Source organism: Saccopteryx leptura, chromosome 2 (genome assembly GCF_036850995.1).
Source record: "Saccopteryx leptura isolate mSacLep1 chromosome 2, mSacLep1_pri_phased_curated, whole genome shotgun sequence".
Lineage (NCBI taxonomy): Eukaryota > Metazoa > Chordata > Mammalia > Chiroptera > Emballonuridae > Saccopteryx > Saccopteryx leptura.
Genome location: NC_089504.1, coordinates 346785200 through 346908851, shown reverse-complemented (window position 1 = coordinate 346908851; position 123652 = coordinate 346785200). Strand labels below are relative to the sequence as shown.

At 41.9% G+C, this 123652-nt stretch overlaps 2 protein-coding genes across 4 annotated transcripts; one reads left to right on the top strand and one right to left on the bottom strand.

Annotated features, from left to right (window-relative positions):
* Positions 1 to 9148: 9148 nt before the first annotated feature.
* IKZF3 (IKAROS family zinc finger 3) lies at positions 9149 to 103614 on the bottom strand. Of its 3 annotated transcripts, XM_066364278.1 has the most exons (8): positions 103412 to 103614; positions 78494 to 78547; positions 75974 to 76075; positions 43162 to 43422; positions 41668 to 41835; positions 38394 to 38510; positions 29183 to 29299; positions 9149 to 16311 (listed from the first exon to the last, which is right to left on the bottom strand). In XM_066364278.1, the coding sequence occupies exons 1-8, from the start codon at positions 103416 to 103418 to the stop codon at positions 15608 to 15610; spliced, it is 1530 nt and encodes a 509-aa protein (XP_066220375.1). In that variant the 5' UTR covers positions 103419 to 103614; the 3' UTR covers positions 9149 to 15607. The 3 variants fall into 3 exon arrangements, with proteins under 3 accessions (XP_066220375.1, XP_066220377.1, XP_066220376.1); XM_066364280.1 differs by lacking the exons at positions 38394 to 38510; positions 41668 to 41835; positions 43162 to 43422; ... (1 more) ...; positions 78494 to 78547; positions 103412 to 103614 and adding an exon at positions 29540 to 29654; XM_066364279.1 differs by lacking the exons at positions 38394 to 38510; positions 41668 to 41835; positions 43162 to 43422; ... (1 more) ...; positions 78494 to 78547; positions 103412 to 103614 and adding an exon at positions 29414 to 29547.
* Positions 103615 to 107978: 4364 nt separating this feature from the next.
* Positions 107979 to 117052, top strand: ZPBP2 (zona pellucida binding protein 2). The gene is made up of 8 exons (XM_066366379.1): positions 107979 to 108086; positions 108228 to 108293; positions 109764 to 109889; positions 111507 to 111668; positions 113348 to 113566; positions 114487 to 114569; positions 115693 to 115873; positions 116931 to 117052. The coding sequence occupies exons 1-8, from the start codon at positions 108038 to 108040 to the stop codon at positions 117023 to 117025; spliced, it is 981 nt and encodes a 326-aa protein (XP_066222476.1). The 5' UTR covers positions 107979 to 108037; the 3' UTR covers positions 117026 to 117052.
* The last annotated feature ends 6600 nt before the right edge of the window (positions 117053 to 123652 follow it).

The following is a 123652-nucleotide window of genomic DNA, read 5'->3' as shown; positions in this document are numbered from 1 at the left end:
ATGTGTGCCATGAGATGAGAAAGGTTGGAAATCACTGAACTAGTTTATCAGAAATACAGTGAACAGAAAAATACGAAATGACACATGGGGATACAATTACCAAGGTCCAGACTGGGAAACCACAGAACACATCACCCAGTTTCTTTAACAACAAAAAATATTACAGGAAAAGAAAAGATGGGGAATCTCTAGATTTCAAGACATTTAGACATACATCAACCAAATACAATGTGTTGAATTTACTTGATTCAAATCCAAACTAGCTAACTGTAAAAACCTTCATGAGAAATTGGGAGAAATTTGAACTCTGATGAGATAGATGGTGATACTAAGGAATTACGGTTAGCTTTTTAAGGTGTGATAATAGTATTGTGGTTATTTATTTATTTATTTATTTTTTTTCATTTTTCCGAAGCTGGAAACGGGGAGGCAGTCAGACAGACTCCCGCATGCGCCCGACCGGGATCCACCCGGCATGCCTACCAGGGGGCGATGTTCTGCCCCTCTGGGGCGTTGCTCTGTTGCATCCAGAGCCATTCTAGCGCCTGAGGCAGAGGCCACAGAGCCATCCCCAGCACCCGGGCCATCTTTGCTCCAATGGAGCCTTGGCTGCGGGAGGGGAAGAGAGAGACAGAGAGGAAGGAGAGGGGGAGGGGTGGAGAAGCAGATGGGCGCTTCTCCTGTGTGCCCTGGCCGGAAATCGAACCTGGGACTCCTGCACACCAGGCTGACGCTCTACCACTGAGCCAACCGGCCAGGGCTGGTTATTTTTTTTTAAGTCCTTAAGAGATTCATTCTGAAGTATTGGAGAAATGATGTCTCAAGCGCTGTGTTTGAAATAACCTAGATGTTAGAGGAGAGGGTGTGGGGATAGTTACGGGGTGGTCATGAGCTGATATTGGGTTGAAGCTGGGTGATGGGTAGGTACATGGACATTCATTAAGTTATTCTCTAAGCTTGAAAGTTCATACATTTATATGTATAGAAAATTCATATATAGGAGATATAAATATATATCAGAATTCACCCCAGATATTTGAGGTTGGTTGGGCACAAGGTAGTGGGGAGATCCTCTTTTGTAGGTGAGGAAACCGGTGGCTCAGTGAGTGGGAGAGGGGATTTCAACCAGGTCTGAGTGCTGTTGGAGCTGTTCTGCTGTTCTGCCCCTGCCCGGCTGACTTCCGAGTGGCATTTCCAGGTGGCCATAGGTGGGTCCCTCCCTGGAGCCTCTCCCTTCTCTGCAGCCTTGGTCTCTGGCTGGGCAGTTGTCCTAAAGTGACCTTGAGAAGGATCAACCACCACAACCAGCCCTGGGGCCAGGCTTGGCAGCCCCGGCAGCCACTTGTGATGAAGCCTTGGTTAGTTCCAAGTTGGGGAGCCAGGCCTGGCAGACGGAAGCATGTCATGCACCCTGTCTTCTGGAACCTGTGAGAGACTCACCCTGCAGAACTTACTCCAGCCCAGATGTGAGAGGGGTGCGGATTTTGTTCCTGTTTAGTAGGGTTTGAGGAGGCAGGGACCAATGCAATCTGCTGTCTGCCACCTGCCACCTACACCTGCTATGCTCCTCAGAACTGTCCCCTCACTGGCTACTCCTTGGGCCGAGCTGGCTGGCGCTGGCTGTGTGGCTGGCAATGGAAGGTCAGGGCCACCTCCAAGGTATGGATGCTCGAGTCCAAGCCGGGGTGAGAGTGAAGGAGTCAGTCACCTCTTAAGCATGTCCAGAGATTTAGGTCACATAAGAAAGAACAGAATGCAGTGTCCCTTCACAACTGGGGCACTGGGCAAGGGACCAGGGCCTTCCACGTCAACCAGCTCATCAGAGTATGTGAGACAGATATCATTCTTACTTTCTAAATGGGAAGGCGAGGCTCAGAGTGATCCACCTGAGGTCAGAGATGGAATTAGGGACAGAGGTCAGACTCAGCACATCTTGCGGGTGGTAGAACCTGCCCTGCCATTTGTTCCCTGTCCCCTCCCTTCTCAATCCTGGCCACTGTGAGGGACCTGGGCTGCTGGAGATCCTAACAACATACAGCGTGGTCCTGAGCTGGATACTGGAAATCAGCGGCTGGACATCCTTGGTGAGTGGCTAAGATCTCTGGTTTCTTGGAGAAGAGGCAGCTGCTGAGAGTGTAGGGGATAAGAGCGCCTCAGGGACAGCTAGCAGAGGGACCCACAACAAGATTTCCCAGCTCTGAGGATGTGGGAAGGCTGCTGCTCTATTGCTATAGCGGCTGCAGCATGACTCATCGAAGCCAGACAGCAAAAGGGACTGCCAAGGATAACTGAAGTGCTGAATAATGGAAGCTTCTGGTTTTGAGGGATGCTGGGCTAGTGGAAGGGAGATAGGGACATTGTGGAGACGGTAGAAGTTAGAGCCTCAGATTCTGCCTTTTCAGTATTAAGTTATTGGGTTTTGATTTTTTAAATTATAGGTGTTTATTAAAGAACACTTCAGAAATCAGAAAAAGACTTATGAGGCCCTGGCCGGTTGGCTCAGTGGTAGAGCGTCAGCCTGGTGTGCAGAAGTCCCGGGTTCAATTCCTGGCCAGGGCACACAGGAGAAGCGCCCATCTGCTTCTCCACCCCTCCCCCTCTCCTTTCTCTCTGTCTCTCTCTTCCCCTCCCGCAGCCGAGGCTCCATTGGAGCAAAGATGGCCCGGGCGCTGGGGATGGCTCCTTGGCCTCTGCCCCAGGCGCTAGAGTGGCTCTGGTCGCGACAGAGCGACGCCCCCTGGTGGGCGTGCCGGGTGGATCCCGGTCGGGCGCATGCGGGAGTCTGTCTGACTGTCTCTCCCTGTTTCCAGCTTCAGAAAAATACAAAAAAAAAAAAAAAAAAAAAAAAAGAAAAAGACTTATGAAAAGAAAAGGAAATTCTCCATAATCTCTCTGTGCTGAAAAGGACCCAGACCTTGACGGCAGGTGACACAGGGCCCACATGCAGGCAGCTGGCCCTAAATGGTCTGCAGCACACGTGGACCCCAGCTCCTGGGGCTAGTGTGGCTGGTGTGAACCTGGCGCCATGGTACACAACCATCCTTGGCAGCACCATGAGCCACAGGGTCGGCCTTTCTGTCTGCTCAAGTGTGGGAGGCAGGGAGGATGGTACTAACTTTCTGGACTCTGGAAATGGGTGGGCATGATTGTAAGGGAGCCCACCTCCCCAGGATGCCCTTATTGGGGCATCCAGATAGACAAATCTCTGGTCAGTGCACACTCTCCTTCCCCAGGCATCCTGTTCAGTAAAATCTATACAGTCTCTAAGTTCACGAGTGAAGGGCCTCCTGGTGTAGATCCCAGGGTTCACCATTAGATTAGTGACTCTACCTGGCTCCTTCCTCCTGCCCCAGGAGGGAGGAAGAAAAGGAGACAGTAGACCAAGACCACTCAGACTATCTTTTCTTTTCTTTTTTTTTTTTTTTACAGAGACAGAGAGAGAGTCAGAGAGAGGGACAGATAGGGACAGACAGGAATGGAGAGAGATGAGAAGCATCAATCATTAGTTTTTCGTTGCGACACCTTAGTTGTTCATTGATTGCTTTCTCATATGTGCCTTGACTGTGGGGCTACAGCAGACTGAGTAACCCCTTGTTCTAGCCAGCGACTTTGAGTCCAAGCTGGTGAGCTTTGCTCAAACCAGATGAACCCGCGCTCAAGCTGGCGACCTTGGGGTCTCAAACCTGGGACCTCTGCATCCCAGTTCGACGCTCTATCTACTGCACCACCGCCTGGTTAGCCAGACTATTTTTTCTTCTGAACTGTCTACATAAGCAGTTTTTAAAATATCTTCTGGCCCTGGCTGGTTGGCTCAGTGGTAGAGCATTGACCCAGCATGTGGAAGTTCTGGGTTTGATTCCCAGTCAGGGCACATAGGTGGCGTGACCATCTGCTTCTCCCCCCTTCTCCTTTTCTCTCTCTCTCTCTCTCTCTCTCTCTCTCCCTCCCTCCCCCAGCTATGGCTCAATTGATTCGAACATGTCGCCCCAGGCTCTGAGGATGGCTCTGTGGAGCCTCCTCCTCAGGTGCTAAAAATAGCTTGGTTGCAAGCATAGCCCCAGATGGGCAGAGCATTGCCCCAGACAGGGGTTGACAGGTGGATCCAGTTGGGGCACATGTGGGAGTTTGTCTCTCTATCTCCCTTATTCTCACTTAAAAATAAATAAATAAATTAATTAATCAAGCTATTAATTAACTAACAGCTTCCTGGATTCTAAGGGTTCCAGCCTGGATTGGGGGGCAGGTTGGGGAGGGGTTGGGGAACACGGCCTTTATATCTGGGAGTTTGGCTTCATGGTGTATTTGGAAAAAAGGCCTCTCCTACTGAACCACTGATCTGGTCTAGCAGACAGTGAGGGGACCCAGAGAGGCCAGAGGTTGGTCTGACTTGCACAGAGGCGGTGTCTCTGGTGTCTGCTTTTCTGTCAGAACCTCAGTTTTGGGGCTTGAGAATGAGGTGCAGTGTCCTCTTAGGACAGTGGGCTCTGAGCTTCCAGTTAGGGTGGGGAGTTGGAAGAGGAGGGGGAAGAGAGAGAGGTGGATCTTGGGGGAGTTGGATGTTGTAGACTAGAGTCTAGAGGCATCAGGGAGTGGGTGATATTTGGGGTCCCCCATGATCTCCACACAGGAAGGGGTTTGGGAAGTGGGGGTGCTATCTGGGCTGAAAAGGTTGTTTGCTACCTGGCCCTGGCCCTAAGGAGGCCTGTCAGTCAATCCCTTGTGCTTTGAACTAGAATGGCCTCTGGTGCTCCTTTGCAAGGTTGTATCTGCCCTCAAGGAAGGGCAGACATTTCTTTGCTGGGTACCTGGGAGGCTGTTTAGCTGTAGCTGTGTGTCATGGTAAACTGTTTTACTTGCATTAGGTTTATCTTGGGGTAGTTTTCAGGAGACTGAAGGAGATTGGGAGGCCAGTGCCAATCAGCAATTGCTAGGGTCTCCATAATGGAGTTGGACCCTATGACCTTGGAGCTGGAGGGGAAGCTGAATGCAGGAATGGATGGCTGCTTGCACGCCAATCTGGCATGTTCCTTTGTATCTACCTGCCCAACCCATGCCCTGGGTTTGATGCAGGATGGTAGAGATAGGCATTCCTACCAGACACTACCCCAATTTTCCAAAGCATTCCAGGGTGTCTCCTTTTTCCAAGCCTTGGCTCACCCACAGTCTTTTACACCCACTAGTCCCCATACAGGTTCCCACTTTTTTATTCCCGTCTCCCAAGCTGAGCCACCCACACATCTAAGGGGTGAGCTGGGGGGTGGGGGGGGGGTGGAGAGGGCCGGCTGGGTGAGTAGGGCATGCCCTGAGTCCAGTGAATCTGGTGCAAGAGCGAAGATGCACCCGGGGGCCCATCCCACAGTCGCTCTGGCAACAAAGCACGTGCGGAAGATGATCTGCACCAGCTGCCGCCGTGCCGCCCACCTCTCCTCGGTAACAACCCGGCCTGCACGCGGTTGCTGCAGCGGGGCACTGGGCCGTCGCGGGGATGCGGGCGTCTGCCTGCTCCACAGAGCCATCTCCATCTCTGCGACGGAAAGGCCCGCCCGCTTCGCCAGGGGGCACGCTTGGGGCGAGGGGTGTCTTGCATTCGGTGCGGTCGGTCTCCCGGCGGCCAGCGGGAGGCTGGCGTGGCGCCACGCAATGAGCCCATCGGTCGCCGGGCTAGGGGCTTAGTCTGTTCATTAGAGTTGGTGCGCTGGGTGGCAGCGTCCAGAGACCAGAAGGTTGGAGGGAAGTCTGAGCGCCGCACCTAAACATTGTGGGGCATCCGAGGAGCGAAGGCCAGGCAAAACCTCGCAGGCGCGGCGGGCTCGGGTCCTCGCGCTCCCAGGACTCGCGCCCGCGCCTCCCACGGCGCCCGGGCCGGCCCAGCCGCGCGGCTGCAGTGACACCCAGCGACAGTGGAGAGAAGTGCAAGCGCCGTTTGCTTCTCTCCCGGGGTAAGGTCGGCGCCTGTCGAGGTTTCCACTCGTGGTTACCAGCGGGCACCCCCGAGAGTGAAGGTCGCGCTCGCAGACTGTCCCGCGGGGCACTTCCCCTTCCCCTCCCCCGGCTTCCTCCCTGCAGGCACCCGAGCGCCGGGAGATCCTGCAGGGCTGCAGTGCCCGGAAGGGCGGGGCGGGGCGCAGCGCCGGCGCTGGGCTGTGACCCCGAGCAGTTTCACTTCTGGATCCTGTCCCGGGGGTGACGGGAGAGTACCTGGGTGGGGATGGAGAAGGGGCGCACGGGGTGGGCCGAGGTCCCGCTTGGGACCCCGAGTGAGGGTTAGGTTTTCACTCCTGGGTGTCACGCGCCCCGTGCCCCCCTCCATTTTCCATCCCCCATGGGTTCCACTCCGCTGTCCCCGAGATGCTGCAGGTCCTCAGCCGCCACCGCCTCCGCGGGGGCTGCCGACCCCCGGAGAGGCCCTGAGCGGCGTGGGCGGCAGAAGGAGCGAGCTGTGAAGCCGCAGGCAGGGGGTTAGGCTGCGGGCTGCTGAGACGCCGAGCTGTTTCTCAGAAGTGCAGCTGCCCCTCCCCTCACACCCCCCTCAACTCCCACCTCGGCCCGCCCTGCACCCCTCCCCCCACCCAGCCTAAGCTTTCTTCTCTCAGGCACCCCCAACCCGGGAATCCAGGGTCTGAGTTAAAAGGAGATTCTGAGAGAGGACGGAGGCTGAGCCTTCAGCCAGCCTCACTGCTCATCATCGGAGCTTCCCACTGTCACCGCCCTGCCCTTTGCACCTCTGTGGGCCAGGATGGGAATTTCATAGGTTACAAAAGTGACCAGTAGGGAAAATCACAGGCTGCCATTCCTCTCGCTCTTCCGCACCACCTGAGTTTGTGGGGAGAAAAGGTAGGGGAAACAGGACCTTCCCTGCTATTCTTGTTTCCGGAGTTAGAGGAAAAGCCTGGCTGGAGCAATGGGGTTGAGACCAGGCCGAGTCCCAGCTGGAAGGAACTCCGGAGATCCGTCTCCAGGGAAAAATCCAGGCCCAAAGAGGGAAAGCAAAGTGCTCAAGGGCCACCCAGAGAGTGGCAGGCTTGGGGCAGGGACCAGGACTCCTAATACCCAGCTGGAGTCTGCACCACTTTGTTTTATTGAGATTTCAGAACTTTTCTGGAGTTACCACTGGGCCTGCTGTCCCCCAACTCACACGTCTAGGGAGGGCAGTTAGGGTCTGTGCGTGAGAAGGTGGTGGAGGTGCTGAGACTGTAATTCCAGTGGGGGTGGCATGGGAATTGAAGATGGAAGGATGAGCCTGGGGGAGGAGGTGGCATCTGCCCCCCTAGTTCCCATCCACCAGCCACCCCCAGGGCTGTGGTTTATGTGACTAGGTAGCTCTTCTGGGTGAGGGGACCAGAGAGCTGAGCGGGGCGGGGGGTGATGGGAAAAGGCTGTTCTGGGGCTTCCTGCCCCCTCAGTCCTGGGAAAGGGGGGCAGTTTGCATCACCCACAGGCCCTCTAACCTCCATTCTTTCCACTGCAGTGCTCTTTCCTTGGGTATGTTCATGCTATTCTGGGGGAAGGCCTGTTATTTGGGGGGAAGAGAAGCAACTGCCTACTTCACAGGTCAAGACAGAGTTAAAAACAAAACCGCAGCAAATTCAACACCCCGTGTCCTTCAGGGACTTTCCATGACACCTTCCTTCCCCCCTCTCCCCCAAGCCAGGGAGTACCTCCCCAGAGGGCCTCCCCACCCCAGGTGCAGTGGCTTTTGGCTTGTATGCAAACAACTGTTTGACCCAGGAATGCTCTGCAGCCAGAGCCTGTGTCCTGGGCCCTGAGCAGTCCTCCAGTATCGCTCGGCCTTCAGGGCCCTTCCAGTGCTCTGGCCTCCGCTCTTCCTCAAACTCTGAACGCTGGGAGGTGGGAGGCAGGGAAGGCAGACAAGTCCTCATCTCTCCACCTGCCCTTGGGTGGCAGTTGCCTGCAGGTGGGGGTTTGGCCACCACAGCCTGTGTGGATGGCCTGGTTGTGTGGAGCAGTGGTGGTGGAGGAGGGTGCAGGTGTGGGGTGGCCTCCTCTGCCAGGCCCTCCACTCTCTAAAGCATCAGATCAGTTCCCAAGAATTAGGAAAGGAGACTGTCCTTAGGCTGAGGGTCCGTTCAGCCCCAACACCAGCCAGCTGTGGATCTCCTCCCTCTCCACTGCTCACCGGCAAAAGGATCCAAGTGTCGAGTGTCCCAGTCTCGCTTTTCTCCCTGAGCGGCTTCTGCTTTGAGAAGGGAGCGGGGATGGAGACAGCCACCTACTATTCTCTCCAAGGCTGAAAATCAGCTAGCTACTCTGGGGCCATTTTGAATATATTTGATGTTACAGTACAGAGACAGGCTGCAATGCCTGTCCTCTCTCCCTGCCCTTCGTGGTGAGACTGGAAAACCCGCTAGAGATCATCAGAACAGTCTGGTGGTGCTGAAGGTAGAGCCGGCGAAAGCTGCCGCCACCGGGGCCGCACATTCGCTAATCCGGAACCTTAGAAGTGTCTTCCTGCTGCCCTTTCCACAGAGGAGGGTAAGGAAAGGTGTTTTGCATGAGGCTGAGCAGAAGGCCAGACCACCTCTCAGACTCTCTCTCCTGGTATTTTTTAAGAGACAAAAGAAGAAATTAAGGCAGGAAGAAAACTGTACAATCCCTATGCCGTTCTCCTAGGAGTTTTCCCAACACCTTCCGTGTGGGCCTCCAAGGTGTCTAAAGACTATATTGAAATATGGTTCAGCAACTGCCACTTGAGTTTTCCAACATGGATGTTACTGAGACCCCAGAGATGGAAAAGTCAGGACTTGCCTATCTTTCAGGAAGAATCCCTGCTAGGAGGGAGGGCAGAGAAGTCTCGTAGAATTAATTGGGAGCCACTGTGCTCAATATATATGGATCCCGTCAGGCCCAGGCCCCAAACTCCTCGGGCTCCTTACTGAACTAAGGACCAGTGTGGAACCGGAACCTTACAATGGGGACACGGGCTAGCAGCAGGATAGCAACGACAGGCGCAGCAAGGCATGCTGTATTTTGGTGATAATTCTGTTCATCTTCATACTTGGACTTGAAGCATTCGCCAGAGGGGCTAAATGAGGAAATACTCCTAGAAGCAGAATTAAACCCTTCCATTTTCTGACAGCGGCAACTACAAATGAGAGGCATGCACAATGATTCATTTTAAACACACCGTTATTTTTTTTTTAATTTTTCAGCGTAAAAAATCAAACATGATAAAGAAAACTTGAAAACCACCAATCAGCAGGACTGTTTTTGACGCAAGGACGCACTCATATTGGTTCTGGCGAGGTTAGGTTAGCATTGCTACATTTCAGAAGCTGACTCTCAACACCCTTTTGGGAGAGCTCTGAAGGGCTGGATTGCAGGCAAAACTCAAGAAGAGTCAAGAGGGCAGGTCACCGCTGGGCAAGGAGGGCATTTCTGAGAAACGCAGATGAGAACACTGGGAGCCCCAGCTGTGTCAAAACCACCGGGCAAGGTCTCCCTCCTGCTCTCCTGGGGGAGAGGCCACCCTGAACCCCAAACCACGTCCCCTCCCTCCCCTGTCATTCTGCAGACAAGGGTCATCCACAGACCACATATGTGGTGGCTTTGGCAACCAGAAATTAAAAATAAACTATGGTTTTTCCAGCAGCCAATATGATCCCTCACCAAAGCTCACAGACTGAGAACCCGAGCATATAAAACCACAGTCTGGGTAGAGAGATGTCTGCTTTTCAAATGACCTGCTAATTCTTTGCAACCCACAGTAATTTGGTTTCTGTGAACCCACAGAAGCAGGTCCCCCAGAAAGGGCTTTGTCTACTGACCTGGAAGAGTCCTTGTAAAAATGAGTCACTGGCAATGGGATCAGTCATTTTCAGGGTTGCCCCATTTTCCTAACGTGTTCAAGTGTTCTCAGTCTTTATGGGCGAGGAAGAAGCAAAGCTGCACTTCCATTCAGAATATGACCTCGTCCCCACAGATGCCCGGCATGGGCTTGAGAGAAGGTTCTGGCATTATGGGACGGCTCTCCAGGCCTTCTAGAGTGGGTCAGTGGGGAGATGCCCAGTGAGGCCCATTTGGAGAAACTCTAAGTTGCTTGGGGAATTAATGGGCTCACAGGACAGTGAGGGAGGAAAGCTATTCTACTTCCCCGGCTGCAGTGCTGTGAAGTGCCTGTAGCATGTGGTCAACTCACATCGGTTCAGCATGTTCTTGACTCTCACACATTAAAACAACATGAAGGAAACTGTGTTAGAGACCAGTCGCCTCTACTGGCAACCGAACTATTAGTATGATCCTAGCACGGTCTCTGAATACTTCCAATGTCTTTAAGTCCAGATATGGTACATAAAGTGAAAAACATGCAATCATTCAACATAATCTCCCCACACCTCAAAAAAAAAATTAACATTACCCCATACACAAAATTACATAAAACCTCACAACATCCTTGGGAGGTAGATATTGTTAGGACCTTATGTTTTTTAATCAAAATATTAACATTCCAGTTTCAAATAACAACTCAATATTAGCATATAAGACATTTCACTATTACAATAGAGGAAACTTGCATTCAGTTTCTTCCATGTACAAAGGTTTATTTATCATTTTTAAAAAAGTATTCTTTAAGGTATCAATGTACTTTATTGTATTGTATTATCTACCTGAATTTCTGCACTATATATATTATTTTTAAAATTTTTATTTATTGATTTTTAGAGAGGGAGGGAGAGAGAGAGAAACATCAAGCTGTTCCTGTATGTGCCCTGAGTGGGGATCGAACTTCTGCATATCAGGGTAACACTCTAACCACTGAACTATCCGGCCAGACTTGTTTATCATATTGATGACATGTAGGATACAGACTATCTTCAGCATGGGTAAACAGACATACAGTCTTGTGTTATGAGCTCATACAAGTTTAAAGCCTATACCTCTTTTCCGAGTCCAGAAGCAACAGTCCTCGCCACTGGGTTCACTGGTCATTCTCAGACCATTTAGTCCTTTAGCCTTAGAGAACAGAACCCTTTTCCTAGGGTGGCCCAGGTCTAGCCTTTGGTTTCAGGTCACTGTTGTCCTCTTTATAGGCACTTAGGTCCCCAATCATTCCGCTTTTCTGAACTCTGCCTATTGAGAGTCTCTGAACTATATTTTCCATCTGAGCATAAAAATGAATCCCACTGGTTAAAAGGTAAGAGATACCACTGTATCATAGGCACAGACCACAGTATGGTGATCACCAGAGGGAAAGGGGGGGGTGTAAAGGGGAAGGTAAAGGGGTAAAAATGGTGACAGAAGGAGACAAAGAGCCTTGACTTTGGGTGTGAACCACAATGCAATATATAGATAAAGCATTATAGAATTGTATACTTAAAACTTATACAATTTTATTAGCCAATGTCATCCCAATAAATTCACTAAAAGTTTAAAAAGAGAGATATCACTGTATGCCTCTCATTATCTGCACAGCCTGATGCTATGTTCTAGGACAAACTTTTCATCACTCCACTTTTTTACTCTTCTTGAGTTTACAAGTGTTAATTTCAAGTCCTTGTGAAAGACCTTAGACATGTCTGAGGGTTCATATCTTGAGTGTCCCTGAGTCTCCATATCTCCGCTAGAGATCAAGATAACTACTCCCAATGAGATATACTTTAAAAGTTAGGGCTTCAACCCTGGCCAGATGGCTTGGATGGTTAGAGCATTGTCCCCATGTACAAAGGTTGCGGGCTTGATCCTTGGTCAAGACACATACAGGAATATTTAGCAGGAGAGAAGAAGAATAGTGATACAGAGAGTATTTGGAAAATCTTCATGCTAATGCAAGCTTTGTTAATAATACAGTGTTTCAACTGAGTAAAATTCTGTGCTCTGAAAATTTTTTCCTTGCAAAAGAAATCTGAGGTCATTTTCTATCTGGGCCATAGTGAGCATGGACCTCCCAGCAAAATGGCAAGCGCTGCATTCAAAAGGTGAGACATTTTGTCACTGACAAAGTCATAAGCTGAGTCAGGAACAGCTCAGGAGTAACAAAGCATAAGATTAACTAGCTTATCTGTACCAAGGCAAGTATCTTTTTGGAAGAGTGACTTCAGGACTCTAAGAAATGGTAGGTTTATTAATATCTCTTTTTCCCCCTGATGATGGTGGTGGAAGGTATTGGGGGAGACCCTTCTACTTAGTCCTCTGCCTGCAGAACACCCGTGTTGTATTTCAAGCAGTGAAGAGAACGTGTGGGGAGCTGCTTCTTTCCTTTCCCACCCTCACCCCAATTCTGTCACCTTGGCTGCAAGGAAATGTGTCATGGGATTGGTTGTTTCTCAGGTTGTGGCCTCCTGGGGATGTGTTGGTGGACCTGTCTGATAAGAGGGTTGGTGGGAAATGAGGCAGAGGGACCTACGTACGAGGCTCGTATCCTGGGGGACTCTGGTTGAGAAGGCAAACGTGCTGCCTGAAGTTGCTATAGGACTTCCCTGCTCAGCAGGGTCAGGCGTGAGCCCAGACCCCACCCTTGTCTCTGAGCATCTTCCTTCCCCCATTCCCCCAGCCCCAGCAGAGGGACAGTGGGGGTCACTAGTCAGCGTAAGGAGTGCCTAGAGAAGGCAGCGTTTACCTGTGTGGTGGTAACCACTGTGCACACCTGGCTCAACTTTAAGATTTAAGACTGTGGAGTTTCCACATATGAATTTTCTCTGGACCGGATGTGCCCCCATTTAGACTCAGAATGCTACAAAGAAAGTGCAGCCTTTGGAAATCATTCAGAAAACCCATTCGTCACAGGGAAAATGAGGGTCATATTGACAAAAAGCAACTCCAGGTGGGTGGGGTGGGCCTTACTTTCACTCCCTTAAGGTGCAAAAGTTGGTGTCTTCGGTAAAGACCTTCCCACTACTCTGGTGGAAAGGTACGCTTTCCCTCGCTTTCTCTTCTACTAATCCTTGCTTCCAAAGTCTCTTTCTTTTGTCCCCTGAAGAGACAACAGGATGCGTTATAGTTCACGAATGCGGGGTGGAGCCAAAGTGGGTTTACAGTTATGAGTATGCAAAACACAGAGTGTATTCTTGTATTATTGTTTTATTAATTACTGTATTATTTTCCACTCAAACAACTGTAGCCCTACTTTTGCCTCACCTTGGGTAGTAAGTAGCTCCTCATTCACAATGGGTAGAAGCATCCTGGCACAGCTTGGAGTCTAGGATTATGGAAACACAGTGGTGTAGCGGAGACTACACATCGAAATACATCTAATCTTTTAGCTGAAATCTCCAACATGTTGGGACTATTGCCATGGAATTTCACAAAATCGTTTTCCCTGAGACAGACGCCATGCTACAAAGAGAGATAAGCCATTTGTGCAGTCTGAGGTGGAACATTTTAATTACATAAACGAGTTTGAGCTTAGTGCATAAACCCTTTCAAAATATCAAGGCAGATACATACAATGCTAATCTACCAGGAATCTGAGGTTCTTGGCTCTGGAAGAAATGTTCATGAAGCTGACTCTTAATTTGAAAATAGGCTCCATGAAGTCCCTAAAAGCAAAATTTATTTTTCCTAATACAAGCTCTTAAAAAGGAGAGAGAGAGAGAGAGAGAGAGAGAGAGAGAGAGGCTTTGGCAAGCAGCTGCAGGTGCTAGTTTGTGTGTACACTTTGGGGAAGATCAAAATACCTTCCTGTTTTTTGTTCCTCTCCACCATCCTCTTCACATTCACAACTCGGTGGTTAAAGGAAAAACTTAACAACACTACTATTTTCACACCAAAGATATGTGAAACAGATATTCATATGTAGACCCTTCTGCTTAATACTTAATGCTGCATAAATGCTTCCTTTTTTAAACATTCATGGATATTTAATACCCATACATTATGAGCTTTAAAAAGTAACTGCTTACTGCATAATCACACCAATTTAACACTGGAAAGGACCTTAGAGAATGTCGAAATCCAGCTCTCACTCAATGGCCCAGGAACCTTAGTTTTCATAGCTAAGTGATTTGCCCAAAGTCATACAGCTAATTGGGGGCAAATGTGGAATTAGCAAACAGATGATGTGACCCTGCTTCCAGTGCTAATTTTACAATGGTCACTGAGCTTTTCCTTGATAGCATGCGTCCCATAATGAAGGATAAAGATGAGCAGAGCCATCTGCAGAACCCAGATGAGGCTTTCAGGAATCTTTGTGGCATACAGCAGCTCCATTTGAAATGGGGAGGAGACCACCCAACCTGCCCGATGAAGAAGAGCCTGCCAGCAAGGGTGCCCCCTCCTCGTCCCATCGTGAAGCTCAGCTCGGAGCTAAGCAACACTCATGGCATCCATCCCTGAATCCTCTTCCGGGGAGAGGGGGAGGCTAAGTCATATATTTTGGATTCTTTCTTTCTTTTTTTAATTGCTGGCAAGTTTACTTTGGTACTGTACACTGATACTCCATGAAGGAGACCAAGAACTTCAGGTAGGTGGGGTTGTTGTTGTTCCCCTCCCCTGGTGGTGCTGCTAAACCATCTTCCTCCTCAGAGCCCAACTCTGCCTATCTCGATCACAGGAAATGGATGCTGTTGGCCAGAGTGGACAACTTCCTGGAGTTTCGATGACAGTCTGTATTTAAAACCACTGGTTCTTCTGGCATAGAATTTCTCTTATAGATAAGTAGTTTAACCCAAAGTAGTTTTTTTTTAATTAGAGACAGGAGAGCAGAGTAGAAGCAGAAATATTACCAGATGACTTTTTTTTCTTTTTCTTTTTCTTTCTTTTTCCTTTTTATTTTTATTTTTGCTTATGTGGTAAGCGATGGATCTGATGCCCCAAGACAGGATCTTCAGTTGATCTTGATAAAAGATATACTTTATGGCTGGCCTTTTTCTTACCATTAGCCTGTCATTGGGATGGAGATTAGAGCCTAACCTTTCAGCCTTGTGTTAAGTGCAGAAGGACCAGGCTTCCCAGCAAGGTCAGTTGGTTAGATCTTCTGGGTGGATCTGGGCTCCTAACCAGAAAGGCTTTTGCACATACGGCTGGCACATCTCAGAAAGAGTGTCTCATGACACACAATGGGGGGATTCTTCTGACTGGCAACAAACTCCAAGGAATGACTGTTCTATTCATGCAAAAGATAATGACCAAATACTTCATTGGCCTTTTTTGTTTTTTGTGTAAGTGAAGAGGGAAACTTTATTCAGTGCAAGACAGCTCAATTGTGACACAGCAGGGCCAGCAGGGCCCTGGGGCAGCCTTGGGGCCTGGCCCATCTGCCTAGACAGTTGTGCTCCGCTCCTCGCTGCTCTGCTTTGCAGTGGAATGCTCTGTTGTGTTCCCGCAGACATCACTGGTGTTTCCGCTCAGCCTGGGAAACAGTCTTCAGTGGAAAGGGAAAGTGCACTCTTTAAGTGGCTTCATAAAATTCAAGTCCCTGGTGGGAAAACAAAAGTTTCACAAAAGTAGTAGCACAATATTATCTGCAAACAACTTCCGAATGGAGACGTTGTATCTCTGCTGCCTGTGTGAACCGGACCCTCCGGATGCTAAAAGCAGAATGGAAAGGAGTCTGGAATGGAGTTTGTTTTGAGAATGGTTTGTGCGGCTGGGGTATCCATTTTTAAAAACGAGGCTGAATGCTCAGGGGCACACCATCTCCAGGACCAGATGTTCACTTCAGCATGGCTCTGTGTTCTCCTCTGGCTATGTGAGAGGAGAACTCATACCGATCGTGGCTTCGATACCCACACATGTTACACTCAAAAGGATCACGAAAGCCGTGGCAGCCCATGTGAATAGTGAACATCACATAATCCAGGAAGAGGACTCGACAGTGGTCACACCGGTACACATCTATCACCTCCCCTTCTTTGTTGATCACTTTGATGGAGTCTCGTGGGCAGATGGGTGGGGGCTTGAGGAGTTCATAAGCACGGGGGACCTCCTTCAGAAGCGGCATCCCATTGCGGACCCGAGGAGGGACCATGTGATTTTGCTGGTAGATGTGATTCTGGCGTTCTTCATGGTTGCTGTCAGTGTCCGTGGAGTCGTGGCCACTATTGTTGGGGGAGAGGCCTCTTTCAGAAGGCAGGCTCTTCTCTGACAGGTGGACATTCTTCTTTTCCAGGTCCTGGGGGGCCCCATTTGGCATCTCGGCACGGGTGAGGGCTATGGGATACATGCTGCTGATAACTGGAACCATCTCTGAGGTGGGGGCAGGCGGTGTCTGGACGAGGGGGCGCAGCGCCTCGGCACCCAGATAGCTGATGGCATTGTTGATGGCCTGGTCCATCATGCGGCTTTGTATGATCTCACTCTCCTTCTCGTACATATAGCTGGGATTGTAGCTGATGTCAAAGCAGTGGCGCTTCTCACCTAGGACAGGTGAAAGAGTGGGTTACAAAAGGGGAAAATACAAAGGCAGAGCATTTGTAAAATTACTGTCCAGAGTCCTTGACAAGTGAGAAAAGACGTGAGGCTGGCACAGGAACACCCAGCCCAGGCAGAAGGGTTCCACACGGTGCTGAGGTCTAAGGGGATGGTGGCTGACTGCTCACCTGTGGGCAGTCAGAATAAATTAGGCAGGCAGAGGGGGGGAGTCAGAGATGTCGTTAAGTTGACACTACAGTGTGAGCTGTTTCCACTGCCCAGGTCAGAGGGGAAACTCTGGAGGAAACAAAGCAAGAGAACACGAGGGCAGGGTTTAGGGGGCTCCCCGTGCAGGGGTACAGGAGCATCTGCATTTCTGTGTGCAAACTATTAGGACACAATTCCCTGACTTCTTTTTTTTTTTTACTTTTTAGATAGAGGTGAGAAAGAGAAAAAGAGAGAGAAAGGAGAAGTGGGAAGCATCAACTCGTGGTAGTTGCTTCCCATATGTGCCTTGACCGGGCAAGCCCAGGGTCTTGAACCAGCAACCTCAGCGTTCCAGGTCAACTCTTTATCCACTGCCTCACCACAGGTCAGGCCAATTCCCTGACCCTTACTTTGCTTGTTATTTTCTGCTGGTAACAGCAGGGAGCCAGGGGAACAGAAATATTGCCCAAAGTGGGGATGATCTGTGACTGGCCTGCTGCTTTTAAAATAGCTACAAGGGTAGAAAAAATAGCCACAGAAACTCTCCATTCCCTGTACAGGCCGCTCCCCAAACACATCAGTCACCGGCCGGCCTGAGATGGAAGTAAATGAGCTTCAAATGCAGAAGGTTTTAGAAAAGCTTTCTCAACAAAAGATCATGATCTTTGCCCCTTTCATCAAGCGTGTGATTCTTTTGCTTGGGGAAAAAAAAAAAACAATGTATCATTGATACAGATGTGATCATTAGGACCTATCTCACCCTTAACTGAAAAATTTATTTGTGGTCACCCTCTCCTACTTCTCATGTCAAACTGCTGAGAAATTTTGAAAACAGAGTTTAGCCACCTTCAGAAGGTGTGGGTGTTGTGTGTTAGAAAACAGGGGCTCTCTGGCCACAGGGAAGGCAGGAGCGGGGTCTGCAGCAAAGGCAGACGTGCTCAGTGGCGAGTGGCTGGTGGAAGGAAGAGAAAGTGGGGAAGACGTGTCAGGAGCTGGAAGTGGGCCTACGCTTACTGCTGATGCTTTCTTGTTCTGCAGATGTCAGATTCTGGAGAGACGTCTCCCTACTGTAACATTTCCTAGGCACGTTGTGGCTCCAAAATTTGTCACCACCATACAGCAAAGGATTCAGTGATGAAAAAAAACATAAGGAAAAAAAAGAAGGGTCGGAAGAACCAGTTCCTTTTCTTCAGGTCTGCCCAGCCTCTGGGGAGATAAGTAAGGCCTGCAGATGTGGGGCTGGAGGAAACAAACCCCGCAGGCTGGGAGGGGCGCCCTGTGGAGGCCTTTGTCTTGCTCTAAAGGCCATGTTGGGGCATTTTAACAGGAGAGGAATATGTCTTCTGTAAAAGGAATTATATAAGGCAAGGGCAAGCTGATTTGGTACACATTGTTTACTTAAGTGTCAAGGGAATGCAAAACTTTCAGGTATACATGGGGAAGGGAAGTCATCCTTGGAAAACTTCAATTTTGTGAAGAGTCTTGAAATGGTAGGATTGAGATGTTCGGAGAGGTAGACGGGACGTCCTCCTGGGGAGAGGAGTGTGAGTGAAGGCAGGGAAGGGGGCCCAGAGGGAAGAGGAAGGGAATCTGGCTACAGCTACCAAGAAAGTATTCCCCAAACTTCTGTCATTCCTTCACAGTCTGCAGCATTCTGCCACCACGGCCGTGTGCTGGTGACAGCCTGAGCTCCAGGGTCACACGGGCTGGATTTGATGCACGGCTCATCAGTTACTAGTTGCCTGACCTTGGGCAAGTTACTTAACCAGTCTATGGCTCGAGTGCTCCTGTGAAACTGGGATAATGATTGTACCTGCCTCACAGGGTCACTGGTAAGCACTTAGAATAGTGCGTAGCACATACAAAGCACTTTGTAAATGTCAGGAGTTTTTGTTTTGTTTGAATCTCTCTGGTGGGTGCCCAGGGGTAGGGGTAGCTTGAGGAGGGCATGGGAGGATAAATAGTGATGAACGGAGACTTGACTTGGGGGGGTGAATACACAATACAGTGTACAGGAAACGTGTAGTACACTTGTGCACATGAAACCTGTATGATTTTATTAACCAGTGTCACCCTCATAAATTCAATTTAAAAGCACTTTTTAAAAAAAATATTTTTCTAAATTGGTTTTTGGAGAGCGGGGAGAGAGAACAAGTGAGGGAGAGTGAGAAAGAAGGGGGAGAAGTGGGAAGCATTTACTCATAGTAGTTGCTTCCTATATGTGCCTTGACCGAGCAAGCCCAGGGATTCAAACCAGCGACCTCAGTGTTCCAGGTTGATGCTTTATCCACTGCACCACCACAGGTCAGGCCCAATTTAAAAAATCTTTTTAAGGTAACGATATCACTAACACACACAGAAAACCAGAATCACTCACCATGAATAGAAGGGAACTACGAGAACTAAAGACGATAAACAGGACCATCGATTCCATGTTGATCAGACATCACTGTGAGTGCTTGAGAAAAAGATCCCCCCCTCTGGCAGAGGCGGGGTCACAGGGAGCAGAGAGACAGCTGTCAGGGGGAAGGGGGATGAAGGGATGGGCTCAGAGAAGGGGGGAGGGATTAGTGACATTATATACACACACACACACACACACACACACACACAACACAGAGATACAGATAACAGGACAGCAAATCCCAGAGGGGAGGGGGGAGGGAGTTAGAGGGAGGGGGCAAAAGGGGTCTGAATAGGGACATGGGGGAGGGCATTATATTTACTGGGACGCTTGAATCCATGTTAACACAATAAATTAAAATTAATTTAAAAAGAATAAAGATCTCCCCTCTCTTTGTTCAAAACAGAGATTACCAAGTGTGAGATGGGTGTTCAACAACTAGCATCAAAATAAGTTTAAATTTCTCTCCTTGATATAATCAGGGAGGTTGAAAGAGAACTAAAAAGAAAACAATTCTCTTGCCACTTGGACCAAGGTTTTTAAATGCCCTGTGGGCCTCCTAGCACTTGGCATCCCGCATTTCGGGAGATACTGAAAGAAGATAACACAGGGTGAGACCACATGATGGGCATTCTGAATGGCCAACCATAAGGTTTGGGTTTGAACAAACAGCAAACCGCTACGCCCTTGTGGTCAAAATGTTATTTTCAGGATATTAATGTAACAGCAACATGTAAGATGAACCAGGACAAGGAGAAACTGGAGCCAGAAAGACCAGTTAAAATATTGAATATAATCAAGCGGATTTGTCCTGCATCCCCACTACCTCCAAGCCAACCTGCTAATGTCTAGACAAATAGCTGAGAGAAATAAATATGCAAAGAAAAACACCCTGCCTTGGCAACTCAATAAAAAGCAACAGAGCCCTGGCTGGATGGCTCGCTTGGCTGGAGCCTTGTCCTGCAATGCAGAGGTGGCTGGTTCGGTCCTTGTCCTGGGCACATACAGAAACAGATTGATGCTTCTGTCTCCCCCTTGCCCCCCTTCCTCTCTCTGGATTCAATAAAAATAAAAGATTAAAAAAATAGAAAAAAATAAAGACAAAAAAAAAAGCAACAGAAAAGCAGACCTTTGCCAAACTGATCAGTGGGTTCTTTTTTTCTCATTTTCAGCTTCCAGATTGGATGTATCTTTGATCAAGGCTGTTTGGAAGAATGAGACTGAGAACAAGAAAGCCAGCTAAGGTCACAAATGCTCATTCCCCTGAGAGTGACCCAGAAACAATGAACTTGGGTTGCCTGGCTTTTTCAGGGTTACCGAGGATTTCCAGAGTGGCCAGCTCTACTCAGCTCCTCAAATACCAGAGGTCCCTGAGAGTCTTTGTCACCTTTTCACCCAACAGAGAGGCCCGAGGTAATTCCCAGGGTGAGACAGGGACCACACAAACTTCTGCTTTTCTCCTTTCTCCCAGGAGTTGGCTTTACTTAAGCAGGCCTACAGTTTCACAGCCGGTACCACCTGCAGCACCTGTCAGAAAACAGCTGAGGGCTGAAGTTGTAAGAGGCAAAACATGAAGAGGAAAACGAAGGCCTGGATGAGTGGAAGTAGGTGAGTGAGTTCTGCGGTTAACGCAGCCCGTTGTTCACAGTGAAGAAGCTGGGAGAGCCTCAGACCTTCACGTGCACGCACCCTGCAGTCACCAGACCCCCGCGTCTCCGAGTTACCGTAACTTGAGTCGTGCAGATGATTATCAGTCACCTGTAGACTCGATGACTCAATGTGTATGAAACTCAGAAGGGGTAATCTACAGTAATTGGAAAGCCAACAGCTCACGTTTCTTTAGTAACACACTCATAAAAAAGGTTAGTCAAACCACAACAGTGTAACTGCTCCCAACCTGCACGGAGCCTCTAGTCCAGCTTCTAGTCAGAATCATACCACACCTTTGAATGACTAATGATAGCAGCTTCAGGCTGAGTTAGAGGTTTTTCTTCCAATGAAAATACAAACGGCAACAGCAAATCTTAAGTTTAGAAACCAAGACTGTCTGGTTGCGCCATTTCCTACCTGTGATTTTTTTTTTTAAAGGTGCCGATTCCTAATATCTAGGCTTTGATAACTCCAGCTGAGCAAATACCTGCAATATGGCCAGGGCATACGGTTGTTGGCTTCTAAGTGCCAACTTCAAAGTACAGAATCACAGCCGAGAGCTAAAATGGACTTCTTCTGAGCGTGTGGATTCAGATCTCTGTCTTTGGAGTGGAGGGACAAGATCCACCACCCTAATCTGTTGATTTCCAGTCTTTATACTCCACAGTACCTAGTGCTGTGTCTTATATGTAATACTAATAAGAATAGTTACTATTGCCTGACCTGTGGTGGCGCAGTGGGATAAAGCGTTTACCTGGAACACTGAGGTTGCTGGTTCAAAACCTTGGGCTTGCCTGGTCAAGGCACATATGGGAGTTGATGCTTCCTGCTCCTCCCCCTTCTCTCTCTCTCTCTCTCTCTTTCTCTATCCCCTCTCTCTAAAAATCAATAAATAAAATATTAAAAAAAAAAAAAGAATAGTTACTATATATTGAGTCTTTACTATATACCCAGTGCTGTCCTAGGTACTTGGCATAGTGTCTCATTTGACCTAAAATGAATTCTCATCTCGTACTCAGATGAAGAACCGAAAGTACAGACAGCTCGATTACCTGGCCCAGCTTGCTCGGTTGGCAAATGGAGAACCAGGATGCAGCCCAAGGGCCATACATCTAGTATGTGTTTGAGTAGTAAGTGCTGATTCGTGGCTACTGCCTTGCCCACGGCTGCACAATCCCACCACTGGCAGTGACTTCAGGGAAAAGCGACCATGCTTTGTTCCATATGGACCAGCACCATGCATTCGAGACACATCTGTGATGCAAAGAGTTGTGATGTCTGTAAGGAGCTTAACAGAGTGCCCATCATATGTAGGCACTGAATAAGTGATAGATCTATTATTATTATCCTTATCATCATCACACCGTATTAGGCACTCTAAGGAATACAAACATGCTTGCAATCCAATAGGAGATGCTGCATTTACACAATTTTGTTACAAATCAATATCTTTAACGCTATGTGGTGAAACCAAGAGTGAGAAGAGAAAAATACAGATCACTTCTCAAATATGTTGCACGTAACATGGGACAAATATCAATCAATTATTTTCTTTAAAGTCTCCTCATAATCTGAGGCGGTGGTAGTGATGGTGGAGACAGTCATATATGTTACAAAAAACAGACTGTTAAACTGGTCTTCAGTGTGGTAGGGGGGGCGGGATAGAGCCGAGAGAGAGCTCAGGAAAAGTCGGGGAATGTAGACCCCCTGTACCTTCAAGGGTAGATGTGTGTGTGGGGGGGGAGCGTTTCAGACGGAGAGCATGGGAAGAACAATTCCATGGAAGTGGAAAAGTTATTACCTAGAAGTGGGAGTACATTGTGGCCGAATTAAAGTAGTTGGCTGAAATAATAATATTAGAAAAGGTGAACTGGAGACAGAGTGTGAAGGCTCAGACTGCCTGGGTGGCTTGGGTTTTTTTCCAATTGAGAGGTTTTCTTTTGAGGAGGTGGGAGGGAGATGATTTGAATTTTATAAAAATAACACAATTCCAATATTCCCATCATCATGATGGGTAATGTGAAATATTCATATTTGCTTTCTGTTTAAGTTTTTTTTTTTTTAAGTCACTTGAATGTATTTGCTGTGCCTTCCTACAATTTCCCATGTGTAGAATCGCTTACTGCAGGCACGTATCCAAAAAAAAAAAAAAGGCAAGTAAGTAGGGTAAATGGAATATCTGATGATGGTTATGGCTCTGATCTCAATCTAAACGAGACTACAGAGACTACAGTGACTAACACTTCCAGGAGGAGGAAAGCAGAGAGGAGCCACAGAACAGGAAGCAGGAAGGAGAGAGAACAGAGAGAGCGTGGGGGTGGTGGTCAGGAAAACTGAGCTGGAGGCCACAGTTTTTTTGTCTCTTTTTTTGTCCAGAAAAGCCTTCATCCTCTGTGAGACACGGTGAAGTGCTATTTGGATGCTGTCTGTCCTGATGGAGTTACCAGCGAAAGACACTCCTTTTCTCAAGAAAACACTCCGTGGGGGGAGGATGAAGAGGGTAAAGGAAGCCAACTATATGGTGATGGAAGTAGACTAGGCTGTGGGTGGTGAGCGCACAGGGCAACATACAGATGAGGTATCACACAACTGTACACTTGAGACTCATCCAAGGTATTAACCAATGCCACCCCAATAAACTAATTCAGTAGTAAAATAAATTAAAGCACACCCTTGAGGGAGAATGCCTGCTCTTCTTCAGAGCTTTCCTTCCCCAAGCTTTCAATGACTAGACTCGTCGCTGTGCCCAAGTCCCCGTGTCGCACACGTGACACGCACTGCTCCGGGTGACCTCCCTTAGACTGTAGCACTTTTCAGCCTTAGGTTCTGGCTCTGGTCTGTCACCTACTAGCCCTGGATCTGCATCTTTCTGATCTCCTTTCCCTCCAACAGTAAAAGAACCTCACCGGGTGGTTTCCTAATATCCCGTCCAGCTCTGAAAAGCGGTGACTCTGTGATGCATAGAGGGTTATGGATTTCAGCCTCTTGGGAAGGGCTAGGAGAAGGCACTTTGTGCTCTTAGAAACAGGTATTAAAACTGCTTCCTGTCTTTCTGTTAACCAAAGCGAACAATTGCTCTTTAGTTACTTCACAGGGAGAATCGATGGTGTTTGTTGAAGTGTCAAAACCTCACTACTCATATGTTTACCGCAGGTGAGTGAGATCTTTTTTTCATGTCCGTTTAGACATGAAAACTTCCTTTAATAAAGTAATACATAAAATTAAAAAAAAAAAAAAGGAGATGCTATGGTAACCACTTGGGTCTGAATAACACATCTGTTTTTGGAAAAGAATGAAAAATCAGAAAAAGCAATATGTAGAAATGTAGTCATTTTCCTCCTCCCCCTAGGAGAGAAATCTGGCCTCTATTTTGAGCCAAGTACTTGAAGATGGTCTAGTTAGTAGTCCAACGAGTTTAAAACAGGAAGATGAGAGGGAAAAGGACAGGCCCTAAAAGGGTTGGACACTAAAAGTAAGGTCTTCTTGTCCTTGGAAAAGAACAAGTAGGAAGAATGATGGAAAGATGCTGATTTCTAATGAATATGTGTCAGTTCATTTTTAGAGAAAGTGATACAGAATTTCTTGGAGAATTAGGGAAAAAATGTATTTTTCTCCTACTTGGGCAATTTAATTATACTCTTACTCTTCAATAGAGGCATGTGTGTGCTTCTTCTTCTTCTTTTTTTTTTTTTGTATTTTTCCGAAGTGAGAAGCGGGGGTGGGGGGTAGGCAGGCAGGCAGACAGACAGACTCCCGCATGCGCCCGGCCGGGATCCACCCTGCGTGCCAACCAGGGGGTGAAGCTCAGCCCATCTGGGGTGTTGCTCCATTGCAACCAGAGCCATTCTAGCGCCTGAGGCAGAGGCCATAGAGTGGTCCTCAGCACTCAGGCCAACTTTGCTCCAATGGAGCCTCGGCTGTAGGAGGAGAAGAGAGAGATAAGAAAGAAAGGAGAGGGAGAAGGGTGGAGAAGCAGATGGGCGCTTCTCCTGTGTGCCCTGACCGGGAATCAAACCCAGGACTTCCATATGCCAGGCCAATGCTCTACCACTGAGCCAACCGGCCAGGGCTGTGTGTGTGTGTTTCTAAATACATTTGGACATAATCCAGTTGGTCCCTCTTCCTCAGTTCAATTCTAATGGATGAGAAATGTTACCTACTATTAATTACCCTATTTTTCACTCCACAAGACGCACCTGACCATAAGACACATTTAGGGTTTTAAGGAGGAAAATAAGAAAAAAAAAAATTCTGAACCAAATAGTGTGTTACAATATTTAATAAAATACCAAATTTTTTGCTCCATAAGATGCATGGGCATTTCCCCCTCCACTTTTTTTTTTGGGGGGGGGGGGAAGTGTGTCTTATGTAGCAAAAAATACAGTATCTCTAGCCTGCTGGGAAAGTGTTGGGCTGACCTGATGGTTTAATTTCACCTCTACCCTCACAGTTCAAGAGGTCAGGGAAGCCAAGCTTGGTCTGAGTGCTGTACCACTGTCAGCAAGTAGTAAAGGGAGTGACTCATTCCTCCTTCACACTTTACCCATTGCCATTTCACTGGCAGTTGATCTTTTCAGAAAATGGTGCCTTGGAAAGGAAATATCGGAGAGAGAAGAGAAGAGGGGAGAAGGGAACCGCCAACCCATATGTTTTACACCACTTTTTATCACACTGTCATAATGTTCCTTCTTTGATATTACTATTTTCTTTTTTTTTTTTTTTTTTCTGAAGCTGGAAACAGGGAGAGACAGTCAGACAGACTCCCGCATGCGCCCGACCGGGATCCACCCGGCACGCCCACCAGGGGCGATGCTCTGCCCACCAGGGGGCGATGCTCTGCCCATCCTGGGCGTCGCCATGTTGCGACCAGAGCCACTCTAGCGCCTGGGGCAGAGGCCACAGAGCCATCCCCAGCGCCCGGGCCATCTTTGCTCCAATGGAGCCTTGGCTGCGGGAGGGGAAGAGAGAGACAGAGAGGGAAAGCGCGGCGGAGGGGTGGAGAAGCAAATGGGCACTTCTCCTGTGTGCCCTGGCCGGGAATCGAACCCGGGTCCTCCGCACGCTAGGCCGACGCTCTACCGCTGAGCCAACCGGCCAGGGCACTATTTTCTTGATATTGCTATTTTCTATCAAAAAGATGGATTCAGTTAAATGACTCAAGAGCTTTATTTTTTTTTTAAATCTCTAAAACAAAGGTTCAGGATATAAGCTAATGAGAGAAGATCAGGGCAGTGTTCAGGAACAGGGGTATTATGTGCGTGGCAAGGTTCTCTCTAAGTATTTCATGATGAACGAAGGGATAAAAGAGAAAATGAACAAATACGATATCCTAAGTCAAATACATGATTGTTGAGCTAACACAACTGTTTTTATAGAATCTCAGATTCATCTTTCTAAAAAAAAAAAAGAAAAAGAAAGAAAGAAAAAAAAAAGGCCCTGGCCAGTTGGCTCAGTGGTAGAGCATCGGCCTGGTGTGCAGAAGTCCCGGGTTCGATTCTCGGCCAGGGCACACAGGAGAAGCGCCCATCTGCTTCTCCACCCCTCCCCCTCTCCTTCCTCTCTGTCTCTCTCTTCCCCTCCCGCAGCGAGGCTCCATTGGAGCAGAGATGGCCCGGGCGCTGGGGATGGCTCCTTGGCCTCTGCCCCAGGCGCTAGAGTGGCTCTGGTCACAACAGAGCCACGCCCCGGAGGGGCAGAGCTTCGCCCCCTGGTGGGCGTGCCGGTTGGATCCCGGTCGCGCGCATGAGGGAGTCTGTCTGACTGTCTCTCCCCGTTTCCAGCTTCAGAAAAATACAAAAAAAAAAACAAAAAAAACCCAAACAAAAAAACAAAACAAAACAAAAAAAGCCTAAAATATATGACATAGTTCCTAGCATAAACACCATTTCTGTACAACCTTGAGAAAAGAGTTATCTGAAGTTACACGTGTGGGCTTGGTTAACACAAAGGGTGTTCATACTTGCTGCCTTTCCTCTGTCTCATCTCACAGGCTTGTAGAAGGTTCGAGCTGGGAGAGACCTTCCTGATCACCTCATTACCTATTCAGTCTCCTCATTTCACAGATGAGTAAACAGAGGCCCAGAAAGGTTACGTGATTTGTCTAAACACAGACATGGTTAAGAAATGACTGAGCTAGAATTGGAACCTGTGTCTTTTGGCTTCTAATCCAGGGTCCTTCTTGCTGCACTATACCACAATTTACTCCCCCCCCAAATTTCCCCCAGTTATGCAGGGCCCTGAAGCCCAGAAGTCACTACCTCAGCTCAAATCGAGAGCTAACGCGACTGGGTTTCCTGACTCCACACAGTGAGAATGTGATGGCTCAGAAGATGAGAGAAATCAACCGACAAGATCAGCATCTTTCATCAGTCTGGAAACAGAGGCATGAAAATCCTCTTGTCACAATGGTAACAGACAAATGGAACATAAATCTCTGATGCAATGAGCAAAATGGTATGGACCTGGATATATGAAACGTGTGTTTTTAAACCCATGAAAATACCAAAGCATCTTTTATTATATTAAGTAGGTAGGGCATTAGCTCAACAATAGGTGTGGGGCAGCTATAAGAACTAGGCAGCTTCTCTCATAGTTTAGTTCTCTTAGACCAAAATACATTGACCATAACTGGATTGAAATTAAGTCACTTAGCATTTTTTTCTTGCCCATTTCTCCCCACATCCCTCTCCATATCAGCTGCAGCCATTTCTGGAGTCAAAACTTTCCCCAAATTAAATGACACTCATGGCACAGAATAACAATCCCAGCTTCCTTCTGTACTCCAGTCAGAACCTCTTCACATCAGCAAAGCTCAGAAGAGAGATGAGCAATGTCTTAAGATAATGTCCTGGAATCACAATTGGCCCACTGCACCTAACTGCATATAAGTCACTGCATGCCCCCTGACATTTCTCACCAAGGAAAGGAAAGATGATAAGGAGGGAGGAGGGGGGGTCCTCTCTGAACCGAAACGCAGCAACTTTAGTCTGGCACAATGTATTCTTTTTTTTTTTTTTTAATTTTATTTATTCATTTTAGAGAGGAGAGAGGAAGGGAGAGAGAGAGACAGAGAGGGAGAGAGAGAGGAGAGACAGAGAGAGAATGTGGGGAGGAGCTGAAAGCATCAACTCCCATATGTGCCTTGACCAGGCAAGCCCAGGGTTTCGAACTGGCGACCTCAGCGTTTCCAGGTCGACGCTTTATCCACTGTGCCACCACAGGTCAGGCTAGCACAATGTATTCTTTTTTTTTTTTTTTTTTTTTTTTAATTTTTTTTTTAAAATTTTTATTTTTATTTTTATTTATTTATTCATTTTAGAGAGGAGAGGGAGGGACAGAGAGAGAGAGAGAGAGAGAGAAGAGAGACAGAGAGATAGAAGGAGGGAGGAGCTGGAAGCATCAACTCCCATATGGGCCTTGACCAGGCAAGCCCAGGGTTTCGAACCGGCAACCTCAGCATTTCCAGGTCGAGGCTTTATCCACTGCGTCACCACAGGTCAGGCGCACAATGTATTCTTAAAGTGACCGAAAGGGTGCAAACACTTTGCAGCTAATCAAAATAAATAAGCATAAATACCAAGCTAATAATTTGGAAATATATGAGTTCTCTCAATAGAGCTCTATAATTCACATAAAATGTCAACCTGTAAAAAAGATGATCTCCACCAGAATAAAATTTAACCAGATGTAAAAAACCAGCTAGGCATTTAATATCTGCAACAGCTATTGGAGAGAATTAAACACAAACGACTGGAATAAGAAACCAACAGCAACAAGGAGCTCTGGGAGAACAGACTGACGGGTTTCTAAAGTATCACTGGTGTGGAGGGAGGTCTATTTTCATGATAACTATTTTCGTTCAATAGCACTGACTTTCAGTTTATAGCAAAGCTGATACATTCCATTTAGCTGCCTAGTTCACAAATACAAATCTATTTTAAATATCATCGTCACATTTATGTGAGCATCTGGGAGAGTTCAGCAAAATATCTCTGCCCCTCGGCAGTACTAATACTTTAATGGACAGAATTATTTCTTAGCCATCCCCTTCTGTTGTATTTTTTGACAGAGTGAAAACCAATGGCATTAAAATGAACTCTAGTAGGATAAATGATTAAGTCAAGTCTTATGATTTAAATTTATGTTTTTCCAACCACTTTCTCTGAAAGCCAATTCTGAATGAAATTCAAGAAAACATGGCAATACATTTCAGAGCATGAGAAAGGTTTGAACATGATAACGGAACTAACTTGTAAAATATAATTACAAAAGATTACAAAAATGTTATCTCAAACATCTTACTGGTGTCAATTGCATAAACTCATGCAACATATGTCATTCAGAATAAAGAGGAAGAAACAGCATTTTTAACACCAACTCCATTTAGGAAATTGGATACCAAATACTCCCACTTTCAGTCATGAAATTCTTTAGTTAAAATATTCTATTTGCTCTAGTTATCAAAAGTGAATCAGGAAGAATAAACATGTATATTGGAAAACCGGTTACCTTATTTTAACAGAGGTTAAGCTAGGAATGGCCTGTGTAGTAAGCATCCCATGTTATCTCATTCAAACTAGCTGCTAACAACAGCAGGAAAAAGGGTTGTATTCTTACCAATGAATTTCTGAGGCATTGAGCTTTTTCGTTTTGCCACATTGCTTGCTAATCTGTCCAGAACGAGAGCTCTTTCACTTCCCATCTCTGCTTTGATGTGTCTTGCCTCCGCACTTGCTGTTTTGGGAAATGTAAAAAGAAGAGGGAGAAAAAAAAAGTTGGTAAACGGGGGAGAAGAAAACATAAACTGCAAGAAAAGTGTCAGAGATCTGATGCACACTCTGTTGTTACCGGTTTATTACTGCTCAGTCTTGCCTGGGGGACCTGCGGTGGTCAGTGAAGCCAGCACCAGGGCACATTCAAATCTTGCAGTCCTTATGCTGAGATGGGAAAGCCCAACCCATCCCCAAACTGTACCTTCATTAGCAAGAGGAAGTATTAAATAAACAGCCTGGACGTGGTTGGTTGCAAAAAGATAGATAGATGGAGAGATCTTCTAACCTCTGATCAGCCTTCTTTCTGATTCTGAGTAACTGCGTGTGACACCTGCAGACTGATACAATTCTTCTTAACAACTTTGAAAAAAAAAAAGTATGGTGCCCCAGATTTACTGCTCTGTTTATGTTAATAGCACTTTTGAAAATAGACATACTTACCCAGACAGCAAAAAAAAAAAAAAATCTACTCAGTGATTTGTGTATTGAAGCTCTGAGTGGTTTTTTCTTTCTTTCTTTTTTCTTTGCCCTGCATGCTCCTTTCAGTTCTTATGTTTTAAAATTCTGTTTCTCTGGGCTCTGCATTATTTGTTTCATATGCTCTTCACATTTAAAAATGGTCTCAATTGAAATTTCTCGGAGCAACATTTCTGTCTTGAAATTAAAGAACAATTTGTATAATGGATCTTTATTACATTTCTAATAAAAAATGTGGGTTAAGAACTGCCTTAAAAAATGTGGTCTAATTGTTAATCCACAAACAGGCCTTCCAGTGGGGTCAGCCTGTGGTTCTCAGATACGCCTGAACATCAGAACCACCTAAAGAACATGGAAGACACAACATGCCCAGGTCCCTCGTTCAGATCAATTAAATCAAGATCTCTGGTGTAGGGCCTAGGCAACGGAATTTTTAAAACTCTCCAGATGATTTTAAAACACAGCCAGAATTGAGAACCACTAGAGGAATATCTAATCAACTAATAGTTAATGGGAATAAATAGTGTATCATTTACCCTTGTACAGCAAGCAGTCCCCAATAACAGTTCATGCTCAGAGTTCAAAGAGATACTAGCTGCTTTAAATATCAGCTTTTAAACTTTAACACACGATGCTAACCCAAACTAGGGATCAGCAAACTCTTTTGGAAAGGGCCAGATAGTAAATATTTTAAACTTTAATGGGGCACATATCATCTGTGTTCCATAGTCTTTCTCTCTTTTTTTCTTTTTAACCTAACCTACCACCCTTTAAAAATGTAAAAATCCTTGCACACAACCAGGCTGCTGGCTCCATTTGGCCCGAGGGTCATAGTTTGCTCACTTTTGCCTTAAGCAAACATATTGTGATACTACAAAACATTTCTCTCTGTTTTACTATAAGCATTGCAGGAGTCTTAACTAAAACGAAGGGTCCATAACATTTCTAATGTCTCTAAGGAAACAGGAATGGAAATGAGTTAAATGACAAGAGTGAAAAGCACTTGACGATTGCAGAACAGGTTCCCCCAACGATCTACACAAAGTTAGGAATTGTCAGTGCTTGCTTTGCAGTTGAAGAGTTTGCTGAGTGAAGAATTTCTAACATAGAAATAAAGTCACCAATTGCATGGTCTCCCAGACATTCAGTACCACAATGGACATGCCCAGAGAGAACACTGTCCACCTCTGCAGTAAATAGGACAGAAAAATACCTTCAGGGCAAGACTGTCAAGTATGGTCAGGGCAAGAGAATCAAAGCCAAATTAGAAAAAGAGGATTCAAAGAATTAAATATTTTCCTTTTATTGTTGGCATGTTTTGTTTGTTTGTTTGTTTTTTAAAGTACTATGTTGCCAGACCTATGGTGGCGCAGTGGATAAAGCATCGACCTGGAACGCTGAGGTCCCCAGTTTGAAACCCTGGGCTTGCCCAGTCAAGGCACATATGGGAGTTGCTGCTTCCTGCTCCTCTCCCCGCTTTCTCTCTCTCTCTCTCTCTCCTCTCTCTAAAATCATTAAATAAAACCTTTATTTTTTAATTCATTTTAGAGAGGAGAGAGAGAGAGACAGAGAGGGAGAGAGGGAGAAGGTGAGGAGGAGCTGGAAGCATCAACTCCCATATGTGCCTTGACCAGGCAAGCCCAGGGTTTTGAACCGGCGACCTCAGCATTTCCAGGTTGGCGCTTTATCCACTGCACCACCACAGGTCAGGCAATAAAATCTTTTTTAAAAGTACTTATAAAACTCAGGATTTTTAAAAATCAGAAATAAAATTAGACCGGGCTCCAAAAATTAAGAGGATGACAACAATGACTATATTTTATAGACTTTGTGAGTTTCTTATCAAAAATAATTCTATGCTTTAAAGAAATAAATCCTGCCCTTCAGTTTAACCTATTAACAATACTGTTTGGGTAGCGAACCCAGTACGGGTCAGAATAAGAGGCATGGGCAGCTTTGGGGCCAGTGGTGGAGTCCTGCAACTCTGGCTGACCAACCAGATAACTGGCACCCCGGTGACAGGACACTGCTATTGAGTGAAGTGGATCAAATTCTGTCCAGCACAGGGGTAAGTTTGAATGACCAAACAGGAAACTATTATATATATTATTTCCTTTCACACAAACCACCACCAGATGTGGTACTACCCAGCTCACCAAGAGCAGAGCAGAGAGATGAAAGACAAAGGCCTGGGATTTGAAATAAGTTCCAGAGGCTGTTAGGAGGAAGGTTCTTCTCAGAAGCATCAGAATGGCAGCTCCATTTGTGCTTTGACCAGAAACATTCATTCTGGTTTAAGCAACTTTGAGTGAATTAAATCCAGGTAAGTCTCCCTCCACCTTCCTGTCTTTATTATAAAAAAGATTTATAGCAAAATGAGAATGAAAAATGATATTTTGGGAATTGTTTACTTTATCCTCATTTCACCACTATTCTTATTAGTCTCTGCAGTCATTCACTCCTCTAATGGCCCTGTCATCAACCAGGGGTACATCCTGTCAGTCCCAGGACTCCCCTCAAGCATTCCACTGCCAGTCCAGTTTTCCCCCTTTTCTCTCAGCAGCCACCGTCTACATTGTACCAAAGTCACTATCTGAGGACACACTGCAGCTGTCTAAAGACGCATACTCAATATCCTCTATATTTGGGAGGATGCTGAAGTGGGGATACACTGACCTAAATAACATAATTAGGGCATGTCACTAAATGGCAACCCTCTGAGATAACATCACCGTTTATCCCTGGTTACTCACCAACCTTGTCTTCACAGTTATTGCTAGATAAATGTTACCCTGTAAACCAGTGGCCAAATGACTCACATTTAAAACATGAAATTCTGGAGGTTATGGATAGGCTGATAATTTGAGGCATGGGTGGAGACTCCCATGTCCACAATTCTAGTTCGATCCAAAGAAATGCTCTAAAACGAAACGAGAGGGCTCCATCCACCCACACCCTCACTCAAATTGTCAGCTCCCAAAGTCCAGTCCTCGTTGCACATGCGGACACACTCTAGAGATTCAGTTCATCTTTACTGAGTTAACTGTGTTTTCTAACTGGCAAGTTAGGCAAAGGCTAAACTTTCAATTGAATATGGTACTGTCTCATTTCCTTTCCCAACTGGTCGTCTTTTGACTTGGGGTTCTTGGAGAGCTGCGGTGCAACAGCACTGAATGAGCGCCCCTTAGAACACGAAGAAAGCTTTGGAGTTAGACAGTCTTTGGGGGATTACAAAGAGTTTAGGCAATACATGAAAAGAAAAAAAAAAAGACTATTCGCTTTTGGTTCTCTCCTTCAACTTTAAGACCCAACTGTCTATTTATACAAACAGTCTAGACTTGTTATCTTGCAGAATCATGTCTCAGAAATGTAAGTGGAGGGAAACCAGTTTGGCAAGATAGTAAGGGAACAAGATAAATGGGTTTAAATGACGAAATAGGAAATCCGTTCCTGGGTGGTGTTTGGCAGTTTAATGTTGCAAGGGGTGGGTGTGGGGAATATGGGATGGTGGCAAGGCACTATTTGCACACTTGGTTCATGACTAAGTTGTGGGACTGAAATTCTGGATCAATTCCCCTTCATGTCACTTGCCTACTCTATGATGGATATACCAGTTTTCATTAACAAAATGATTTTGAAACACACGTTGAAAAAATAAATGTTAAAATGAATATGAAGTCTTACTTACAGACTAGATTATTCCCTTTAATCCCTGTGCAAGTCTGAAAGAGTTTGGTCAGTTTTCATGTTCTCATGAGGCCATTTCTATGGGACAGATGAGGACAAGCTAATGGATGGGAGTTTTGACAGTGATGAGGAGTTAGTTGTATGAATTTTATGATGAGTAAAACTTGAGTTCAATAACTTTCTGTAACACATTTTTTTTCTTCAAATTTCAGGCCCCCCAAATAAGATGCGTCTTATACATGGGAGTGTCTTATACATGAGGAAATACGGTAATTTGTTGTATTTTTGTTTTTGTTCAGAATCCTTCACTGGATTTTGAAGTATAAATTGGAGTTCAAATAAGAGGCATGCTTCCTGTCTCTTATACAGTGTCAGTAGCTAATGGAGGGTAGAACAAAGGGATGTTATTGTGCCATCAGAATTGTCTAACAAGAGATTGCTATCAAAGACTGAGGCAGGCTCTAACAAAGAGTTACATACAATTGTTGCATTTTTGAGCAAGTAGAATGAATATTGCCTTTGAGATAGTATCGATTTTTAAGTAGAATAATCAGTTGGAAAAACAGACTTTTCAAAGGTTTTGGTCTGCTACTTGGCAAAAATATAAGTGTAGTCTGAAACTAATGCTTGTATTAGCTCAGCTGCAACAATGAAGATGAAGATAAAAGGTTTTGACTCTTAGATTCATAAACAAATATAATTATTCAATTACTTCTAAAAATCTTCTTATTGCTAGAACTTGTCATACAAAAATATGTCCTGTTCCAAGTGTTCATAACTTGTGTGAAATGAGGCTAAATGAATCTCTATACCAGCTGTTAGTCCCTTTCTGGAATAAGGATCAAGCTAATGAGAAAATGAAATCTGTGGTCTTCCATATTCATTCTTCTTTTCATATATACTCCATCGAGACAGCAAAATTAGAGCCTCTTGATGATGTCACTCGTGGTGTCTGGTGAAGAAACGTGGACTGAAGTAGCAATCTTACACATGCCTGTATTTGACCTTTGCATTATATAAATATTAACAGATAAAGTGTCCATTTCCTTGCTGGACTGTGAGTTCTTCAAGGGTAGGGGTTTAACCTTCACTTATCTTTACCAACAGCTCTGACACATGAGAGAATACCACAAATGCTACCTGAATGAAAGAAAAATGATTAGTAAGGCCAGAAGTCCTGGTACCCAACATGGAACTCCACTCGAAGACTTTTTTGTCTGTTCTGCTTTCATAACGACCTGCTTCCTGATAGGCTTGGCTCTCACACTAGGCTGCACTTCAATTTACAATAAGCACTTGATGAATAGGTGTTGCATTCACAGAAGCAACGGAGCGGCATCATTTTAAAAGCAAGGGATGAAGAGATAAGACATACCACTGGTGATCTGCAATCCTCAGGCTTAGAATGGGACACTTTGTGTAGACTGGGACTCCCAATTTTAAGAAAGAAACGGAAAAAGAAACCATATAGAGAGCAATGGCAAGAATCAAAGGATTGGCTTGTGTTGGATTAAACATTCTTTGGATTTCGGGAAAAAAAATCACAGGAACCATTTGAAATATAAAAGAGAGTAATACATTGACTGACAAGCAGTAGTTATTATACTTCATCAAACTGTGACTTTATATACTGTACTTTGTAATCTGAAACCACCATTACAACATGGTTGTTTTTCTTTAAATCAAAACTTGCTGACTTAGTTAACCCTTTATTAATTTTTTTTTTTTTTGCTGAGACTTAAAGTATGTTGCACGCATCCATCAAACCACACTATGAAATGCAAATTAATTCAACCTCTGTATTTCAGCATTTCCTGAAGCACTTTATACCACCAAAGGTAGTTAAATATTTTTTTTGATATGTTCTTAATTTGAAATTCCTAAAAAAGTTATGAGGGTGGGAAGTAAGATGGAAACTTTACTTTAAAATCACTCATTTTGAGTTTACTGTTCATAGAGGGTAGGGTATTGATTTCCCTTTACTTCCAGGAGAACCAAGACCTATATATGTGCATATGTATGTGTCTATTAATATGTGTACTACTACATTTCTTTTGCTAACCAGATAATATATAACCTTTTAAAGATTTAGCCATATTTTCCCAAAGTGAAAAAAAACCAAATGTCCATTAACTGAGGAATGGGTAAATAAAACATGGTAAATCCATAGACCAGAATATTATTCATCCATAAAAAGAAATGAAGGACTGACACAGGCTACTACATGGGTGAACCCTGAGCATTATGCTCAGTGAGAGAAGCCGGACAGCAAAGGCCACATAGTGTATGATTGCATTCATGTGAAATGTTCAGAACAGGCAGATCCATCGAGACAGAAGGCAGATTAGTGGTTGCCTAGGGCTGGAGAGAGGGAAGGTGGGGGTGACTGCTAATAGGGACAGAGTTTCTTCTGAGGGTGATGAAAATGTTATGGAATTATATAGTGGTGATGATTGTATAACTGTGAATACTTTAAAAACGACTAAATGGTGCACTTTATGGTATGTGAATTCTCTCTTCCATAAAATTTGAAAATAAAAACATATAGCTAATCATGAAAACAATAAAAGTTCTAGTGATTTTTAAGTCAGTCACTGAATTTTTGATGAGTCTTAATTTCCTTACCTCTAAAATGCTGAGGTAGGACTAGATGCGCTCTTTAATCTTCCCATCTTTAAATATTAATGATCTATTTGGGAATATAATATATTTTCAAAACTTGGGGAGTTTTCACAATAAGAGCTTTGTCTATTGTCCAAAATATGGATCTACAGCCTGACCAGACAATGGTGCAGTGGATAGAGCATCTGACTGGGATGCAGGGGACCCAGGTTCGAAACCCCGAGGTTGCAGGCTTGAGCATGGGCTAACCAGCTTCAGTGCGGGGTTGGTGGCTTGAGCATGGGATCATAGACATGACCACATGTTGCTGGCTTGAGCCCAAAGGTCCCTGGCTTGAAGCCCAAGGTGGTCGCTGGTTTGAGCAAGGGGTCACTCATTCTGCTAGAGCCGCCCCCCCCCCCCATCAAGACACATATGAGAAAGCAATCAATGAACAACTAAGGAGACTAAGGAGCCGCAACAAAGAATTGATGCTTCTCATCTCTCTCCCTTTCTGTATGTCTATCCCTCTCTCTCTATCTCTCTATCTCTCTCTGTCACACACACACACACACACACACAAAAAATGGAACTACAAGTAACAATGCCCAGGTATTGCCTGACTAAACTTAAGCATGTCGCTTAAGATGTCAAAACTTACATTTTGGGTGGATTTTTTTCAAAGAGAGTAAACATTTCTTTTTAGAAATAAGGAGGAAATCCAACTCCTTGATAAAACCAAAGATGCCATCAGGATAAAAAGCAGAAGCAGTGTAAACCAACGGAATTCAGTTGGCCAGCTCCTAACGCCATAAAACAGGCTTTATCTACAACAAAGGTTTCCTCTCACTCAAAACGGGTACAGTTAAACTACTCATGATTTCCACTCCATCTTCCCTGAGTTTCACACTGTTTCTGTCATATTTTTGTAATCCTTCTGCTTTAAAATGTTCAAACTACTCAACTGCAACTACTGTTGTCAAACACCAACTCTCACGGGGATTTGTACCTAACAAGTGGTTCAAGTGACCAGATAAAAATGTGTGACAACCCAAACTGCAGGACCAGGCTGTTGGTCAATGGGATGGGACATAGGGCAGCTGCGGAGATGTGATACAGAAGAGTTTCAAGCTGTTTCTACTGAAGAATGAAAAAGGAAATAAAACCACAGTTAACATATGGAAAGAATCTAGTGTTTCAACCAATCACCACTAGGCATATAATTCAAAACACTGAATAAAATAAGAAATTCCCAAAGCCAAACATAAGCACCACAGTGAATCATATGACTAGACAAGTACATGATTTTTTTGGTCCCTGTGCAAAGAAAAGTTCTTGCAGTTTTAATCGACTCTGCCCTGACCACCTCTCAAGCTGCTCTGCCCTCAGTCTTTGCTATTTCAGTTCATGGTAGCTACATTCTTCATCACATCCCACATCAATCTGTTAGGAAATCCTGTTGATGTTACTTTTAAATATGCACAGAATTAGAGCACTTCTCACCCCTCTTACCACAACCTAGACACAATTTTCTCTTGCTTGAATGGTTGTAATGGCCTCCTAAAACCAGAACCTTCCATTTCTAATCTTGCCAAATACAGTCTATTCTCAATAGCAAGTAGAGTGACTCTTTCCAAAGGAGAAGCCCAATCATGTTACCTCTGTTCAAAAGCCTCTGAAGATCTTCAATTTCACCTGAAATAAAACCTGAAGTTTTCACAATGGCCTACCAGGCCTGGTAAGATCTGGTTGCCCATTTCCTCTCTGGCCTCATGTTCTATTATTCACTCCAGCCACACAGGACTATTTCTACTTCTTCAAACTCAAGCCCTAGGGCCTTAGCACTTGCTGATTCCTAATTATCTGCAGGGCTTTCTCCACATCCCTATAAGTCTATTAAAATACCACCTGGTTGAAGCCTTCCCTGACTTACCATCAGCCTCGATGTTACTATTGGAGTAACTCTGGTTAACAACATTCTATAATTTTCAGGTGTACAGCTGTATAACGTGACATCCGCATACTCTATTGTGCACTTACCATCCAAAGCCTACTCTCCTTCTGTCTCTTTACCCTCTTCATCTTCCCCCCACTCATCATATTTCTTGATACTACTTACTTCCTTCTGATATAGTGTATAAGTTACATATTGACTTTGTTTATGGTCTTTCTCCATGAACACATAAACTCCCGACGGCAGGACTTTGGGACTTTTTGTTTACTATTGTATCCCTCCACCTGGAACAGTAGATGCCCACTGTGTGCGTGCAGAATGAGCTGTGGGAACTCACCGCTCTCGCCCAGGTCAGTGCTCTGAAGGAATGTGCGGCAGCGCTCCTTGTGCTCCTCCAGGGAACTTCTCTGCTTGTAACTCCGCCCGCAAAACTCACATTTATAGGGTTTCTCAACTATAAAGAGAGCACAGGGGGCACTCAGTGACCCTCACGGTTCCAGGACAGTGTGTGGGAGCTCTGTGAAAACTGCCCACTAGGAACGAGACTGCTGATTGCAGCCAGAGAATTTGGATATTTCTGCATCTGTATTACTTTTTTCCTCTTTTTAAAAGAGTTTATTTATTGGTTTTAGAGAGAGGAGAGAGAGAGAGACAGAGAGAAGGTGTAGGAGGAGGAGCGGGAAGCATCATCTGGAAGTAGTTGCTTCTCACATGCGCCTTGACCCAGCAAGCTGGGGTTTCGAACCAGTGACCTCAGCATTCCAGGTCAATGCTTTGTCCACTGCACCACCACAGACCAGGCTGTATTACTTTAAAATTTTTTTATTTATTGTTTTGAGAGAAGAGAGAGCGAGAGCGAGCTAGAGAGATATCAATTTGTTGTTCCAATCTATGCATTACTTTTAAATTTAGTAAAATGAAGTAAGGTTATGGTCTATGATGGACTATTATGTTAGCATATTCCTCTAAAGCAGTGGTCCCCAACCTTTTTTGGGCCACGGACTGGTTTAATGTCAGAAAATATTTTCACGGATGGCCTTTAGGGCGGGATGGATAAATGTATCACGTGACCGAGACAAGCATCAAGAGTGAGTCTTAGACGGATGTAACAGAGGGAATCTGGTCATTTTTTAAAAATAAAACATTGTTCAGACTTAAATATAAATAAAACGGAAATAATGTAAGTTATTTATTTTTTCTCTGCGGATCGGTACCAGTCCGTGGGCCATTTGGTACCGGTCCGCAGCCTGGGGGTTGGGGACCACTGCTCTAAAGGACAGCCTCCATTCACAAATGAAAGGACTTGGGTTTAATGATTAACACTGAACATAGTGGTTTGGCTCCAGATCCAACTTTACTTCTTTAGGGAATAATGAGGCCTTTCCAGAGGTGGATTAAGGTCGGTTGAGGCCCCAGGCGCAGAAGAAAATATTGGGCCCCTTAAAGAAAAGAGAGAGACAGGGAAAATAAAAATACACGTTAACTATATTTATAAATAAATAAAAATATGTACTATTAATGTTAAAATTGCACATATGAAACCAAACTTGGTGTCATTAGAAAAAAGTGTAAAGTTGGGTTTTGTGGGGCCCTTCAGAAGTTGGGGTCCAAGAGTGCGTGCCCAGTGCACCCACAGTTAAATCCGCCTCTGGGCCTTTCTATTCTTCAAGGAGGTTAGTGTGGTTTAAGAATGAAATAGGAAGACATCACTTATTTTGTGACATCCATCTTGTTGTAAATGAAAAATGCTGTACTTTGGGGAGTTAACCAGTCAGCTAGAAACTGCTGGTCTTTTTAGAGCACTGATATATTTGGATAAATTCAGGTTATCCTTGTCAAGTGGCTGTAGTGAAGTGTGGGCTAAATCGATAAAAGCTGAGTAATGAACTAAGGCTATATATATATATATATATGTTTAAAAATGAGACAGAGAGAGACACACAGAGGGAGGGAGAGAGAGAAGCATCAACTCGCTGTTTCACTTAGTAGTTCCATCTAGTTGTGTGCTCATTGATTACTTTTTGTATGTGCCTTGACCAGGTGACTTCTGGCACACCGGTGGATACTTTATCCACTGAGCCAGGGCTGAACTGAGGATATTTCTGAATAATAGGAATAAGAATAAATTGCAAAAGTGACTTCATCTTCATTTCTAAGATAAAACAAAGGTTTCCTCAAAAGTTCATTTATACAATTCATGCCCTTTATCATCCCAACTCTTCCAAATGCTTTATTGCTTACAATATGTAAGTAATAACTTCTACTCAGTGTGCAGGGCTGGCCTTTCTGGTTCATTGACAAAATATACCCTATACAGAGAGTTTTAGAAACTGAGATTTTTATTTTCCAATCCTCTTACTCTGTTTTAAAACAGAGCCTATGGGACTCAAAGCACCAAAAGGTCCTTATGGAATCTCAAATTAAAATAAATGTAGGTTTGATAGGCATAAAAATGTTAAGTTTTTGCGTAAAGCGGTGTCTTGAAAAAAGCAACAGAAGAGAATGAGTCTAATTTTTGGACCAGGCTCAGCCTTAACTCATTAGTTTGAATACTGAGCTGTAAACAAAACCTTTCTTTTGCCACTTACAGTGTCTCATGGTGAATTTTTGGGAGGCTGACTTGATTAATCCTTAGTCTCTAAATTGTGACCAGTTGAGAATCTGGGACTGTGTTTCAGTCAAAGCAGTATGTGGATTGACATAAAAACAGAACTTTTTTTTCGCCTTCAATTAAAAGTTTGTCAGATAACATCAAGAACATGAAGTCCCAAATTTGAAAATAAGTCAGTTTTATTTTTCTAGGAGGGAACTTCTAAATGTTGAAAACAAATGTATTATCTTGCTTGGTTAAAATAAGAAGTGAAAAACATCAAGACAGAACATTGTGTTTTATGCATTCCTATTGCTGATCCTCTTTTAGAGATTAAAAATAAATAGGCCTATCGAGAGAAGGCTGGGTTTAAGAAATTTAGTCCATGTACACCTAAAATTAATATGATGATATATACTGCTCACAAAAATTAGGGGATATCTTATCGCTTCATATTTATTTTTGAAATATCCCCTAATTTTTGTGAGCAGTATATTATGTCAATTATATTTCAATATGGCCAAAAGAAAGAAAGTACCAAACTTAGCTCAGAATAGCCAAAGTAACCACCTACCAAAGATGTCTTTATACCCAGTTTACAGTTTTACATCAATAACAAGCTATATAACATTAGTTTGTCCAGACTTTTGAATGAAAGGTGTGTGTGTGTGTGCATGTTTTAAGGAAAATAATCTTTTAATGCGATTTACCATAAGAAAATACTGATGGCTATAATTTTCCGGCAAATATTAAAAAGGCATTTTTCTAGGGCAGGCTCTTCCTGTCTGTGTTGTTCTCTAGGGGAGCAAGGATGGTGAGGAGATGATCACCCCACTGAGCCAGACGGAGAGCAATTAATGCCTTAATGGAGGCGTAATTAGCCCTAGAGGTCTCTGCTGTTGTAACCCTTCAGAACAGGAATGACAGATGAGAACCTCCATACTTAACTCTTTCTAGTTTCTGCGTCGGGCACTGAAGAACACACACCTCTAGCTCTGGAATGCTCAGCGCTCTCACTTACCAGAATGTGTTCTGAGATGACCCGTGAGTGCATCTCTTCTTTGGCATGCGTAGTTGCAGAGGTGACACTTAAAAGGTTTTTCCCCTGTGTGCAGTTTAATGTGGCGGAGGAGGTTACCTTTCTGAGTAAAAGATGCTCCACACTGATTACACTGGAATGGGCGTTCACCTTTAAAAAGGACAAAAAGGAGATTTCTAATCACTGGGAAGTGGTGAAGCCTATGCACAGATTAGATGTTTATGGCAATAGCTCATCTTTTAGACAGTTCTGTTCTTATTGGGATCAGTTGGGAGCAGTTTTTCAAGGCAAACACAGACTTCCTTATGGAAACTTCCCTCTAGAAGAGAAAAAGCACTCACTTTGCAAGGTTAGTTTAGCTATCATCTTGTCTTAAATCGGGGGCGGGGGGGGGGGAGGGAGGATAAACCAAAGGAAAAAAAAACACAAGAGCAGCTCAAGAAGAGCTTTCTAGATATAAAATTTTACATTACTTAGCATTCCTTTTAAAAATAATTTCAATCTGAGGCCCTGGCCGGTTGGCTCAGCGGTAGAGCGTCGGCCTAGCATGTGGAGGACCCGGGTTCGATTCCCGGCCAGGGCACACAGGAGAAGCGCCCATTTGCTTCTCCACCCCTCCGCCACACTTTCCTCTCTGTCTCTCTCTTCCCCTCCTGCAGCCAAGGCTCCATTGGAGCAAAGATGGCCCGGGCGCTGGGGATGGCTCTGTGGCCTCTGCCTCAGGCGCTAGAGTGGCTCTGGTCGCAACATGGCGACGCCCAGGATGGGCAGAGCATCGCCCCCTGGTGGGCAGAGCGTCGCCCCTGGTGGGCGTGCCGGGTGGATCCCCGTCGGGCGCATGCGGGAGTCTGTCTGACTGTCTCTCCCTGTTTCCAGGTTCAGAAAAAATAATAATAATAATTTCAATCTGAAAAAAGAGCCACAGACTTCAGTCCTAATAAGCTATTGAGGGCTAGAAATGCTTCTTTTAAAAGTATCCATAACAGATGGAATCTATTGGGCTCAGTGGGACTGTTACATTTGCATGCATTGCTATAGATTGTTTAATGTCTGAAGATAAATTTTTAAAAACTGGTAATAAAAACAATATCCTTTCATCTACCAAAATTGAACCCAATATAATGAGATCTGCTTTTTATAAAATTTATACAAAAATATAAGAAAGATGCTTAAGAAGCATATCATACACTTTAACTCTTATTAACTGAAGAAGAAAAACATCTGGCTAACTTAGAACACTACTCTCAACACTCCATTTTTAAAAAAAATACATAGCATTTGCATTGTTTGCCAAATGCATAGTGAAGCAGGAATAAAAACTACTGGGTAAATGGAAATGCAGAGAAGGAGAGATACATCAGAATGATAGCAAAAATCAATGAAAGTAATCAAAAGTTGTCCCACATTCCACCATTCATTTCTCCCAGAGCTGCATGAGGACAGTGTTCAGAAGAATGGATGAAGCAGACTATTTACCAGTATGGCTTCGCTTATGAACCATTAAGACATTGAAGCTAATGCAGGATAATCCACACACATCGCAGTTCATCTTGCCGCTGGTCGGCCTGCTACTATCATATGAGACAACATGTCTCTCCAACTTAATATTTTCATATTCATTATAATCTCTTGAATAGCTGTATGGAATTTCAGGCTCTTCTGCATTTTCCATGGGCTCTGGCTTCAAAACATTCTCATCTCTTTCACTGTATTCATCTTTCACTTTCATTGATTCATCTATAGGAAGGAAAATGCAAGAAATGAATGATTGTACTGATCTATTAGAGCAGTGCAAAGAATAGATCCACAATTGATGGTTCAATATCAAACAAGGTTAACACAACATTGTACATATACAAAACAAGAAGACACCATTAAGATGATCACTCATCACTGGAATCCAGAGCCATAATCGGGGAAACACACATGCACACACGCACGCACACACACCTGCTTAGAGACAAAGAGAGCAATTTAGGCCATCCAGAAAATCAGAGATAATAGATTTTAGCTATGACTTCTCAGAACAAATGAAAAAAACATTTTAAGCAACTCTTCTTCAGTACTGGGGGGAGAAGGAAGGTTTTCAGATCAAGTACCTTTTTTGGTGGCTTCAATTAAAAGGCAAGGTGTTATGCTCTTTGGTTTCAAGAAGAAAATACTATTTTAATTCTTCCAATGCATCCAATTTAAGCCACTAACACTGAGAGTGGAATAGTTACTATGGTTTTTCTGATTTTAAGCCATGCTTTGTCGCTTCCCCTTCCATGTAGATGAACTGCTAAAATGAGTCTTACTATCTCTCTTGGAACTGATAAAGAGGCAGCATTGAAAGTAGAGGAAGCTGGCCGAACTAGTGAAATACTGTTGAGAAAGATAAAAGGAGAAGTAATCCTCTAACATAATCTTGTAAGGAGTCACTGTCCATGGCGCAGGTAAATGGAGCTCAAGCTAAGCAAGGGGAAAAGCACCTGTACCTGAGTTAGAGAGATTCAAGATCCCAGAATTGCAGGACCAGATAGGGAGGAGGGTCCGGTCCCAGTGAGTGGGATGGCTGACCAGGTGCTGTCTTAAAGAGTCGCAACACTCTTCAACTGAAGAACTTCAGAAACGAAGAAGGCAAATTTATGTACTGACACTAACCAAACCTAAATATTCGCCTGATGTGATGATGATAAACATTTGTAAGGGATTTTTTTCACATATAAAACATGCTGCATAAATGCTTACTTTTCCAAACTTTCATTCTTAGAAATTAAAAGTTCTTCTTCTCCACGAGGAATCATAAAGCAAAGCAATGGAATTTTAGGGCTGGAAGGGAATTTAGAGAACATCTAATCCAAACCTCTTGTTTTTCAGATAAGGACATCCGGGAATAGGGATGTTTTTGCTGAATTGTTTAAGGTTACACAGCCAGCTAATAACAGATAGGGTTAGAATGCTGAAGTTGGATTTGGCCTCACACACTAGACACATAAAGTCTAAGTGTGACTTATAAGTAAGTGGCTTATTATCCTCCCATCAATGGTGTAGATGTTAAAAACCAAAACACCCTGAAGAAAAGATATTTAAAAAAAAAACGACATCCCTTCAAAAACACCAGCGAGTGACGCTCCTGTCGCCACATAGGAGGAAGTACAACTGCAGCTGTGCCTGGCTTTCTACCTTCAACCAAGTTTCAATTTTCACTTCTATCAAGGTTACCTTTCATCTATATTAACTGTGTTTGCTTAATAGAGCAAGACAGGACCTAACCCCCGACAGAGGAGCCATTGCTGTGGCACTGTTCCCCGGCTTCTCACCACGGTTCACGGTTCACAACCTCTCTCACTCGCTGATGAGAAGAAATAAATGTCGGGCTGCAGGATGAGCCCAGCATGCTTCAGATTTGCTTCAGATTCTCTGCATCTGGGTGATATATGAATTGATAGCTACTTCCTAGATGGAAAGAGGTTCATCCTTTTCTCTCTCTGGACAGGTCTTGCCTGCTTTCCGATGGAATTTGTTTGCTTACGTGTTTTTTAGGCTTTTTTTTTTTAAGCCTTTTTAGAGAAGGATGCACCTGAGGCACGTACTCTCCTCCCTTCCTCCATCTCTCCAGCTGCGGGTGATATCCCACCAAAGCTTGAGTGCTCTTCAGTTTGCATGTAGGCGTTTAAAAGAACCTCAACGGAAAACTTTAGCTACTGAAAACCAAAAACAGCAGATAGAGAAGGGCCTGCAGAGAAGAATCCTTTTAATTTTGGTTACAAAATGTTAATGTGAACAGACTCAGGTCATTCTGGGGTCAGTGACAATTAAAAACGAGTAAGATCAATGTGTTGGGTCTTTCTGAAAGCATAGAACATTAGCTGCTCCTTCCCTCAGGATTTTGGCGTTAATGAACGTGACTTAGATCCATCCCACTACTACACCAGCTTGGCTCCAGATAAAATCTAGGTGCTTGTTCTCTAGGACTTAGCAATGAACAGGGAAGACAGTATTGGAGACCAAGGGCCTGAAGGCAAAACACAAGGTTCACATTGAGGAGCATTAGGAAGTTTCTTGGACTCACTGGACAAAAAGTGTTCCTGGTGTAGGTGTTAGTTTGCCTTTAGGTCTTACCAGTTTTAGATTACAGATCTGGATGTCTTCTCTGTGTGGTTAGAGGGGATGAGTGATGCGCTATGGTTTATCATATGATGGTAAACAGAGTTAAATATTAGAATACATTAGTATCCAAGATACAAATGGGGTTCCTGAGAGATTACTAGGTTTAGCACCCAGCCGCCAAATATAGTTCCCCAAAACTACCAGGAAAGACTTCAGTCTGCTCTAGGGAAGAGATTCATTCTATCCCTTGGGAGGTAGATTTATTGGAACAGAGAAAAAAAGGGGCATTCTATTTAATATCTTAAAATTTTTAGTAAACATGTCTAAAATCAAACTTGTCACCTTTGAACCCAAACCTGCTTCTTATATATGACTTCTTTATATTCACAAATGGCAATTTCCTTCTTCCTGTCTCCAAGTCTTTTTTTTTTTTTTTTTGACAGAGACAGAGAGAGAATCAGAGAAAGAGGGACAGACAGGGAGAGACAGACAGGAAGGGAGAGAGATGAGAAGCATCAAATCTTTGTTGCGGCACCTTTGTTGTTCACTGACTGCTTTCTCATATGTGCCTTGACTGGGGGCTACAACAGCGCGAGTGACCCCTTGCTCAAGCCAGCGACCCTGCACTCAAGCTGGTGAGCCTGTGCTCAAGCTAGATGAGTGCGTGCTCAAACCAGCGACCTCGAGTTTTCGAATCTGAGTCCTCGCGTCCCAGTCCGCCACTCTATCCATGAGCCACTGCCTGGTCAGGCCCATCTCCAAGTGTTGAAACGAGGATTCTTTCCCTTTCAATCTTCACAGGAAGTCAGTCTCCAGGACCTTTAGACTCTATGTCTTCAGGCTCTCTAGATGCCAACTCCTCTTTTCTATTTTTTCTATTCATTTCTATTTTTCCATTCTCTTTGCAATTTAGTTCAGTTTCTCATTTCATCATACCTACACTCATCCTCTCTCAACATTCCTTTCTACATAGACTTACTACAAAAGTAATCTATGCTTACTGCCCCTACTACCTCAACACTGATGTAAAATTCCCTGTAATCTGGCTTTGGCCTGTATGAGTCACTGAATCTGCTCCCCTGAAAATCAACAATCTCTTGATGCCTAAATTCGGTGGCCTTTCATGCGCTATTCTCCCCAACTTCTCTGTAGTGCTTAACACTATACATTACCATTCCTTTTCTCCTATGCTACGTCTTCAATGAAACTACCTTCTTTCCTAACCTTTCTGATTGCTTCTTTGTAGCACCTTTTCTTCCCTCTGCCTCCTACATACTGTCCTTAACTCATGTTTTTCTTTCTTTTTCATCCTCTGCCCTATGACAATTTCATCTACTCTTACAGCTTCAACTAGCATTTTATAGGAATGATCTCCAAGTATAGCTCTCCAGGTGTAATCTCTCCCCCTTCTTCAGACCTCTATTCCCAAAGGCCTCCTTGGAGTCTTCGTTACTCAGGTTAGAATCTTTTTTTTTCTTCAGGCTAGAATCTTTACAGTCATCTTTTCCTCCTCTTGTTTGTGCCCCACATTTAATCACCTGTTGGTCCTGTTTTTGTACTCTCTCTCCAGCTTGCTTCTTCACCCCAGTATTGTGCATACCCATTATATCTCACGGCCTGACTACCCTCCGTACGATCTATCGTGGGGGCCTCCACACTGTTCTCCCTGTCCCCTTTCTCTCACCTTTCCAGCTCTTATATATTACCACCATAGTGTTCTTCCTCATAGCTCTGGTATATCATAGCCCTGTCAAAATTCTTCAATATTCGACATTGCCAACAAAATAAAATCCAAACTCAGAAACAAAGACTTTAAAGGGCCTTTCAATATCTGGCCCCAACTTGTCTTTGTAATATTGATTTTTCTTACTTATTTTTTTTATTATTTATTTTTCTTACTTATTTTTTACAGAGACAGAAAGAGAGTCAGAGAGAGGGATAGACAGGGACAGACAGACAGGAATGAAGAGATGAGAAGCATCAATTATTAGTTTTTTTCGTTATGACACCTTAGTTCAGGGGTCGGAACCTATGGCTCGTGAGCCAGATGTGGCTCTTTTGATGGCTGCATCTGGCTCGCAGACAAATCTTTAATAAAAAATAATAATGTTAAAAATATAAAACATTGTCATGCATTATAATCCATTCATTTCCTACCGCTCATGTTCATGGCTGCGGGTGGCTGGAGCCGATCACAGCTGTCCTCCAGGACAACACCAAATTTTTATTGGATAATGCATAATGTACACGGGTCATTGTATGGCTCTCATGGAATTACATTTTAAAATATGTGGTGTTCATGGCTCTCTCAGCCAAAAAGCTTCCCAAACCCTGCTAGTTGTTCATTGATTGTTTTCTCATATGTACCTTGACCGCGGGCCTTCAGCAGACCAAGTAACCCCTTGCTGGAGCCAAGGGCCTTGGGTCCAAGCTGGTGAGCTTTGCTCAAACCAGATGAGCCCGCACTCAAGCTGGCAACCTTGGGGTCTCGAACCTGGGTCCTCTGCATCCCAGTCCGACGCTCCATCCACTGCGCCACCGCCTGGTCAGGCCTCAGATATCTTTAACCAAACTAAACAACTTCTAAGTATTTTGGACATTATTCTTTCCACTGCCTAAAAGGTCTTCCCCCCAACATTGCCACAAATATAAATCCTGTACATCTTTTAAGGCCAAACTAATATGCTATTTCCCCCCCATGAGGCCTCCCCACCCTGGTTTTTCCAGCTGCAAAATAATTTATTCCTTCACTCTCTGAGTTACCGATAAACTGGGTGCCTCTTCTCCCATATGGACATGGAAACTATCTTGAGGTCAAAAGCTACACAGGGTTTTTTGTTTTGTTTTGTTTTAACTTAGTATTCCCTAATAACACTGCTTAACCTATATATGTGAGGTTGTGTAGTTGTTGCTGTTGCTGTTTTAGCAAGAGAGAGACAGACAGACAGGGACAAACAGGAGGGGAAAGAGTTGGAGAACCTTAGTTGTTCACTGGTTGTTTTCTCACATGTACCTTGACCAGGGGGTTCCAGCTAAGCCAACCACCCCTTACTCAAACCAGAGACCCAGGGCTCAAGCCAGCAACCTTGGACTTCAAGCCAGCAATCCTATGGCTCAAGCCAGCAACCATGGGGTCATGTCTATGATGCCATGCTCAAGCTGGTGAGTCTGTGCTCAAGTTGGTGAGCCCGCGTCCAAGCCAGATGAGCCCACACTCAAGCCAATGACCTTGGGTTTCAAACCTGGGTCCTCAGCATCCCAGGCCAATGCTCTATCCACTGTACACCTCAGGCAGGTTGTATAGTTTTAAAATGGAAATTTGGTGGTGATGAGGGGTTCACCATAGATCTACTAATTAGGAATTTTCATTAAAAACATGCATGCTCTCTAGGCAAATTTTATGCACAGTGGAGTTTGAGAACCATTGCCCCAAAGTTTGACACAATGTTCTGCATAAGTACATAGAGAATAAACAGTACACGAATATACCACTGCATTAGCCTCCTAACTGGCCCACAGCGTATGTGACCTCTATTTATGCTATATCCTATTGCCAGATTAACCAGTTTGTTGCACTAAAACCCTTGTGCAGAAACTTGCAATAATTTCCTTTTGCTTATAGAATAAGGTCCACGCTCTTTAGTGAGACATTCAAAGGCCTGTTCAGAACCTGCCCGACCCTACCTGATTATCTCATTTCTCATTAGTCTCCTTGAATCCTCCTTTTCCTCAGACTAGAACTTTGTTACTCAAAGTGAGGTACTTGGGTTAGCAGTTGCAGCATCTCCTGGGAGCTTGTTAGAAATGCAGAATCTCAGGGCCCTCTCCAGACCCACCAGATATGAACCGGCATTTTATCAAGAACCTCAAGGACTCCTATGCCTATTAAAGTTTGAGAAGCACAGTAGCAATATGACTAATCGCAGTTTTCCAAGCCTCTTCTCCAGTCTTTCCCGCAGATCAACATTCTATTTGAACTTCAAGATGCTGTTGAAATGCCCTTTCTTCCATGCAGTCTTCCTTGATACCCTAAACTAGAAAGAGTTTTGTTTCTGTGCTTTCTCACATATCCACCTCATTCTACTTTCTATTTAGCATGATGTCATGAACCTCTACAGATTCACCTTATATAGTTGATGTGTTCATAAATTGTTACATGTAAAACCAATAATATTGTTCCACTAATTTACATTATACAGTACATTGAGAAATGTTTATCTTCATTTAAAAAAAGATTTTTAAATTTTTATTTATTTTAGAGAGGGGAGAGAGAGAAGGGGGAGGAGCAGGAAGCATCAACTCGCATATGTGCCTTGACCAGGCAAGCCCAGGGTTTTGAACTGGCGACCTCTGCGTTTCAAGTCGACGCTTTATCCACTGTGCCACCACAGGTCAGGCTTTATCCTTGTTTTTCATTGATTTTCAGTTGTCAGTGACTGGCAACACCTAACCACAGAAAATCTTTAAAATCTGGCAAGTCCTTTGTAACGGGAATACACCTTTCATAACATAAACAATCTCCCACTTTAGTTTTATAAATTCCAGTCTCTTGTAATATGTATCAGGTTTCTTAGACACGTGGCTAAAATTGCCACTTAAAAGGCTATCAAGAATCTTCATAGGCTCTAGCAATGTTTTATTTCTTAAGCCAGGTGGTGGGTCCATGGATTCTTATTTTGTCATTATTTAAACTATATATGTAATTATATTTGCCCTTTTATATGTATGATACCTACCATAATAAAAAATGTTAAAGGCTTCTTGCATAAATTTTTTATAATGGAACTTGTGGAGAACAGGACATACCAAACCACAAATTGCTGATAAAGGTAATTGCTAAACATTCCCAGAAGGTGGGGAAAAGATGCCTAAATTGAATTTCACCCATAGAAAATTAGATTAAACTGAACTTCTTTCTAAAGGAGCTCCTCTAGGGTACAATTGCTCCCATCGTTGTCTATGTTCTGGAGGTCTCTTAGGAAGATGACACACACTAACACACACACACACACACACACACACACACACACACACACACACACCCCAGAGAGAATTTTGTAGGCTGAAGAGAACAAAGGCTTGACTCACTGGGGCTGATGCACATGGTTTCATTTCCTGGGGTGATGGTTATCACATGAAAGGTTTGCACTCCAGAGTAGACATTTTTGGTTTCACCTGAGACATTGCAAAAACAATGGGTCTTGGAAAGGATCCAGCACCTAAATCTTTCAGGGGCAATAGCAGTCTCAGCCAAATGTGCCTCAGTGTGTTTTTACAGGCACAGAAAATGCTCAGTTGGAGAGAGGAACCTATCAGAGATGGCAAACAGGCAACTTGAGTGTCTTGGATAGCTAGTGTGTTGTTATTAGGAGTTTCCCAGTGTAAACAGGGGACTCTGAACTATAAGATCTCAGGATCCAACTCAAAGGAGGACAAAGTTTGGAGTGACAGCCTCAAGTTTGCCAGAGATAGTGTGAGATGGGACAGAACAAGATAGAGGCTGTCAGACGGGGAAGACACAAAAGGGCGATGTTGTTTAACTGTTTTACAAGGATTGTGGGTCATAACCATGAAATCCTCAGCACATGCAAAAGTCAACTGGATAACAAAGAAGCTTAATCATCTTAATGTGACATTTTAATGATGCCACTGATTTGCTATGCCAATTCAGAGATAATGAGGCCCTAATGCTACAGATGTTCAGCCGGGCTCAAAGAAAGGAGGGTGGGCTTTTCTGGCATGCCATTTTCTAACTATCCAATTAAACAAATTGTGAAAGCATCTAAATAGTTTACCAGGTTTTGACAGCTGTTAATAGGATTTAGAAGCTCGAAGCACTAAAGAGCAAAATGGGAGATGTATGGATTGTAGGCATGTAGTCTACAGTTTGTGGCTATGACCCAGTACAGCGCAAATAGATGAACTAGAACAGTTTTCCTTATGAAATTAATGTCTGTACTCCCTTCCCACAATGGCCTCTTTGTATTATGAACAAGAACACTGAAATTATGGGTCATTTTCACTTTCTAATTTACATTTTTATGTGTAAAGGGAGGAGGGAGAAAAAAACCCAATGATATTTTGAGAACTAAAGAATAAGAACTTTTAGTATTTGCTAGCCAGTAAAATGATAAAGCTTCAATGAAAATGAAACTTTTGGTCATTGATTTATATGATCTATTATGCTTTCACTTCTTTCTTCTTTAAAATTTAAAATAACATTTAGTAATTTTTTAAAAGATTGTATTGATTTTAGAGAGGAAAGAGAGAGAGGGAGAAGTGGGGAGGAGCAGGAAGTATCAACTCCCGTGTGTGCCTTGACCGGGCAAGCCCAGAGTTTCGAACTGGCGACCTCAGCGTTTCAAGTCGGCTACGCACTGCACCATCAGGCAACATCTAGTAATTTTTAAAACATCTATTTTAAAGTTAGGGGAAAACACTGTAAAAAGTGAATCAAACCAATAAGAGATAAAATATTAATATCTTAACAACAGTGAAATAAGAGCAGTCTGATATTTGGTTTGGTTTAAGTTCTTATTAAAGCATAGATTTTTAAATTTGCCCTTAATGAATCTAAACTGGTAATTATTAAATCATGTCACTTCAAATTCAAGAGAACTAGCATAAAAACATGAAGAAAGTTTCAGTTGCAAAGGAACCACCCTCAATTTTACTAGTAACATTAACCTTTGTCATATTATCTGACCATCAAATAGCTCATTCATTGCCATAATAATAAAAATAATTTTGCTTAATAATTTCAATGCAATTCTTTGCTTTCCCATTAGAACAAGAGGAGATTTAGTACTTTTAACAACAGGAATACACTCCATCGGCTGCTCAGTTGGGCTACGCTCTTCAGGTATTAATGGACCAGGTAAATTCTTTTTTTTGAGAGAGAGAGAGACAGACAGACAGACAGAGACAGAGACAAGAAGGGAGAGAGAGATGAGAAGCATCACCCGTGGTTATGGCACTTTAGTTGTTCATTGATTGCTTCTCATATGTACCTTGACTGGGGGGCTCAAGCCAAGCCAGTAACCCTTTGCTCAAGTCAGCGACCTTGGGATCATGTCTATGATCTTGCACTCAAACCGGTGACCCTGCAGTCAAACTGGTGAGCCTGTGCTCAAACCTGTGATCTCGGGGTTTCACACTTAGGACCTCAGTGTCCCAGGCTGACACTCTATTCATTATGCTACTACCAGTCAGGCAGGACCAGGTGCAAAAAAATTTTTTTTTTAATTCAGTGAGAGGAGGGGAGGCAGAGACAGATGCCTGCATGTGCCCTGACTGGGATCCACCTGGCAAGCCCACTAAGAAGTGATAGTTTGCCCATCTGGGGTGTTGCTCTGTTGCTCAGCAACCAAGCTCTTCTTAGTGCCTGAGGTGGAGGCCATGGAGCCATCCTCAGCGCCCAGGGCCAACTCGCTCCAATCAAGCCATGGCTGCAGGAAGGGAGGAAAGAGAGAGGGGGGGGTTAGGAGGGGAGTGAGGAAGAGAAAGAAAGAGAGAGAGAGAGAGAGAGAAGTGAAAGGGGGAGGGGTGGAGAAGCAGATGTGTACTTCTCCTATGTGCCCTGACTGGGAATTGAACCCAGGACATCCACATGCTGGGAACGACACTCTACTACTGAGCCAAATGGCCAGGGCAGGTGAATTCTTTATATTGAGTTGTGTGGCCTGAAAAACATGATGTGTGAAAGTTCCTTCTAAACTATAAAGAAATACACAAATATAAAGTATTTTTTCATTTCTGTCCTTTATAACTATAAACTTTTCCTATGTTATTCTAAAAAAAATGACTGTTATCTATTGAAAATCAATGAATGGAATTACATTTAATGAGTTAAGGTTTTAGTTGTTGCCTGAACTAATAGAGGATAGACTAAAGTTAGACTAAAGTATGAACCTAGTGCACATTTCATTTATAAATCCAGATAATAAACCTTTCTTTTCATTCACAATACCCTTGGATAAAATATTCACTCTTTCTTTGAACAGAATTCAGTTAAAAATTTTAAAGCATATCAAAATATAATTCTTAGAAAAATTCAAAAATTGTCATCCAAATAATATTAAGTTAGCTAAAAACATTCTGTCAAAACACCAAACTCAGGATCATGGGTAAGGGAAGGAATGAAAATGTCTTCTATATCCAGAGCATTAAGAAGTTCTTGGTATACATAGTACGTGTTGTGTTACTTGATAGTTAACATGTTTATTTCCCATATAGGGAAGAGGATCATCAAGGCACTGCCAGGTTTTTAAATTTTTATTTATTTTTTATTGATTGATTGATATGAGAGAGAGAGACAGGAAGGGGGAAAGAGAAGAAACCATCAATTTGTTATTTGTTGTTCCATTTATTTATGCATTTATTGATTGATTCTTGTATGTGCCCTGACTGGGGACTGAACCTGCAACCTTGGCATATAGGGACAATGCTCTAACCAACCGAGTTACCCAGCCAGGGTTGGGGGCCAGGTTTTAATGATATTCATGATCCCAGAACCTTTCAAAGGGCCCAGATACTATACGTATTGAATGAGTGAATGAATGAATGAACGAACGAACAAACTCTTTGGGCAACTTGAGCCACTTTAATGATAATAAGAGCAGGCAGGCACAAAGTAATAAGTCAACTGGCATGCCACTCCCTAACTTGTCTATAACATTCTAGAGGTGTGCTGTAGCATGCAGAGTTTCTCCTCATGACACATCAGAGAAAGGCCCCAGCCCCACAGGGACACCCAGCTGTCCTGCTGACTGCGTTGCCCGTGGTGGTCTGGCTTCTGCCTCTCCTACTGCCCCACCACACCCCCGTTCCTACTCCACCATATAACCCTGACCAGGCATGCTTCCTGAACCCCTCCCCTGAGCTCTATTCACGCCTGGTTCTATTCCTTCCTCATCCATTTATTTCCTGGGTTTACTCCTCTTTCTCTGTCTTGGTTATGAATGATTTCCAGGGGCCTGTTTCCTGAACCTTTTGTTTTTTCATTCTACATATTCTCCTGATCCAACTTTTTTGGTACTGATAACTTTCAAATTCGTATTTCCAGTTTAGTCTTTCCTGCTGAACCCAACTGATACTTCCAATTACTTCTTTGATTCCTTATGCTTGTTTCACACTCAATGAGCTGCAACCTCGCTCGTTATTTCTCTCCTTTTACTTCCTTTCTAAATCGGCTCCTCCTATGGTGTTCCCCATTCCCCCCTCTACACAGTGGCAGCTTGCTGTCGGGATAGTTCCACTTGCACCCTTCCCCTTTAGCATTGTGCTTGGCAAACAGTTCAGCACTGCTTACTAAATGAGCAGAAGGAAGGAAGGAGTAAATAATTATTCTGTTCTTTACTTCAAGTACAAAATTAAGACTGGAGGTTTTAAAAAAATTTGCACAGGTTGTAATTTTGCCTAAGGCTAGCATATTAGGCACAGTGGAAGAAAACAACAAATAGAATTTCTAACCTAGGGTACACCAACCAATATATCCAAAGGGTATAGAAGATTTTTGAAAGAGAAGAAAATGAGTATAAGAATTAAAAGATTCTTGCCTGACCAGGCAGTGGTGCAGTGGATAGAGCGTCGGACTGGGATGCGGAAGGACCCAGGTTCGAGACCCCGGGGTTGCCAGCTTGAGCGCAGGCTCATCTGGCTTGAGCAAAAAGCTTACTAGCATGGACCCAAGGTCACTGGCTTGAGCGGGGGGTTACTCAGTCTGCTGAAGGCCCACGGCCATGGCACATATGAGAAAGCAATCAATGAACAACTAAGGTGTCGCAACAAAAAACTGATGACTGATGCTTCTCATCTCTCTCCGTTCCTGTCTGTCTGTCCCTATCTATCCTTCTATCTGATTCTCTCTCTGTCCCTGTAAAAAATTAAAAAAAAAAGAATTAAAAGATTCTTGCTCTTTTTTAACATGAAATTAATTAAGGCTCTGGCCAGTTGGCTCAGTTGTAGAGCATCAGCCTGGTGTATGGAAGTCCCAGGTTCGAGTCCCGGTCAGGGCACATAGGAGAAGCAACCATCTGCTTCTCCATCCCACTCCCTCTCCCTTCTTGCTCTCAACCTCTCGCTTCACCTCCTGCAGCCATGGCTCAGTTGGAGCAAGTTGGCCTTGGGCGCTGAGGATGGCTCCATGGCCTCTGCCTCAGGCACTAAAGTAACTTGTTTACTGAGCAATGGAGCAATGGCTCCAAATGGGCAGAGCCCCCTGACAGGGGACATGCTGGGTGGACCCTGGTTGGGCACATGCAGGAGTCTGTCTCTCTGCCTCCCTGCTTCTTACTTAAGAAAAAAAACATTAACTAAAACAAAACATGTACAGGAGACCTGTGGGCAGGCAGCTGAGACAAGAACTAAGAAACAACAACAACAAAGTGAAATAATGTTCCTTATGAAGTTTGCAAAGAGCTAGCTAGCACCTCCAAGGAGAAATGGGTTATTCTTTCTAAACCAGGAAAACAGACATTCATACTAACTATGACAGCCTGCCAGAAGACAACATTCTGTCAGAGAAGCTGCACTTTAAAAAGCAGCAGCAGTACATCCCATCAGCTGCTGTCTAGTGACAGAGGACATTAACAGTCGGTGTGCTTGGTCTGCAACCACACTCAATACTGGGACAAATGTAAGATTCTTCAGTGGTCACACGGGAGGGAGCCAGTGGGTGCCCGAGGACTTCTACTATCATTTATAACAAGTCTTTTTGACTCAGAACATAGCTTAACATCCTTCCTAATAAAGTGTTTTTGGTTCTGGAAAAAAAAAATCTAAAATATGTACAAAATAATATAAAATTTACCATCTGCTACATATTATTTGAACTTTTTTTCCTCTCTGCTTTCTCTACTTCTTTCTCTCTGGTTTTCAAATAATGGGATAAAGAACTAAGAAACATTAACAACACTCAGTACTGACTTGTCCTAGGTGAAATGTTCGACATTAAAAACACACAGGGAATAGGCTCTCTCGTCACTGGAACACGCCATGCCTGGGGGTAAGGTATAACAACTGTTTAACAGCTGCCGATAACACTTCAAGGCTTCAAGCAAAGATCCACTCTAGCTCCACCAGAAACTGTGGAAGAAATATTTTCTGGGAGAACAAAACTGGAATGAAATCTAACCGACAAACTAGATTACACACCCATTTCTATTTCAAAAGGTAACTTTTACGATCAGAGATAGAGAGATTTCTACTAACAATATTCAAATAGCATCAGCATGGGTACTGGTAATTATAAAGAAAAGACGACATGGTATTTCCCTCTTACTTTGCCCACTGAAAATATATTTGAATGTCTTTTTTTTTTTTTTTTTTTTTTTAGGTTCTGATGAAAGAGCATGGGTTTTAGAGTAAGACAGAATGTAAGTTCAAGTTACACTAACTAGCTGTGTGATATCAGCAAGTCTTTTGACTTCTGTGAATTTTCTCATTTCTTCAATGATGATAATATCTACACCTAACAGGGCTGTTACAGTAATTAAATTAAGCAAAATAATATATATAAAGGCCTAGGATAGTAGGTGACACATAATATCCTCATGACTTTGGGCTATGCAAAGATTTCTTAGATTTGATACCAAAAGCATGATTCATAAATGAAAATATCTTACAACTCAATAAGACAACCAAATTAAAACCGTAAAAACGATTTGAATTGACCTTTCACCAAAGAAATTACACAAATGAACAATAGGCAAATGAAAAGATGTTCAACATCAATAGTTATTAGAGAAATGCAAATTAAAACCACAATGAGACATCACTTCACACTCAGTAGAATGGCTATCATAAAAAAGACAATAATTGTTGGTGAGGATGTGGAGAAAATGGAACCTTAATGTGTTGCTGGTGGGAATGTAAAATGGTGCAACCATTTGCAAAATGTTTGGCAGTAGAATAGTCAGCCTTCTAAAATGGTTCCTAGGATTCATATCCGCATGTAATCTCCTCCCTTTGAATGTGGGTTGGACCTAGTGATTAATTTGTTTCTAATTAATAGGACAGGACAGTAATGGGAAATCACTTCTGTTATTAGATTATAAAAGATGTGACTTACACTTGTTCTCATTTTCTCTCCAGAGCTTCTCTGATGAAGTCAGCTAAAGAGCCCACACGGCAAGAATCGAGGACAGTTACTGGCCAAACGTCCAGTGAAGGAAATGAGGCCCACAGTCCAACACCCTCAATGATCTGAATCCTGACAATCACATGAGTAAGTCTAGAAGTTGATCCTTCCCTTGTCAAGCCTTCAGGTGAGACCGCAGGCTAGGTCATTACCTTGATGTCAGCCTTGTGAGAGACTGTGAAGCAGAGGACCCAGATAAGCTATGCCTCTATTCCTGAAATAATACATTTGTATTGTAGTAGGCTGCTAAGGTTTTGGGTAACTTGTTATACAGTAACTGGTAACTAATATAGACAGTTTCTTATAAAATTAAACATAAACCAACTATATAACCCAGCAGATCCACTCCTAGGTATTAACTGGAAAAAAAAAAAAAGAAAACATATGTCCACACAAAGACTTGTACACAAATGGACACAGACATTTGTTTATAGCAGAAGTGTTCCTAAGAGTCAAAAGCTGGAAACATTCCTAATGCTGGTGAATTGATAAACAAAATGTACTGTAGCAATACAGTGTAATACTATTATTCATAAATAAATAGAAACAAAATACTGATACATGCAACTACTTGGATAAACTTGAAAAAAAAAACCATGCTAAATGAAAGAAGCCAGAAGCAAAAGACGACATACTGTTATTATTCCTTGTATAAGAGATGGACAGAAATGGTAAATCTATAGAAACATAAATCAGATTAGTGGTTATCTGGGGCAGAGGGGTAAGAGTAGGAATTGACTGCAAACAGGTGAAAGAAATGTTTTAAAACATAGTGCTAGTTACACAATTCTATAAATTCACTAAAAATCATTAAGTTGAACACTTAAAGGTATGCAGATTATAATCACACTAAAGTTGTTTTTTCTTTTTTTAAAGAACCCTAAAAGGACCTAGAAAAAACAAACTGAGAGCTAGCAACACTGATACTGACTCTGTCTCAAGAGGGAAGAGTCTAGCTACTCATCACCAAGTATTACAAGAAACATCAGGACCAGGGCAGCTTTTCGAGCTACTCTCATATGACAAATCCTCATAAGACTATCTTCAGCTCCTTTTGTTCCCACACAACGGATTTCATGCTCTTTCCAAAGAAATTAGTAAGTGTTATGTTAAAACATACACACACACACACACACACACACACACACACACACACACCTCTGCTACTTGGCATCCGACAGGAGGCTGAGACAATCAACTGTAAAAGAGCTGGCCCCAGGGCATCTCCCATACTTAATTATTTCATTAGCAGCTGCAGAGTTTACTCTTTCTAAATTGTGCTAAAATCCATAAAGATCCATATTTTTCTAATTATATTACTTCTTTGTAATATTTTGTCCTTTTATGTCTTTTATGGGCTTTAATGCCTCACTCTGTATTCTGTTACTAATGTAGTGTGCTTTGCTAGGCTTTATTATTTCGCTAGTGAGCATTATCCCTGACCTACAAGTCAGCGGTTGTATAAAGCCCACGGGGAAGCTCTCTGAGGGTTCACTCAGGGATGTGAAAGGTTAGTTTCTCCTATAAGAAAAGAAGAAAATAATGAATTACCTTTTCTATACAGTCTCAGAGACAGAACCAGTACAACCTGAAGGACTAGAACCAGAAAATCAAGATGATGATGAGAAAGGAACAGTTCATTATAAAAATGCCAGAAATAGTTCTGGGCTAAAAGCAGTGCAGAGAGGTAGCAAAGGTACATTAAGTTATATTCAATTTTCAGTGACAGAGAATCATGGCCAAAATCCTAGGCTGACTGGAGAAGCTACTAAAGAGCCTTTCCTATTTTCTCTAGGGCTACTCGTGACTTCCTTGAGGTGCATAAAGGGTAACAAAGGCATGTCTGGGATTGCTGCTTCTGTAGACGCAGGTGCAGAGAAGGCTGGTTCTAACAAATCTTGTCAATGTTTCTAATGCCACCAGACTGACTAATATAGTGAAATATCTACCATGATCCCATTTTTACATACTCAGTTGGCATACTTAACAAATCTTTTAAGGGTAAGGTCACAAGTTATTTTTAATTATTAAATCACGAGTCTCCATATGTTACTGTTTAAACAGCATCACCCAGAGCAGAATCATTCCTGCAACCTCAACTTCAGATCCAATTGCAATTGTCAAAAGCAAGTTTCACCTTTAGACACAGACAAAAGCATGGTGATTAGCAGAGGCGAAGCAGGGTGAGGGAGGTAGAAGAGGATACAGGGGGGATAGATGGTGATGGAAAGAGACTTGACTTGGGGTGGTGAACACACAACACAATATACAGATCATGTATCATGGAATTGTACACCTGAGACCTATATTATTTTATTAATCAATGTCACCCCAATAAATTCAATTTAAAAAAATCAGATTTCAACTAGGCAGCTACAAGAGAAAACATCTGGACCTACCAGTCAGAATGAGAAAGGTCACATGTTAAATCCAGATCATCTTCTTTATTGATGTTTGAAGGTTATACACCAAGGGGTGGATTACCAGGGTCCTCCTTTTAGGCCTGGCTCTGACATCTTCATTCATCTGCTATGTGTGTGACACTTTAAAATCCAAAGCTTTAAAACTACTGTGTTGTCACTCACTTCCAAATGTAATTTTCCTAATTCTAAGCCTGAACACCATGCCAATCTATTACTAGACTGCTGAGTATTAGATGCTGGAAGAAACCACGTAACAGAATTGTCAGGGGCAGATGATGTCTACTCTTTTAAAAACTGTTCTCCAAATTTCCACCCAGCGTTTTACTATGAATGAAGCATCTGCAACTTTCCCCAGTATAATTAAGAAAAAGAAAAGGCTTTCGAATCATCAAGGAAGAAAATCAAAAGATTGCTTTAAGATCAGGTTTAGGCTTCAGATCAGTGATGAAGAAAAGGGGATTGTGCCTATCGTGTGATGTTTTCATAATTAGTATATATTATTTTATATCCAAAATCATTTATGTTGGAAGCAATTCTATAGTCCATCACATATGAAGCTACTGCAAAAACAAGATACCTTAAGACCTTACACACTGTGGTAAGGAATTTTTCATTTTTTTCTAGGTTTTGGACCTCTTTTGAAAACTGTACTCTTTGCCCAGAAAAATATGCACATGCTCTTAAATACAAAGTTTCACATAATTTTAATAGGTTTCTCAAACCATGAGATTTCAGGTTGAGAATCTTTGTATTAGGCATTTTAATAGGCTCGGGTTTAAATAGAAGGCTAGTCTGAGCAATATTTTATATCCTTTATATGACAATGGTTAGCCTTTAAACTTTTTGTTCAAGTGCCCTCAAAAGAATTTTGTAAAACTATGTTTCTCCCTTATACAGAGTGAACATTAAATCGATATTAATTGGACATTTAAAATTTTCATTATAATTTAAACAGTTCTAAAACAAGACAATTTATGTTTATTATAAATAATGATGATGCAAACTGTTATTGCATTCTTTCAAATGTATCTAGTGGAAAATAAATATTAATGATTTGATCTCCTTCATCATAAATTTACAATTACATAAGTTTTAAAACTCAGAAAGTTTCTCCTTGAATTTATATTTCCATTTCACTTTCCTCATAGAATTTTATCCTTACATGCTATTCTTTTACGTTTTTTGTTTTCTATTGCTCATCCTATTATATGTCTCTACAATAATATATAAATAAAAAATATTTGTTTCCATGAAGTTCTGTTTATTAAAAAATTTCTTCTGAATTGAGCTATTATTATTAACATACAATTGATAAAAAACAATATAGGTATATTACAAATCTTGGTCAATAATTATTAAATATAAAAAGTAAGAATTTGAGGAATGTATCTCTTAATGAGATGAATGAAGGGGGATGCATTTATGAAATTTTTTTTATGAAAGGAATTATCCAATTGACCTTTTGTTTGGCATCCTGGAAGAATTTATGCTGAAGGGCAAAGAAGTAAGACTCGGGATGGGTGCGAGCTATGCCTTTCTTGTACAGGAGAAGGGTCCTGTGAAAGGGTGGAGGGGAAAGAAGGGCCTCAACTACAGCAGCCTTACAGGGCAGGTGGTTTCAGAGAAGAAAACATAATGAAATTGAAGACCTGGCAATTGATTCTCTTAAAATTATCCACACTCATGTAATCCTTGGGGAGTCTTCCATTTATCCCAGTTTGAAGAACTCTGCTAAAGAGAGACCCCATTGCCACGATGTACGCAGATGCTCTTCACATGACGTGACCAACAGTGATTTAGTGAGCACTTGGAACAATGCAAGGGATGAATGGATAAAAGGATGGATGGATGGATGGATGGATGGATGGATGGATGGATGGATGGATGGATGGATGGATGGATGGATGGATGGATGGAAAGGTGAGGAAAAAAATGGAAAAATACTGAGTATTTTCTGTGTACACCAAACTCTAGCAATAAAAGAATAAGACTAAAAAAGATTCCGTCTTTGTCATCTCATCAATTCTCTGGGAGACAGTGAAACACAGTGAGACCCTGCCACAATGTAATATGTATACATTTGGATCTAACAGGATTGATAACTGCCTCCAGGTGTCCACTCCCCTCCCTTCTGTGATGGGAGCAAGCTAAAATTCTTACATGATGAGATTTGGTAGGAAGTTACTGCCTCATGAATACTTGAGACTTCTTAAATTTAATGTATGGTCAGTTGTGTCTTGTCTAAACTTCACCGTTTTTGCTTTATGTTTTTTGCAATAGTATCTAGCCCAAACTCCTGTATTTCATCAACTTTACCATTATGTGACTGCCATATTTTAAAAATGAAATTTCTGAATCCTACCTACCATGTGGTAGAGAGATGTCATATACTCATCTCATCTCCAAAACTATTCTTTGTGCAAATTACCAAAAAAAAAAAAAAAAAAAAAAGCCCCTCTGACAAATTATGAAAAATGATGACCTAGTGAGCCAGAACAGGATTTCATTCCTCAGTCCAGCGGAGTGCTGGTAAATGTTTAGAAAGCAACTCAGAGTGGAAGAAGGGCTTTTTTTCTCCATCTTTTGCTGATGTCAGTAGTCTAAATACCACGGCCCATTTCAAGCCACTGACATGAAGACAACCGGCTCAGAAGATTCCTGAAAATTTAACAATTGATTATGAACTGACTTTGGTACATCATTGGGACTCCTCACTTATCTCTTAGCAGAGAGCCTGCATGTGGTTACCCAACTGCACCAGGGTACACAACGTCCCAGGTCACCATGCCTGGTGTCAGACTTCGAGCAGATGAACTCACTTGGCAAGAGCTGATGTTATGAGTTAGCAAGCACACATGGGTGTCTCACGTACTGCTAACCAACTGGGCTGGAATACATTTTATTCCACACTCTCCTTGCTTCCACAGCAAGGAGACATCAGTATTACTGCTCTACAGTTAAAGGTAAGCAAAAGGAAAGGGGAGGGGTCTCGGAGGGCCCACTAAGGACAGTGGGAAGACCTGTTTTTCTGTCAACCATTACTGCAGTCCGTTTCTCTTTTGCAGTTGCCAAATCTCTTCCTACAAGATCCTTTTAGTTCGTTGTGCTACACAGCTTGGTTTAAAAAAAAAAAAAGGCCAGAGATGCTGTTTTTTGTTAAAATGATTCAAGGAGAGGTGTCTGGGTTTTATCACCAACAGAACTTAACCGTTTGACACAGGAGAAGCCATAAAGCCTCTGCCCATTGTGAGCGCTTACAGAAATCCCCTGTGAGTGAACTTCAGCAGCAGAACACTGCTGATTTTGTAAGATAACCCCTGCATCCCATGAGCGACAGGTCTTGATCTGGGCTTGAGAGATGTAATATTTTGATAAAAGAAAGGCACTTCCTTTTGAAGCATGTATTTGCGTGTATGAGCAGTACCGCTGGAACCTCAGTGAGCGCCTAGGCGAGGCTGACGCGGTCTCTCCCAGCTCGCTCCAGCCCGGGGCCCCTCCCTCACACATCTGACAGTAGCAGCAATTAGCATCCATAAACCGCAAATGTGGCTTGGTGTCCCCCCCCCCCCCTTCAGAAGCATCAAAGTAGTCTGTATTTCTCATGAGTGCAAAAAAAGTTGTACACCTCAAAAGAGACTGAGGCTTTGACATGGAAGGCTACTGAAGATGGGAGCTGTACCTCCTAAGAGAGAAAAATTATTTTTCTAGCAAACTTTCTCATTAAAGTTCTTATCTTGGAGTTCAGCTTCACGAAACGTTATCACAATAGAGAAAATGTAAGGCCTTTCAAAAAGTTATCAAATTCAATTTTTCTCATAAAATTAGGTACACCCTTAACTCTTATACAAAAGAAGTACTTAAATAAATACAATTGATCTCCACTGTACAATTAATTAAAAGGAAATATATTTCTTAATGAGTGCCAGGTATATGTAATTAATATTCAGTTGCAAAGACTCAGGAAATGAAGGGTGTAATGCATTGAATGTCCCCCTCAAATTCATGTGTGTCAGAAACCTCAGAATGTAACTTTATTTGGAAATAGAGTCATTGTAGATGTAATTAGTTAAGATGAGGTCACACTGGATTAGGATGGGCCCTTAATCCAATGACGAATGCCCTTATAAGACAGAGACACACATAGGGGAGAAAGTGTGTGACAACAGAGGCAGGGGTTGGAGTTATGCTGCCACAAACCAAGGGTCACCAGGGATTGCTGGGAGCCACAGAAGCTAGAAAAAGACAAAGGAGGATTCTCTTCTAGAGCCTTTCGAGGACGGATGACTGCTGACGCCTTGACTTGGGACTCTCAGTTTCCGGAATTGTAAGCGAATCAATTTCTGTTGTTTTAAGCCACTGTGGTAAATTGTTTGTGGTAATTTGTTGTAGAAGTACTAGGAAACTAAACAAAGGCAACTCAGGCAGAATGAAAAGCTGATGCTGATGGATACTGAGGTACATCGTGTACTTTTTGCCTCATAGCATCTCCAGAACAAACCACTAGCCTAAGCGGAAAGGGATGATGGCTGGGAGGGAGCTGCTGAAAACGGGGCCAGGAGAGTGTTCACTGCAGGGAGCTGGCAGCCAAATACATATCCCCTAATTATTCAAAGCGAGAAGAGTAATGCCACCAGCACATGCATGTAGAATCACAACCTCAAAACATACACGCCCAGGACAGACTCCTTCCTACCATGTTCTAAGTGGGAAATGGCAAAGATGAGGATCCAATTCCAGAGGAAAAGGACGAAGACAAAAAGCCGAGGTTCTTTCTACCTTCGTTATTCAGCCTTTAACTGCATTTCCTTTCCCGGGGTCTTGTTGGGATGCTGTTCCCCCGCCTCGTGCCTCATCTCTACCTGTTAATACCCCTGGGAACACTAGTGTTAAACACATCTTTCCCCTGGCTCTAATATCCAGGGGCTTTTATTTTATTGTGTTACTCTGTGAACGCAGGCCAGATACAAGCAGTAGGAGTATTCTTTCTTACGATATGTTATAAATATTGCATTAACTTCTGCTTTTGACATTATGGTATCTCAATGACATTTTATTTAGATCCAATAGGAAGGTTCCAATATCCTTTGTATTTAGTGAAGTGTCTACCCCAGCATTCCTTCAACACTACAGCAAAACAAAGATCTGGGGGTCCCTGGGTTAGTTCCTACTGCTCAAGGCCAGCCTGACAATAGTCACAGTTGGTCCCAACTAAGAAGAAGAGAAATCATAATTGTTCATGGGAGTCAATGAACAGGCTGGAAAATGAATTCTAAACCTCTATTTCTTGTGCTTTTCAATCCAGGTGAATTATATTACTTCATAGATAGGTATTTTAGAAAGATATAAATGTGGGCTACTAGGAACCTTCTTTTTTCAAAAAAGTTTATAAGGGGCCTAACCAGGTAGTGGCACAGTGGATGGAGTGTTGATGTGGGATGCTGAGGACCCAGGTTTGAAACCCCAAGTTTGCCAGCTTAAGCACAGGCTTACCAGCTTGAGCTCAGGCTCATCGGCTTGAGCGTGGGATCATAGACATGACCCCATGGCAGCTGGCTTGAGCCCAAAGGTCGCTGGTGTGAAGCCCAAGGTCGTTGGCTTGAGCAAGGGGCATCTGACTCGGCTGGAGGGCCCCCCACAGCCAAGACACATATGAGAAGCAATCAATGAACAACTAAAGTGCCACAACTACAAGCTGACGCTTCTCTTCTTTCTCCCTTCCTGTCTGTATTTGTCTGTCTGTCTCTCTTGCTGAAAAAAAAATGTTTATAAGGGGTGAAAGTTTGTCATGTACATACAATTACAGATAGAATATAATTAGGTTCTTAAACAATATCATTCAAACTCATGCCAAAGACTCAGCCTTATCGTTCATTGCACTTGAGGGAGCTGAGATAGTGCAAGAAGGCGTCATGGAGACAATAAACTGGAGCTGATGTAAGAGCTCCAGTGCATTAGTCCATTGGACTAAAATTTTCATGAAGGGAGGAGCCAACTCAGTTGTTAAAAAACAAACAAACATTTAATCCACATATGGTTTTATTTGTGACCAATTAATTTACATAAAACCTCTAGTGGCACAGAACTATATTCATTCTCCATATGTGATAAACAGAGCTGTTAATAATATATATTTTTCTAATTTTAAAAATAATAGTGTTAGACACCCTATGGATTCCCTTTTGAAATGTTTATATGAACACTGTTCTTTCAAGGACCGAAGGCTTTCCTAATGCCTCACACAGTAAATGTGTACACTAGGCCAGGAGCCGGCGTCCTCGGGCCTGCAGGCCACGTCTGATCCACTGCTGTTGTTGTAAATAAAGTAACTGGCACACAGCCACCTGTGTTCATTTGGGTATCTTTATGGCTGCTTTATACTACAACAGCAGAGTTCAGAGGTTGGAACAAAGATCATATGAACCACAAAGCCTAAGATATTTACCATCCGGTCCTTGACAGAAAAAGTTTGCTAACTTCTGGGCTAGGATCCTGGGAATATATTAAAATATATTCCTGTGGGGTGGGAAACAAGTGAATTTATGTTAAATATTGATACCTTTTAAAAGTTTTTTCCAGCCCTGGCTGGTTGGCTCAGTGGTAGAGCCTCGGCCTGGCGTGCGGGGGACCCGGGTTCGATTCCAGACCAGGGCACACAGGAGAAGCGCCCATTTGCTTCTCCACCCCCCCCCTCCTTCCTCTCTGTCTCTCTCTTCCCCTCCCGCAGCCAAGGCTCCATTGGAGCAAAGATGGCCCGGGCGCTGGGGATGGCTCCTTGGCCTCTGCCCCAGGCGCTGGAGTGGCTCTGGTCGCAAAAGAGCGACGCCCCGGAGGGGCAGAGCATCGCCCCTGGTGGGCGTGCTGGGTAGATCCCGGTCGGGCGCATGCGGGAGTCTGTCTGACTGTCTCTCTCCATTTCCAGCTTCAGAAAAATGCAAAAAAAAAAAAAAAAAAAGTTTTTTCCAAATCTTTTGTTTTGTTTCTCAAACGACAGTTCCAGTTAGGAAGACTTTTTTTTCCACCTAAAAATATAATCTGTTTTTCCACAAGAGAAAAATAAAGTGATTGTTTCTAAGATCTGGAAACTGAGAAATACACACATAACATTTCATTTATTTAACATATCAATTAAACATAATTAAAATTATACTGAATTTAAAACATTTTAAGACAGGTCTTGGATATTAGGGCCAGGGGAAAGATGTGTTTAACACTAGTGTTCCCAGGGGTATTAACAGGTAGAGATGAGGCACGAGGCGGGGGAACAGCATCCCAGCAAGACCCCGGGAAAGGAAATGCAGTTAAAGGCTGAATAACGAAGGTAGAAAGAACCTCGGCTTTTTGTCTTCGTCCTTTTCCTCTGGAATTGGATGCTCATCTTTGCCATTTCCCACTTAGAACAGGGGTCCCCAAACTTTTTACACAGGGGCCCAGTTCACTGTCCCTCAGACCGTTGGAGGGCCGGACTATAAAAAAAACTATGAACAAATCCCTATGCACACTGCACATATCTTATTTTAAAGTAAAAAAAAAAACAAAAAACAAAACGGGAACAAATACAATATTTAAAATAAAAAACAAGTAAATTTAAATCAAGAAACTGACCAGTATTTCAATGGGAACTATGCTCCTCTCACTGACCACCAATGAAAGAGGTGCCCCTTCCGGAAGTGCAGCAGGGGCCGGATAAATGGCCTCAGGTGGCCGCATGTGGCCCGTGGGCCGTAGTTTGGGGACCCCTGACTTAGAACATGGTAGGAAAGAGTCTGTCCTGGGCATGTATGTTTTGAGGTTGTGATTCTACATGCATGTGCTGGTGGCATTACTCTTCCCAACTACCTGAAAACATAAAACTCACAGCTATTTCTAGACCCAGAGAAAATTCTAACATAAATGATAAAGTCCCAAGCCAAAGGCTGTATCAAGACTATCATTTCAAACATACACTTAATAGCATTACCTGCCAGAACGCAGACACCCTAACTCAGAAAAATGCAAGCTGAAGCCACAGTGATCATTTGCCTCATTCTGAGTGTGACTCCATGGATGTCACCTTCAAGAAGTTGCACGAAGCTGGCAGAACACCATATGCCTTTCCTCAGCACAAATGACCACATCCTGTGCCAGGCAGCATTTTTCAGTCTCTGTGGTTAAGAACTGGTACAAATTAAAGTAGAGCTAGGCAGAGCTGGAATGTTAGTTGAGGCTGTGATTTGAATCTCAGAAGTTTTAGACATAGAACTCTATTTCTTGATCCCTTAAGAATCTAAGACAAAAGAAAAAGATCTCAAGAGATAATTTTTTTTCTTTAATTCCTTTAAGAAACACATATATAATAAACACATATGATTAACCTAAGGCATTCATTTATTCAACAAATATATATTGCACATGAACTATGGGCCAAGTGGTTCAAGGTGCTCCAAATACTTTGAAGTGAATAAAGACAGCTTAAGATCCTACCTCCTGAAGGGTGAAGGGGGAGAGACAATAAACAAATAGATAAATAAAAGTCCAAAATTATCTATGGGAAGTGCTATGCAGAGAATTAAAATAGAGTACCACGTTAAAATCATGACGGGGTGATCAGAGAACATCTCTGAAGAAATGACACCACATGAGATCTGAGTAACATTCGTAAAGCAATAGTGAACAGGTTCATCAGCAAAAATATTAGTATGAAACGTGCAGTGTTGGTGTGACTATCATGATCAAAATTCTCCAAAAAAACCTAGAAATAATCCATAATATTAATAGAGACTGGTCTTTGGGTGGTAGGATGGAGGTGAGGTTTCCTTTTTTCTTTCCACTTCTATGAACTATCAAACTGTGATATAATACAAAAATATATATAGTTAGTCTTTGTCCTTAGTTCCTGGCACAGAGTTCCTAGAACTTTTAGAATTCCCTGAGTTACAGAACTATTTTTTGTTATTCACAAGCCCCTTTCAATCATAGCTGAGTTTATGCTACTTTAGATGACTGAAGGTGGAAATCCTACATAGCCACAGGATGGGCTGGTCACCAGAAAGACCAAATGATTAGAGGGTTAAATTTTTCAGCCCTATCACAAACCTCCAGAAAGGAGAGGAGGGACTGTAGATTGAGCTCTATAATAACTCTTGAATAATAAGATTCAGAACAGCTGCTGAGTTGGTGAACACATTGTGGTGTGCCCAGGGAGGGCATGGAGGCTCTTTCACACCACATCGTGTCCTTTGCACCTCTTCCGTTTGGGTGTTCCTGAATTGTATCCTTTAAAATAAACTGGCAGCCCTGGCCGGTTGGCTCAGTGGTAGAGCCTTGGCCTGGTGTGCAGAAGTCCCGGGTTCGATTCCCAGCCAGGGCACACAGGAGAAGCGCCCATCTGCTTCTCCACCCCTCCCCCTCTCCTTCCTCTCTGTCTCTCTCTTCCCCTCCCGCAGCCGAGGCTCCATTGGAGCAAAGATGGCCCAGGCGCTGGGGATGGCTCCTTGGCCTCTGCCCCAGGCACTAGAGTGGCTCTGGTCGCAACAGAGCTACGCCCCGAGGGGCAGAGTGTCGCCCCCGGTGGGCATGCCGGGTGGATCCCGGTCGGGCGCATGTGGGAGTCTGTCTGTCTCTCCCCGTTTCCAGCTTCAAAAAATTTAAAAAAAATAAAATAAAATAAAATAAACTGGCAATAGTAAGTAAAGTGCTAGCCTAAGTTCTGTGAGTCATTCTAGCAAATTATCAAACTTGATGGAAGTTGGTGGAAAACCCTAAATTTGTTGCCAAGTTGAACAGAGTGTGAGTTACCTGGGGACCTGGTACTGTCAACCGCTGTCTGAAGTGAAGACAATCTTGTGAAACTGAGCCCTTAATTTGTGGGTTCTATACTAACTTCAGGAGTTAGTATGAGAATTGAACTGAATGTTGAATTTCCAGTTTTTTCTGGATACTGGAGAATTGGTTGTGGGTATTGGAAAACACTCCAGAATTGGTGTCAGCAGTGGGATTTTTTTTTGGCCCGTGGTTAATGAAAATGTGGTTTAGGAAGAGAAAGGAAGAAAGAATGGGGTATAAGAAACCTGATTCTTAGCCACGTGGTCACCCATATTATGGAGCAGCAGTTGTGCTGTGATCAGATACTATAGGTTAAATTACCAGGGGTATTCAGAGATGAGTCCAACTCTTGAGGAGCTGGTTCACTGGATGCACAAGGAACTGCAAACTAATGAGAAAGAGGTACAATATACAATCCTTTGGTTGTTGTTATTATCTGTAATAGCTAAACTGAAATGAAAAGAGAGCGTTGCGTCAGACCTTAATGCCGGACCAAGCTCAGATTTTGGTTGGTTTGAGCTTTGGGTACTAGGCTCAAAGCTGCCCCCAAGGGAAAAACTATGCAGGAACAACAGAGAGTACCTCTAAGACTTCTGGTCACCAAGAAGGTAATTCACACCTGACCTGTGGTGGCACAGAGGATAAAGTGTCAACCTGGAATGCCAGGTCTCTGGTTCAAAGCCCTGGGCTTGTCTGGCTAAGGCACATGTGAGAAGCAGCTACAAGTTGCTTCCTGCTTCTCTCCCTCACTTTTCTTTCTCTCTCTCCTTTCTCTAAAAATCGATAAACAAAATGTTAAAAAAAAGAAAAAGAAGGTAATTTACATGGAGGTGGGCAAATCCAAGAGACTACTGAAAGCAGGGGGATAGCGTGAGGGAGTTGTCTCATTTTGTAAATCAGAACCAACAGCTTCTGAAGAGTCTTTACTAAAATGGATTGTGAGAATAACTAAGTTAGGGAGAGTATCTCTGGTTTTTAATGCTACAGAATGGAAGGGTATGTTTGAGTTGACATTAGACCCTTAGCTCACTATAAAACTAAAACTGTAAAATTCACTAAAATCACAGGTGGTTATATATGATCCAGACACAGAGCATGTTTTTTCCCAAGAAAGCAGCCGGACTGTTGGACTGGAGCAAAGCTACTGTAAGGTCTCTTTGCCCTGAGAAAGAGGACTATCCAACTCCCTCTATAAATGCCAAGTGGAACACCCCAGAGGAAGCAGCTGATATGCTTCATCTGTAAGCCACATGGAACTGGCTTTATGATAGAAACTCACCCGCTGAATATGCCTGTAACGTAGGTCATGGTAAATGCTGTGGTTTTAAAAAGGTGTTCTAAAAATGTACAAGCTGGATAGGGTATGGTCAAGTCAGTGCAGCCGCAGGGGGTGATGAGAATGAGGCTTGGAGGGAAGAAGGTCATTATACTCAGAGGTCCCAGGGAGCGGGCGCCACATGCCATGAAGGGCCATGTGGGAACGCAGCCACTCTCAGTCCGAAGGCGGAAAAGAGGAGTGAGGGAAAATCCTAGGGCCAGAGCCTTTACTGGAGTTTCTGAGAGAAGGTGAGGCAGGTTAGGATAAACAGTTTAAATGGGTTAGTTTGAATAATTCCAGACTTTGGGACATAGGAGTGGTCTCTAGGGCCTGGCCTGTGGTGGCGCAGTGGATAGAGCATCAATCTGGAATGCTGAGGTCGCAGGTTTGAAACCCTGGGCTTGCCGGGTCAAGGCACATACAACAAGCAGTCAATGAACAAAGTGAAGCAACTATGAGTTGATACTTCTCACTACTCCCCACCTCTCCTCTCTCTGTAAAATCAATAAATAAAATCTTAAAAAAAAAAAAAAAAAGACTGGTCTTTAAGGACTCCCTGGGATTTCAGACAGGGAAAATATTAGCTTCGTGTACGAGAGTTAGATAAAGAGATGGTTTGCTGGGGGTTATGGGGTGATAGGGGTTGAGGGGGTCTGGACTGGTTGGTTTGCTTATGAAAAAAAAGCACTTCCTCGGCCAAGCCCTTTGCTGTCTCTAAGAACTGGTTTTCCCCGGGAGGGGTAGTCTTTCCCCAGGGCTGTAAGGCCCCCAAATGTTAAGCATCAAAAATGTAGAAAATAAGAAAATATAGTTAAAAGGATTGACTCTGTGACAAATGGGCGCTAAAGAGGCATAAACAGACCCTAAGAAAACTCAGAGTGGTGGACCCCTTTCGCAAGGCACCCCGTTTACCTTACTGCTGCAGAACCAAGCACACTCTCAGAAGCTTTATGGAATTTGCTATCTCAGCTTCCCTCTCTTGGGTCTTGTAGATGCTAATAAAAACATTAGACTAATTAACAAGAGAATGAGGAGGGTCAAGGACCTTGTCCCAGCAAGGCTGAAAATTGTAAATGGTTATTATTAAGAAATAAGGTGAGCCCTGGCCAGTTGGCTCAGTGGATAGAGCGCTGACCCTGCATGTGGACATCCCTGGTTTGATCCCTGGTCAGGGCACACAAGAGAAATGACCATCTGCTTCTCTTCCCCTCCCTCTCCCTCTTCTGTCTCTTCCCCTCTTGCAGCCAGTGGCTTGACTGGTTCGAGCATCGTCCTTAGGCGCTGAGGATAGCTCAGTTGATTTGAGCACTGGCCCCAGACTGGGGTTGCCAAGTGGATCCTGGTCAAGGTGCATGGAGGAGTCTATCTCCCCTTCTGTCACTTAAAAAATAGTGAATAAGGTGGATAAAGTAAACATTGATAAGGCCAAAACAAGGGGGCAAAGAGAGGGGGAGAATTAAGGGACTCATTTCAGTAAGGTAAAAATCTGTAGATGGTCACAGATTAGGCAAGTGCTTTCCAACAATGACTGTTGGGACTTTAGACTAGAGAATTTCCATGTCAGGGGTGATTATTAGCCTGCTATTGGACATTAATCGAAACTGCCTCCATGATTAAATGACAAAAGCAATCTTAATGTCTGAACTACCTATGATATCTTAGATGATGTCAGAAAAAATGCTCCGGCCTGGCCAATTGGCTCAGCGATAGAGTGTCAGCCTGGGATGTGGAAGCCCCAGGTTCGATTCCTGGTCAAGACACACAGGAGAAGCAACCATCTGCTTCTCTATCCCTCCCCCTCCCGTCTTCTCTTTCTCTCTTCTCCTCCCACAGCCATGGCTTGAGTAGTTCAAGCAAGTTGGCCCTGGGCACTGAGGATGGCTCCACGGCCTCGCCTTGATCACTAAAATAGCTCAGTTGCTGAGCAACAGAGCAGTGGCCCCAGATGGGCAGAGCATCCCGTGGTAGGGGGTTTGCCAGGTGGATCCCAGGTGGAGTACATGCCAGAGTCTGTCTCTCTGCCTCCCTGCCTCTCACTTAACAATAATAGTAAAAACAAAGGAAAAGAAAAAAATGCTCTATGGGGGAAGAGAGTACCTAGAACAGTTCCATAATAAAATGGAAATGGTTTATACAGGATTACACAACCTGGGGGCCGCATGCAGGAGATGATCATTAGCCGGGAGCCTTTTTTCTTTTACAACTGACTTGGACTGCCAGATTGCATCATCACTTGGACAATGCCCTATAAACAGCTCTTGACTGACAAATAAGAGCTGGTTGGTTATGGATGGCAGCGCCAAGGTGAATGGACAATGTCCTGTTTGGAAGCCTTTCACTCTGATTGAAGAAGGTAACAAATCAGCTTAGTGAGATGAGTTACATGCTGTTTTCTTAGCAGTGATGGAGGAGTTGAACAATGATAAAAGACTCTGTTATGGTTCTAACACAACTCATGGGTCATAGCCAATGTCCTGGCCATATGGATATGCAGAAAGACAAAGGAAACCTGGTCTATTAAAGGATACCAAATGTGGCACTGCCCTATGGAAATTACTATGGGAATTGAGGGTGTATTAAAGAACATGTCGGTACCTATGAGAAAAAAACCTCCTTCCAGGTTTGGAAGGTGACTGGAACCAATGAGTGAATATTGTGATGTATTTGACTGGGTCCATGAAATGAGTAGACATTTGGGAACCGCAGCAATGCAGAGGGGTGAATCTGGACATATTCTTTTTCACCCTCTGAGGCTCAGAATGCCAAGAAGAACTCCTCTGTCTGTTAACAAGAGATACAGGGTTGCAGATGTCTATGGGTAAGATTCCCCAGGGGGAAGGCCCCACTCACAGCTGACAAGTGGATCATACTGAAGCAATGTCAGGAGCCACAGAAGGGCTACAAATGGTTTTTGATAAAATAGACATTAACTCTGGTCTAGACTTTGCTTACCTGGTGGCAAATGCACAGGGTCAGAGTACTAAAAAAGGACCAGAACAGAAGATAATGCACCAATTGGAATGGCCAACTTGCATTTCTTCAGACCAACGCATACACTTTACAGCCCATAATGTCAAACAACAGACGCAGAGACAGCCTCCTCATAATAATGTTTTCATAGAGAATTGGAACAAACAACTGAAACATTGGTTGTTTGAGACCCTTGGAAGCCCTAAGATGCCTTACCTCATCCTTAACTCAGAATGTCATATATACCTCATTTTCCCTTCCTGTCTCTGAACCTCTCATATACGTAGGGTCTCTGACTTTCTCATGCATGAGGGGTGCCCATACATATGTATGTAATTCAACTTGATCACTTTTCTCCTGTTATTATGCCTCATGTGGATTTAATTAGACCAGCTGAAAGAATCCTGAAGACTAGACAAAAGTTCCTTCCTCCCCCATATCAATATCTCTTGACTTTTATGATCCTTTTGCTATAGGACCCTTACGGTCAAAGACCAGAAGGTGGCCTGTGGTAGAATACAAAGATATATTTGGTCTTGGTCTTAGATTCCTGGCGCAGAGTTCCTAAAAACCTTGGAATCTCCTGAGTGATAGAATTGTATTTTGTTATTCACAACAAGCCCCTTTCAATGATACCTGAATTTATGTTACTGAGGTGAATGACGGTGGGGACCCTAAATTGCCTCAGGATGGGTTGGTCACCAGAAAGGCCAAGTGATTAGAAGGTTGCAACTGTCAGCCCCACCCACCAACCTCCAGGAAGGGGAGAAAAGACTGTAGATTGAGCTCTATAAAAATGTTTGAACGATGAGATTCAGAGAGCATCTGGGTTGGTGAACACATACAAGTGCTGGGAGCGAGGTATGCCCGGGGGAGGGGGGCACGCAAAGTCCTCCCACACCACACCCTGCTCTATGCATCTCTCCCATTTGGCCGTTCCTGAGCTGTAGCCTTTAAAACAAACTGGCAATAGTGAGTAAAATGCTATCCAAAGTTCTGTGAGTCATTCTAGCAAATGATCAAACCTGAGGGAGGCTTGTGGGAGACCCTGAATTTGTAGCCAAGCTGGAGGAAGGGCAGGTAACCTGGGGACCAGGTACTTACAACAGGTGTCTGAAGTGAGAGCAGGCTTGTGAAACTGATTCCTTAACCTGTGGGTTCAGCATGAACTCTGGGAGTTAGTATGAGAATTGAATTGGATGCCCAGCTGGTGTCTGAGGGGTTGGAGGATTGGTTGTTGGTGTCGGAAAACATCCCAAACAAACCTCTCTATAATGAATATGTGTTATTATTCTTATAATGAAAATGAGTAAAAAGAAACATTAAAAAATAAAGTCAGTATAACTGAACACTGAATTAAGCACCTTAAATTTTCAAATTTTGCTGATATCCTATAGCAAATTATTAAATGTAAAATAAACCTGAATTACTCCCAACTCAATCCACAAATACAAGTTTTCCTTGGAGAGTTCCTGATTTCTTCTTCATGTTAAGTCTCGACCACATCTATAACCATTAGTTATTAATCTGTACACTGTGGCTCACCTCCAATGTCTTCATCTTCATTGGTTGGGCATTCTGCACTGTCCACATTTTCTGTTTCATGAGGTTTGGTTAAATTGTAGTCATTTAAAATCACTGGACCTTCTAGGAGATAAAAAGAATTTTAACAATGCAACTTTTTAAAAAAAAATTTTAACATGTATTAAATAGATTCCCATTTCAGCTTCAAACAAATACTTAGTGATAATATCCCACCTTAGTGATAGTATCCCGCCCCAAGTGGGATATATGGGAAAACTCTTGAGCAGGGGTTCCCAAACTACGGCCCGCGGGCCGCATGCGGCCCCCTGAGACCATTTATCCGGACCCCGCCGCACTTCCAGAAGGAGCACCTCTTTCATTGGTGGTCAGTGAGAGGAGCATAGTTCCCATTGAAATACTGGTCAGTTTGTTGATTTAAATTTACTTGTTCTTTATTTTAAATATTGTATTTGTTCCTGTTTTGTTTTGTTTTTTACTTTAAAATAAGATATGTGCAGTGTGCATAGGGATTTGTTCATAGTTTTTTTTTATAGTCCGGCCCTCCAATGGTCTGAGGGACAGTGAACTGGCCCCCTCTGTAAAAAGTTTGGGGACCCCTGCTCTTGAGGTTTAGAAACATAGCCAGGATTCATGCACCTTTCTATTAGATATGATTTTCTTGAATATTTCTTTCATCTGAGTTAAAATGCACTCAGGTCACTTCTGGCCAGAAATTCTCTCTCCTGTGGGATGTTACTGCTATTTATGACCAAGAAGTATTGATATGAAGTAATGAGAAATACTTAGCCTGAAAATACTGGCATAACCCAATTTGGAACAGATGCTTTCCTTAGAGGAAGACTGTAAGCTTCCCATTTTCCTTTTCTGTTCACATTATACATGTGATTCTGTGGAAAACATATTGGTCCTCAAGTTTCTTTATTTCTTCAAACATACTAAATGCTGACAAGGCTATATATACGAAAAAGTCATAATTCTTGTCCCTGAGGAGCTTATACTTTGCGTGTGCAGAGAAGACAAGCCCACAACTATAATGCAAGACTCGGACAAGAGATAATACATGTCTAGAAGGTAGACTCGGACAAAAGATGAAGGGAAATACAAAGCGTTATGGGGGTTCATGAGTGAATGGGAGCAGACAATAATAAAAGCATGCTTAAATAAACAGCAAACTTCTCAAACATCAAGTTTCATGGAAATATAATTCTGCACAATAAATATTGACAATATTAGAAGAAAAAAGGAATAATATAGCTGGGATTATTTCACAGGTAAGCATGGTAGTTTAACAAAAAGATGATAACAAAAGAAGTGAAAAGTTAACCACATTCTATCAAACTCCTCCCCACTATTCAGTCAAGTATTTACATGTAACACATAGTCAAAGACATTGCGTCCTGTGATGTTTAAACTGGACTGAGATGGGAGAGGTAACCAGAAACTACAGTGGCGTTCCTTACAGTGGCAGCCACGACCCAGCACATGGAGCAGGACTTTGCTGGAATGCAGCAGCAAAATGGAACCATATTTCATAAAATCCATTTCTAAGAGGTCCTGAAAACATGCTTACCAAGGACTCATGTTTTGATCTATAAATAGGTAAAGTTTCTGAAGTGATAAATTTTGAAATACAACATAAACTTTGATTTTAAAAAAGTGAGCTAATCAATGGAGAATACAATTATTTTTATTTTAAATGTTTATAGTTTATTCTGAAGCCGGGGTCAGCAAACTATGGCCTAAGGGCTAAATGTAACCATGGCCTATTTTTGTATGGACCCAGGGGGTACAATGGTTTTTACATTTTTAAAGGGTTGTAAAAAATATAAAGAGGTACATGCAATAGAGGCCATTAGGTGGCCCACAAAGTTGAAATAGTTACTATATGACCCTTTATTTAAAAAGTTTGCTGATCAACAGTGAAAAGCACAAATTGTTCAAATACAAGCTACTATATTTAATTCAACAAAAACTATCTTTTTGTGTGTGTGTGTTGCAGAGACAGAGAGAGTCAGAGAAAGGGACAGACAGGGACAGAGAGACAGGAAGGGAGAGAGATGAGAAACATTAATTCTTCGTTGCGGCTCCTTAGTTGTTCATTGATTGATTTCTCATATATGCCTTGACCGCAGGCCTTCAGCTAACCAAGTGATCCCTTGCTCGAGCCAGTGATTTTGGGTCCAAGCTGGTGAGCCTCGCTCAAACCAGATGAGCCTGCGCTCAAGCTGGCGACCTTGGGGTCTCAAACCTCAACAAAAACTATCTTTATTCAAACCAATCAGTGGGAAAAATAAAACAAAACAAAACAGTGATTAACATTAGATGGGGTATGGTTTGGCCCTATGATACCAAAGAACGTATATGATCTAAATGGAGAATTATCTTTGTATCAAGAAGAGACAACCACATTTTTCTTCCCCAGCACATTTCCATAGCATTTTTTATGGTAATCAAAATGTTCCTCTTTCTTTAGTAATTTCAGTAAAGTTGTATCTCTAGACAGGAAAGACCTAATGTTACCTGTGGGCACAGACTGTTCCTGAGGGCTTTTCAGTTCCACATTTGGTTTTATATCTGAAAAGAAAAAGATTATAAAATATTAGCTGCTTAGAATAATTTTTTTTTCTTCAGTTTTGAGGGTCCTAAACTTAGTGGGAATGACATTTTGGAAGCTTTAGCAGATTTTCTCTTCAGAGTGGGACTATTCTTTCTCTCACTCCTCCCTAAAAAGTGCCTCGGAGAGAGTAAAAGGTATTAGTTATACAGCAGTTGTGTTTTAAAGAGATTTAAAAAAATTAGTACTTTGAAATTACCCACATACTTAATATTTCTGGTGCTTTTGGTTGTTTTGTTTTTTTTTCCATGAACATCTGAGGTCCCACCTGATATCATTACTAGTCAGTCTAAAGGACTTCCTCTAACATGTTTAGTAGTGCCACTGTGGGAGTGCCAACTCAGTGTTCATTATTGAGAAATAGCTTTATTTTGCCTCCAAATAAAAAAATACTTTTACTTGTCCAGGCAGGGTAGATCAGTTGCTTAGAGCATTGTCCCAAAACTCCAAGGTTGCAGGTTTGATCCCCGATCAGGGAACATACAAAAATTAACTAATGAATGCATAAAAGAAAAAAAATTTTACTTGATATAGAATTCTGGGTTGACATTTTTCTTCTAGCACTTAAAAAATGGCATTTTACTATTTTCCAGTCTCTACGGTTTCTAATAAGTTAGCAATATAATATTCATATATTATTCTTTTTCTTTGAATGCTTTTGAAATTTTCTTTTTACCTTTGGTTTTTAACAGTTTGACTAAGACATGCCTAGGTGTGATTTTATTCTGCTTGGTTTCATTGAACTTCTTATTTGTAAAATTATGTTTTTCACCAAACCTGAGAAATTTTTAGCCATTATTTCTTTTTCTTTTTTATTGAATTCTATTGGGGTGACAGAATAATTACACAGGTTTCAGGTGCCCAATTCTACAACACATCTCTGTACACTGTATTGTGTGTTCAGCCAACAGGTCAAGTCTTGGTCCATAACCATTTGTACTCTCCTCCATCTCTCCCCCACCAGCACAGCATTATTTCTTCAAAAAAGATTTTCCTACATTCTCTTGCTCCTTTCTTTTTAAGACTTCAATAACATATGTATGTTATACTTTTTCATATTTTCCCACAGTTGCCTGAATCTCTTCTTTCTCCCCTCAATCTTTTTTTCTCTCTGCTGTTCAGATTGAATACTTTCAATGATACATCTTTAAATCCACTTACTTTCTTCGGTCGTCTTAAATTGTTAAACTTGTCCAATGAACTTTCTTTTTCATATAATTTTTAGTTCTAGAACTTTCCATTTTTTATAGTTTTTTTCCTGAGATTTCCTATTTTTTAATTCATTACAAGCATATATTCTTTTACATTTTTGAGTATAATTATTATAGCAGTTTAAGATCCTTGTCTTGCAATTCTAATATCTATGTTATCTTGAGGTCATTCACCACTGATTTTCTTTTCTCCTTAGTGTGGATACATTTTCCTTCTTCATATGACTTAATAATTTTGGATAATACCCTGTGCATTGTAAATGTTGTTGCAGAATTTATGGATTCTGTTATGTTCCTTTGAAGAGTAAAGGGGATTTTTCTTTATTTTACTTTTTCTTAAGATTTTTTATTTTTCATTGATTTTACTTCTATGCTATCTTAATTTTAAGATATTAACACATCAACACTAGATGTTAGCAGCAAACATAAAGGCAGGAAAAATATCCATATTTTAAAAATAAGCAAAAAGGTGGCCTAGCAGGGGTGTCAAGACCCAAGATAGGTGAGAAGAGTGTCCATGCAAGGAATGGGGGCAGTCTTGGGCAGCCTGCTGGAGACAGACCATCCTGAAGACGTGCCTGCGTGGGGTGCGCAGTCTGAACGAGGTGAGGAAGAAGTCCACCTGCAGGGCAGGCAGCACAGAGAGTCAGAGAGAGCCTGAGCCGAGAAAGGAGAGCATGCAGGCGAGAGAGCTGTCTACGCTGGAGTATTGGAGTCTGAGAGGGATGAAGGGGGAATCCTAGCTAAGGACAAATTAGCATGAGGAGTCAGAGCATGAGTATAGCGAAGAAGACATCTCTGCATAGAGGTGGTTTGGTGTGGAGTTTCAGAGCCTAAGCAGGGTGAGTAAGACACCCACACATGGGACAGTGGGGGCTGGCACCAGGGAACCAAAATGCAGTGAGAAAAGCTTCGATGCATGGGTGTGGCCCAATGTAAAGTGTCAGAACTTGAGTGGCTTGAAGAGGCTGTCCAACTACTAGAGGCAGCTTTGCATGTCAGAGCCCAAGCAGTTGAGAAGTGTGTCCACTCAGAACAGTGACTATGGTCCAGCATGCCGGGACCAAAATGAAGCAGGGAGAGCATCTGCACTGAGGAGGATATGGTCGTGTCAATGGGTGCTTGGTTGTATAAAAGAGGACTGATCAAATAAGATCAATAATAACGATAATGAGAGCCAGGTTTTCTTCTGTCAGAGGAGTTACAAATATGAAAATGTGTGGTACTGTTTTGGAAATGGAGGTACTGGTATAAACATATGTATTCTGCTATACATAAATAGATATAAAATATAGGTATAAATGTGTGTATATGTGAGTATATGTACATATAGATAGTCCCTAGCCCTGTCCACACACAACTGCTTCTAGCATCCAGATACTAACTTCTAAATATCATTCTCCACTTAAATAAAGCAGGTTCACTGGAAAAATGGCTGATTTCACTGTTGGGGTAGGGAAAGTACAAGATGAGTCTGGAACATTTTGTGAGTCAGAAAGCAAGGAAGCATTCACAGACTAGAGGAGATATGTTAAAATGACACAGAAATCATCTTGAAGGGGTTTCCACTGGCCAAATCTGGGACAAAGGAGAATCAAAATAATAGTAACAGTACTGGATTGTAACCCATTGAAACAGAAATTCATGAGTCCATATTGACATTAACAAATGAATAAATTCAAAGTCTGAGGACAACTAGAATATTTATATAGTTTCCAAGGACTTCACCCCAAAATACTTATTACAAAGATGAAAAAAGTAATTATAGAATGGAGAACCAGTCAACACCACTGTAACTGAGCAAAGAGATCACCATCCGTAGTGGGACAAATGAAAATTATGTGCCCATCTGATAATGAAAAGGACACACCATCACTTCTGGGAGTGTCCTGCCAAATATGTGTATCATGAATCAAACCATGAGAAAACAAAGAAACTCTAACTGGGGAACAATGTACAGAATAACTGGCTTAGAATCCTCCAAAGTGTCAAGGTCATGAAAGACTGAGGAACTGTTCCAGACTGGAGGAGAGGGAAGAGTTATGACAACTAAATATAACATGTGATTTTGAGCTGAATCCTTCTGCAGTTAAGGACATTAGAGAAACAGTTGGAGAAATGTGAACGGGGCCCCAAGGATCAAGTGGTAGTAACGTATCAATGTTAATTTCCTGGTTTTGATGGTTGTTTTGTAGGAGAGGGTAGAATATGCCCACTAAAGTATTCAAGAGTGACAGAGTATCATGTCAGCAACTTACTCTCAAAATTTCTGGAAAAAATAGTGGTTTTTTTTGTACTATATTGCAACTTTTCTGTAAGTTTGATAGTGTTGTTGTTGTTTTTTTTAAGTTAAAAGAAAAGCTACCTGTGAAACCTTTAATTGCATACTAAAGGGATTTCGTAACAGAAAAAAAGAAAGAAACCTAGCTCACAGGTTTCACACGATCAACTTTCATGTGAAAACATCTTCTAGTTACTATAGAGCAAGACTGCTTTTGATTTGATGACCAAAAGGAAAAAGGTCCTGGTTCCCTGAACAATGACAACAACATTTAAATACTGCTCCGTAGTTTTTCAAGAGATCTTTCTGTGCTGTAAATGACACCAGAAGTAACTAAGTACAGTTTCTAAGAGGAGAGTCCAACTACCTTAGTATTCAGAATTCAAAGGAGACATTAAAACCCCCATCTATAATCAGGTTACATGGATGTCCTTCTTAGGTACTAAAAGATACTTAAAACACAAGGGCAAAATAGATTGAAGTACATTTCTTCTCGCTGAATTTAAGGTCTTTATAAAAACATGAATCCCAGTAGCAGATAGATGGTTAAGGAATTCCCAACTAAAGACCAGAAACCTGTTAAATATTTCTAAGTGTAGCAAAAACTTTTCAGTTTTTAATGGACCATTTTATAATTTATTCTACTTCAGTCCAACAAAAATAATAATACAACCCTCAAAAAGTTTCCATTTGATGGGATCTACTGGGGTCTTTTAATGTGTTGGCAGTCAACATAGCTTTAAAATATTTTCCAAAAGAATGCTCTAGAAAGCTAAGGAAGGGTTTGTATATTGCTTTTGGCAGAGATATAGTTTCCTGTACTGACGTTTTACATAGTACATGGTACAGGTGACGGAAGAATTGTAAAATGGGTTAATTTTGTTGAAAAAATAACTATCATCAATTGTCTACATCTCTCCTATTACTTTTCTAGGTAGAGCACGCTCTTGCCTCAGGACCTCTGCATTTGCCTTTCCCTCTTAACGGAATGTTCTTCCCCCGGCTAGCTACCTGGCCTACTTCCTTTCTTCATTCAGGTGTGTGCTCAAAAGTCACCTTCTCAAACAAGCTTTACCTAACCACCCTAATAAAATGTCACCCTCCATTGTCATTTTCTCTTACTTCTGTCATTGTCTCTTATTTGTTTTATTTTTCTTCACACTATTTCTTCATTGTCACCCACCTGACATATTTTTGGTCATTTTTCTTTTTACCTGTGTTCCCTCACCAGAATTTAAGGTTCATGAGAACAGAGATGTTATCTGTACTTTTTATTGCTACTTTGCTGTATCTTTAGCTCCCAAAATAGTGCCCACTCATGATGGGCACAGTAAATATTTGTTAAATGCACACGTGAACTTTTACATTTCTACCACTAATCCTAACGAACACTCTAGATCAAGGTTCTGCAAACGACAGCTCACCACCTGTTTTGGTGTGGCCTGTGAACTAAGTATAGTTTTTAAGTTTTTAAGTGGTCAGGGAAAAATAAGTCAGAAAAATATTGTTTTGTGCCACTTTAAAACCACACGAAGTTCAGTTTCAGTGTCCATAAACAAAGGTCTATTAGAAACACAGCCAAACCTATCCACCCATGTGTAGTGCATGGCTGCTTTCAGACGCCAATGGCAAAGCTGAATAGTTGCAACAAGGACCATATGACTTAAAAAGCCTCAAACTTTCAGTATCTGGTCCTTTACAGAAAAAGTTTGCCAAGTTCTGCTCTAGATCTGTTACTAATACTAATCTAATACTAATACTGGACTGCCTAACAGAGTAGTCATTAGGCACTTGTGGTTTTTTAAGTTTAAATTTAAATTAATTAAAATTTTAGATGTAGTTTCTCAATCGCATCGGCCACATTTCAAGTACTCAAAGAACATGTAGCTAGTGGATACTCGAAACAAAGAATGTTTGGATCATCTCAGAAAGCCCTGCCAAACATCACTGTGTTAGACTGTAGAATATCTCACTGCCGCTTGGGATGCCACTGCAAAGCTATCACTTTAAAACAAACATGAAAACTCTGGATCAGGAAAAGAAAAAAAAAAAGGCAAATCAAACCATGTAGAAAATTAAATACCAACCAAAAATGTAAAGATATTATACTAGAAAACAGCTTAACAATGACCATCTTCTATCAATATTTACAAATTTCTTATAACTAGAATTCCAGGGAAAGTTGTGATTTTTATTAACACAGTCATCAAAACTATAAAGCACCTAGCCAGCACCTTTCATACAAAGTATTTTACAAACATGACTGATTGAAAAATGAATGTGACTTTTCAGAGGGAAAATACCCACCACCTGATGCCAAACATCCAGACAAAATATTTTTAAATGTACTTATATGTATGTGTATAAATATATATATGGCATCATGTTTCCATTAGGATTTTTTGGTATCACTAGATAAAACAATTTTTCTTATCTCATTTAAAAGACAAAATTATGAAAAAAAAAAGAAGACAAAATTATGAACTTGCAGAAAACCCTAGTTCGTACTCATTCATGTCAAATGCCCTCTTGCCCTTCCCACAATTAAATACCATTTCCTAATATTTTTTAAGGTTGAATTAAATCACCAGTGTTTTACCTCTTAAATAACAAATCTTGAAAAGGAATAACTATTCTATTACTGAGACAGCTGACAAATATATTGGACTGTAAACGTTAAAGACAGGTTCTTTTGTGGCTTTCCAAAGCACTTCACAAATTCCAAACTTTACTAGTAATCTCAAATTGTTTTCTACCAGTAGTAAAAACAAGCCTCCGTTACATCCTCACTGAGAGATGACAATTTCAAATTTGTTTTTATTCCTCCAGATTCTCTTTTCATTGACAAAGATGCCATTTAGAGAAATGTCACTAGAATTTTTGTTAAGCTACCAATATTTTTCCCGGAGACTCTAGCCTTTTGTGTTCTGCAGAATTAAAGGGAGTAGATTACAAATAAAATTCAAACCTGGAAATGGCAGGAGGCTGGTTAATTAAGATTTCATCAAAATTCACATGTAAATATTTTTACCTCTTTGCTTTAATATAAACTGTCTAGGAACAAAACCAAATATTTACATTAGTAACAAAAGTTGTAACCATATTTTTAACTTGAATGGTTATAAACTTTGCCTTCATTTTGATACTAGTAAGTAATTATTATTCCATTGAGAATACCAGCTAACAAAATTATACTTTGTTTCACAGATTAGATGTCCACTGGCTGTTCTGTTTTCCCAGAAAGTACAGTTGCAAAAGGACAGCAAAGCCAAATCTCAGAAAGTCTCCTGCACTGACTTTGCCAACTGCAGGCGGCCCTGCAGGAATGTTGTCTCTGCTGGTTGTCTCTGAACGCTGGCATTCCTTTTTATCTTCATAACAGTAAACTGACTCCCCTATCCCCATGCCTCTTAAAAAAAGAGAGTTTCTTTCTGCCCTGACTGGATAGTTCAGTTGGTTGGGGCATCGCCTTGAAGCACAGAGGTTGCAGGTTTGACCCCCCGTCAGGGCACATGCAGGAGCAGATTGGTGTTCCTCTCTCTTTTTTTTTTTCTCTCTCTCTCTCTCTGCCACTTCCTCTCTCACTAAAATAATAAATAAAATTTTTTTTAACCATTTCTTTCATCTAAAATGTCCACTTTTACTTTTTAAGCAAAAGTTTTGGAACCTGAATCACTCACTACAAAAATATACTCACAATTGCAATGTTAACACTTGGGACAGAAATTTTAGCTACTATGTATAATCAATTACTGGAACCTTAGCATCACAAGAACTGTTCTGTATAATGAAAAATGATCCCTATAACATATGATGAAATTAGAATATTAGGAATGGAATGGATGTCTTAACTAGCTTAAGTAATAACCTTCTTCTGCCAGCTGATGTCTGAGTGTCCTCCCATAGCTCCTTAACTGGGTTGTACAGCCTCTGCTTAGACATTGCCAATAATATAGAACTTAGTCCTTTCCATTTCAGAAAAACTCTAATGGTTAAAAAAAAGTTTCTCCTTAAATGTAGCTGAACTCAAATTTCCTGAAATATCCATTTTAGGTCCGAGTTCAGTTTTCTGGGAACATACAAGATAAGTTACTACTCAGATGCTACCACTCAGTTCCCTAACTATGGTGAGAGTTTTCTTCTGAAACTGGTTTTGTTTGCTTATGGTCCTCCAAAAAGAAGGCATCAAGCACTTAACCCAGTAGTGCAAATAAGGTCTCATACTATCTCACAGAATTTCTGGATGATAAACAGGTGTAATGACATGTACTATTTTCCCCATTTTACAGACAATTCAAGACACAAAGAATGACAAAAAAATGTAGTCACTTAATTGTCCAAGGGTGCGATGTCAATGACACATTAAGGAGAGAAGCAGGATTAGTTTCTTATTTTATTGAATTTTGGGGGGTAACATTGGTTAATAAAATTATACAGGTTTCAGGGTAATTCTATAATACATCATCTGGATATTGTATTATGTGTTCACCTACCCCAACAGGATTAGTTTCTTGAGTTTCACCTTTGTTTCAAAATATTTAATTAATGTTTTAAAGTATTTATACTTTTCTATATAGATTATTGGTCTTAGAAGGTCAGAAATAGAAGAGATTTTGGACTCAATTAATTTTAAATACCTCTTATGACTATGATTGAGGGGGACAGGAAGACACAAAAACAAGGAGCATGCCTTAAAATGAGAGTAATCCCTCCAACCATGAAATAGTTCCTTTCTTTCTTTCTTGGATTAAGGTAAAGGTTAAGAAACATCAGGACTCCTTTCCTTTTTTTTTTTTTTTTTTGACAGAGACAGAGAGAGGGACAGAAAGACAGGAAAGAAGAGAGGTGAGAAGCATCAGTTCCTAGCTGCAGCACCTTAATTGTTCACTGATTGCTTTCTCATATGTGCCTTGACTGGAGGGCTACAGCAGAGCGACCAGACAGAAACCTTGGACTCAAGCCAGTGACCCACGCTCAAGCTGGTGACCTTGGGGTTTCAAACCTGGGTCCTCTGTATCCCAGTCCGATGCTCTATCCACTGCATCACCACCTGGTCAGGCAGGACTACTTTCTAAGGACACCATGTTACCATTCTAATTCTTCCTACCTTATCACCTTATCTTTTTTTTTCTTTTCTTTTCTTTTCTTTTTTTTAATATAAAGTATTCTAGTCTGACCCGTGGTCATGCAATGGATGGGGCATAAACCTGGAATTCTGAGGTCACCAGTTCTGAACTCCGGGCTTGCCCAGTAAAGGCACATATGAGAAGCACCTACTATGAGCTGATCCACCAAAATGGCTAAAATTAAAAAGACTGACTGACAATAGCAAATGTTGGCAAGATGTGGAACCGGGACTCTCAGACATTGCTAGTGGGAGGATAAAATGGCTCAATCACTTTGGAAACTGTTTGGCAGTATGTATTAAAGCTACATGTACACCTACCCAATGACCCAGAAATGCTAGTCCTACATCTATACCCAAGACAAATAAATGTATCTGTCCACCAAAAGATACACATAAGAATGTTTATAATAGAAACACTGGAAACAATTGTGTCCATCAACAGTAGGATGGATAAACAAACTGTGCTATAGTCATACTACTCAACAGTAAATGAGAATGAACTACTAATACATTTTACAATATGGATGGATCTCAAAAGTACGTCGAGCAAAAAGAAGCCGGGCACTTTAAAAAGTACACACTGCCTGATTCCCTTTATACTGAATTCAGGAATAGGAAAACTGATCTATGGTGATGTAAGTTTAAGTAGTGGCCAACTTGGGGTTAAGGGGGTATATTAATTATAAATGGGCACAAGGGAACCTTCTGGAGTGATGCAAATGTTCCATATCTTGATCTAAAAGGTGTGTATATAGGTAAAAATTAATCAAGCTACATACAGCCCTGGCTGGGTAGCTCATTTAGTTAGAGCAGTGGTTCTCAAACTTTTTGAAGTTGGGGCGCATTTAAAATCCTACAAATAGAGCCCTGGCCGGTTGGCTCAGCGGTAGAGCGTCGGCCTAGCGTGCGGAGGACCTGGGTTCGATTCCCGGCCAGGGCACACAGGAGAAGCGCCCATTTGCTTCTCCACCCCTCCGCCGCGCTTTCCTCTCTGTCTCTCTCTTCCCCTCCCGCAGCCAAGGCTCCATTGGAGCAAAGATGGCCTGGGCGCTGGGGATGGCTCTGTGGCCTCTGCCTCAGGCGCTAGAGTGGCTCTGGTCGCAATATGGCGACGCCCCGGAGGGGCAGAGCATCGCCCCCTGGTGGGCAGAGCGTCGCCCCTGGTGGGCGTGCCGGGTGGATCCCGGTCGGGCGCATGCGGGAGTCTGTCTGACTGTCTCTCCCCGTTTCCAGCTTGAGAAAAATGAAGGAAAAAAAAAAAATCCTACAAATAATTGTAGGTGCACTATATACAAATTTCTGAGAAATACGTTATAATAATTAAGTCAAATATTAAAGAAAAAATATAAAGTCCAAGCATGACTTTATGGTAATTAAATGAAATAAATGACAAAATTAAATTTATTCTGACATTAAAATACATTTTTATGTTATTTTTTGAGTTATGCTTTTTAGAATTCATAAAAAAAGGGGTTAAAAAAATAAAAAAACAAAAAAAGTTATCTTTTTTTATATATAGATACATTCTTAGATACATTCTTAGTAAGATTTAGTAAATTCGGCAGGTCCCAGCACGAATGTGTTAAGTTTTTTCATTCTTGTGTTTATGAGAAACATGAGCCTGATGTGTCCTAGTGATTTTTTCAATGTTTGGGCATATATTTGAAAGGCAAACCCTCATTTCCTCATCAATACATTGAAGAATTCCTCTCTTTTTACTCTTAATTGAGTTGAGTGCAGAAAACCCCCACCATACATATCATCTTAACTTTACACCAAACAAAGGTTAGAAGAAACTTGCCTCCAGTCTTTCTGGGGAACATGGGGGGTAGTGTAAACAATCCAGCACCACAGCTTAACAGCCTTTTGCAACCTAATCAGGCAAGTGAGGTGGGGGGTTGGGCAGACTGTCAGTTTACAGCCATTTCCCCACATCTCTGTCCCCCAAAAATCTAAACTCCAAAACCCTGTTGGTTTTTTGGTCCCCAACAGGCACATATTTCTCTGGAATACCATAGGACACGCCTGGAAATCTTCTAGGGTGCACCAGTGCACCCTGGCACACACTTTGAGAACCACTGAGTTAGAGCATCATCCTGATATGTCAAGGTTCTAAGTTTGATTCCTGGTCAGGGCCCATAAAAGAATCATGAATGCATAAATAAGTGGAACAACAAATCAATGTTCCTCTTTCATTAAATCAATTTTTTAAAAAATGTTTTTAAAAAACTCAAGCTCTAGGCCCTGGCTGGCTGGCTCAGAGGATAGAGCATAGGTCCAGTTTGCAGATGTCCCAGATTTAATTCCCAGTCAGGGCACACAAGAGAAGCAACCATGTGCTTCTCTTCCCTCCCCTCTCCCCCTTCTCTCTCTCTCTTCCCCTCTTGTAGCCAGTGGCTTGGTTGGTTTGAGTGTGGGCCTTGGGCACTAAGGATGGCTCAGTTGATGCGAGCATTGGCCTCAGATGGGAGTTGCTGTGTGGATCCCGGTTGGGGCACATGTGGGAATCTGTCTCTCTAACTACCCTCCTCTCACTTAAAAAAAAAAAAAAAAAAAGATCAAGCTGCATACATAAGACAAGTGCACTTATTCTATAAGTTAGACCTTAATTTTTTTAAAAAAAATTTATTGAGCACTCAAACATTCTCACATATCTAAAAATCCAAACCTTAGAAATATAATTAGGGCAGTATCTTCCCATTTTTCAAAAAGTTTGAGTTTCATCCCTAGTTGTTTTTTTTTATTATTATTATATCTACACCAACCATGCACTGAAAAGACACCAAATATCTTTAAAATTCTCATGATTAGGAAATTCTTCTACATGTCACATGATAACTAAATAAGATATTTTCAATGGCCCTGGCCGGTTGGCTCAGCGGTAGAGCGTCGGCCTGGCGTGCGGGGGACCCAGGTTCGATTCCCGGCCAGGGCACATAGGAGAGCGCCCATTTGCTTCTCCACTCCCCCCCCCTCCTTCCTCTGTCTCTCTCTTCCCTTCCCACAGCCAAGGCTCCATTGGAGCAAAGATGGCCCGGGCGCTGGGGATGGCTCCTCGACCTCTGCCCCAGGCGCTAGAGTGGCTCTGGTCGCAACAGAGCGACGCCTGGAGGGGCAGAGCATCGCTCCCTGGTGGGCAGAGCGTTGCCCCTGGTGGGCGTGCCAGGTGGATCCCTGTCGGGCGCATGCAGGAGTCTGTCTGTCTGTCTCTCCCCGTTTCCAGCTTCAGAAAAATACAAAAAAAAAAAAAAAAAAGCTAAAAAAATAATTTAAAAAAAAAAAGATATTTTCAATGATTTCCCTGAGAATTGAGATCAGAAGATGTTTTGTCATGCATTTTTTTTTCCTGTTGGTTTTTTTCAATAAATGTAGGCTACAGGTAGTTTGTCATTCATCCTCGTAAAACAAAAACAAACAAAATCTCTTGATTCACATTTCTTTCCAGTACTAACCCCACATATTTCTCTGCTTCTTACCTTCTAGCTAAACTTCTGGAAACAAATGGTCTGTATCAATGTTTCCGCTTTCTCTATTCCCATTCCTGCTCTACCCACTTCCATTTGGTTTCCATCCCCACCACTCCACAAAAAGCAGTTCTGTTAAGGTTGTCAAAACCAACTCACACTTTCTGTGCATGCCTGACTCGATTTTTCAGCAACATTCAATATAGCGGACCACCTGCTCCTTCAAGGAACACTCCTCTCTTGAGCTGCTGATTCTCCTCGTGTCTTGCCCTGATGCTCTTTCTCTGTTGCCGTCTCCTCCTCCCCCTCCTCACTACCTAAACAAGATGTTTCTCAGGGCTCCGTCCTGAGCCCCCTTCTCACAACATGTCCTCTTTAGGTGATACCATTCATTACCACAGCGTTAAGAATCATTGACGTGCTGAGGATAACCAAATCTCTATCTCTAGCCCGACCTCTCATTAAGAGGAGAGGTTCACCAGCCCTGCCCCACCCTGACCACTATTCTCCACATCAGCACTCATTACTGCTTTCGTAGTACATACTGTAGTTTTAATTATTCCTTCTGTTGTTTACTTGTTTTTCTTACCCGACTATAAATTCCATGAGGGCAAAGGCACTGTCTGTCCTGTTCACCACTGCATTGCCAATATCTGTGCATACATGGCGTATAATAGGCACTCAATACATACTTTTGAATAAAAAGTGAAGGCCCTGGCCGGTTGGCTCAGCAGTAGAGCGTCGGCCTGGCGTGCGGGGGACCCGGGTTCGATTACCGGCCAGGGCACATAGGAGAAGCACCCATTTGCTTCTCCACCCCCCCTCCTTCCTCTCTGTCTCTCTCTTCCCCTCCCGCAGCCAAGGCTCCATTGGAGCAAAGATGGCCCGGGCGCTGAGGATGGTTCCTTGGCCTCTGCCCCAGGCGCTAGAGTGGCTCTGGTCGTGGCAGAGCGACCCCCCAAGGGGCAGAGCATCACCCCCTGGTGGGCAGAGCGTCGCCCCTGGTGGGCGTGCCGGGTGGATCCCAGTCGGGCGCATGCGGGAGTCTGTCTGACTGTCTTTCCCCATTTCCAGCTTTAGAAAAATACAAAAAATAAAAATAAAAAAATTAAGACTTCTGACTTATATTGTGTTATAAACATTGTATATATTAGAACATCAAAATTAAATGTTACAAAGCTTTTGTTATTCAACTGTCTTTTAAAATCATCATTTAAACAATAAAAATACATACTAAAGACATATATAAAGATGATTCACTGCTAATCCATATTGTACTATGACAGTGATGCTAAATTTCATGGATACTTTCAAACTGTGGGCAATGCTTATCAGGCTATAAAGTGTGTAAGAGTTCCTTAGGAACCTTTGTTAAAATGCAGATTCTGATTCAGCAAGTCTAGCCTAAGGGTCTGCATTTGTAACTATTCCCGAGTGTTGCCTGCTGCTTGTCTACAGATAGACTTAAGAGTAGCAAGGATCCAAAGGATCTTATCCATGATTTATGAACCAATCGAACATTTGCTGAACCCTAACTTTGTGTCTAGTATAATGCAATGTGATTTTCATGCACCTTATCTCATTTAGGCTGCGACTGGTGTCTTGCAGTACAGTAAACTTGGAGTGGTTTTCAACCTTACCAAGACCAAGTGTTTCCCTTTTAGAAAACATACTTTATAATACCTTTTTTTATCCATCGTGAATTAAACAAAACCTATCCACACATACAAGTACTTAAAAATAAAGCCCTAGCACGCCTGGCCAGGTAACTCAGTTGCTTGAAGCATCTTCCTGACATGCTGAGGTTGCGGGTTCAATTCCCAGTCAGGGCACATATAAGAATCAACCAATGACAGCATGAATGGGTGGAACAGCATATCTGTTTGTGTGTGTGTGTGTCTCCCTTCCTCTCTCTCTGAAAATCAATAAGTGAAAAATTTAAAAATAAGCCTGACCAGGCGGTGGCGCAGTGGATAGAGCGTCGGACTGGGATGCTGAAGACCCAGGTTCGAGACCCCGAGGTCGCCAGCTTGAGCATGGCCTCATCTGGTTTGAGCAAAAAGCTAACCTGCTTGGACCCGAGGTTGCTGGCTTCAGCAAGGGGTTACTCAGTCTGCTGAAGGCCTGCGGTCAAGGCATATGTGAGAAAGCAATTAATGAACAACTAAGATATCGCAACACGCAACGAAAAACTAATGATTGATGCTTCTCATCTCTCCGTTTCTGTCTGTCTGTCCCTGTCTATCCCTCTCTCTGACTCTCTCTCTGTCTCTGAAAAAAAAATAAAATAAAAATAATTAAAAAAAAAAATTTAAAAATAAAATAAAATAAAGCCCTAGTCCTGGCCAGGAAGCTCATTTAGTTAGAGCACTGTCCTGACATGCCAAGGTTGCAGGTTCAATCTCCCATCAGGGCACATACAAGAATCAACCAATGAATGCATAAATAAGTGGAACAGCCCTGGCCGGTTGGCTCAGCGGTAGAGCGTCGGCCTAGCGTGCGGAGGACCCGGGTTCGATTCCCGGCCAGGGCACATAGGAGAAGCGCCCATTTGCTTCTCCACCCCTCCGCCGCGCTTTCCTCTCTGTCTCTCTCTTCCCCTCCCGCAGCCAAGGCTCCATTGGAGCAAAGATGGCCCGGGCGCTGGGGATGGCTCTGTGGCCTCTGCCCCAGGCGCTAGAGTGGCTCTGGTCGCAACATGGCGACGCCCAGGATGGGCAGAGCATCGCCCCCTGGTGGGCAGAGCGTCGCCCCATGGTGGGCGTGCCGGGTGGATCCCGGTCGGGCGCATGCGGGAGTCTGTCTGACTGTCTCTCCCTGTTTCCAGCTTCAGAAAAACGTAAAAAAAAAAAAAAAAAAAAAAAAAAAAAAAATAAGTGGAACAACATATGAGTGTTTCTGTTTCTCTCTCTCTCTGTAAAAAATTTTTAAACAATTTATTTTTTCTTTCTTTCTTTTTTTGAGGGTGAGAGAAAGAGAGAAGGGTGAGAGGGAGGAGAAAGATGAGAAGCATCAATTTGTAGTTGCTTCACTTTAGTTGTTCATTGATTGCTTCTCATATGTACTTAGACCACGGGAAGAGGGATCAAGCCAAGCCAATGACCCCTTGCTCAAGTCAGTGACCTTGGGCTCCAGCTGGTGACCCCATGCACAAGCTGGTGTCCCCATGCTCAAGCTGGCAACCTTGGTATTTCAAACCAGGGACTTAGGCATTCCAGGTCAACACTCTATCCACGATGTCACCACTGGTCAGGCTCTAAAAAAATTTTTTTTTAATTTTAAAAACCTCTGTCCTGGCCAGTTGGCTCAGCAGTAGAGTGACAGCTGGTGTGTGGAAGTCCCAGGTTCGGTTCCCAGTCAGGGCACACAGAAGAAGCAACCATCTGCTTCTCCATCCTCCCCCGTCTTCTCTCTCTCTCTCTCTCTCTCTCTCTCTCTCGTCACTTCCTGCAGTCATGTTTTAAATGGTTTGAGCAAGTTGTCCCCGGGCACTCCACGGCCTCATCTCAGTCACTGAGATGGCTTGGTTGCCGAGCAATGAAGCAGGGGCCCCAGATGGGCAGAGCATGCCCTGACAGGGGGCTTGCCGAGTGGATCCCAGTCAGGGCACATGCGGGAGTCTTTCTGTCTGCCGCCCTGCCTCTCTCACTTCACTTCAAACTAACTAACTAACTAACTAAATTGTAAAAGCTCCAACTGTAATATAAAGGTGAAATTGATGATAAAATAATGTGTATTACAATATGTAAGTGTTGAACAATTATTCTAGAAGACATAATAATAAGGTAGCCAGATATAGTTGTAGAATAACAATAAATGCAAGAGCTAAAAATGCAGAAGGATACAAGTTGCATCAATAATGGCAAAAATCTTGGCTCTGAACTAAACAAAAAATCATTTCTTAATTTATATAGTAGTTGCATTCTTAGACAATTTGGATTGTATTAAAACTATGCAAAATTATTTTTATATATAAAATGGAGTTAGGTTCCAGAAGTCATTAGACAGACATAATATGTTACTTTCAGAAAAGGCAAGGTTCCAATTTAGTATATGTGCTGCCGAAGTGAGCACAGCAAGATTCCAATTTAGAATGAAGGACAGCTTCCCATAAGAGATGGCATTTAGGATGAACCATAATGGATGAGTGAGGATTTCAATTGGCACGATGATGATGCTATATACACAGTAATGAAAAGTCAGAAGTTGGTTTGGGTTGGAGAGACCATGAGCTCATTTTTAGATTGTTGAGTTTGAACAGCGCTAGAAAAACAGGGTGTTAGACAAAGCAATGTATTTTCAGGGAAAACTAAGTAGTCCAGGATAACACGAAGGGACAAGGAATATTCCATTGGCAAGGAATATGGAAGCTATGTTGTGGGTTATCTGAAATGCCCAACTAAGAAATACTTAAAGTGGTTTTTGAGCAGGGGAGTAACTTGATATTTTAGAAAGATCATTTTGGCAGCAATCCTCAAAATGGATCAAAAGAGGCAAATCTAGATACCGGGTTACCAGAAGAAAAAAACATGCAACAGTCTGAACCAGTAGTTTTCAAGATGTGTTCGACGGAACTCCTGGGCTCCAGAGGGCTGACACGTTGCTGATTTGTGGCAGGGAAAGGAAGGTCCAACAGCTAGATAGGGCTAGCGATGGTCTCTTGCCCTCTTTCCCCACCTCAAGTGGAATATCACACTTGCATCTGTCCCCCATGAGATTTTGGTATAAAAGAGAGTCCTGCTGATTAAATATTGTCTTTTTTTAAATGTCTCATCTAACTCTTATGAGACCGACTGTGGAATACCTCAAAGAGTCATCATATTATCATCAAGCATCACTGTATAGAGTAATAGCTATAAGATTTATATGCACTCTATTCATTTTAATATCAATTTGTTTACTTACTATTTGTCCTATTATACAGGGGTGGGCAAAGGTTGGTTAATAATAATGAATAATACAATAATAATAAATAAATACTAATACGAGAATCAACTATGATCAAAAGTAAGTTTGCAGTTGTGTGTGAAACACAGTTTATTCTTGCAGTAGTATTTATTTATTTATTATTAGTATTATTTTTGTGACAGAGACAGAGAGAGAGAGAGACAGAGGAACAGATAGGGACAGACAGACAGGAAGGGAGAGAGATGAGAAGCATCAATTCTTCGTGGCGGCTCCTTAGTTGTTCAATGATTGCTTTCTCATATGTGCCTTGACCGGGGGGCTCCAGCAGAGCAAAAGACCCCCCTTGTTCAAGCCAGCAACCTTTGGGCTCAAGCCAGTGACCATGTGCTCAAAGTGGTCAGCTCACGCTCAAGTCAGTGACCTCATGGTTTTGAACCTGGGTCCTCTGTGTCCCAGTCCGACGTTCTACCCACTGCACCACCGCCTGGTCAGGTTAATTATTATATTATTGATTGTTATTATTATTAACCTACTCTTCCCCATTCCTCTAGAGAATATGCCTCTATCCCCAAGTTAGATTACTTGTAAAAATTTTCTAGTTTTTTGAGTCTGAGACAAAAAATATCACATTAGGTCATTGATGTTTATAACAGATAACTGTAGGGTCCTTTAAGGACCTCCAACTTCCATTTATTAAGCTGTGCATGGGAGTTGTTGGCTTGGCTAACGTGGAAGCTATCTATATACTTGGTTGTGTACTCCAGTCTTTCAGTCCTACTAATTCAAAGTTGAGGGAGAACTTTCATATTCATTGTCCTATATAAATCTTTAAAGCCATGACATTTGCAAATTACCATGTATTGCTGTATTCCTTCAGAGTCACTCACAAAAAGTCAAAACAACAGATTATACTCCTGAATGTAAAGTGTCTATTTTATTGTTTACCAAACAAGCTCACAATTTTATTTCTAGAATGCATGAAAAAATATTAAAATGGTCTCATTCTAATTATTTTGTCCACTTACAACAATATTCCTATTAATTATGGGAAATTTTGTTTTTATACTGGCAAGCAGAAGAATGTTGGTTAGAGTGGTCCATAAATTCTTTTGCTGAAATGATTCACAAACCAAGAGGAGGGAGAATCAAAGGTGTATAACAAGTTATAAGCAATCTCTCTCACCTGGCTTCCTTGAATCCACTGGCACATGCTACTTGAGACAAATATTTCTTGTAGGCCAATGAGCCAATTATTTCACAAAGTCTGCATGGTACAACATAACATCCACAGTACTGAACTAAAACTAGGAAACTCTGTCTTACAAAGAAGTTATATAGCCAAAGGGATCCGGGCTTTAATTTCTGACAGTCATAATTTCCACAGAATTTGCTGAGTCTTAGACAAGACTGGCTTCCAGAGGCTACTTAGCAGGAAAGTATCTGTTTTTATTTGTATTGTGACTGAGGAAAAGTTGGCACATAACATTATAGAAATTTCAGGTGTACCTTATAATTTGACATCTGCATACCCTACGAAGTGATCACCACCAAAAGTCTAGTTGCCGTCATCACCACACAGCCAATCCCCTTCACCCATTTTGCCCACACCCAACCTCCTTCTCTTCTGGTAACTATCAGTCTGTTCTCTGTATCTATGAATTTGTTTTAATCGTATCTTCTTTATCCATTCATCTATAGATAAACACTGAGGTTGTTTCTATATTTTGGCTATTGTAAATAATACTGTAATAAACATAGGGGGTCTATATGTCTTTTATTTTTTTTCAAGTTCTTTTTTTAAATTAAATTTATTGGGGTGACTTTGTCAATAGGGCCATATAGGTTTCAAGTGTACATTTCTATGATACATGCTCTGTACATTGCTTTATGTGCCCACCACCCAAAGTCCAATCATCTTCCGTCACCATATATTTGGCCCCCTTTACTGTTTACTACTCTCCACCCCTTCCCTCTGGTAACCACCACATCGTTGTCTGTGTCCATGAGTTTCAGCTTTATATCCCACATATGAGTGAAATCTTATGGTTCTTAGCTTTTTCTGACTCACTTATTTCACACAGAATAATATTCTCAAGGTTCCATCCATGTTGTCACCAACCTTTTCAAATTAGCATTTTTGTATTCTTCAGATAAATACCCAGAAGTGGGATAGCTGGGTCATATGGTAATTCTATTAATCTTTTTGAGAAATTTCCATACTGCTTTTCATAGTGGCTATAATATACCAATAGTTTATAAACTTTTTTAAAGAGGTATTTTATTTTTTCAAATGAAATTTCATGTGAATTATCATACAAAAAACAAATAACAGTTTATCTTAGTATACAATTATAAGTTTGAATATAATAATTACTAAAAAAGTCAAACAACAAGAATACAGCTGTTTTAATAAATAAAAACTGAAAATCTTGAGTTATTAATGAAAGTTGCAGCTTTATATCAGCTTCAACATATCAATTATTTCTGTACTTTGTTTATTTGCCAAATATGAAAAAAATAAAGATGCAAACAAACTATTACTACCACTTGCCAATGTCTCACCTTATTATTTCAGAATAGTTTTTAGTTAAATTCCTGAAAATTTGAAAGAGGATAGTAAGTAATCTTCATGTCAAAGTTGGATCACCAAAAATATCTAATAATTGTTCATACTTTTTAATTCTGAACATAAAAATCATACAAGTACCGCAATCTCACAATAAATATTTTAGGTTTTTATAAGATTTCATCATGATGGACCATGCCACATATTCTTGTTATTGGCCAGTTGATTACTATACTATACTGTGACAAAAGCACATCCCAAGAATCTTAGCCTAAGCCTTTATAGTCAATTAAATACAGGAAATAAGAGAGTTAGTGATACTCTTACTTAAATAATTTTACATGAACAAATATGCACAGGAAAAAGAAATGCCAGTGTAGAAGCACAATCTTACTCGAGTCACATTTATAAAATTTTAGTATTTTCAAAGCATTGATTTAAAAAGTTTTATTTTGAGGTCAGAGTATGGGACCTCTTGACCCACCGGCTTGAGCATGGGATCCCTTATGGTCGCTGGCTTGAGCAAGAGGTCACTGGCTCAGCTGGAGCCCCCCCAGTCATGGCACATATAAGAAGCAATCAAAGAACAACTAAAATGACACAACTAGGAGTTGATGCTTCTCATCTCTCTCTCTTCCTGTCTGTCTGTCTCTTCTCTCTCTCTCTTAAAAAAAGATGTTTTCTCTTTTGGTAAATAATACACATGAACGTCAAATGAAATTTACTTCAAGCTGGCACCTGAGGCACATTCCAAACTCTTCTACCAAACCCTTAACTGCACCTCTGACAAATTAACCAGCAAAATTAACTACTTCCAATGTCACTATTTTCTTTACTCTCTTTACCATAAAGCCAAATAGTCAAGTGACCAAAGGCAACTCATTCATTAATTTATTCAATAAATATAACTGCACTCCTACGATGTGTTGGGGACTGGCTGGGTACTAATTATCACTGGTAATAAAAAAGACCTCTACACTTTGGAACTTAACAGTCTAGAAGGGGCTACAAGCGTATTAATGACCAAAATCAGCAAGAAACCTAGTTAATCTTTAGATAATTAAGAGTTAAAAGTAGAAAATATAGTTTTGTATTGTGATGCTATTGAAATGTTTTCTACTTCTCTTACTTTAAAAAAACGTCCTTTATAAACCCACAAATAATCTGTTGTGCCAAAATTTTCATCTCTAAAACACTCACCAATAAATAAAATTTGTGATATATATATGTGTGTTTCAAATTTCATTCATATAAAATGTCAGGAGGTGAGCTGATTTTGAATTATTGATAATGAGTAAAGACTATCATTCTAGCCCTGGCCAGGTGGCTTAGTGGATAAAGCATCCACCCATATGCCAGTGCATATAAATGTATCACTTAATGGAGAGTTTTATTTTTTAAAGGCTAGATAGCAGAGTGCACTATATGCCCTGTGATGTTTAAGGTCTTTTTCACAGTAATTAATAAATCCTTAGCACAAAAAAATTTATATAGCACTTATTACATGCAGGTTTCTGTGTTAATCACTCAGTTCTCATATGTGGTCAAAGAATTATAGCTTGAGTCAGGAGACAATTAACATTGGCTAATTAAAGATCTACTAATTAGTCCTAATTAAGTGTAAGTATAATACATTTATATATTAATGACACATTAATAATAAGGTATTTAAAAGGTAACCCTGGAAATTTTATGGTACCATCTATATCTCACTGATTGAGCAAACAAATTTCTGCTCATTTTGATCCATATTTCAATGGACTGATATGTGATCCCCAAATCTGCTGATGTATAGTTAATAGATAAGATTTGGCTTTACGTGATAGTTTAATCATAAAAAAAATAGTTTTGTTTTCTAAGCTTTCTTTTTCTATTATACCATTTAATTAATTTAAGAATTTTCTGAGTTCTATCAAAGAATTACTAGCACCAATTCCCTACTCACAAAAATTAAATAAAAGGCATCGTAATAAAATAATAAAAATTACTTTTCAGCACTATTTTCTTAATTGAATGCTCTGAGGGTCTTTTATAAACCAGAAACTGTTCCTGGCACTGAGCATACAAAAATAAGAAGATTAAAGACCAGTGGGGAAATAAACACAGCAATAAGTAAATTCAGTACAGCTGGCAGAAGTATGCCCAGAAAGGAAAGGCCTCCAGCCTAGCCAAGGGAGGTGAGGAACTGGGTAGGGGAACCACCAGAAGGCACCAGGGAAGGTCATCCGAAGGACATCCTGGGAATGATGCCTGCGCAGGGTCTTGAAAGTTGAGTAGGAGTAACCAGGTAAAGAAGGAGGCGAAATTTTTAGCAGACATAGAAGTCTGAAATAGTATATTTATTGGATTATAGGAAATTTTTAAAATTATGTTCTACCAGGACCCCATGGCCTTTCTGCGGCTTTTGTTCCTTTGAACTTTACCATTTCATCCTTAATTTGCTCATAATGGGGGGGGCCAGTAAACTCCACCATTTGAAGGCTACATGTCTGTAAATCTCAACCATCCAAAACATAGAAAGGGACCTTGAAATGCAATGTGGTAAGAAGTAGAAGATGACATTAAAAAGGAGACAAAAAGTACACAATAACCTGGGAATATTTAGTGTAGGAGCATTCAGCTCTGCACAGTTAAAACCCCCCATGAGAATATACTATAGAACAACAAATCACCTGATGGTCAGAACAGTGACCCAGGGTCGCCAAGATAAAGTTCTCTCTTGTGTACTTGTTTATAAAGCAGGGAGCTGTATAATAAATACACTTAGATCTCCATCCAATATTGTTTAAATAAAAAGGTTTCATACTGAATGGGAAACATGCCAATATTTGTGAACCACCTCATTTCTCAACCATACCAGATAGAAGGAACTATTACAGCACAAACAACAAAATTTAGCAACATAAAGAGTCTTTGGAGAGAAAATATTTAAGATCACAGATTGTGAAAAAAAATGTATAGCTTCTGATTTATTATGTGCATTAACTATTTTTACATGACAAGATATTTATTTCAAAAGCTTATTTCATCTCATATTTCCACACTTAGAAAGTCTCAATAAATTTCTTCTGAATGAAGAATGAATTTTAAAAGATTTTCTATGTGAAGTGAATGACTGACTATACAGCTTCACATTTCTCAATAAACTATACTATTTCAATTTGGCCAACAAATTAGACAAAGACTAAATTTATTCCATAAATTATTCCATTTTCTTACACTGTCAAGAAATGAGAGGTATAGGTCAAATCCCTATGCAAATTAAGACCAAAATATCAAAATAACATAAAAATACTTGATTTTAAATATCAAAGCCATGAGCCATATTAGTCAATCTTGGGTGGCTATAAACGAACTAGATATGTTACTGCATTAAATAAATACTCTGTCCTCAAAGACCTGAACTTAGAATAGCCTAATTCACATTGTTAACCATTTTTAAATTTTTACTTTTTGATTTACATGTTGAAGTTTTTGCATTAAGCTTACTGTATACTATGTATCTCCATGGACCTACAAATTTAGTTATCTAAACTCACAACTGATCACTTATGTATATTCTATTGACCATTTATAAATCACTTTCCATATATAGTCTGTACATTCTGAATTAAATTCTACACAAACTTTTATTCCTTCCTTATTCAGAGCCTGCATCCAGGCTTACCTAAAAGTGTTTGTCATGGCATTAATACCTAAAGCAGCTAGTTAGTCAATAATATCTTTACTGCACATCAAATAAATGGATTTGGTAGTATTAACATTTACAGAGAAACACTGAAGTTTCCACAGATTTACACTAGTCTGTACCTTATCTGTCAGAAGTGAAATGGTTAAGATTAGGAAAAAATAGTGTTGTAGAACTGATTTATAATTTCAGAAAAACAAAATCAGCAATTCATTTGTAATATAGCATGAGAATTTCTTAAATTATTTTTCCTGTCCTTGGCCAGTGAAACCTTTATGTGTTAAAAATTATACTTCATAAACCATTTTAAAAATATTCAAAGTGCCGATTTGTATGAGTTACTTTTAAAACCCTGATAATTTAAATTTATAAAGCATAAGGAGTTTATCATATGAGAAAACGGTTGAAGCATTATTCAATAATGGCCATTTAAAAGTTTCTATGCACACATAAGCACATACTGTTCATTGATGCATTACTGGGCATCCTACTTAAAAAAATATGTATCTATGGGCCAAGGCAGTTAAAAATATTGTTAGCGTACCCGTGTACACACTGAGGATTTAAGACTATACTATTGCACTCAGTTATATTGTGAAACAAAAGCTTTACCATATTTATTTTCATGTCCCAAAATATTTAATTTAACGATAATGACTTCCTATACTCTAAAGCTGCCAAAGATCAAGGTTCATGGCAATTAGAGATCTTTTTATTTTTATGAAGAGAATATCCATGCTATTTAAAATATCTATCAAATTAACTTTTTAATTAGGTGTCATGATCTCATTTATTAATTGAATGAATATATTTCTCATAAATTCTGATTTTCTAAATATCACCACCTCCCCCAACTTGAGATGTATCTACCATTTTCAAGGCTTTAGAAACACTTGTTGAAAAGACTATTGAAAAGTTTACAACGGTAGTATGAAATTTTAGTTATCCCAAAGAAGTACATACTGGAATTTTTTTGAGAAGTAAAGATAAATATGATTTTCAAAATTAATTCAAATGAAACTCAATGTGAACCTGATGTTTGGTTAGGGTTAAGAAGTATTATTAGAAGATCAAGTTCCAAGGGACCAGCAAGTGCCAACCACTTTAAAATTTATCTTTCCCATATAACAGTATTTATTCTTAGAAGAAGAAAAAACAGTCACCTTTCCTTCTAAACAAGCCACTCAGATTAGCCTAATTCCAATAGACACTGAGGCCCTAGATTGGGGAGAAACCCCCCCCCCAAAGGATTATTCATTCCAACCCAGGTTTGCTGCCATTTCAGGGACGCCCCATAAGTACTCTTCCTCTGCAGACTTAAAAGCTCATCCCTCATGTTTGACACCCCCTAAGAAATAAAACTGCGAAAAAATTACCACTTTCCAAAATCAGGGTTAGGGGAGGCAAATGAGAGATGAATGAGAAACGACGCGCTTTGCCCTCTGAATAGCCTCGTATTTACTTTTGACAAAAGAAACAAATAGAAGCAAAACCGAGATTCAGGAGGAACTCTCTCCGCTGCTTGCCCTGACGAGCTTTTCAAAGACCCCTCAGAAAAGAAGCGGGCTGGAGGCTCACCTTCCATCTCGCCGCCGGGCTGGGCTGGGCTGGAGCAGCAGCTCTCACCACCCGGCCACTCCACGTGCTCCTGCCTTCGCCAGGACGCAGCGCGCAGCTGGCGGGAGATTCCCGGCGCGGGGAGTCCCCGGGATCAGCCGCCGAGTCGGCGCAGAGCGAAAGGGGCAGGAGCCGGCGACCCGCGGGTGCGCGGGGTTACAGCGGCGCTGGCTGGCGGCGGCTTTAAAAGACGCTCACCGAGGCGCGCAGGAGGTCCTGCGCCTCCATCCCCTTTTTGAATGTCAAACCTGAGAACCCCCAAAGAGTGGAAATGGCGCCATCAGTAAATTCTCTCAAAAGGTCTATTTTAGAAGGACAAGGATGGAAAAGTACTATCATACTGGGTGACTGACGGGCAGGAGAGTCTGGATGGCTTCCTTGCAAGTTTAAGTTCAAAAGAGGTTTGTCTTAAATTGAGCAAGATCCGAAACTTTTGGTCTAGATTCGGGGATAATAACCATGAATATCGATGAGAACTAACTTCATTCGAAGTATTATGTTTTTCTACCTCAGTTATTTCCTTTCACATGATAAAAGTTCTTAGTCCAAATTTCCAGAACGTTCTAAGACGATTCAGAAGAATTTGGGCACTTTTATCAACTCAGCTTTTTCATTTTTGGAAGCAATTCCCTCACTTTGGTTTTCCCTTCTGGGAACTACTCAGCTTATTTGTCACCAGTCACAAAATACTACACACTCTGTGTATGTGAATGTTCGATTACCCTGCCTTCTTCCAAACAGGACCTGAGACAACTTACAAAAATACATAATGTATCAGAGAATTAAGTTTTAAAAAAGTAGAATTAAGGTGGGGGGTGCTAAGATAGTAAAATCAACTCAAAGGTGTTAGTGCACAGAGATGTACCAGTAAACATCTTTTCCCAACATCCTTCCCACTTTCTAAATTTTTATTTATTTATTTATTTTGTTTAGAGAGAGAGAGAGAGAGAGAGAGAGAGAGAGAGAGGGAGAGGGACAGACAGGAAGGGAGAGAGATGAGAAGCATCAAGTCTTCATTATGGCACCTTAGTTGCTCATTGATTGCTTTCTCATATGTGCCTTGACCATGGGCCTTCAGCAGACCGAGTAACCCCTTGCTCGAGCCAGCGACCTTGGGTTCAAGCTGGTGAGCTGTGCTCAAACCAGATGAGCCCGCCTGCACTCAAGCCGGGGACCTCAGGGCTTCGAACCTAGGTCCTCTGAGTCCCAGTCCGACGCTTTATCCACTGTGCCACCACCTAGTCAGGCATCCTTCCCACTTTATAGAGGTAAAGCATACATTTGACTGGAAGGAGAGGAAAGGGGAAATGACCACATAACACTTTAAAAAAAAAAGGCTTTTCTTCACACTGAAGTCTAAGAGACATTGTTCAGTCTTTATAAAGATACCTAGTGTGTTGAGTTGGACAAGTGAATGATTCCCTAAAAGGCCACTTCCACCCTTGGTATAAATTTATATCATTAGCATATATAAATATATTTGAGACTTAAGGTTGGAATTTGTGCATAAGCAGATCATAACAGAAGAAACTCACTCTTACAAATTAAAGTATGCTTGCAATTTTATGAATTTTAGTTTATTTTAAACATACCTTGGATTAGGAGGTGTGTGTGTGTGTGTATGTGCATGATTTTTTAAAATGAGTGAATACCTTAGGTTGACTTTGAGACTATGGTACCTTGACAACATCACTATAGCTTGCATGGGTTGGAGTTCTACAGGATAATATCAACTACAGAGAAATACTCTAAACACCAGGTCTAATTTTAGTATTGAAAGGGGAAATTTGTTGTTTGTTAGTTTCTAAAAGCAAAAATAGCACATCAAAAGTAGCAGAAGAGGAACTGTAAAATTTCACAGGGATGGTGTAAGGATGAATAGTTATTACTTGGTTATTAAAAACTTATATAAAAATTTTTTATATTCCATGACATTGTTCTTTATACTTAACATTGGAACAACTCTCTAAATAAATATTACAACTCTCTAAATAATTCAAAATTGAGTATTCTGGATTTCAGAGAGTAATGCCGAAGGAGATAAATAAAAAGTAAATTGGGTAAGGGATTTATGTAGCTACTCCACACACCTTAAGTGTGGGCTTCACATAGAACTTCCTTCCAAAAAGTACAGTAGGGGGATAATTTTATAGTAGAAAAACCCAACAAACACAATCTCAGCCAGATTATCAAGGTAACATTAACAGTGATAAGGCATGTTGATAGAATACACACTTAATATAATGTGATGAGAATGGCATTTTACCACTGCAGTCTTCCACACCCAAAACCCCATCTAATTATGAGAAAAACATCAGATGAGACCCAAGAGAGAGGCATTCTGCAAAGTGCCTGACCAGGTTTAAAGTCAGATTAATGTCATCAAAACTGTCATTAACTGTCAAGGTCATCAAAAACAAGAAATGTCTGAAAAACTGTTAGAGCCAAGAGGAACCTAACGAAACATGATAGCTAAATGTAATGTGGGATCCTGGATGGGATCCAGGAGCAGAAAAGGCACATTAGCTGAAAACGAAGGAAATCTGAGTAAAGGATGGACTTTTAAAACTAGTAATGTAATAATAATATTGATTCATTAATTGTGAGAAATGTACCATACTAATGTAAGATGTTGAGAAGTAGGGAAAACTTGGTAGGAGTACATCAGAACTCTCTGTACTATCTTTGTAATTTTTCTGTAAATGTAAAATAAAGTTTATTTCAAAAGTGGATAGGTAGTTTCAACAAACAACTACTATTCATTTGGATAAGTCTCTCCTGATAGTACTCAAATTTATCATACTGGATTTACAAGGCTCAATTACTTATAACAGGGAAGTTAATACAACACTGGATTTATAATGTACTTGGACTAAAATTGGAATGATAAACTTCTAGGGAATCAAAGAAAGATAATACCTGAATTTGTCTTCACTATTCTCACCTTAAGAAGGAACCGTTGAGGCTAAACATGAATCTAGACATGGTAACTGACATGGGTGGATCTGACTCACTGAATCACATTTCATGGCTTATGCTATGTAGATAAAATTAACAGTGACTAAAAATGAAATCACTGACAAAGGTTGCTCCCGGACCCATCTGACATAGTCCAAGTACTGACTCGGCTGGAAGGAAATAAAACTGAAAAAAAAAAAAATCCTCTTGATCTCACCCCAAATAATCATTCTGCACCCTGTCTGAACCTTAGGCTCTCCGCCCACCAGCCTACTCAAAACCACGACCGAGGGTGTCCCGCTGCTAAGAAATAGACAACACGCACAGCCTTTCAGGCCACCAAATTAATAGCCAGGAAGGGACCATGACAGACGTGAGCTTGGCCTCTTTTGAAGCACTCTTGATCTTGACTTAGTTATCCACACAGGAAAAGCAGATTTGGAGGTCCTGCCTTTCCATAGGGCCCGTTTCTTTTTTTTCTTTTTTTTTTTTTTTTGTATTTTTCTGAAGCTGGAAACGGGGAGAGACAGTCAGACAGACTCCCGCATGCGCCCCACCGGGATCCACCCGGCACGCCCACCAGGGGGCGATGCTCTGCCCCTCCGGGGCGTCGCTCTGCTGTGACCAGAGCCACTCCAGCGCCTGGGGCAGAGGCCAAGGAGCCATCCCCAGCGCCCTGGCCATCTCCGCTCCAATGGAGCCTTGGCTGCGGGAGGGGAAGAGAGAGACAGAGAGGAAGGAGGGGGGGGGGGCGGAGAAGCAAATGGGCGCTTCTCCTATGTGCCCTGGCCGGGAATCGAACCCGGGTCCCCCACACGCCAGGCCGACGCTCTACCGCTGAGCCAACCGGCCAGGGCCAGGGCCCGTTTCTTAGAGCAAGGTTACTACACAACCATACGCAGATTTGCATGCAGGGTCTCTCATGTCATCTGATAAAGTTGGAAATGAAAAATGAATGTTCCTCTTCGAGTGGGAAGGCCTGAGGACACCCTGGGGGCGCACCGGTGGGGTTCTTCAGGTTCTTCGTTTTGTGGGTAGAAGAACGCAGATGGGTAAAAACTGGGTGTAAGAGTTTGAGAAATGTACACAGTTTCAGACTCAGTTCACGAGGGGGAAAAAAAGGCATAGGAAATGGTCACGCAGGTGGCTCTCCGCTCCCCGTGAGAGGACGATGTTCTCACAAGCTTCTCCCTTCCTAGGGTCCTAATATAATGGCACACTCGACGCGCCCCCACTGCCATACTTGGGACCCGCAGTGTTCTCCTCGTGGAACTCTTCAGCCCCTAGACTACGGACGTATCAGAAACGCCAAGCCTTGGGTTCTTTCCTTCCCTCTTTCCTCCTGGCACGCGCTGCTGGGAGAACTAAGACGCCGAGGAACCGCCGGACGGGAGGCGCGAAGCCCCCGGCAGGACGGCGGCCGCGTGCACGCCTGGGGGCGGGGCGCTGGCCTCCCGCGCTCGGGTCTTAGCCCGCTCGCCCCGCCCCCAGAGCCCGCTCGCCCCGCCCCCGGGCGTGACCCCGGCGGTTTGCTCCGCTCGGTGGAGGAGAGATGGGAGGTGTTGGGCGGGGCTGAGTTGGAAGGGGCCTGCCCTGGACGCCTCCCGCGACGCTAGCCCGGGAGCCGCGATGCGAGCGTGGCTCCTAGCCTCCGCGGTGCTCTGGTGTCTCACCAGCGGTGGGTGTCTCCCGCCCGGCCTCCAGGCCTCTCCCCTCCTGCCCGCCCGTCCCCTTCGCCTCGCCCCGCCCCGCCCCGCCCACTCCGAAGCCCCTGGCTCCTCTTCAGCCTGAAATGTCAGTGGTTTCTTTTCCTCCGCAGTTGGTTGGCAGCGTTTTTCCCAATTCACTGAGAAAGGCTTCATTTATGGCGAAACAGCACACACAGGTAATAAAAGCCGCTTCATTCGCACAGCCTATCGGAAGAGCCCGGCTGCCGGGGACCTGCGGAGGTTCCTCCCGTGGAGGGGAAGGCAGCGAATGCTTACTGACCGTCTGCCTGGTGCCGAGCGCTGCCTGAAGGTTGCGTGTTTCACCCTTACAGCGAGCGACGCGACGGCGCCTTTAGTGGTATCACCTTGTCGAAAGCCCCACAGCTCGGAAGGAGCTAGGATTCAATCCAGGGCTCCTCTGATGCCACCTCACTTCCAGGGGTCTCTGCTGCTTTGCAACGTGCCAGGCCCCTCAGAGGGGTAATTTCCAGGACTGGAAGTTTCTGTTTGGAACGCCCTTATCTCTCCCTTTATCAACTAGGAGAATTCCTACACATCTATTAAAGGTTCAGCTCAAATGTCCTTTATCACTGTGATGAAACTTTTTCACACTCCTCAAGGAAAAGTAGTCACATGGCTCACCTTAGATAACTTTGGGCCGGTTTGTAGCATTTGTCATGTTTGAAACCTCTGAACGTTTGGACCCCGCCCTCCTCCGCCTCCGCCAAATTAAAAGACGATGTCTTCTTTATATTTTCAGAACCTGACATTCAGTAGGCTTTAAAATATCTTGGTTCCAAGCAGATTATTGCTGCTTCCACCAAATCTGAAACAGAATAGGTAACTGCAGAAAATCGCCCTAGTATGTGCCATATAGGCTAATTATTGTTTCCAACAGAGGACATTTATAGTTAAATATCAAGTTTCCCTTAAGGGTGACAATGATCATCTTTAAAATAGTTTTGCAACCAAGCTCAAGCCCTTTTCTGATCTTTAAATTGATTTCATTAACCCTTCAAAAATTATGATTGATTGCAATGAGTACTGAATTTGTACATTGTATCGTGTACATTTTTATAAACAAAACCATATCATAGTAAAGAAATTAACTAGTAGTCAAGAGTTTTTAAGAATGTTAAAAACAGGCCTGACCAAGTGGTGGTGCAGTGGATAGAGCATTGGACTGGGACACCAAGGACCCAGGTTCGAAACCCCGAGGTCGCCAGCTTGAGCGTGGGCTCATCTGGTTTGAGCAAGGGTCATGGGCTTGAGCTCAAGGTCACTGGCTTGAGCAAGGGGTCATTAGCTCTGCTGTTGCCACCCCTACAACCTACACCCCCATCAAGGCACATACAAAAAAGCAATCAATGGACAACTAAGGTGCCACAACAAAGAATTGATGCTTCTCATCTTTCTCCTTTCCTGTCCTGGCTGTCTGTCCATATCTGTCCCTCTCTCTATTCCTGTCACATACACACACAAAAAAGAAACAAAAAGGGCTTTGGCATTCTAAATGTTCTAATGAATGATATTTAAAGTAGTGAAATCTGAAAAGAACTTATCTTTGGGACAAAATGGTAGGAAGTGTATTTATTAATTTAATTTTGCTATGTAATGTAGTTATATATTATTGCATTTTGCCACAGTGACGATATATGTAGAATTACATCACAATAGCCCATTCCTTGTCTGTATGGATGCAAAACGTGCTGAAGAAGAAACAGTGGACCCCACGTACTTATGGATTGGGCCTAATGAACATCTATTAACAGGTAAATTATTCTATTTTAATACCATCTTTTTTTATAGATGTGAACATATGTTAGAAAAACACTATCACTTATTGGAATGAACATATTGAAATTTAATTTTAATTGCAGTTTCACTTGCTCCATTCTTAGATCATGTTGTGTCTTGGTCTGTGCCTTATTTTCTCCTCATGTAAAAATTGAATTAGTAATTTTTACATCTTACTTCCCAGAGCTGTATTAGTTTTAAAAATTGTATAAAACTGGCCTGACCTGTGGTGGCACAGTGGATAAAGTGTCAACCTGGAATGCTGAGGTTGCTGGTTCAAAACCCTGCACTTGTCTGGTCAAGGCACATATGTGGGACCTGTGGTGGCACAGTGGATAAAGTGGTGACCTGGAATGCTGAGGTCACCGGTTCGAAACCTTGGGTTTGCCTGGTCAAGGCACATATGGGAAACAACTACTATGTGTTGATGCTTCCCACTTTACCCCCTTTCTCTCTCTCTCTCTCTCTCTCTCTCTCTCTCTCTGCCTTCTTTCTAAATGTAAAAAAAAGGCACATATGGAAGTTGATGCTTCCTGCTCCTCCCCCCTTTCTCTCTCTCTATCTCTCACTCTCTCTCTCCTCTCTAAAATGACTAAATTTAAAAAATTGTATAAAACCTAAACTTTATCCTTGTAGCACTTGTAAAAGGAGATGAAGTATCTAATATGTAATTTTTCATGATATTAGAAGAGTGTCTTGGATTATAAACATTAATATCTATCTTATGTGAAAAATTTGTATAGTATTGCAGGGCTATGTAATTTTATTTACTGAATTACTGGCATAAATGATTGAAATTAGATGCTAAGAAATGAATTAGAGAAAATCAAAATCTGTTTCAAAAGTGTACTTATCTCGCCCTGGCCGGATGGCTCGGTTCGTTAGAGCATCGTCCTGAAGCAGAGGTCGCCGGTTCGATCCCCGGTCAGGGCACATAGAGGAACAGAGTGATGTTCCTGTATCTCTCTCTCTCTCTCTCTCTCTCTCTCTCTCTTTTGTCTCTCTCTCTCTCCCCCCTTCCTCTCTCTCTAAAACCAATAAAATAAACATTTAAAAAAAAGTGTACTTATCTCATGTGGTTCTCCATAGAGTAATATGACTGAATTAAGATTTTGTTGAATTCTTTTTTGTTTTTTACAGGGACAGAGAGAGAGAGAGTCAGAGAGGGGGATAGATAGGGACAAACAGGAATGGAGAGAGATGAGAAGCATCAATCATCAGTTTTTCGTTGCAACACCTTAGTTGTTCATTGATTGATTTCTCATGTGCCTTGACCGCGGGCCTTCAGTAGACCGAGTAACCCCTTGCTCAAGCCAGCGACCTTGGGTCCAAGCTGGTGAGCTTTGCTCAAACCAGATGAGCCCGCGCTCAAGCTGGCGACCTTGGGGTCTCGAACCTGGGTCCTTCCACATCCCAGTCCGATGCTCTATCCACTGCGCCACCACCTGGTCAGGCAGATTTTGTTGAATTCTTAAAGTTAAAATAGTCTATTAAGTTTTAAATTTTTGTATTTATTTGTTACCCCAAGTTTACTAAATAATGTTTGAATTGTTATGTGTTAAATAGCCAATTAATTTACTATTTCTGTTTAGGAAATTATCGAGTAAATATAACTCAAACAGGAAAACTAATGGTGAAAGATTTTCTGGAGCCTCTGTCTGGACTTTATACATGTACTCTTTCTTATAAGACCGTCAAAGCACAAACCCAAGAAGAAAAGATGGTAAAGGAGAAATATGACTTTATGATGTTTGGTAAGAACACAAGCACATTTTAACTTAATATACTTAGTTTGGATCAGCATTAAGAATATGGTTTCTTGCCTGACCAGATGGTGGTGCAGTGGATAGAGCGTTGGACTGGGATCCAGAGGACCCAGGTTCAAAACCTCGAGGTCTCCAGCTTGAGCGTGGGCTCATCTGGTTTGAGCAAAGCTCACCAGCTTGAGCCCAAGGTCGCTGGCTTGAACAAGGGGTCACTCGGTGTGATGTAGCCCCCACCCTTGTCAAGGCACATATGAGAAAGCAATTAATGAACAGCTAAGGTGCCGCAACGAAGAATTCATGCTTCTTCTCATCTCTCTCCCTTCCTGTCTGCCTGTCTCTATCTGTCCCTCTCTCTGTCTCTCCCTGTCTCTGTCACACACACACACACACACACACACACACACACACACACACACACACGAATATGGTTTCTTTAGTGGAAATGAATCTGTTCGATATAATCATTATGACTGAACAAATATTTTAGGTGCATTTGACCAGGCAAATGCTTAAATTAATGTCAAGATAGTGTATCTTATCCTGACCAGGTGGTGACGCAGTGGATCAAGTGTCAATCTGGGATGCTGAGGACCCAGGTTTGAAACCCTGAAGTCGCTGGCTTGGGCACAGGCTCACCAGTTTGAACATGGGGTCCCTGGCTTGAGCATGGGATCATCATAGACATGACCCTATGATCCCTGCCTTGAGCCCAAAGGTCACTGGCTTGAGCAAGGGGTCACTGGCTCAGTCCCCCCTTCTCCCTCAAGGCACATACAAGAAACAATCAATAAACCTGACCAGGCAGTGGCGCAGTGGATGGAGCGTCGGACTGGGATGAGGAGGACCCAGGTTCCAGACCCCGAGGTCACCAGCTTGAGCGCGGGCTCATCTGGTTTGAGCAAAGCTCACCAGCTTGGACCCAAGGTCGCTGGCTTGAGCAAGGGGTTACTCAGTCTGCTGAAGGCCCACAGTCAAGGCACATATGAGAAAGCAATCAATGAACAACTAAGGTGTCGCAACGAAAAACTGATGATTAATGCTTCTCATCTCTCTGCGTTCCTGTCTGTCTGTCCATATCTATCCCTCTCTCTGACTCACTCTGTCTCTGTTAAAAAAAAAAGCAATCAATGAACAACTAAAGTGCTGCAACTACAAGTTGATGCTTCTCATCTCTCTCTCTAAAAAAAAAAGAGAGAGAGAAAGTGTATCCTAAATAATCCCCTTTTAGCCTCCCACTTCCCACTGTTTAGATATGTAATCTTCTTTATCACATTTGTGTCTGGTATCTTAAAAACTGATGCTTAATCCAATAAAGCAAATTAATGATCCCTTTCACTGGACTGTTCTGACAACAATGTCACTCTGCCAATTAAGACCCTCCTCCCTGAAATCTTATTTTTTCCTTGATACTGTTAACTTATCTATCTTGCCAGTCCACAGAAGCCATTTCTTTACTTGTAATGAATAGGAAATGTATCAGATGAAATTTTATTAAAGTTATTAATTTTGTATATTTTTGTGAGACCAAACTGATAAAAACATTTTCTTGGATAAGTTAAGGTTCTATGCTGACGAGCAAAGATGGATGAATTTACTATTGCATGTTATATGAAAATCGTTAGAGGAAATTAATGCTAGGCACATTTTTCTTCTCATCTTTCTTCAAGCCTATCGGGAACCTGATTATTCATATCATATGGCTCTACGTTTTACCACAAAGGCTTGTGTAGGAAGATATAATGAACAGCTTTTTAGAGTGCTGAAGAAAATCTTGAATAATTTAATCTCTGATTTGTCATGTCATGTCATAAAACCATCATATAAATGCCATTTTGTTAAACTTCCAAAACAAGGCCTCATACACGAGCTATTTATAACCTTTCAAGGTAAAAAATTTTTTTAACTTTTCTTTAATTTTATGAGTTTAATTTTGAACCATGACAGATTACAAAATTAATTACGATATTAATGTGAGCTGTCTTAAGAATAGCAGGTCTTAAATGTTTGTTAAGCACTAAAGTATATTATTGGTCTTAGCTTGGTTTTAGTTTTTAAAATTAACACATTATTTACCTTCAACTGTGACATACTGTTGCTTTCTTTTTAGAAGTCAACATTATTTTTATAAATATGGATTTTAACTATGCAGCTAATATTTAACACAGTTTTTTATAGAATTTTAACTTGCATTTGGGAGAACATAAAAGGGAGGAACCAAACCAAATTTATTTCTATTTGTTTTGAAGCCTTGTAATTACCTCCATTAACCCCCAGATGGAGTAAAATCACAATGTACAAATTATTCAAATTGTACAACTTTTATTACTAGGATTAGATAGATTAAACACATGCATCCATTCATACTGAATTCAGCATTTAGAGGAGGGGTAGTCAACCTTTTTATACCTACCGCCCACTTTTGTATCTCTGTTAGTAGTAACATTTTCTAACTGCCCACCAGTTCCACAGTAATGGTGATTTATAAAGTAGGGAAGTAACTTTACTTTATAAAATTTATAAAGCAGAGTTACAGCAAGTTAAAGCATATAATAATAATTACTTACCAAGTACTTTATGTCGGATTTTCGCTAAGTTTGGCAGAATAAATCTTTATAAAATAACTTACTATAGTTAAATCTATCTGTTTATTTATACTTTGGTTGCTCCGCTACCGCCCACCATGAAAGCTGGAACGCCCACTAGTGGGCGGGAGGGACCAGGTTGACTACCAGTGATTTAGAGCTTTATTGGCATGTTTGGAACTTCATAGAATCCTTTTGTGAAGATACCATTTTTTCCTCTCCAGTTAATTCTTATGTGCCACCATGGAAAGGTGCATGCAATGATACTGTTGACTGTGAAGATATCACTAATCATAATATCCTCCAGGTGAGAATGTCATTGTAAGGAGAAAGTATTTGAATAGTCAATAAAGCTATTTAAAATTTCTGTAACTATTTCAGAAATCTATTTCTCCATGTGAATACTTATCAATACATTCTAAGCAAGCAGACTTAAATTATCCTTTTTTTAATATATATTTTATTGATTTTAGAGGGAGGGAGATATTTTAGAGGGAGAGAGAAAAGGACAGCAACATGGATCTGTTCCTGTATATATCCTGACCGGGGATTGAACTGGCAACCTCTGCACTTTGGTACAATACTGTAACCAACTGAGCTATTCAGCCAGAGCTAAATTCTTCTTTTATTTGAAAAACTTAAATATGAAGTGTTACTGACTTTTGGTTTTGGTTATTGAAACAGATTGTGACAGTCTTGGCTGTTTCAAGATGCTTTGTTTTGGAATAGTACATGTGGAATGTCATATAGCTCCCATGTTAATATATGTTTATCTATGACAGAAGGCTGGGTCCCTGGTGTTTGTTCCCCAGATGTTAACTAAGCAGCAGCTTGCAGAACAACCTCACAGTCTGGTTGTCCTAAGTTAAATTGGTGATTCTTTTAAAACTGTATGATAATCACAACAGTTGCTGTCTCTTCTCCCGTCTTCAGAGGCTAAGGACATAGTTTTAAAAAATCCCTTCTCTCTCCTGGTCTAGTTCCTGAGCCCTTCCTTTTAATATTGTGCGTGGATTATGGGGAGCACTGAGTTTATATTAGTCATTACCATTACCAAACTCTATGCTCAAATACTAAAATGTTTATCAGTTTGTAATGCTGATTAGAGGAAAGTTTTACTTGGCTCTTTGGAATTAGAAACGATAAACATTATCTACAAATGGAGTAGATATGCTGCAAATAGTTCAACCTAAGTGTTTATTAACCTCAGTTTAATTTTTCTTAAGCATTGTACATATGAATTGACAATAATTGATAAGGTCAAGATGAGACTAATTTTAGCATTAACACATAACGTTTCGAGTTTATCCTGTTGTGTAAAAATGGACGGCATGGGCATGCTTATAGTACATCAGATTGCCTCTGATGCAGGAGGAGAAATTGGTTCACAGTTTAGTCAGTGTACTTCTCGCTGGTATTTTAAAATCTAGGCAAGAGATCGAATAGCAGAATTTTTCCGGAGCCAAGCATATATTTTCCACCATCACTATAATAAAACTCAACCAGCGATGCATTTTGTGGACCACAGTTTACAAATGGAACGTATGGATAGCTGTCGTCCAGGCTTTGGGAAAAATGAAGGTCTACACAGTAATTGTGCTACTTGTTGCGGTAATTATAAAATAGAAATATCTACAGATGATATATTATAGTCTTGTCCCCCTGAAACCTATATAATTTTATTAACCAATGTCACCCCCAATAAATTCAATAAAAAATTTTAAATGAATATATAAATATACAAATATTTAGAGTATAAGGTCAGAAGAATAGATGAATAATTCACTTAGGATAATTAATTGCATTGAGTCTTTTTTTTTTTTTTTTTTTCACAGAGACAGAGAGAGAGTCAGAGGGATAGACAGGGACAGACAGACAGGAATGGAGACAGATGAGAAGCATTAATCATTAGTTTTTCGTTGCACGTTGCGACTTCTTAGTTGTTCATTGATTGCTTTCTCATATGTGCCTTGACTGTGGGCCTTCAGCAGACTGAGTAACCCCTTGCTGGAGCCAGCGACCCTGGATCCAAGCTGGTGAGCTTTTTGCTCAAGCCAGATGAGCCCGCACTCAAGCTGGCAACCTTGGGGTTTTGAACCTGGGTCCTTCCACATCCCAGTCCAATGCTCTATCCACTGCGCCACCGCCTGGTCAGGCTGCATTGAGTCTTTATGGTAATCCCCTTACAAAAAAGTTATATTTGGCTAAAGGGAAGTAAAAATTCAAAGGCCAAATTTCTAAATATAATTATCTTCATGTATATCAATTCTTCCTAATGTGCTCTTTTATATTACAGAACATTTCTATAGTGTTCTGACTTAAGCTACTATACTGTGAAGGAGAACAGAATGGCCCTGCCTAGAAAACAGAGAATTGGAAATAAGAACAAGAAAACTAGAAATAGGAACTCATAAATGGGGCACTGCAGAAGATACTATAAAATGCTGTTACTAATTAAAAATAGAATTCTAACTTTCTCCTGCCTTTAAAATCATTAAATTACAATGTTTGAAACTTCCAAATAGTCTCCACAACTTAACTGACTGAACATTACTTACTATGTCATAGGTATAGAAATGGTGTGATATTAACGGCTGATTTATATTATTGGTATAAAATACCTCTAACTGAAATTATAATAATCTGCTCCGTGTGTTTTCTTCTGCAGTGGTTTGTGTTCCTGGGACTTTTAGTCCTGATTCTAATGTTACTTGTCAGACCTGCGTTTCCATCCATACCTACGGAGCTAAATTTTGCCCATAAACTTCAAACAAAAGCTGCAATATGAAGATTAGGAGTGAAAGCATTGTTACTTGCTTGTGGAATTGGGGGGACATAAGATTTGTTCACACCCCCAGAACATCATAGTTCCATTGAGCAAGACCAAAACATTGGAAAACATACATTTAAGAAACTTTAAAAAGATAACTGACATGGCATTTCTAAGAAGGCATTTAATCTAATATCTCCAGTGTACAAAGGAAAGTGTAAGTATTAGTGGATGATTTTTAATGAAATATGTTTTGTTGTTTATGAACTAAATCTGTTGCTCTGTGCCTATGCCTACATTAAGGTCAAGAAGAGTAGCAAAGCATAATAAAATAAAAGCTTTATAATTTCCCTATATTAATTTGTTTGAAGTCACTCTTATATGATATAAAGGCATATATATCACCTTTGTATTTAGAAGCGAAAAGTAATTTCTTTCGGTTCCTTTGCTTTTAGTTTGTTTTTTTACATAACTAATAGACTATTTTTAGTACAGTTTTATATTTATAGAACAACTGAGCAGATATGAGGTAGAGTTCCATGTCCCTGCTCTCGCTCACTCCCTCACCTCTCCCATTTCCCCTATTATTAACATCTTGCATTAGTGTGAAACATTTGTTACAAGTAATAAACTAATATTGATACATTATTAACTGTAGTTCATAGTTCACATTAAGGTTCATTCTTTGTGTTATACAGTCCTGTGAGTTTTGAAAAATGCCTAATGACAGGTGTCTACCGTTACAGTTTCATACAGAATAGTTTTAAATCCCCTGTGCTATACCTGTTCATCTCTCTCCCTCGCCCTAGAATCCTTGACGACCACGGATCTTTTTACTCTCTCTGTAATTTTGCCTTTTCCAAATGTCATATACTTAGAATCATACAGTGTGTAAATTTTTCAAACTGACTTCTTTCACTCAGCAATATGTATTTAAGGTTCCTCCCTGTCTTTTTGTGACCTGATAATTTTTTATTGCTGAGCAATATTCCGTTGTATGGCTGGATGTATGAAGGATATCCTTGTTGCTTCCAGTTTTTGATTATTAATAAAGTTGCTGTAAACATTTGTGGGGAGGTTTTTGTGTGGATATAAGTTTCCAACTTAATCATGTAAATACCTAGGAGATGATTGCTGGATTTATGGCAAGATTATGTTCAGTTTTGTAATAAACTGCCAAATTGGCTCCCAAATTGGTTTGCCATTTTGCATTCCCATCAGCAATGAATGTGTTCTTGTTGCTCCTTGTCCTCACCAGCTTTTGGTATTTTCGGTTTGGGGATTTTAGCCATTCTAAGTATATAGTGGTAGCTCATTATTGTTTAATATGAAATTCCCTAATGACATTTAATGCTGAGCATCTTCACATGCTTACTTGTCACCTGTATATCTACTTTGGTGAGGTGTTCAGATCTTTGTCCATTTTTTGTTGGATTGTTTATTCTCTTATTGTTGAGTTCTAAGAGGTCTTTGTATATTAGATACAAGTTATTTGTCAGATTCATGTTTTGCAGATATTTTCTCCCATTTGGTAGCTTGTCGCTTCATTCTTTATTTATTTATTTTTGTGTGTGAGAGAGACAGACAGACAGGAAGTGAGAGAGATGAGAAGCGTCAATTCTTCATGCAGCACCTTAGTTGTTGACTGATTGCTTTCTCATATGTGCCTTGACTCAGCGGGGGAGGGGGGGCTCCAGCCAAGCCAGTGACCCCTTGCTCAAGCCAGTGACCTTGGGCTTCAAGCCAGTGACGTTGGGCTAAAGCCAGTGACCTTGGGGTCATGTCTATGATCCCACTCTCAAGCTGGTAACCCCACTCAAGCCAGATGAGCCCACACTCAAGCTGGTGACCTCAGGGTTTCAGACCTGGGTCCTCAGCATCCCAGGCCAATACTCTGTCCACTGCACCACTGCCTGGTCAGGCTTGTCTCTTCATTCTTTTAAGTGTCTTTCACCAAAGAGACTTAGCAAAGTCCAACTTATTTTTTTTTTGACAGAGACAGAGAGTCAGAGCGAGGGACAGATAGGGACAGGCAGACAGGAAGGGAGAGAGATGAGAAGCATCAATTCTTTGTTGCGGCTCCTTAGTTGTTCGTTGATTGTGTTCTCATATGTGCATTTACCGGGGGACTACAACAGAGCGAGTGACCCCTTGCTCAAGCCAGCGACCTTGGGCTCAAGCCATCAACCTTGGGGTTTGGGACCTGGGGCCTCCGAGTCCCAGTCCAGCGCTCTATCCACTGTGCCACCACCTGATCAGGCAACTTATTGATTTTTTTTCAGGTATCATGCTTTCATACCTAAAAATCATGACCAAATCCAAAGTCATCTAGATCTTTTTCCTTTATATTCTAGAACAGCGGTTCTCAACCTGTGGGTCGTGACCCCGGTTGGGGGTCGAACGACCAAAACACAGGGGTCGCCATCAGAAAGGCTTTAGGCGACCCCTGTGTTTTGGTCGTTCGACCCCCGCCGGGGTCGCGACCCACAGGTTGAGAACTGCTGTTCTAGAACTTAACAGTATAGTGTTTTATGTTTGGGTCTAAGATGAATTACTTTTTGTAAAAAGTAAGTTGTATGTCACCATTTATTGAAGAAACTGTCCTTCCTGCCTAACCAGGCAGTGGCACAGTGGATAGAGTGTCAGACTGGGATGCAGAGGATCCAGGAGACCCCGAGGTCGCCAGCTTGAGTGCGGGCTCATCTGGTTTGAGCAAAGCTCACCAGCTTGGACCCAAGGTCGCTGGCTTGAGCAAGGGGTTACTCATTCTGCTGTAGTCCCCCAGTCAAGGCACATATGAGAAAGTAATCAATGAACAACTAAGGTGTTGCAACAAAAACTAATGATTGATGCTTTTCATCTCTCTTCATTCCTGTCTGTCCCTATCTATCCCTCTCTCTGACTCTCTCTCTGTCTCTGTAAAAAAAAAAATGAAAGAAAGAAAGAAAAAGAAACTGTTCTTCATTCACTAAATTGCCTTTGCTACTGTCAAGTTTAGCTGACTACTTTTGTGTAGGTCTGTGTCTGGGTTCTCTATTCTTCTCTATTTATCAATTTATCTGTTCTTTCATCAATACCACACTGTCTTGATTACTCTATAGTAAGTCTTAAATTTGGTTAGTATCAGTCCTCTGGCTTTGTTTTTCTTCGTCATTATTGTGTCAGTTATTCTGGATCTTGCCTTTCCATGTAAACTTTAGAATCATTTTGTTGATAACCACAAAATAACTTGCTCGGAGTTTGGTTGGAATCGCATTGAATCTATAGGTCAAATTGGGGGAAATTGATATCTTAATATTAAGTCTTTCTATCCAGGAACATGAAATATCTCTGTATTTATTTAGATCTTTGGTTTATCTCATCAGAGTTTTATAGTTTGCGTCATATAGATCCTCTACATATTTTCTTAGATTTATGCTTAATTTTCTCTGGTGTGAATGTAAATGATATTGTATTTTTATTAAATTCCAAATGTTCATTGTTGCTATGTAGAAAGACAATTGACTTTTGTGTATTAAACTTATATTCTGTGACCTTACTATAGTGTTTATTCATTCCAGAAAGTTTTTTGTCAATTCTTTGGGATTTTCTACATAAATATGTCATGTGTGAACAAAGACAACAGGGTTATATTTCTTCCTTCCCAATCTGTATATCTTTTATTTCCTTGTCTTATTGCATTATCAAGAACTTCCCCTATGAAGTTGAATAGGAATGGTGAGGAGACATCCTTCCTTGTTCCTGATGTTAGAGAGAAAGCATCCAATTTCTCACCATTAAGTATGATGTGAAACTATAGTTTTTTTAATAGCTGTCTCTGTCAAGTTGAGGAAATTCTTCTCTATTTTTAGTTTCCTGAGAGTTTTTATCATGAATGGATATTGGATTTTGCCAGATGCTTTTTCTGCATTTACTGATGTGATCATGATTTTTCTTCTTTAGCCTGTTGATGTGATGGATGACATAAATTGATTTTCAAATGTTGAAATATTCTTGCATGTTCAAAGCAGATCACATTTGGTTGTGGTATATACTTATTTTGATACATTATTAGATTTGAAGGCCCTGGCCGGTTGGCTCAGTGGTAGAGCGTCGGCCTGGCGTGCAGGAGTCCCAGGTTCAATTCCCAGCCAGGGCACACAGGAGAAGCGCCCATCTGCTTCTCCACCCCTCCCCCTCTCCTTCCTCTCTGTCTCTCTCTTCTCCTCCCGCAGCCGAGGCTCCATTGGAGCAAAGTTTGCCCAGGCACTGAGGATGGCTCTGTGGCCTTTGCCTCAGGCGCTAGAATGGCTCTGATTGTGGCAGAGCGACGCCCCAGATGGGCAGAGCATCGCCCCCTGGTGGGCATGCCAGCTGGATCCTGGTCGGGCGCATGCGGGAGTCTGTCTGACTGCCCCCGTTTCCAACTTAAGAAAAATACAAAAAAAAACAAAAAACAAAAAAAACATTATTAGATTTGATTTTATAATATTCTGTTGAGGATTTTTGTATTTATGTTCATGAGACATAATAGTCTGTAGTTTTCCTTGTAACATTATTTTATGGTTTTACTATTAAGGTTATTTAGTATCAGTAGTAACATTGTAGGTATGTGTGTCAGTCAGAGTCCAATCAGGAGACAGAAAGCACAGAGTAATTTGAGCAGAGAAAGCTTGATATAATTATTAACAATAAGAGAGGATTAGAATAATAAGTAATTGGCTAGTAAGGTATAAAGAGGACCCCAAAGGATACAGGGATAGCAGATATAAAGAACAGCTGCTACCACTAGGATTGAGACAGTGTCCAAAAAGGAGCCACCATATCCTACGGCTGAGATCCAGACCTTACTGAAAAGGGCACAATAGAAGGTCACTGGATGGCAGAAATGTCACCGATGCTGGAATTTCACTCTCTGGAAATTTGCAGAGATCCACCCTCTAGAGTGCCAAGGAAAGCTGTGTCTGGGGAATTTCTCAGTGTGCTACAAACCACACAAGGAGGAGGGGTTGTTGGCGAAGCTGCTGGCCACTACGCACCGCAGGATATGGACACTGAAGACGTTGTATGTACTACCGGAGCCTGTCGAGAGAGCAACCCAGAACCAGGAAGAAAACTCCTTTCCTCCTGTAGTGTCTCTCCAGCATCTTCTTCTGCAAAAGTTTAACAATGCGTCAGCTGGCAAAGTTAAATAGTTACAAGACCCAGGTCCATTTCACCAAGCAGACAAAATACATGTATTTGGAGCTCAGAGGCAGTCACTGATAACTGATACAGCCTGTCCCTTTGGCCACTCACTTTCCATATACATCTTTCTATGCACCCATCTGAGCTCTTGTGTGTTGACAAAACAATATGACGTTTTTATCTAAGAATATACTGCTCTCCATCTTACAAGCACTCGCCATTTCCCCCAACTGTGGAGACACATAGTCCCAACGGTCATTGTTTCTATTGCTGGCTCTATTATTTCTCAAATTTCATCACAGTTCCATCTTGTTATCTAAGGACTAAATTGTGAAACTAACTTCCAACCACTTGTAAATGAAATAAAAATAGGAAAGAGGGAGAAGATGGGTAGCTATGAAAATAAACATGTGAGTAAAACAAGCAAAGAGGAAACATGCTAAGCTACTTTGTTTCTGTAATTGGTCATGAGGTTGTCATGGAAACCTATGGCCTCCTTCTTCAACTATTCATCTCCTATTTTTCTTGCCCTCAGCCAGAACTGCAGTTGCACTGGATTGTTTATCTGTTGGAATGACCAAAACATTCATTCCCAAGGGTTTGAGTCCTCATGTTTTTCCCCGTTTTTATTGTTGCTAAGTAGTTTTCATTAATATTTACTATTGAATAGAAGAACTAAGAGGCACCCCAAAGAATCTCTTAAGTTCCAGCCTTGGTTGAATAGCTTGGTTAATTAGAGCACCCTTCCAAAGAGCAGAGGTTGCTGGTTCGATCCCCGGTCAGGGCACATACAAGAAGATATTGATGTTCCTGTCTCTCTCTCTCTCTCTTTCTTTCTAAAATCAATAAAATAAAATCATTAAAAAAAAAAGAATTTCTTGAGTTCCAGACACAGTCCTCCTTGCTTCCATTATGTAGCAACCCAGTTTTACCTTGGTAACCAGGATCAATCACTCTATCCAATAGATTAACAACGCCACCTCCTGCCTTTCTGCTTTTTTACCTATTGGTTCAGTGGTATATGGAACACAAATGTCCAGGTGGTAGTCTCATCTTTCAATTCAAAGGAGAGCCATTGTCATGTCCCCTAGTGGAAGCATCTGCCCCTTGGAGACAAAGAAGATCTCTAAACCAGTAGAACTCAAAGTTATCAGGATAGGAAGCAAAAATTCTGTAAGTGGGTTGTTAGGAGTGACAGTGAGAGGATCCCCTCCCACTCCCACTCCCACTCCCACCTTGGGTTCCTGGACTCTTCCAGCTATAGGGGAAATAGCCCCGTATATTGGTCTCTGATTCAAAGCATATACTGCATCCTGTGAAACACACCCCTTCATTTCCAGGTGTTGTCTTCCAACTGGCTCTGTAACTGAGATCTTAGTAAGCCATGTCACCTTTCAGTTATGTCAGTTGCTTCGGGAATGCCATGATGATGGATAAGGCACTCTACGAGTCCA

Bases quoted from the DNA above. Each gene is read 5' to 3' on its own strand.
- ZPBP2 (XM_066366379.1), top strand. From the start codon at position 108,038: ATGCGAGCGTGGCTCCTAGCCTCCGCGGTGCTCTGGTGTCTCACCAGC. The intron at 108,294-109,763 runs GTAATAAAAGCC...ATTTTGCCACAG, and splicing joins TGGCGAAACAGCACACACAG to TGACGATATATGTAGAATTA. The intron at 115,874-116,930 runs GTAATTATAAAA...TTTCTTCTGCAG, and splicing joins TAATTGTGCTACTTGTTGCG to TGGTTTGTGTTCCTGGGACT.
- IKZF3 (XM_066364278.1), bottom strand. The intron at 76,076-78,493 runs GTAACATTAGGT...TTTATCTCCTAG, and splicing joins GGAACAGTCTGTGCCCACAG to AAGGTCCAGTGATTTTAAAT. The intron at 16,312-29,182 runs GTAAGAATACAA...CACCTGTCCTAG, and splicing joins AATGCCTCAGAAATTCATTG to GTGAGAAGCGCCACTGCTTT.